Source organism: Molossus molossus, unplaced genomic scaffold (assembly GCF_014108415.1).
Source record: "Molossus molossus isolate mMolMol1 unplaced genomic scaffold, mMolMol1.p scaffold_m16_p_26, whole genome shotgun sequence".
Lineage (NCBI taxonomy): Eukaryota > Metazoa > Chordata > Mammalia > Chiroptera > Molossidae > Molossus > Molossus molossus.
In genome coordinates, this window is record NW_023425362.1 from 2,909,515 (window position 1) to 3,029,432 (window position 119,918).

General features: G+C 55.9%; 3 protein-coding genes across 8 annotated transcripts; 2 read left to right on the plus strand and 1 right to left on the minus strand.

Moving 5' to 3' along the window:
- The first annotated feature begins 3,255 nt into the window (after nt 1–3,255).
- On the plus strand, nt 3,256–10,377 carry PKDREJ (polycystin family receptor for egg jelly). Its single transcript, XM_036278172.1, has 2 exons — nt 3,256–7,753; nt 8,063–10,377. Exons 1-2 carry the CDS (start codon nt 3,256–3,258, stop codon nt 10,375–10,377), a joined length of 6,813 nt encoding a protein of 2,270 aa, XP_036134065.1.
- A 6,907-nt stretch (nt 10,378–17,284) lies between these two features.
- Nucleotides 17,285–23,170, plus strand: CDPF1 (cysteine rich DPF motif domain containing 1). Of its 6 annotated transcripts, none has more exons than XM_036278189.1 (4): nt 17,285–17,451; nt 20,324–20,436; nt 21,303–21,414; nt 22,381–23,170. In XM_036278189.1, exons 2-4 carry the CDS (start codon nt 20,324–20,326, stop codon nt 22,525–22,527), a joined length of 372 nt encoding a protein of 123 aa, XP_036134082.1. In that variant the 5' UTR covers nt 17,285–17,451; the 3' UTR covers nt 22,528–23,170. The 6 variants fall into 6 exon arrangements, with proteins under 6 accessions (XP_036134082.1, XP_036134081.1, XP_036134076.1 ...); XM_036278188.1 differs by lacking the exon at nt 17,285–17,451 and adding an exon at nt 17,603–17,646; XM_036278183.1 differs by lacking the exon at nt 17,285–17,451 and adding an exon at nt 17,845–18,940.
- A 6,632-nt stretch (nt 23,171–29,802) lies between these two features.
- PPARA (peroxisome proliferator activated receptor alpha) lies at nt 29,803–57,263 on the minus strand. Its single transcript, XM_036278180.1, has 7 exons — nt 57,214–57,263; nt 52,208–52,450; nt 46,707–46,867; nt 44,160–44,298; nt 42,761–42,963; nt 34,288–34,735; nt 29,803–31,004 (listed from the first exon to the last, which is right to left on the minus strand). The coding sequence occupies exons 2-7, from the start codon at nt 52,413–52,415 to the stop codon at nt 30,757–30,759; spliced, it is 1,407 nt and encodes a 468-aa protein (XP_036134073.1). The 5' UTR covers nt 52,416–52,450; nt 57,214–57,263; the 3' UTR covers nt 29,803–30,756.
- Nucleotides 57,264–119,918: the final 62,655 nt, after the last annotated feature.

Genomic DNA, 119,918 nt, shown 5'->3' on the forward strand with positions numbered 1-119,918 from the left:
CGAGGGTCTCCTCCGGGAGCCTTCCCACTGTGTCCTCATCTGGCCTTTCCTGGTGTATGTGCTCAGAGGAAGAGATAGAGAGATCCCCCTTCCGAGTCTACACGACCATTCATCCCACTATGGGGGCTCCACCCTCGTGACCTCGTCTAACCGTAATGACCTCCCAAGGTCCCACCTCCTAATACATCACATCAGGGATAGGGCTTTACCTTACGAATTTGTGGGGGACACAGATATTCAGTCCACAGCCCCCCTAATACCAGACTTAGATGGGGTGTTCCCCAGGCAACCGCTGAGACTTGACGGTGTCTGACCTCCGAGGCAGCCACTTTGGGAGGTCCAGCCTAGCCCATGCGATTCCACAGTGCATCGCTGTAGTGGGAGCCCTTGGGGACTGGGACTAGGGAAATGTCTAGGTGCTCGAGAAATATATGTGGGATAACTGATGCTCAATTAATGAGGAATGAAAGAAAAAAATCAGAGGGGATAATAAGAAAACAAATGATAAAGCCGTAGACCTCTGTCTAACCATTTCAATAATTACATTAAATGTTGATAGTTTAAATATTTCAATTAAAAGGCAGAGATAGCCCTGGCCGGTTAGGCTCAGCGGTTGGAGCGTCGGCCTGCGGTCCAGAGAGACCCGGGTTCGGTTCCCGCTAAGGGCACGTACCTCGGTTGCAGTTTGTCCCCGGCCCTGGTTGGTCGTGCGGGTGGCAGCCACTCGATGTGTCCCTTCACATCGATGTTTCTCTCTCTCTCTCTCCCTCCCACTCTATCTGAACAAAAAATGGAAAAATGTCCTCGGGTGAGGATAAAAAAAAAAAAAAAAAGGCAGAGATAGCCCATCTGGTGAGGCTCAGTGGATTGAGCATTGTCCCATCAACTGAGAAGTCCTGGTTTGATTCCCCGTCAGGGCACGTGCCCGGGTTGTGGGCTCGATCCCCGGTAGGGGGCGTGCAGGAGGCGACCAACTGATGTTCTCTCTCACATCGATGTTTCTCTCTCTCTCTAAAATAAATAAATAAATAAATAAATAAATAAATAAATGGCAAAGATAGACAGAGCAGATTTTTAAAAAACCCTCTTAAATATTGCCTACAAAAACACACACACACACACACACAAACCACGCTAAATATGAAGGCAGAGAGAAGTTGCAAGTAAATTAATGACAAAAAGATATGTCCCATAGATAGTAAGCATAAGAGGGCTAGTGTGGCTATTTTATTTTATTTCATCCCCCACCCCACCCCCCGTTTTATTCAGGCATAATTGACGTATAATGTGACTATTTTAATATCAGGTAAAATAGACTTCAAGATTGCTACCACAGATAGAGACACACCACAGTGATGAAAAGGACAATTCGTCAGGAAGGCATAACCACAAATATGTATGCTCCTAATAAATAGAGCCCCAGCCCTGGCTGGTTTGGTTCAGCGGTTAGAGCGTTGGCCTGCGGTACAGAGAGACCCAGGTTTGGTTCCCGCTGAGGGCACGTAACTTGGTTGCAGTTTGTCCCCGGCCCTGGTTGGGTCATGTGGGTGGCAACCAGTCGATGTGTCCCTTTCACATCGATGTCTCTCTCTCTCTCTCTCTCTCTCTCTCTCTCTTCCCTCCCTCCCACTCTATCTGAACAAAAAAATGGAAAAAATGTCCTCAGGTGAGGATAAAAATAAATAAAATTTTAAAATAATAAATAAATAAAGCCCCAAAATATAGGAAACCAAAATTGGCAGAATTTAAAAATGAGCTAGATGATCCCAGAGCCCCAGAGGAGGAATCAACACCCTCTCTCCGCAACTAATGGCACAACTAGACGAAAATTTGGGAACACAGATCTGGGCCTCGATACAAACACCTGGATCCAATGGGCATGTGTGGAACACTGCCCCTAGCAGCAACAGAACACACAAGAAAATACATTCCTTTAAATATCGTTACTGATTTGTTAGAGAGAGTAAAGGAGAGGGGGAGAGAGAGAGCAACATCAATGAGAGAGAAAGAAGCATCAACATCCATCGGCTGCTTCCTGCACGCTCCCAACTGACGGTTGAGCCTGCAACCCAGACATGTGTCCTGACCAGGAATGGAACTGGGACCTCTTGGTGCATGGGTCCCATGCTCAACCACTGAGCCACACTGACCGGGCTACAACACACATTTTTTTTTTTTTTTAATCCTCACCCGAGGACATTTTTCCATTTTTTGTACAGATAGAGTGGGAGGAAGAGAGAGAGAGAAACATCGATGTGAAAGGGACACATCGAGTGGCTGCCACCCGCACGACCAACCAGGGCCGGGGACAAACTGCAAGTGAAGTACGTGCCCTTACCGGGAACCGAACCCGGGTCTCTCCAGACCGCAGGCCGACGCTCTAACCACTGAGCCAAACCGGCCAGGGTGCACAACACACATTTTTAAGTGCACATACATCATGCTAGACCACACCATGAGCTTTCAGACAAATCTCCGTGAATTTAAAGGGATAATACTCCGACAGAATATATTCTTTGACCACAACAGAATTCAAATAGAAATCAATAACCATAGGAGTTTTGCGGAAACTTCAAAACTTCAAACGACTGGAAATTGTACAGCACACTTTTCATTCATGGGTCAAGACCAACACAGTAGAGATTGAAAATACTTTTATCATTTTGGGTGTGTGCCCCTAGCAGGAATCGAACCCTGGACTCTCCGGTCCGCAGGCCGACGCTCCAACCGCTGAGCCAAACCGGCCACCGCTAAAAGTCCTTTTGATTGAATGACCAAGTGCAACAAACCGGCAGGATGCAGCTCAGTCGCGTTTGGCCAGAAACTTAGAGGATGAAACGCTTCTTTCTATTGGGAAAGAGGAAAGACGTGAAATCCGTGACCCGGGGCTTCACATTAGGAAAGTAGAAAAAGACCAGCAAAGTAAGAAACCCAAAGTCAGCGGGCCCTGGGCGCTCGGGGAGCTCGCAGCCCTTCCCGTGCGCCGCCTCCAGTTCCCCGGGCAGCGCGATCCCTGCCAAGGGGCCTTCTCGGCGGGGCAGGAAAGTGGGCATTCATCCCACACGCAGGCCTGACCCCAGGCCTCCCGGGCGTGAGAGGGGCCAGGGCGCACGAAGCCTGGGCTGCGGGCACTGCTCCGGGGACCCCTGCAGCCCCCACCCCACCCCGCGACGCCGCTGCCCCGTGACCGACGCGGCCCGCGCTCCTCAGCCGTTGGCCCACCCACGGCCTCCGTGCGCCTCCCCAGCAGGCACCATGCGGCCGGCGCCTGCGCTCCTCCTGCTCCTGGGCCTGGGCTGGGGCTGTGGCCACCGTCCTCCGCCCCAGGCTCCTCGCGGGGCCCCGGCCGTCTCAGCCCTCGTCCCTGGGGCGCCTGCCGCGGCCCACGACTCCAAGGCCGGGCCTCGCGTCCCGGCACAGGGCGAGGTAACCACGCCGCGCTCAGTCGGGGGCGCCCAGGGCCTCGGGCTACCCGGTGGCCACACTCACCTCAGCCTGCGGCCACGCCGGGCCCTGCGCGGTGGCGTCCTGAGCGACGGCAGCCTCCGCCTCTGCTGCTTCCGCGGCCCCGCGCGGTGGCCACGCTGGCGCCGCGCCCCACGCTCTGCGCCCGCCCACGCGGACTCGCACCTCTCGGCGCCCGGCGGCCAGCCCTCCCGGCAGGGGCTCACCCACCCGCGGCGCTCGCTCTGGCCTGGCAGCCGCAGGGACGCGCCCTCCGCCTCCAGCGGGTTGCCCCGCTCCACCCCGCCTGGTGGCCCTCACCCCAGTGCGGGCTTCGTGACCCCAACCCAGTGCCCTACAGATGCTCTTAGGTCTGTCGTTTCAGAAGCCGTCAACTCAGATGGCTCCCCAGCCCCGGACTCTTCAGTGTCCTGTCCACTATTAAGACAGGGGACTTGCGTTATCAAAAAGCTAAAGGTCAACTCCTATATAGGCCGTCCCCCCCTGTTGTTGACCAGGGACAAGAACATTTCCCTCTACGCCACCCTTTCGTATGACTGCCCGTCACTTCAGAGCAAACACACTGACTGGAGCGTCTTTTCCACGCCCTCTCTGATTAAGGAGCCCGACTGGACCAAGCCCTTGGTGATACCGACGCTCCAGGTCGGGAACGACCCCACGATCGTACACGTCCTCAAGAATACTTTATTTTTGGGGGTGTACGTGTTCAGATTCTCAGTGAGCCTGGTCACGGCAAGCGGGCTTGTGGTAGAAGGCTCAGATCATGCCTACGTCTCCATCGTCAGTAATTTCCTGAGGGCGGTTATTCTTGGAGATGCCGACATAAAGATTAATTTCACAGATGGGCTGGTTCTGAATGGATCCACGTCCTCTGACCCAGATGTGGACAACCCTTTGGAGGGACTCCTGTTTTCTTGGTACTGCACCACAAATCCAAAAAACTACAACAGAAATAAAATAAACGTGATAAGCAAGGACGTCTGTCTCCCAGAGCAGGGTGATCTCGAGTGGACATGGGCCTCTGGCCCTGTGCTGACGGTTTTGCCAGAGACGCTGAAAGGCGACCAAGTCTACTTTTTCAGAATGGTGATAAAGAAGCATCACAGAACAGCATTTGCTGCTAAAAGGGTCCAGGTGCTCCAAGGACCGACACCTGCAGCACATATTTCATGTATTGAAAATTGTGATGCGGTTTTGGTGATATCAGACAGATTCTCTTTGTGTCTAATTTGCACAAATTGTTTAACAAGCCGAGATGTGTATAAGTGGTCGATCCTGTTGCCTTCAGGGGGTGAGATAGGGTTTGACTGGACGGGACAAACGTCGACGGGGAGGAATAGCAGTTATTTGTCCATAAAAGCTTTTGCTTTCAAGAACTTTTTTGAAGCTAAGTTTTGGGTTTCTTTAGATCTAGCAGCTTGGAGTGGAGTGACCACAGTCCTCAGGTATCCCTTTATCATTAACTATGCCCCTGAAATTGGAGAATGCAACATTAATCCAACTAATGGAACTGCATTTTTCACTAAGTTTATTGTCCAGTGCAGTAACTTTAAGGATCAGAACGTCCCTCTTACGTATAAAATTATAGTATCTGACTTGTACGGTTTTGCTGAAATCAGTTCTTTGAAAGAGAACACTTTGGGGCCCATCTTGTATATGGGCAACAAGCCCACGTCGCCCCCTTCCTTCCTCCCTGTCAGTATGCTGGACCGTCAACTCGCCACTAAGATTTTTGTCCAGGTGTATGACTCTCTGGGAGCTTTTGCTCAGGTGACTTTGCACGCCATGGTACAGGCTCCGACTGACAGGGACTCACCCGAGTCCGTGCTGCAGCGGTTACTGAACTTCACCACGGGACAGAGTTCAGAGATGGCTACTTTGCTTCAAAAGCAGGAATTTTTGCCCGCAGGCTACTTAACGTACGTAGCAGCCTCCGTTTTGAATAGCGTGAAAGCTGAACCAGGTCTGCAGGAGGACAGAGCCAGGCTCCAGGAACACCTCGTCAACCAGTCCGTCGTGCTCCCTATGAATTCCCTGGAGGAAGTCAGCCAGGTAGTCACGGCCATCACGAAATTAACCCAGGACACGTCCGCCTTCCGTCCCGTCTCTCGGAAACTCGTCACGGGGAGGATTTGGCAAGCGAACCAAGCCCTCCAGCAACATCAACAGAACGATGCAAACTCCCGCTCTGAACAAATAGAAATCGTGAGCACTGGGATATTAACAAGCGTGTCCAACATCCTTAAAATGAGTACTCACCACCAAATCGTCGATGATCCCTTCTACGTCATACAGTCTCTAGCAGAGACAATATTGACCAGTAAAGTGCCGGGTAATGAAACCACTGTCACAACAACCTCCAGCTTCAACATGTACATCCGGAAAGTGGAAAGGACAGTTGCTACCAACGTCTTAGGCGATGAGAAACACAGTCGGAATCGTTTTCATCCGACGCTCAATACGAGCAGGGTCCCCGGTTTGTCCGCAGACGCTCAGATCTCTATGGTGTTTTGTGAGTTTGCAGATGACCCCTTTCCTTGGTTAAACGACCAGGAGAGCCCCGGGACAGATGTGGTTGGGTTCAGAGTGACCGGGGTTCAGGCTACCGGGCAGGTGCTCGAGATCACCCCCGACGTGGCAGACGTCTACCTGGCCAGAAAAAACTTGAGCTCTGCAGCCTTTAAGCTCACGGTGGGCCCCGACAACGAGCCCGACAAGGTCGAGGTTTTGAGACAGACAACAGGGGCGTTCAGGTTTGAAGTGGACAGCAGGGAGGTGAGGGAGCTGCTGGTTCACGTCGTGACGGAGGTGACCGTGCTGTTCACCGTGCTGGTGTACGCCGGCAGTCAGATCGCCCTTGCTGCTCTGGTGGCCACCTTCCTCGTGCCCCAAGATATCCCTCCAGTGGCCCACCAGAACGGCCTGTTCGACGCAGCCTGTCCAGTCAAGATGGCCCGTGTGCTTTGCCTCCCGCCGTCCTTGCTCCGAGTCATCGCTCAGCGGGGCGGCTCTTCCGAGTGCACCATAGTCATGGTGCTCCAGGCACCGCATTTCGTCATGCAGCCCAGCGACAAGCTGGTGAGAATTGCTCTTTTCAGTGTTCGCTGCCTGGACATGTATGGGATCCAGAGGGACTGGATCGAGGACACCTGTGTCCTCGGGGAGACGACCACCTGGGACAGGGTGCACTGTGTCTGCAAGAACGCAAGGAGGGCCAGGCGGCAGCTGGACGCCATAAGGCTGGCCAACATCCGCCTGCGCATCCGGTACCTGACGGCCAAGGTGATCGTGCCCCCTAACCCTGTCGACCTGCGCTTAGAGGTCATCAAGAAGGTCGCCCAAAATCCCGTGACGGTCTCCACCGTTTTCTTCATCATGGCCTCGTATATAGTCCTAGCCTTCTGGGCCTTGCACAGAGATGAGACTGACCAGTTTGTTTGGGACCATGTGATTGTTCTACCCGATAATGACCCTTACGATGACGTATGTTACCTCATCACTGTTTTCACGGGAAGCCGTTGTGGGTCTGGGACCAGGGCCAACGTCTTTGTCCAACTTAGGGGGACAAGCAGCAGCAGCGATGTGCATTGTTTAAGCCACCCGAATTTTAAGACCCTCTACCGGGCAAGCATCCACACGTTCCTCCTAACGACCAAAAGTGACCTGGGGGACATCCGCTCCATCCGCGTCTGGCACAACAATGAGGGCAGGGCCCCCAGCTGGTATTTAAGTCGCGTCAAAGTGGAGAATCTGTTCACCAGGCACATCTGGCTGTTCATGTGTCGGGAGTGGCTCTCCGTGGACACCTCTTTGGACAGAACGTTTCACGTCACCGACCCCAATCAGCCTCTGCAGACGGGGGACTTTTTCCTGATAGACGTGACTGATAAGCTAGGGAAAAATCACATGTGGTTTTCTGTTTTCGCCAGCGCCACCACCCAGGGCTTCACTCGGGTCCAGAGGCTGTCCTGCTGTCTGGCGATGCTGCTGTCTTCCCTGATGTGCAACATCATGTTCTTCAACCTGAACACGGAGGAGGAGGACAGCGACCAAGGCAGCCGGTACATCCGATCGATGGTCATCGGCTTGGAGAGTGTCGTGATTACCATCCCTGTGCAAGTCATGATCACCTTTTTGTTCACCTACTCCCAGAGGAGGCCTCGGGTGACACTGGAGGAGGTGTCCCCTCGGCAGCCTCCCGCGGTGGAGGCAGGGAGACACTGGGAGGAACGCTTGGAGAAGTGGCATGCCCAGGAAATCACAAAGGCCCTCTCCAAGGAGGCTGACAGCTCTCCCCCTGTGGCAGATACGACAGATCAGACAGACCGGACAGAGCCGAAAGAGCTGACACATTGGACAGAACCGACAGAGCCTACAGAGCCAACAGATCAGACAGATCGGACAGAGCCGACAGATCCGAGGCTGCCGAAGTCTCCTGTGAAGAAGACCTCCAAAGCAAGTCGCCAGCATAGAGATCCAACAGATCGGGCAGATCGGACAGAGCCCACAGATCCGGGGTTCCCGAAGTCTCCTGTGAAGAAGACCTCCAAAGCAAGTCGCCAGCATAGAGATCCAACAGATCGGGCAGATCGGACAGAGCCCACAGATCCGGGGTTCCTGAAGTCTCCTGTGAAGAAGACCTCCAAAGCAAGTCGCCGGCATAAGAAAGCAAAGAGCAAGGACTCAGGCACCCACAGAACAGATACAGATACAGACACAGATACAGACACAAATGTAAATACAAATGCAAACACAAATACCAATGCCAATGACAAAACCGAGAACGCCAGTCCGGAGGGTCCTTCAGCAGAGCCGCCCCCCCCAGCGGACCCTCCACCCTTCACCGAGAAGCCCAGGATCACTCTGCCTTCGTGCTGTGTTTACCTCGCGTGGTTCTTGGTTTTTGCCACCTCAGGCGTGTCCTCGTTCTTCATCGTGTTCTACGGCCTGACATACGGCTACGAGAGGTCGATAGAGTGGCTGTTCGCGTCCTTCTGCTCATTCTGCCAGTCCATTTTCCTGGTGCAGCCGTCAAAAATCATAATCCTGTCAAGCATCCGCTCCAACAGGCCCAAGTACTGTAAAAACCTTCCGTGGGTCAGCAACTATCGCTACAGCGAGATCCGGCTCCAGGACCTCAGGCTGCACCCGGAGGAGATGCGCATGCGACACATGCAGGTCGCCCACCTTCGCAGCACCAGCATGTACCAGCCTCTCACCAGAGACGAAATCAGGATATTCAAGAGGAGGAAGAAGGTCAAGAGGAGAGCTTGGCTGTTCCTGAGCTACGGCCTGACTCACTTCGTCTTCCTAGCCCTTCTGCTGAGCCTCTCCGCCCTCCTCCAGCACACCGACAGCTTCCGCTACAACCAGTTCATCCGCGGCCAGTTCTCCGTGGACCTGGCTGCAGTGACCACGCTGGACGACATCTACAGGTGGCTCGACAGCGTGCTGCCGCCGCTGTTCCACAACGACCGGACGCCGACGTTTCTCCCCGACAGCTCCTCTAAAATCCTCGGCCTGCCGCTGATGAGGCAGGTGAGGGCAAAGCTCAGCAGGAAAGTTTGTCTGTCCGCCAGCCGTGTGCCTCCAAACAGCATCGAAGGAGAGATTCACTGTCATCCCAAGTACGGCACCGACCTCGAAGACACAGACAACTACTCCGGCTCTTGGAAGAAAGTCGGCAAGCAGGTGGCCGACAAGAACACCAAAGGGTTTACTTACAAGCCTCCAGAAAAGAGGTGGGTGTACCACTCCTACGGACTTCTTCACACCTATGGGTCGGGGGGGTACGCGTTCTACTTTTTCCCAGACCAGCAGCGGTTCAATTCCACGGTGAGGCTCAAGGACCTCCAGAGCAGCGGCTGGCTGGACGAGAAGACGTGGGCTGTGATTCTGGACCTGACCACCTTTAACCCGGACGCCAGCCTGCTCTGCAGCGTCTCGGTCCTGTTCGAGGTCTCCCAGCTGGGCGTGGTGAACACAAGCATCTCTGTGCACTCCTTCTCCTTGGCCGACCTGGACAGGAAAACGTCAGCAGAGGTCTACCTGTACGCGGCCGTCCTCGTGTTCTTCCTGGCCTACGCCGCCCACGACGTGTACATCATAACCCAGGAGAGGGCCTCCTACGTGACCAGCGTGCATAATGTCCTCAACTTCGCCCTCAAGTGCCTCTTCGTCGTGTTGATTGCGCTGTTTTTCAGGAAATACATCCTGGCCACCGGCATCACTCACCTGTACGCATCGAACCCGGTGGATTTCATTCCCTTTCACGCCGTGTCTCAAGTGGATCACGCCATGAGGGTCACTCTGGGTTTCCTGCTGTTTCTGACCATCTTGAAGACCCTCGGGTATTTCAGATTCTTTTATGAAGTGCGCCTGGCTCAGCGGGCCATCTGGATCGCCCTGCCCGGCATCTGCCACGTGGCGCTCCTGGTGTCCCTGTGTCTCTTTGTGTACGTGGCTTTCGGCCACCTGGTGTTCGGGCAGCATGAGTGGAACTACAGTAACTTCATCGACGCCACTCAGACAGTCTTCTCCTACTGCGTCTCAGCTTTTCGCAACACAGACTTTTCCAACAACAGGGTCCTCGGGGTCCTGTTTCTCTCCTCGTTTGTGCTGCTGCTGATCTGCGTGTTGATCAGCCTGTTTAAGGCCGTGATTCTGCCCGCCTACGAGGACATGAGGCAGCCCGTGTACGAGGAGCCGTCCGAGGAGGTGGAAGCCATCGCCTACCTGTGCGGCAAGCTCAGGGCTCTGCTCGGCGTCCTGTGCTTTCGGCCCAAGGCCCCGAAGGAGCCTGTGTTGTTTGCGGACATGCTCTACGGGAAGCCAGAGGCGCACAGCCGCCGCTACCTGGGGCTGAAGACCAGGCGCATCAACGAGAGGAAGATGGTGTACCTGGTGGTGTGACCGCCACGGGTCCATGAGCTACAGGCGAGACTGCCCACAGCGGCTCAGTTCAGTGGCTCCATCCGCTGTCTGCCCCGCGCAGTGCACACCCCTACATGTGCACGTGTTCCCACCCTCGGCCTACACTCAGGAACACGGCAGGAGGGAGTGCAGTGCCCGGGGAGAGGAGGGCAGCCTGGGCGTCCAGCGATGAGCTCCCTTTAGGGGGTGTCAGGCGTCTTTGGAGCCCACCGCAATTTAGAGGGTTAGAGACCCAGGTTTGGGGGAGGGAGCTAAAGATCCCCCCCCACACCTCGCCGGGAGTGCTTTCCACTGACCAGAGCTTGCCTGACCCTCATCCCCTGCACCCCCACATTCCCGCAGGGCCATGGGGAGGGCCCGTGGGGAATTCTGGGACTTGCCCCACGTTTGAGGGGCAAGAACGGTGGTCAGAAGCCTTCCATCTACCCCCTAAGGCTCCTTCCCGTTAAAGATGTGAAATGGAACCCTATTTTCTGGCCACGAGACAACGTTTTTGTCAGACAACCACAAGGGGGCGCGTGGGGCGCTTGGAAAGACTGGCCGTTCGGCGCCGGATCCAGCAGAGTGTGTGTACATCCAGGGTCCGGGCTTTTGGTTGTTTATGGCCTGGTGGACGGTTCTTGAATAATAAAGAAAATGTGGTTTGTGGTTGCAGGGAAACGTGGGCTGGCAGCTGGTGTATTTTCTCTCCGAAGCGGTTCCTTCAGTAGATTCTTTATCAGAATGAACCGTGACTGTGAGACGTGCAGAGGTTTCTGCTGAGGGGCGCCCACGCGGGGCTCCTGCCCTGGAAGTCAGCCTGGTGCCCACTTGGTCCTGTTGCCCGTGACTCACCAGGTGGCCCCGTAACGCTGGTGGGCACACAGGAGCTCCCAGCGGTTCCTCGGGGTGGGGGTGGGGGGCGCCCACGGGAACCTGTGCTGGCTGGCTCTGCCAGGTGAGAAGGCGACCTGACCACGGCCACGCACACGGTTAGGGCCAGGTCACGAGGACCTTGTACTGCCCGAGACCAGCAGAACGTGGTCAGGCCCCAGGGCAGGCGGTGCCGGGCAAACCCCCTTAGAGGCTTCGGAGCCTGGGGGCCCCCTCCTGGTTCCGCGGGGCTCACGGGGCCCCTGGTTGGCCCTTTCCCAGGAAGACAGCCCCGGGGTGGGAAGACCCTCCTGTGCAGAAGGAGAGGGAGTTACAGGGTGGCCCACGCAGGGCCAAGTGGGCAGTCCTGCCGGGAGGCCTCGGGGTCCAGGAGGGGGCCGGACCAGCATGTGGTCTGCGTGAGGGCCAGGAGGGCAGCTGCAGGTCCTGACAAGGCAGCAACTCAACGTGAGGCTACAAAGCGGAGTCCGGCAGCCCCAGCCTCCTGCCCACCCCGGGAGAGGACAGCCCGGGGCCTTTAACCGCGGAGCAGGACCGGAGTCACGGGGTGCAGACACACAGGCCTGCCAGCAATAATGTCGTCAGGAAAACAAAGTAACGAGGGACTCAAACCAAAACCCAGGTGTCCTTTGAAGGCCATTTTCACAGCACATGGCAACAGTTTCTCAGTCCGTGAGGACTCCCTCTTTCTCTCCAGTTTCCGGGAAGAGGGGAGGTATATTCCAGAACACGCTGTCCACAGTGACGAGTTCCTGCCCGCCTGCATCACAAGGAGAACAAGAGGAATGTTCTCCATTTAACCCCTATCACGTCTACGGGCAGAGAGCCCCCCACCTCAGCTACCGGGAGGGGAAACGTGTCCCTCGTCCACTCAAACTCTCTCCTTAATTATGAAGATTGGCTTTAAGGCTGCCTCTGCTTGGCATCCTGTCACAAGCTTGCTTAGAAAGCATACAACGTTAAAGGTACTTTGCCCGCTGGTAACAAATACAGTAGGACCTCCAGAAACATTGTTTCACCCAATATCATTTTGTTATAGCATTGATGAGGGGGAAAATGTATTCCGGGTGGGGCCCCATCTGTGTGGAGAGTGCTCCCCAGGTCTGCGTGGGTTTCTCCAGGGACTCCGGTCTCCTCCCTCGTCCCTGAATGTGCCAGTTGGGTGAACTGGCGTGACACAGTTGTCCCCGTCAGTGTGAGTGTGGGTGTGTGGGAGCTGGCCCTGTGATGGAAGAGTGGCCTGTCTGGGGTGGGTGCCCGCCTTGCACCCTGGGCTGCCGGGAGGCCTCCAGCCACCTGGGACCTTGAACCGGAATCAGCAGGTTGGAAAATGATGATCTTGTTTTTATTCATCTTCCTTAAATGTATGTGTAGCTCACATTTATTTCAGTGTTGAACATTAGAAGTGTTTCGGGTCTTTTTTTTTTAATTGATTTTTTTTAGAGGAAGGGAGAGAGAGAGAAACATTGATGTGAGAGAGAGAGACATGGATGGGCTGCCTCCTGCTCGCCCCCTACAGGGGATCGTGACTGCCACGGGGCATGTGCCCTGCGGGAATCAAACTGGGACCTCTCAGTCCACGGGACAACACTCCATCCACTGAGCCACACCGCCGGGCAGAAGTGTTTGGGGTCTTTATATAAGTTTGGTGACGTTTTGGGACCAGAAGTATGCTATAGGAACCGAACTCTTATTCATACCAACGAGCAGAGGGTAACTTGGTTTTGTTACACATCTTGTCATTTCAAGTTGCAGTTTCTGAGAAGCCAGGACAACATGGGGGAGGACTTGCTGTGCAGGCCCCCAGAGGCCTCTCCCGCACCCCCCCTCCCCAGGCCGCCAGCTTACCCTGAGCCAGACGAAACCGGTTCAGGCTTCCCCTCTCTGTCTTCACGTAAACACACAGTGTAGTTCAGTAATGTGATTTATAAAAAGCTTACAAGCGCTTCTTTTTAGATCACATTTGTGCAATGTAAGTATTGCCACAACATATAGGTAATTATTTTCCCCAGCAAGCCCACCCCTAACACGGTGGGGGCCCTGCCCAAGATGACAAGTATCTATGTCTAAATATTTAAAGGATATAAAACAAGCTTATAAACTATTACATAAAGTATCTTACATCTGTCTATTTGACAAGTACACCTTCATAAAGACAAAATAAAAGTTATATGTAAAGCTATGCTATGTAGCAGAAAATTGGCAACACATCAAAGACAAAGGAATTATTGTATACCTCTGGTTGTTCTCTTAATGGGGCACTAGCGCTTGGAAGAGTAGAAAGACTTACATAAGCCATGAGCTATTATGTATATATTACATGAAATTTATTTTTCTAGCCTTCATTTCAGAAAAGTCATCGTTTTGATAATAATGAAGATTTTTACACAATTGTGTTGTATTGACGAGTATGCCAAGTTAGACCACCTTTCCTGAGTCATTATAGTCTGTAGATAGTTTTTAATTATTTCAGTTGGGAGAAACTTCACTTTGCTGAATAGCAACTGGAATTGTCAATAACATCCTTAAAGCTTTAGATTTAGAATTCAACCATGAATATTTAAAAAAAAATTCTTTATTGATTTTAGAGAGAGGAAGGGAGAGGAGAGAGAGAGAGAGAGAGAGAGAGAGAAACATTAATGAGAGAGAACATGGATCAGCAGCCTCCTGCACGCCCTGTACTGGGATCGAGCCTGCAACCCGGGCATGTGCCCAGACTGGGAATCGAACCAGGACCTCTCAGTCCATGGGATGACGCTCAATCCACTGAGCCACACCGGCCAGGCAGAACCATGAATATTGATGTCATGTTTAAGCATTGTAAGGTGTGTGCATGTGAACAATTATCCTTATTGCAGAAAATGTTACCAGGTATTTTAATTTCAGTACATACATTCTTTCACTATCATCACCATTTCTTATAACACATCTAGGCCCACACAGTACTTCTTAGGTTCTTCCCTTTCACACTTTTCCGTGCTGGCATATTATACAAACTGAAGTGCAGTGGGCTGCTCACTTTGTTCAAATCTCTCTCCGGCAGAGACTAGACTTGGATCCACAGTAGCCAGAAAATAGACTCTATGGAAACTAGTTTCGGGATTATTGGAACATGAATCTTCTGAAGACTCCAGCAAATGTTTGCTTCCTATTCTAATGTCCCCACGTTGCATCGGAATGCCATTCTAGTGGGGTTCTGTACACAGACACTTTGTTTCTGAGAGCAGTTTTAGGTTCACATCAAACATGTACGGCCCCCAACATGTACAGACTCCCCACCAGCGACGTCCCCCGCAGCGTGCTGCATTTGGGACAACCAATGAACCTATATCAACATGTCACGATCACCCAAAGCCCACAGTTTACATTCGGGTTCGCTCTTGGTGGGGCACATTCTGAGTTTGGATAAACTGAAACCAGACAGCACGTGGGTCCGGGCCGCGTGTCACTACCTGAGCCAATTAAGCAGAGACCAGGTCAAACTGAGTATGAGTGTCTATTCCAACACTGCGGCGGTATGGGGGAGCACTGGGTCATCCTGCAGAATCTGTTCGCCACCCCCACCCCCGCCCAGAGTCAGCTGCTCTCAAAGGGGAGAAAAACAAGACTACGTGAGAAAAGGTAGTTAGGCAAAAGGGAAAAAAATGGGTAAAGCGGTCACAGGCGGTTACCGTCACGGCTGGAATGCGGGCTGGGATTGCAAAGGTTTCTGGCAGGGGAAGGAATGAGGGCTGGGGATTGCACAAGGTGGGTGCGAGGGTCTCCCCTCCGGGTTCCAATCCTCTGATAGCCCCGCGAGCCGCCTCCGGGGCCCGCTGCTTCGATAACCAGGTCGTTAATCTTTCCATGATGTGGAGCAGTTCCTTCTCGGGCTCAGATAAGGAGCATGGACAGCATTCCTGAGGTCAACTCCCAGGGGCCCTCACCTCCCCGCCGGGTCCGAGGGGGCTTTTCCGTAATCACCACAAAGCCCTCATGATTAACATTTGAAAGATTGATGAACATTTTGTATAACTATGGCCTCACTGTGATTAATTTTTTCATTATTCTAGTCTTCTCTCCGCCCCTTTCAAAATGTGTAATTATATGTTTCCGCCCTCGTAGTATTATACAGAGTATTTTCACTGCCCTAAAAATCCTCTAGGCTTTGAACTGATCCAAACAACGTCACTGCATTAAGCACAGTCATAATTTCTACTAACAAAATCAAACGCTTGCTAATTCCTGGGAAGGGGCCCCTCTTGCCCAAGTCCAAGGGTAGTTCATTCTCAGCATTACTAAAATACTTGGTATAATCCTTATTTCTCAATTCCCCAAATGGAAAAGCACATGATGGTTCCTCACAAGACCAGAGGTCAGGAGTGAGGTGGGTGGTACGACCCCCACAGGTTTAGGAAAGAGCCTGTCCGAGGCTGGGGGTAGGGAAGAGCCCGGGAGCCAGGACCACCTTTGGAAGTTGGTGGGGCGGGGGGACAAGCAAGGTGACAATGTGAGAAACCGTCAAACTTATAGAGAATTTTTGTGAGTTTATTTGAGCCAAAGTGTGGACAATTGCTGAGGAGCAAAACCTCAACAGAGTGAGAAAATGCTCAGGAGAAGGGCAGTTTTGCACCTTATTTTATACATTATAATCAAAGAGGAGGACAGACGTGTGTCACATGAAATCCACTGGTGACAGATTAGGGAGGCAGGAGAAAGCAATTCGAAGAAACCTCTGAGATTGGATAAAAAGTAAAATGGCCCAGTGGTTTGGGCATCGGCCCTCGCACCAGAGTCACAGGTTTGAGTCCAGTCAAGGGCACGTACCTCGGTTGCAGTTCGGTCCCCGGCCCTGGTTGGGGTCATGTGGGAGGCAACCCGTCGATGTGTCTCTCTCGTGTCAATGTTTCTCTCTCTCCACTCTTTCTGAAGATAAATGGAAAAAAAACATATCCTCAGGTGAGGATTAAAAATAAAATAAAATAAGCCCTGGCCGGTTTGGCTCAGTGGTTAGAGCGTGGTCCTGCAGTCCAGAGAGTCCTGGGTTCGGTTCCCACTAAGGGCATGTACCTTGGTTACAGTTTGTCCCCGGCCCTGGATGGGTCATGCAGGAGGCAGCCACTCGATGTGTCCCTTTCACGTTGATGTTTCTCCCTCTTTCTCTCCCTCTCTCTCCCTCCTGCTCTACCTGAGCAAAAAATGGAAAAATGTCCTCGGGTGAGGATAAAAAATAAATAAATAAAATGATAGCCCTGGCTGGTTCGGCTCAGTGGTTAGAGCATTTGCCCTTAGACCAAAGGGTCTTGGGTTCGATTCCCAGTCAAGGGCACATAATTAAGTTGCAGGTTCTATCCCAGAACCTGTTGGGGTTGTGCAGGAGGCAACCAATCAATGTGTCTCTCTCACATCAGTGTTTCTCTCTCCCACCCTTCCACTGTCTTTCAAAAAAAAAAAAAAAATCAATGGTGGGGATTTTTAAAAAAAGGAAAACGACACGTACATCTTTTACATAAGTGGGTGCAGGATAGTCAACAGGCAACAATGAACATGATGGTAACAATGAGGGGATTTGTGGTCTCCGCTCTGGGTGGTGGTTGTGCCCAGAAACAGGGAACATACCCGCACATTCCACGGGTGTGTTATCACAGATGCAAAAGACAATAGCGGGCTCAGGGAAGGTAAATATTGACGTTTGTCAGGGAAGGTGCCAGCCTAGGGCGTGACTGCTGGCCGTGAACTGTTTCAGTGAGAAAGCTCTCCTTTCAGACCATCTTCGTGGTGACTTTAGGTCCCTGAGCTTGTCAGGCCAGCACGTGGCCCCTTCTCCACCAAGGCCCAGGAGGGCAGGATGGATGGTGGGGCCCCATCACCCTAGGGTTTTGGAGGAGCTGGGTGACCTCGGCAAGTGCACAAAGCTTTAAAAGGGCCCAGGAAACGACAGGGCTCGTGAACAGAGAACTCTCTTTCTCTTCCGGGGCACACCTGGCCTGCCTGCGGCCCAGGGGCGCCTCCCTACTGGGGGACAGGGAGCACCCGCGCTGAGGACAGGACAGCCCAGCCCGAGGTGCTGAGAGGCGGCGATCGGCCTCCGCACAGTCAGGTTATTGGCCTGCGGCGCACCAGCGGCTTCGCCTTTGGGGAACCCGGTGGAAAACCCAGAAGGAAGCCGAGAAGCTCCGCGCAGCCGGAACAGCAGGCCAGGTAAGCGTCTCCCCCCGCAGCGGAGCCGGGCACGCCCCCAGCAGAGGAGGAAGGCGGTCCCGGGCTCTGTCCTGCGCTGCGCATGCGTCCGGGGTCACGGCGGGGCGGGGCTGCGCACGCGCCTTGGGCAGTCCGGGGGCGGGGCCGCGCACGCGCTGTTGGCCGGGCCGCGCCGGGCGGTGGAGGTGGGCGGAGGTGAGTGGGGCGTCCAGGCGGCGTGGTGGGCGCGTGCGCGCCGTTGGCCGGCCCTGGTTCCTGCCAGCGCCCGCTGCTGGCCGCCGGCCTCGGCGCCCCGGTGCAGGTCCGCGGGGTTCCGAGTGCGGGTGATCGGAGCCGCTGCCCCGGCGCCGGGGGGAGGACCGGGGACGTCGGGCTGCGGAGCCTGTGGGCTACTGAGCTCCGGGCCGGGGCCGGACGTGCGGGGCCCTCCGCACAGCGAGAGGGCATTTTAGGCCCCTTCGAGGGAGAGTCAGATGTCAGGGTTAGGAATGAAACAGCAGAGACCAGACTGCCTTCGGAGGGCACGTTGAAGGATGGTGGGCCCAGGCCCCGACGGGCCAGGGGAGAAATAAATAAATGCACGTGATGATGGCTCTGAAATCCACACACTGAAACCGGAGAGGGAAGAGGGTGCACGTAAGCCCAGAAGGGAGGGTGCAGGAACCGCGTGTGGGACGCAGCAGAGGCCTAGCCGAGCTGCCCTCGGAACCCCAGCAGAACGGGGACGAAGAAGGGGGCAACCCTGGGTGAGGATTTTGCAGAAATAATGAAAGTTATCAAAACCCAGGTCAAAGACTGCTTCAAGGAGAAGGACAAGCAGAATGAAAAACTTGAAAAAAATTAGATACGTGCTCAAACTGCGGAAAGCCAAAGAGAAACCTTCAGGGTAGCCAGAGGCAAATTCCATAGGCAGATGTGGGGGACACCCTCTAAGGGGGGGGGGGACAGCAGAGTCAATGAGGTGAGCAAACACCAGCGTAGCTGAAGGTTAGTAGTGAGCCTGGTGTGCGAAAGGCAGGTAGGAGAGCCCCCACAAAGAGGCCTCCAGTGTTGGCCAGGGAGTTTATTTTGGAGCCAGTTGGAGAGCCCCTCAGGTTGGAGGCACCCCTCAGAGCCTTGGGTTTTGTAAACTTATGTTGGATATTGTCATGCTTTTTATGCACCTGTTGGAATGACGATGTGGGTTTCTTCCTTTTCCCCATTGCTATCGTAAACGCATCCACTGGCTTCCGAATGTTAAAACCAACCTTACACTCCTGGAGTCGAATCCTCTGAGGCAATGATGCATCGGGCTTCTATATGATTGGAGTCCGTCGGCTAATACGTTGGTCGAGATTTTCGTATCTGGGTCATGAAGGATATCAGTCTGCCGTCTTCCTGTAATTGCTTTGTCTAGTTAACGGTGACAGGGTAACCCTGGCAGTTTTGGTGTGGCCTCATGGAATCACCGGGGAATGGTTTTTTTTCTCTACACTCTGAAGCAGTTTCTGTACGTTGGTACTGTTTCTTCCTTAAATGCTTAACAATTTGTGTTTAAGCCGTCTAGGCATGATTTTTTTTATTTTTGAACATTTTATTTCTTTTTTTTTTTTTTGATCAGTCTAATGAGAGATTATCAACTTTATTTTGTTAATCCTCACCTAGGATATTTTTCCATTGATTTTTACAGAGAGTGGAAGGCAGGCAGGGGAGGGGTGAGGGGGAGAGAGAGAGAGAGAGAGAGAGAGAGAAACATCGATGTAAGAGAGACACATCGATTGGCTGCCTCCCGCATGCACCCTGATTGGGCCCAGGGATGGAACCTACAACACAGGTATGTGCCCTTGACCAGGAATCAAACCTGAGATCCTTCAGTGCAAGGGCCGATGCTCTAAGCACTGAGCAACACCAGCCAGGGTTCAACTTTTTCTTAAACAATTTTAAAAAAATTTATCTCAGAGCCTGGCCAGGGTGGCTCAGTGGTTGAGCATTGACCCGTGCACCAAGAGGTCATCAGTTCGATTCCCAGTCAGGGCACATGCCCAGGTTGTGGGCCAAATCCCTAGTGAGGGGCATGTAGGAGGCGGTCAATTGATGTTCTCTCTCATTGATGTTTCTATCTCTCTCTCCCTCGCCCTTCCTCTCTCTCTCAAATCAATAAAGACAAAAATTTATCTCTGAGAGAGGGAAAGAGAAAAATCGACAGGTTTCCTACCTGTTGAAGATCAACTTTATTGATATTTTGAAATAACCAGCTTTCGTTTTATTTATTTTTCCCCATTGTTTGTCATTTTCTATTTCTTTGATTTCTGTCCTTCATCATTTTTTTCTTTTGATTTATGTTGGGTTTCATTTGCTTTTTCTAGCTTCTTAAGGTGGAAACTTAGATGACTGACTTTGAACCTTCTCCCCCAATTTAAACATGTAAAGCCGTGGATTTTAGAGCAAGCCCTGACCAGCTGCACTCTACGTGTTGATATGCTGTGTGTGTTTTCACTTCGTTAAAATGTTTTCTCATTTCCCCTGTGATTTCTTCTCTGAACTTCGGTCTAATTAGAAGTATATTGTCTAACTTCCACGTATTGGAGGTTTTTCAGGTATCTTTTTGTTACTGATTTTAATGTAATTATTTTGGGGTTGGAGAAGGTACTCTGAGCTCAGCGTTTTTATCGTTTGAGGCGTACTTTACGGCACAGCATATAACCTCGCGGGGAATGTCTCACACGCGCTTGAAAATACTGTGTGCCCCGAGGAGGTCTTGGACTCGCCCTGACCTTGAGGCTCCTTTCCGAGGGCCCCCTTTGTCGTCTTGGTTAGAAGCACGCGGCAGGGGCTTTGACGCGCGGGTAGTTCGGGGTTCTGAAGGCGCCGCCCCTGCATCTTGACCTTGCAGATGGCGCGCGAGGCAGAGCACCGTCCCGTGGGTGTGTTCGAGTGTCAGCTCTGTGCCCTGGCAGCTCCATACAGCTACGTGGGGCAGAAGCCCCCTGACACCCAGTCTGTCATGTGAGTATCAGCGTCCAGTGGCTCGGGAGGCCCCGCACACAGAGCTGGTGGCCTGAGTCTGCCCGGCTCGGGGTGCCTCAGTGCACCCCAGGAGGCACGAGGCGAGCTTGGCTCTTCCAGGACTGCAAGCCTCCTCCACCCGCTCAGCCCAGTGTCCGGCGCTGCTGCAGCCGGGAGGGGGCGCTGTGGCCCTGGCTGGAGTGGCTCAGCGGCGGCACGGAAAGCAGGAGGCGGCTGCGCTGCGCCTGCGCCGCGCCTGCGCCAGGCCTGCTGGCCCTGGGCGGAACGCCAGCCTGCCTGCCTGCAGCCCGGGTGGGAGTGAGTCCCAAGGGCCAGCTTCCTGCGATCTGCCCAGAGGAGGCCTGGAGTAGAGCCAGTGGGTCCCAGGGGCTTGATCCTTGACCTTCAGACTGTCCTGCACCGACGCCACACTATGGGGATGGGGGCCAGTGCATCACTCACAGGGGACCAGAGGCAGGGCGAGGCTTCCTCCTGGCTGGGTCCTCCACTGACCGGGATCTGGGGGTGTCGTCTCCGAACCCCATGGGTCTTCTCTTGTGCAGTGTGAGGCCAGCATCCTACACAGGTGTAATGCACTTGGTTTTCCCTGCGTGGAGGCAGGCAGTTTGGGAGTGGGTATCACCATGGTGGGGGTGAGGGGAGGGCGTGGAGAGCTGGGATGGAGGCCTCGTGGCCCCAGCCAGATCCAGTGAGAAGGTTAGGGCCCCTCTGTCGGCTGAGAGTGGTGGCCCCCAGGGCTGTTTCAGAGCCCAGAACGGGGGCCAGCCCCTCCCCCACTGAACCGGCAGAGGTGCAGCCCTGGAGGTCCTGCCTGCGTCCCAGCACGGCCTCACTCTGTCCCGCAGCCTCCTGGAGGAGAGCTACGTCATGAAGGACCCCTTCACCCCCGACAAGGCCGGGTTCCTGATCCTGGGCTCCAGGTGCAGCGTCTGCAGCCGGCTGGTGTGTGTGGGCCCGGTGGGTGAGCCACGTGTGACTGGCGCCTTCCCCTCCTCTGCCTGGGACCCCACACCCCTGGCTGGGAGAGGTGGCGGTGTGAGCGCCACTTCCCTCGCCGTGGGGATCCTCACAGTCACAAGGGGGCCAGGGGGTTCTTAGAAGCCAGCCACAGAGGGTAGAAGACAGGCAGAGGGGTCAGAGGGTCTCTGTGGGGCTGACGGGTAGAAATAGATTCCTGGAGGCTCTGCAAACCCCCGGTGGCCCCTAATAGTCCCTCCCCGTCCACAGGATGGTGACCTTCTTTCCAGCTGTTCTTGGGGGACCTTCCAGAGCATTTGTTGTACGCCAGGCCCTGGGCTTGGGGCCTGCTGTACCTGCGAGTCTCCCTTCCATCCCGCCCCAAACTAGTTAGATGAAGCAGTATTCCACCCATTCTATGGATGAGGAAGCCGAGGTTCCGAGAGGCTGAGAGGCCAGTTCACCAGCGCAGCTGAGCCCGTTGTGTGAAAACCCAAGGACAGATGGCGAGGTGGGGGTTTAGCTGAGGAGTGCGGCCCCTATAATCTGAGTGACTCTACCCTCAGGTGGGACCCTGAGCATTCTGCCTGGGAGCTGTGTCACAGGCCACATCCAGTCAGTCAGCCTCCAGCATCCCTCGGGCAAAAAGGCTCCGTGCGGAGACTTGGCGGTGGAGGGATCCTCAGCTGAGGCTCCCTGAGTGATTCCCACCTGCCGAACCCTCCGCCACCACTGCCTGCGGGTCAGACCCGGCTGCCTCCCGCCCCCATCATTCCTTTTCTCCTGGGTGAAGACCGTACATTCCTTGAGGTGGCTGGCCAGGCCCCTGGGCCTCGGTCTCCCTCTTGTTTGGCTCTGGATGCACCCCTCCCGCCTTGTCTCCGCCGCCGAGCATCCTGGGGCCCTGCCCAGCCCCGGGAGAAGGCTCCCCTGTGGCCCCAGTACTCCGCTCTCCCCCTCTTCCAGGAGTGCAGTCTGTTCTACGCCAGGAGGTTCTGCCTGCCTTGTGTCCAGGAGAACATCCAGGCCTTTCCTCGGGAAATTCGGCAAGACTTGGAGAAAAGGGCAGTGCCCGCCAGGAGGCCTGCCAGCCAGCCCAGCTCTCAGACCTGAGGGCAGCCTCTCAGCCTGGGTCAGGGCCGGGCCGAGCTGGCCCGTCCGCGGCCTTGTTCCCGGGGAGATGGAGCTGGCCTGCAGACCTCGCACGGGGCACCCTGTCAGCCCAGCCCCTGCTCCAGAGCTGCCCAGTGCTGGGCGCAGGGTGGGAGCCAAGGGCAGCCAAGGCCAGACCTCCTGGCCCCTCGCTCTCCCCGGGGCTGGGCTCCACGCTCCCTGCAGTTACCGCGGCCTGGAGGGCCCTGCGCGCTCTTCCCACCTGGGTCTGATCCGGGACTTGTCTCCACGGGCCAGGCCGTCCCAATGTGGGGGACCCTGTGGTGCTTCCAGCCTCTTCTGTTCTGGCTCCAGTCCGGCCCTGGGCCCAGCTCCACTCCAAGGTACAGGCGTGCCCTCGGCTTCCTGCCCTTGCACCCACACCGGAGCCCAGAGCCATTCTGCACGCCTGCCCCTCTCGGTGAACTCCAACCCCGCAGCCTGCCGACGTCCTCAGCCCCTGCCCAGCTATGCGATGTGCCGGACTGTGAGCTCGCCTTCTGCCTGCTGGTCCTTCCTGGGAAGGCGCCTCCGTCCACCTGGTGGTGGCTGCGGGGCCACTGTACACGGCCGAGTGTTCGCGAGAGAATAAAGAGCCGTTGCTGACCTGTCCGTGTGCTGGGCTCGTTCTCAGACGCCCACAGTTAAAGCCTGCCTCACGTCACTTCCCCCACACGCGTGTCCTGTCCGGGGCCACACCGACCCCGTGCCTCTGCGCTCTGTTCAAGCGGAGGCCTCAGGTGGGGGATGCACGCCAAGGGCTGGCCACGCGGGGCTGGGCTTCAGACCCCACACTTCCACTCACAGCAGCACTCAAACCCATCAAATCCTGTTTAAAAATAGTTTATTTTTTAAACCATTAAGGCAAAACGGTACCCTGAAATTAACTCTTTACATTCATCAGTCTTACAGTAGGACATTCCAAATACGTAAGTTCCCATAAATTCAGGATATAAATCAATATATGTGACCGGTTCAATTTCTTAATGGGAAAATGAATAAGACCCAAGATTTTGAAAAATAATTAGTTATTTTATAGCCGTTTCCTAATTGCCTGGTACCAAGATCAGTCAGCATGGAGGGCAGATCCCATCCCTGTTCGCACACTCTGCTCCCCGGCCTGGGGCCACCCCGCCCCCAGGGCAGCTAAGCTGGAGCGAGGCCAAGCCTGCAGGCAAAGCTCTGCCCTGGACCCGCTGTCCCTACGAAAGGGTCCAGGGTCCGTGGTCCGCCAGCCCAAAGGGCTCTGCGCATCAGGCTCAGGAAGTGATGCGCACACCAGGAGGCCAGCTCAGGCCTTGCATTGGAAATTGCACCGTCCTGACCTGGGTCCAGGGGCGGGACAGGTGCGCACCCAGAGGGAGCTTTGCCAAGAACTGGGAAACATGGGTGGGAGACACGGGGACCGGGGTTTCTGTTGTCTGCTCTGGGGGGGCCGTCGGCAGGCTGCCAGACAACCAGCCGGCGCAGACAGCCCGCCAGAATGTTTCCGATTGCAGTTCTTTGATAATAGCCCACGGGTACCATTGCCCTGCAGAGCAGATGGCTTCTTACCACACAGGCTGTGAAGTGGGGACTTCTAACCTGGGTCTCGGTGGCCTCGCCCGGAAAGTGGGAGGGGACAGACTCACAAAGAAATAAGCCCACGTGGCTCGGGACACGCAGACCTTGGACGTGTCTCAGACTGGGTGCACCCGGCGGTGATACCTCAGCTTCCTGCCGCCAGGAGGTCCGAGGGCCAGGCGGTTAGGAGTACATCTCAATTAACACTGATTTCAAAAACCCAATGCTGGCTATTAGATACATGATTGTAAGTTAGTAAAATATTTATATTAGGATTTTTAAAAAATTCAAATCACAGTATTTAAGACACAGCTATTAACATGGTTCTTTTTACCGTACAGTGTAGAAAAAATAGTGATGCTTGAACATGAATACTGCCATTTACCAAGAAGGGTACTGAGTGGTAGTCGTCTTCTGTGAGGTACGTGTTTGTGGTTTTTTTAGGCCTGAAAAAAGGAATAGACCGACTGTGCTTCTGAAAAGAGAAGGCGTTTCCCCAAAGTGGATAATTTTACGTTGAAAGGATCCCTCGGTCACCTGTCTGCAGGGCCTGAGGCTTGACCTCCCTGCCCCTCCCCCTCACGCCTGTCCCTGGGCGGGGCCTGTCTGCCACAGGCCCCCTGAAACTGTAGTGCATGGAGAGCATGGATTTAGGTGCTGGTGGGCACAGAGGGCAAGGGCGGAGGAGGCTGGTGTATTCCCTGCTCAGGAGAAAAACAGAACTTTTTCACATTTGACCCAAACTAGCAAACATTTTAAATGAAAAAAAAAAGCAACACAGACCCAGGTCTTAATCTGACTCTGATGTAAGAAATGGACGTGTCTTAGGTTTTTTTTTGCAGGTAACGCATTTACCAAGCACGGGCCGCTGAGGGCCTTGATGCCATCAGTCACTTCGTCACCATGTTCGCTCACCGCGGGCGCAGCTGGCCGAGGGTTCCCACAGGACATGGCTGTATTTCGGCGGGACCACATTGGACACCCCCCGTCTCGGGGTGGGGGAGTGCACGGTGGCATCTCTCGTGTCTCAGACTGAAAGTGGAGGAGCACGTGGTCAGCCCCACGCAGGCCGAGGGGCAGCCGGAGCGGCGCGGGGGCGGGGCGGCCTCGCTGTTCCCTGCTGTTCTCGAAGCCGGACACACACAGCATTTTTTTTTTCTTTTTTAAAAAATAAGCCTGCAGCCCACTCTTTACTGAAGTAAAGTCTAAGAAGCCGCTGCATTCCTTGAAAATAGCGTCATGGAAAGCAGTATGGAATTATTTAAACTAGACCGAGAAGACTCGTCTTTTTTTTTTTCTTAAAAAAGTTCCAATATCACATTTGAGTTTTGATACTGTAGCTCCCAGAGAAACACGGGGCTCCGAGCCAGACCAGAGGTGCCGCCTGTCTTCCGTGTTCCACAGGCTGGGGTCGGTGGCCGTGTCCTTGAATTCTAGCGAAGTGGCACCTAAAACACACACGTCAGCAAACTCTTGGCCCCCAACCTTTGGAGCCTAATCGGAGCTCCTCCGGGCAGGTCCCTCAGAGGAGGACGTGCCCTGGGAAACGTTCCTGGACTTGGGAAGAGGAAGCCGCTGCGGACGTGGTGGCATCCGAGAGCCCGGGTCAGGGAGGCGGCCAGCACCGCGCAGGCGGCTGCGTCCACATTTATCTGTCACGAGCTCCGTCTGCGCCTCCCACCAAAGCGCAGCTGGCCTGCCCTCAGCCTCTCTGCTGCAGGTGTCCGTGGGCACTGCACTTCGGACAGTGCTGTCTGAAGGCCACTGTTGCCAGGAAGACGAGAGGCCTCAGAACTGACCGCTCGGTGCAGAGACTTGGGTGGTAGGAATCATTAACCCCAGGGGGGCCCTACAAGTCAGTTTGGACCAAGGGTTAAGCTGGGCCTTTATTTTTATTTTTTGGCTGGGCCCTTTTAAAACAAGGACACAGACAGAGCCTGGCCTTTGGACAGCCCAGTGCCACTGCCATCAGATCCGGGGTGCGGGGGCGTCTCCCGTGGACCTTTTTCCTGACGATCGGCAAGCTCGAAGTTGGTGGCATCGATCTTCGTGCAGTACCACTGCCCCTGCTGGATTCACAGCACTGTGGGGAGCTGGAAGGCTGGCAGCTGAGGCCCGAACACGTGTGGTCGGCCACTCGGCCACCGACGCTCGCCTGGAGGAAGTCGCCCCGCCCCGGGCCCAGGACCTGTGATGCCAGGCAGCCCTCGTCCCTGGGCGGTTGCACTTTGCGATGGGGGTGACTCTCTCCTGAGCCTCTCAAGCAGCCAAGAATCAGGCGATGACCAGAGCTTGGGAAGCAGGAAGGGTCCAGAACAGAGATGGGGAGCTGTGGGCACCTGACACGTTCTCCTGCAGGGTCTGTGTTTGACAGGCCACATGGGTCAAAGATGTGCTTTGAAGGTGGCTGGAAGACCCCCCCCCCAAAGGCCAGGCCCCTGGTCAAGTCTGTTTCAGCTGGGAGTGGGGGACTCATTGGTTGAAACAATGGACCCACGTTCAGACAGGCGCTCCTAAGACACTCCAGAGACAGGTGTGGCCATTGGGTGAAGGCCCAAAAAACCACTGTGCGTCCGGCTGCTAGGCCCAGGGTGCCCAGCATCACCGAGGTGTGCAAAGGGAGAGGGGCAGGAAACCCCTGGCGTCCTGCAGAGGCACAGGTGAGACCTTGGGACGTCCCGGCTGCCCACGGCTGGCAGGAAGGCTCTCCGCCCTGCTCGGAAGGACTTCCCCACCAACAGGCTTCTTCCCCATCAACAGGCTTCCGGCGGCCAGCAGGCTTGGCTGTCGGAGGGGCCCGAGCGCAGGTCCCTGCAGGCCTGGCCTTCGCCGTCCTCCCAGACCCCATCGTGTCGAGCTCCAGGCAGCACCTTCTGCACGTGGGTGTCTATGACGCTCCCTTTAAACAACAAAGTGAGCTCCTTTGGAAAGCCCATTAACCTTCCATTTCCGTGGGAGGGGCCTGCGACCTCTGCGCCCCAGCCGGGCGGGAGCCCGAGCGGTCTGAGCACCTTCACCGCCCAGTGCGTCTGCGTATCCGCTGAGGTAGCTGAGAGGCTGTGGATCTGGGCGGACACCAGTGGCTGAGCTGGTTTACTGGTCATCACACAGCAAACGGGAGGACCCGTGCCTGCAGCTTCTGCTCAGGCCTGAGGCTGCAGCCTCGTCCCTGGGCTTCTGCACAGTCCTGGAGGCCGTGCGGCCGCCGCAGTGTCAGAGGCCCGGGCAAGCACCACATCAGTGCAAGCAGAGAGCCAGGTTCTCTGCTCCTAAAAAAGCAAGACGCCCCTAACACAGGGCTGCTCCGCGGGCATCCCCGAACGCACGGAGCCCTGAGGTCCTCCCGACTCCGCCGTCACTCCTCAGGGGGAGGCGCCGCACTATCCTTGCCAGAGTTCTACAAAGGCCCGGGGAACTGGAGAGCAGCAGGGAAGGAGGAACGGCCCCTGGTGCGCTGACAGCACCCAGGATTCAATGTCCCGAATCCCGCGGTCCTGGGGCCGCAGCATCCTGTTGATGACACTAGACGTCGCCGACTTAGCTTGCTGCAGCGCAGCCCTCACTGGGTGGCGGGTGCAGAATCGGCCTGTGGGAAACCAGCCAGAAATGCCCGGGAGGCACAGCAGGACGGGTAGAGGGCCGGGGGGACCCGAGCCCAGAGCTGGCCGCAGGGTGCGGGGGCATGTCCGGGAGAGCCCCGCTGGCCTTTCGCTGTCATCAGCACTGGAGACTAAGGCTGTCCGGTGACTCGGTGGTCTCCGAGGGGTGGGCACTCTTTGCCATCGAAGTCAAGAGCACGAAGAAGCAGGCTGACAGAGACTGGCTGAGGCGCGGGCCACGGGGGCGTTCGGCCCAGAGGCGGCGGCATCACAGTGGAGGTGGGAAGCCCCGGGAGCCTGTGAGGATGCTTCGGGGCCCTTGGGCTGATGTTGACTGACACCAGCAAGCGCCCAGGCACCCTGCCCAAGTCCCCGCTGGAAACACTGCAGGACGCTGAGCTGGTGATGACCCCTCTGCATGCGACTGCCGACACTGAGAAATCTCATCAGCTGGCCCAAAACATTCTGAGTGGCAGTCAGTGCCTCTTGTTTAAAATGAATGCGAGCCCTGGCCGGTTTAGCTCAGCGGTTAGAGCGTCAGCCCGTGGACGGAAGCGCATGGGTTCGATTCCTGGTCAAGTGCACATAACTGGGTTGCAGGTTTGAACCCTGGCCCCAGCTGGGGTCGGGCGGGAGGCAAGCCATCGACGTGTCTCTCTCACATCGATGGTTGTCTCTCTCCCTCCCTTCCATTCTCTCTAAAAATCAATGGGAAAATATCCTCGAGTGAGGATTAACAACAACAACAACAGAAATTTTAAAAAATGGATGGGAATAAAAGTGAACAATGGCAAGTGACATCCAAGCTGAGGTCACTTGTGGCCTCCTCTGTGGCCTCCCCAGGGACACAGCTGGTTGTCCAGCCAGGTCCCAAGAGAACCAGCACTCGGAGGCCACGGGCGCACAACTCGCGCCTCCAGCCACGGGACGGTTACTGCAAAAGCGTGAGACATTTGGATGGGTTTTATGAAAATCTGAAGAGTGAACTACTCTTCTGAAAGCCTGGGTCTTGAGGCCAGTGGTTGGTGGAGGCAACACAAGTCCAGCCTCGGAATCCACCCTCGGCCCCGCGACCTCGCAGACACAGCTCCGGCCTCCCCGCCCCCAGCGCCAGGGAAGAACACCGACATCGATGCTCCACGGGGCTCCAGGCCTAGCTCCCTCCGGACCGGGAAGACCTCTGCATGGCATCATTCATAGGTGGAAACACTTTTATTTGCTTCCAGCAGATAATTGATTGAATCTTAAAAAAAAAAAAACAGCCCTGGCCGGTTTGGCTCAGCGGTTAGAGTGTTGGCCTGAGGTCCCGAGAGACCCGGGTTCGGTTCCCGCTGAGGGCACGTACCTCGGTTGCAGTTTGTCCCCGGCCCGGGTTGGGTCGTGTGGGTGGCAGCCACTTGATGTGTCCCTTTCACGTCGATGTTTCTCTCTCTCTCTCTCCCTCCCACTCTATCTGAACAAAAAATGGAAAAATGTCCTCGGGTGAGGATAAAAACAAAAAAACAAAAACAAACAAAAAAAACTATATGCGGAATTTTGGAAAGGATGTCCTAATTGTAACTTTCACTTTTTTTTTTCTGGTTGAAGCCTCCCAGTTTTGTTCTGCTGGGGCCTTGTCCTAATGCTGATCTTGGGAACTTGACCAACATCAACCCTAACCCTTCATTAACAATACATGCTAATGGCCTGAAAGAGCAGATCTTTGAAAGACGGAGGGGGAGGGTGTCAAGGTCAGAAGAGCCGGTAAGGGCTGTGGGCGAAGTGCCGGCGGCCCCCGTGCCCACGCCGGTGTCGGCAGGCGGGCTGCCGAATGTCTGAGGGGACAGTGGATCCACTAAGGGGACAGAGAGAGTGCTTCCTGGTCACGTGCTCTGGCCACGGTCACCATGACTGTCACAAGCAGACCGAGGCCGAGGAGTTGATCTTTGAGGCTGAAACAAAGATTCTACATGGAGAAACCACCTGACCTGTGAGGTTGGAAAGGACACTTCACTGGCCACCTGTGTGAAAACCTGTCGTGAATCCTGAGACCATGTGACATCACCTTCTAGAGGACCCCACGCCCCCACCCGCCGTCCTCCTGTGGCCCTCCCCGCTCTATAAAGTCAGGTTCGTCTCATGCTCTTCGCTCAGAGAGCGGCGACCACCAGAGTCACAGAAACAAAGCTGCGGATTTTAAAAAGCAACACAGGAAAGACCGAGGAGCTGCCTGGCACGCGGGGATTCGTCAGGCGCCCTGACAACACTGCCGTGGCCCCCAACAGCCCCCTGGGCGGGTTCAGATCTGAGAGCAACCAGGTGAGAGGACGGGGCACTGAGGTACTTTCGAGCCGGCACCGTCCTGCCCACCGGTACCCCCTTCGCAGGCCTGCGGCCCAGGCCAGAGCCGGGTGCGGTTCCTGGGACCTCCCGCACGAACCCGGACACGGCTTCTCCGCGTTCTCGCTGCCGCCATTCGAGCCGGAACCGACCCGGCACCCCGGCCGCACTTCACTAGCTTATCACACACTTGAAAGTCTGAGTCTCACGATTAAAAAGGAGCGGCTGTCTCTCTTCGGATTCAGGAAACGGAATCGAAGCCTTCCGAATAAATATGTGGCTGCTTTAAAAAGACCTAACCTTTGGTTACATCTAGATAGACGGGGTTACAAAAGCTAAAAAGTGCCGATTAGTTTCCAGATTGTGCAGGAGCCCAGCAGCCAGCACTGGTCCCGGGGAGGGCGGACGCCTGGCCGCCCGGCGGTGAAGCGCCGACCGATCGAAAGGCACCGGCGCTGATTTAGCCCCAGGCTGGTTCCAGTCAGGCAGCTGAGCATCCTTCTCCCGAGCCCTCTAACCCCGCCGTCGGCGCCCTCAGGTGCGAGCTGGGAAGGAGGGAAGGCTGTGGAATGGGGCCGCGGTTACCTAGACACAAGCTCTGTCCGGGGGTTGAAGGGCGGACATGGGGGCGAAGTGGCCTTGATCCCATTTCTCCTCTGCCAGGCTGTCACCTTCCAAAGTTCCTCTGTCCTTGTGCTGTCGCGGGAAGTCAGTACATGTCCCTGTAGATCTCCTGCAGCAGGGGGTGCAGCGCGGCGTCCGACTCCGTCCTCTTGATGACCTGCACCAGCTGGGCGTGCTCGGTGACCAGCTGCCGCAGGTCCGCCATCTTCTGAAGAAGTTTCGGGAACAGAAAGGTGTCGTCTGGGTGGTTGTTCTGCAGGTGGAGTCTGAGCACGTGCACGATCCCCTCCTGCATGCTCTCAATCTGCCCGACGTTCAGGAGGCCCGGGCGGTCTACCCCAAAGGAAAGAACAGCCCAGTGAGTGATCACCACGGCAACGCCTCCAGGCTCCATCGCAGGAGACCCCCACGTCCTCTTTCACCTGCCTTTCTCCCCTGAAGCTTCGGGGCCCAGACGACACAGACCTGACTACAAGACAGCCAGAGGTTTCCAAGGTCACGCGGTCTCACCGAGGCCGACTGTAAACCGACTAGACCTTACATTTGCCTGGTTACCACCTGTCAGGTGAAAACCCCACACACTGGGGTAAATAACACTCCGATGGTGATAACCACCACCAGTTGTGCATAATATGGGAGATGAAATTCTTCCTCCTGAGGCAAAACTAGATATTCCGGTTCAAGTTTTTCACCAATGTTTCAGGACCCTGCCATGGAAATCTGGGGTTCGTGGTATGAAGCACCGTTACAGGGTTCCTGACAGCACCCAGGTGAGCAGAAGCAGAGGGAGACACGAATGGGGGGCAGATGCAGGTGGGGGTGCCAAGACCCGGGGCAGGAGGGCTAGTGCAGGACAGGCCAGTGTTCCCACCAGCTGACCTCCGTGGGGGAGCTCGCCCATGGGCACCACACTTTCACGACAGTCTCAGACCAGACGTCTTGCCCTTGGTCCAGAGTACCCCTGCCCCCGGCCCCAAACCATATTCAATAGGCAGTTTAAAGCGCCACTCACGACTACCATGTTCAAAAGCACTGCTCACAATGTGGATTTTTCTTTTCTTTCTGGTTGTAAAATATATATACAGTTTACCCTTGAACAAAGCGGGGGTTAAGAGTGCTGACCCCTGTGCAGTCAAACATACATGTCTAACTTTGGACTCCCCCCAAACTTAACTAGAGCCCCTGGGTATCTGCAGGGGATCAGTTCTGGGACCCCCCATGGACACACAAATCCACAGCTGCTCAAGCCCCTTATAAAATGGTGCAGATCAATGCACAGTCGGCCCACGAAGTCCCAACCAGGGACTGAAAATACTGTTCCCAGCCTGCATCATTTTATTAACCAATGTCACCGCAATAAATTCAATACAAAATTTTTTTAAAAATACTGTTTTTGATCCATGGTTGGTTGAATTCATGGATATATACCGGGGGACATGGAGGGTCAACTGTATATTTATTGAAAAGAATCCAAGCCTACGTGGACCCATGCAGTTCAAATCCATGTTGTTCAAGAGTCAACTGTAATGATTCAACGTTTTAAACAGAAATAAAATAAATAAATAAAGTGACCCCCTCTCATAATTTTAACCCCATCATAAAAGTTTATGGTTGTATCTCACCAGACATTTTTTTTTATCCTCACCCAAAGATATTTTTCCATTGAGTTTTCAGATAGGATGGGAGAGAAGGAGGGAGAAGACAGAAACATCTGATGTGAGAGAGACACATCGATTGGTTGCCTCCCACACGACTGACCAGGGCCAGGGATCAAACCTGCAACCGAGGTATGTGCCCTTGGCCAGAATCGAACCCGCGACTCTGGTCCACGGGCTGATGCTCTAACCGCTGAGCCAAACCGGCCAGGGCTCACCAGACATTTTCTGTATTGGATTGATATATGACTATAACTTCTTTTATGAACGTGTGATCACCTCATATAAATAGTTCAACGGCTTGGTAGCCACAACACACGTCCCGCCGACCAGAGGCCCGTGACGGATCGGCACAGCTGCGCCATGCCACACTTCTGCCAGAGCGTCGGGGCCCCCACCCGACTGCCCCGCTGGGGGAGCCAGGACAGACCTCGTGGGGCTGCGCTGTCCTCACCCAGCGCCCTGACGGCGTCTCTGCAGTGGCGGCAGGCTCGATTCTGAGTCTACCACGGGGCCAGCGCAGCTTCCAGAACTGGGGACAGGAGCCCCATCGGTCTCCCCGAACTGGGTAAGAGCAACAGACTTTACAGTAGGGCACTGACTTCTTAGACCCGGGCCAGTGCCATGTAAAGGAAAGTGACACGGGGCCAGAAATGTGGGGGCTGCTAAGCCAGCTTCCTGCAGAGAGGCCCAGACTTCCCTCCTTGGGATCACCGCCTTGAGCCGAGCACACTTGGTGACTGCTGTGGTGAGCTCCCGACGTCCCTTGTATAGCAATAGTGACCGCACGGGTTCCCACCTGCACGGGGCCCTTTATAGAATGCTGCGGTAATACAGCTGTAACACTGTAACAGTTACAATATACAGCCCTGCACTGCTTGCTTAACAGCAGGGTGCGACCTGAGACCCACGTGGCCGTGCCAGCGTCACAGCGCACTGACACCTAGACGGGCAGCCCGCCGCACCCTGGCGCAGGGTCCAGCCTGGCGCCCCGGGTGCGGCCTGCACCGCGTGTCGCGGCACCAAACCCCCCGGGTTAGTGCGGCACAGGAGGAAAGGACGTGGTCAGGACATAAACACGCGATGTGGAGGCTGCTGCCGGCGTACCACGGCCCCTGCCACGGAGATCGCATCTTCCTCCTGAGTGGGAAGCGTGCCCTCTACAGTAACGGTGCCAAGTGCACTGCGGTGGACGCACCGCCAGGAACGGTCGTCTGTGACCGAGCGTTAGGCCCCGCACGAGCGTGTGCTCACAGGTGTGTCACACCAGTGTCGCCACAGGCGCTGCCGCGGCCTCACCAGGCGACAGGAACTTTCAGCTCCGTTCTACTCTCGCGGGACCACCGCCGTGTGCGGGCCACGCCGACCAAGGTCTTACGCGTCCGTCACATGGCTGTATCGTATTTATACACCATACATTATCATTATCGATCACACCTGACACACTACTTGCTATGGTTATGGTATGTTCTAATTATAAATAGAGTATACAGCCCTGGCCAGTTTGGCTCAGCGGTTAGAGTGTCGGCCCATGGACCAGAGAGTCCCGGGTTCGGTTCCCGCTAAGTGCACGTACCTCGGTTACAGTTTGTCTCTGGCCCCGGTTGGGATCATGTGAGTGGCAGCCACTTGGTGTGTCTCTCTCACATCGATGTTTCTCTCTCTCTTCCTCCTTCTATCCCTCCCACTCTATCTGAAATAAATACAAAAATGTCCTCGGGTGAGGATAAAAAAAAAACCATAATAAAAATGAATAAGTAAATAAATATTGTATACATTTATATGTTATAAGTAGAACATACATAATGACATGTGATGCGGGATCAGTGTAACGCATTGCTCCCAGTGAGTGGCGATCAGGGACTCAGACGCCCCGACCCGCCAGCGCCTGCTCCACGGCCAGCGTCCACGACGGGAGCCTGTAAGTGACACGGCACCAGCAGGTTAAATCAGCCACTTACCTCCGCAGCAGATTATAGCAGCCACGAAAAGGGAGATGTCGCTGTCGTCCAGTTCCAAGGCGTTGAACTTCATGGCGAAGTCGAACTTGGGCTCCATGATGTCACAGAACGGTTTCCGGAGGCTCTTCAGGAACTCGCGCGTTATGAACCCATTTCCGTAGGCCACCAGCATCCCGTCTTTGTTCATCACGGACGACAGCATGGCGAAGATGGCCTCGTACACGCCGTACTTCAGCAGCGTGACCTGGTCGTTCAGGTCCAGGTTTGCGAAGCCGGGGATGGCCTTGGCGAACTCCGTGAGCTCCGTGACGGTCTCCACGGATGTGCACTGACAGCAGTGGAAGATGCGCACCTCCGCCTCCTTGTTCTGGATGCCGTTGGCCACCAGCTTGGCCACCAGCGTCTTCTCGGCCATGCACAGCGTCTCCATGTCGTGGATGACGAAAGGCTGCAAAGGAAGGCGCAGGAGGCAGTCAGGTAACTGGGGACAAGCTGTCCTGCTCATCGGTGAGCCGGCAGAAGCCGCTGTGCCCGGCCGCCCAGGAGAGGCGCGGTGCGCCGGGAATGCAGCCCCGTCCTTAGGAACCTCAGTCAGCGGGACGAGAAACCGCGCAGAGAGCTAACCGCAGAGCCCGGTGACAGCTAACAGCCCCCGCCCCACCCTGGGCGGGGCTGGTGGGGGCTTCACTGCTAAGAACGTGAAGTACTGACTTGGGCAATAAAGCTAACAAGAGAATATTAGCAAAGTGCGTTTACTGTTTTATAATGTTCTCTGAATTCCTAAATACTACTGCAGTAGCCTTAATTACCGTCATCCTCAATTTTACCATTTTATGCACTTTACGGAAAACTACATCTAACACTGGCTGTTGGATGAATGTATTCGGCATGTAGGTCTGTGCAACTCAGGAAGCTGGCATTCGTGCAGAAAAATGCAAGCGAGCTGTGCTGACGCCCTGAGACCTTCGGGCCGAGCCCCAAGTTCTGGAACAAGCGGAGAGCCGCCGGCAGCAGGCTACACGTCCCCACGCCATTTGCTCCTACCACTGGTCCTGCACTGTACGAGGATCCGGGGAGGGAAGAAGAGACTGCTGGCCATATGATTTGAAGCCGGCACGCCCAGAAGGGCACACCCGTCTGGCAGGGCTCAGAATGGGCACATGTGCCACCGCTGGCCAGAATCCATGCCAATGTGTGTGCAGAGCAGTGCAAAGAGGTGCCACCTGCTGAAGTACGCGAACAGAACACACGAGCAGCCTGTCACTTTAAACATCACTGCCCACGGGCATTGCCACATGCAACCCTACCTCTGGGCTCACGGAGCACAGAGAATCACAGCGCCTGCCACCTGCAGGCCCCCGTGGCTGCCTGGCACGCAAGCGGCGGGTGTGCAGGGGCAGTCTGACGGGTCGCCTTCGAAATGCTTTAACAATTAGAACGTGTGGTGTTTGGGAAGATAGCTCCACATCTGAGGCAAGGGGTTTGGTTTTGTTTTTGTTTTTTTTAATCCTCAGAGGATATTTTTCCATTGATTTTTAGATAGAGTGGAAGGGAGGGAGGGAGAGAGAGAAACATCAACATGAGAGAGACACATCTCACACGACCCCGACTGGGGCCAGGGATCGAACCTGCAACCCAGGTACGTGCCCTTGACCGGGAATCAAACCCGCAACCCTTTGGTCCTCAGGCTGACGCCCTAACTGCTGAGTCAAACCGGACGGGGTGCCAGGGGGTGTTTTTGAAATTACTGTGAATGGGCGAAAACATTATGCAGCAACATTTACAGCCAAATTCCTAAGCATCTCGGAGTGAGGAAGGGAGGCGAAAACGGCCTCTCCCTGAAGACCTGAAAAGAAGTCCGCTCACCCTTGTCTTAAAAGTCTGGGGCAGTTCCGCTGCCCAGGACGCTGGAGCTCAGGTTTAAGGTGCCAACGTTCACAGGATGGGCGACAGAGTTGTTCTGAAAGGGCGGATGGCAGGAGCCCTCGGTTCCAGAAAACAGACTGTCAGGCCACCTTGACTTGAATGAAGCCACTGGCTTTTTTTTGGTCCGTGCCCCTAGCGGGATCCGAACCCGGGACTCTCTGTTCCGCAGGCCAGCGCTCCCACCGCTGAGCCAGGCCGACCAGGGCTCCACGGGCTTTTTCAAGTGCATTCAGCAAGGAAAAAAGTGTTTTGTTTTTTTAATAAAAGAGTTTCACGGTCAAAAAATGTTGAGAAACAGCGAGTTAAAAGGCGCAGGGCCTCCCAGATTTGTAACGTGCGTGGGCTGTGGACTTGGACCCCAGGGCAGGGCGAACATGGTTCCCAAAGTGTCTGGTTACAGGACTCCCACAGGGCCCAAGTGCAAAGTGAAGCCAGGGAGCCCTCTGTGAAAAAACGGGTGAGAATTTCAAGACAGCAACCGCTCAGCGCTCCGCCCAGCGTGGGCCCCGAAGCAGGGCTGGGGAACAGACACCGCCCCGGGCTGGCCCCCCGACGACTTTTATGGGAAACGCAGTCTCATAAAGGTGGGCTCAAATGGTAACAGATATTTCATTTCACTTTTATAAAATCATCACTTGGATTTTAGAAGGCAGACCTCATTAACTGGCAAATTTGCAAACCAGCTGACTTCAAAACAAGCGGTAACGTTCAGAAGCCAATGCTCACGAAAGCTCGAGAAACTGTAGCTGAAATACTCGCACGACTGCCAGACGTTACCGACAAACACTCATGACAGCGCGACGTGAAAGGTCCGTGCAGCTGATATTTCACTTTGGAGTGTGCCTCTTACTCAAGTCTGAATAGGAACGCATCTGACCTTGCGGTGGTCGTTTCAAACGAATACACGAAGCACGAGTACACAAAGCACAAACACACGGAGCACGAGCACACGGAGCACAGAGTACGAGCACACGGAGCACAGAGTACGAGCACACGGAGCACAGAGTACACGGAGCACAGAGCACGAACACACGGAGCACGAGCACACGGAGCACAGAGCACGAGCACACGGAGCACGAACACATGGAGCACGAGCACACGGAGCACGAGCACACGGAGAAGAGAGCACGAGCACACGGAACACGAGCACACGGAGCACGAGCACACGGAGCACAGAGCACGAGCACACGGAGCACGAGCACACGGAGCACGAGCACACGGAGAACAGAGCACGAGCACACAGAGCACGAGCACACGGAGCACAAGCACACGGAGAACAGAGCATGAGCACACGGAGCACGAGCACACGGAGCACGAGCACACGGAGCACAGAGCACGAGCACACGGAGCACGAACACATGGAGCACGAGCACACGGAGCACAAGCACACGGAGAACAGAGCACAAGCACACGGAGCACGAGCACACGGAGCGCGAGCACACGGAGCGCGAGCTCACGGAGCACGAGCACATGGAGCACGAGCACACGGAGAACAGAGCACGAGCACATGGAGCACGAGCTCACGGAGCACAAACACACGGAGCACGAGCACACAGAGAACAGAGCACGAGCACATGGAGCACGAGCACACGGAGCACAAGTACACGGAGCACGAACACACGGAGCACGAGCACATGGAGCACGAACACACGGAGCACGAGCACACGGAGCGCGAGCACACGGAGCACAAACACACGGAGCACGAGCACACGGAGAACAGAGCACGAGCACACGGAGCATGAGCACACGGAGCACGAACACACGGAGCACGAGTACACGGAGCACGAGTACACGGAGCACGAACACACTGTGAGAACTGTAAACAGCTCGAGGCACAGAGCTGCCCACCCCACGCAAGGCCGGCAGGCTCCCAGCTCACGCTGCTCACACCCACCCGTCCTGTGTGTGCTACGATATTTCTTATAACAATCCGTTTCCAAAACACCCTGAGTCAGCATTTCTACGAACAGTTAGGCAGTGTCGTCGTCTAGGAAACATCTGTGAGTTACTAGCATTACTTCGGATGAAATTATTTAATGAATGTTTGTTATACGTTTCTAGGAACAGTATAAAATACTAAGTCTGGTTTTCAATCCAAAGACAACTTAAGCAGTATGCATACTATGTCAACCAAGTGCGAGGGAAAGCCCACGGGTGCCAGGCAGCGGGTCCAAGGGGCAGTGCTGGCCCAGGAGGGGGCCGGGCTGGGTCCAGAGGGCCCCAGATATTGGGACTAATGCTGGGACTCCTCCTCCGCCGCTCATCTTAGAACCTGTTCTCAGCCACATGTCGAAAATTAGTCTCCTTGCTTCCTTTTTTTTTTTTCTCTCTTCCAAACAAGACACTTTACTGTGTGACTCAGTTGGCATACCAGGCTGGCTGCAAATGACTCACAGTTTAGTCTAAAATCCAATTACATTCTCAGAGGATAAACACTTTTCGTAACTAAAAATACTCAGACACTAAAGACAATTCCTGACAATCTTGAGTAACATGGGGATCTTTCAAGTCAACATATGCTGCCGCCTTCATCTGAACGGAATCGGGTCCTGATACACTTGCTGGATTTTATTAAAAAGTAGCAGCAACGCTTGGCTGTCACCTTCTATTCTGAACTGCTCAAGTCTAAGCAGCGCTGAAGAGTCATTGTTTTAACTGAGGACCCGCACCCATTTTTTTATTAATTTATTTTTGTTACAAATGTTTCTCCTTTTCCTGCACCCATTTTCCAGAGATGAGCTTGCTACCAAAACCAGGGGCAGCCAAGACTAAGTGAGAATGAGGGTGCATGTGTGAGAGTGCATGAGTGTGCATGAGAGTGCATGAGTGTGTGTGCACATATGTATGTGAGTGCATGAGTGCATGAGTGAGAGTGCATGAGTTTGCATGAGTGAGGGTGCATGAGTGTGCACATATGTATGTGAGTGCATGAGTGTGCATGTTTGTGAGAGTGCATGAGTATGAGTGTGTGCATATGTGAGTGTGCAGGGCGTAAGTGTGCACGAGTATGCGTGTGTGTGAGAGTGGCGTGTGTGTTGTGAGAGTGCATGTGTGAGTGTGCATGAGGGTGCATGTGTGAGTGTGCATGTGTGCCAATGCACTTGTGTGCTGGGGCCTGAGCCCTTAGCAGCCGGGAAGCAAACAGCACAAGACTTCGAAGCTCCAGGGCATCTGGTCTGCGGCTGCTCCCTGGAAGACCCGCCACCCCACACCTCCCCTCAGCCCAGTGCCTTTAAAGGCTCTGGAAAATCCCTCCTTTGGAAGTCATATTCAGAGGGGAGCCATGTTCCCCCAGCTCCTCAGTGACATCTGTCCCTGTCCCCATCAAATCAAGGGGCAGTGAGGGCCCTGACAGGCTCCGAGCTGACGGCGAAGGGCCTGCTCACTTTGGGCTCCGCGCTCTGAAGTCTCAGGGGCTCGAACCAGCCTGTGCCCAGATGGAAACAGACACGGGCTCCACCCCTCCACCCACCCCCCTCAGCTAAAACCCATCTTTCCCCAAGCGACTGAAACGACCGGCTTCCAAGCGGCCCCTGCCTCTGCTGAGAGCCCTCAGTGCGGCCCCCCTGGTCCGCCCGGCATCCTAGCAGGTTCCCAGTCAACGTCCAGCCTTAGCCTCACTGACCCCCGGCCACGGAGGACGTTGCCACAGAACAAAGGCGTGGTCCAGTGCAAGCATGAATTCGTCTCCCGCTTCTAGCAAACCAGCGCCTGCCTTCAAATTAAAAATCTGCGCAGCACCTCGGGGCCAAGTCCGGGTGACAGCTCAGGAGCTCCCTGCGCTGGCCTGGCAGGCCCTGCAGGGCTTCTCCTGGGCTGGGGGGAAGAAGCCCCACCCTGAGTGATGGCAAAGCAGCCCCTCCCTGCTCCGGGGTCAGTGCCTGCGCCCCGACAAGTTCAGGGTGTGTGAGTAAATCTGTTTACAGCCTAAACAAATCCATAATCCCCTCATCCCACAACACACCCAGGCGGGCTGGCGTCCTTGCAGCTCCGTCCACACTGGACACATCCTCTCCAAACCCCAAGCTGGGTACTTGAGAAACAGGCTTGCTCCCTGACCCGTGCCAGTGTGCGGAGCTTCAGGGAGGACGGTCGCATCAAGGTGACTAGGTCAGGATCAGCCTGGTCTCCCCCACAGGTTCCCCACCAACAGACTGAACTGCTTTCTAAAGCAAGGGAAATGTTTAGGCTGCAGTCCGCAGGGTCCACTGTGGTGACAAAACCTAGGCTCTGGGCAGAGATTCAGGCAGGGATGGTGGGCGTCCCGCCCGTCGGCTCCTTCTCCTGACTGAGCCCATAGAAACGCAGAGGCCGCGCCACCCCGGGAGCTCCGAGTGGGGGACACAGAGAGGACCCGCGGTGGGAGGTGAGCCTGGCTCGGAGCAAACCGTGCGACACCTGGACATGTGGTCGGCAGGTGCGGGGCAGGGGCAGGCACCCCCCTAGCAGTGCACTGAATCCTGTCTTTCCGACACCGTGAAGCCCAATCCCAGATGACTGGCCCATTATTAATCTCCTTAAAACCAAAAGACAGATTCTTCTCGGAGGGTACCTGCTGCCCAGACGCCGTCGGCTCTGGCCGAGGGAGACGGGGCTCCTTCTGGGACGCGTGGATCTCAGTGAGTCTCCCAGAAGGACACTCCAAGTGAATCAGATTAATATTCAACACGAGTGTTTAGTTAAGAGTAAGGATGAGCCCTGGCTGGTGTGGCTCAGCTGGGTGAGCGTTGACCCATGCGCGGAAGTCACTGGTTTGATTCCTGGTCAGGGCACATGCCCAGGTTGCGGGCTCCATCCCCAGCAGGGGGCATGCAGGAGGCGGCCATCGATATTTCTCATTGATGTTTCTCCCTCTCCCTTCCTCTCTCTCTCTCTCTAAAATCAATACAAACATATTTTAAAAAGCATAAAGATGACTTTTAAGTTCGCTTTAAATCCTGAAAATTCAAGGGAGAAAGAGAAGATCTAGAAAGATCTGAAAAGATCTGAAAAAGCCCTGGCCTGCTTGGCTCAGCAATTGGCGCGTCGGCCTGCGGACCAGAGCGCTGTGAGTCTGATTCCTGTCAAGGGCATGGACCCTCGGTTGCGGTTTGGTCCCCAGCCCAGGTGGGGGCCCTATGGGAGGAAACCAGTCGATGTGTCTCTCTCACATGGTTGTTTCTCTCTCTCCTCTCTTCCTCTCTCCTTCCCTCCCTCCCACTCTATCTGCAAATCAACCAAAAAAAAAAAAAAAAAGAAAGAAAAATACTTGGGTGCGGATTTTATAAAAATCAAAATATTTGGTTACTCTAATTTTGGGCTACACTTACTAATCCATTTCAGGATAAAAATGCTAAGTTAAAAGATTAGCTCTGGCCGGGTAGCTCCGTTGGTTAGAGTGTCATCCTGATTCGCCAAGGTTGTGGGTTCGATCTCTGGTCAGGGCACATACAAAAAGCAACTAACGACTCAACAAGTGGAACAACTAAGCCATCTCTCCAGCCCCCGTCCTCTCTCTCTCAAATCAATTTTAAAAAAAGGTTATTTTGCTTTAACCCCTGTGATCCAGAAAGGGTCTGATGTGCACGACCCTCTGGGCTGCCGTTGCGGGCGAGGCTCCCCGGTTTACGAGAGTTCGCGTGAACCCTCCTAAAATGCCCCAGCCTCTAACGGGAGAATGCACTGAAGAATGAAAAGACTCAGTAAAAAAGAGGTTCGGTTTGTTCATGAAAGTAAGGAGCTTGTGAAATGCTTTATTTTCCTGTGACTAGAAATTCCAGCTTGTAATTCCCAGTAAGGATTTGCTGCAAGCTATTCATTAGCACAGATGAAACCTGTTACACTCGGCTCAGCGGAAAACGCCAAGTGTCTGTATTTGCCAACCGCGGGCCGTCCCCCTCTTTGAAGGCAGCTCTGAGATTAGTCCCGAAATGGAGACAGATCTGGTTACGGATGGGGTGAGGGCGGGGTGACGCTAGGCTGGGCAGGGGGTGAGGTGCAGGGGGTCCCCAAGGGGCACTCACAGAGGCTCCCGAGGAGGTCCAGAACAGTCCAAAAAGACAGTCAGGTTTCTATAAACAAACACCCTTTGCAAGCCCCGAGATGCCACTATATCCTCAATGAAGAGAGAGGTGTGGGGGGGTCAAGGGGAGGCAGTGGTTTGGGGAGAAGGGCTACAGGAACACCTTTTGGATGGGAAGTGAATGGTTCCATTTTCTGTTATTAAAATGGCATAATGGGGATTTTTAGAAAATGCACTTCAGAAACAATCCTAGAATCTGGCAGCTATTAACTAGATTGGGGGGGGGGCTGTTAATTACACAGTCATTAGAATCACTTGGTTGCTAGGAGCATTTGGGTAGATAAAGCCCAGAAGATAGGATTTGTTGTCAAGCTACATTTCGGACCTCTGAATGAAGTATTTCCATCCCGTTGTCTCTTGGTTGCCTCGGGGGTAAATATTACTTTCCCAGCGTTTGGTACCCGTGTTCTCAACCCTCCCCTACTCTGGCTGACACGTCACCAACGGAACACTCCAGACAGACGCTACCACAGCAGAGACACCTACTGGGTTGTTGCTGGCCTTCCCGGCGAGGATGACCCTGGCCTTGACCTTGTTCATGTTGAAGTTCTTCAGGTAGGCCTCGTAGATCCTCTTGGCGAGGGATTTGAGATCCGCAGTTTCAGAATCTTCTATGTCATGTTCACACGTAAGGATTTCTGCTTTCAATTTTGCTTTCTCAGATCTGGGCATTCGTCCAAACCGGATTGCTGGGAGTGGAGGGAGAAACGGGATAAGGGGCGAACAAGCAGGCAGGACGTTCACAAGCGAGTGCGGCTCTGAGAACACGGACAGGTAAGGTCAAATCCGCCTCTCCCTCCCACTCGACTTTCCACTTTGGGAGAGATGAAAGTGAAACTGCATTAATCCCGGACCTGTTCGGACGGTTACAATAAAAAGCAACAGCCCGGCCCTGGCCGGTTTGGCTCAGCGGTTAGAGCATCGGCCTGCGGTCCGGAGAGACCCGGGTTCGGTTCCCGCTAAGGGCATGTACTTCGGTTGCAGTTTGTCCCCGGCCCTGGTTGGTCGTGCGGGTGGCAGCCACTCGATGTGTCCCTTTCACGTCGATGTTTCTCTCTCTGTCTCTCTCTTCCTCTCTCTCCCTCCCACTCTATCTGTACAAAAAATGGAAAAATATCCTCGGGTGAGGATTAAAAAAAAAAAAGCAACAGCCCGGCCAGTGTGGCTCAGTGGTTGAGCGTCGACCCTGCACCAAGTCACCGGTTCGATTCCCAGTCAGGGCACATGCCCAGGTTGTGGGCCTGATCCCCAGTGGGGGGCGTGCAGGAGGCGGCCCATCGATGTTCTCTCTCATCGATGTTTCCATCTCTCTCTCCCTCTCCCTTCCTCTTTCTCTAGACTCAATAAAGGAAAAAAAAAGGCAACAGCATGAATCACTTCTTGGGCGGGATGGGCGTGCGGCTGCCAACGCCTAACCGGTCCTTTGGGCTGGAGAGGTGGAAACAAGTCAGTTTGTATCACACCTCCTTTTCCCAGAAGGCAGCCACGCGACTCTTGTGAACGCGTTATTTTAAATGTGCCTTCCCAGAAATGGCACGTTCTAAAATTGGAATATGATCGAATGCAATTAAATTCACAGTGGGGTGAGGTGCTCAGAATGGCACCTGTTCCTACCTACGACAGGAACGTCACGGCGCCCCCGTGAGGGTGGCTGGTTTTCAAATCTGACATCGGTGAGGCTTACCTCCTGAAGTTTCTCACGGTACCTCCGGGGGCTGTGGGGGCCCTCGATGTGGGGCGTTCCTGTCCTTAGGCTATTACAGTCACAGAGTGATCTGGGCATTAAATGCTGCAGCGCATTCATTCCAACACAGTCGGTTCCGACCGAACGGGGGAGGTGAAGCGAGGCACGGGCTGGGAAAACGCAATCGACGACCTTACCTACCGTTATGGGACATCCCGACCGAAAGGCACTTGTGGAAACGACAGTATTGGCACTTATTTCGATTCTTTTTCTGAATCTTGCAGCTACGGTCGCACTTGTCGTAGACCAGCTTCAGTCGAATTGTTCGCCGGAAGAACCCCTGTGAGATGGACACATTGATGAAATCAACATCATCTCGGGCTGTTCCTGTATGATCTCTTCTAAAAGGAACTGAGTCTAGAGAAATACTTCTGAAAATTCTGATATAACGGGGACACAATGAACATTTCTTTTTTTTTTATTATTCCTCACCCGAGGATATTTTTCTATTTATCATTAGATAGAGCAGGAGGGAAGGAGAGAGAGAGAGACAGACAGACAGAAACATCGATGTGATAGACACATTGACTGACTGCCTCCCACACAACCCGACCAGAGCTGTGGACGAACCGCAACCGAGGTACGTGCCCTTGACCGAAATCGAACCCGCGACTCACTGGTCCATAGGCCAACACTCTAACCACTGAACCAAACTGGCCAGGGCACAAATAGAAACATTTTAATTTCATTACATGTAAAATTAGAAACAAGAAAATGAGGCAAAATTCAAAGTACTTTCCAAGTGTCCTCATCTGGCTTGGAAAGACACAATTATAATCTTCCTGAGAGTTACATGATCCTGTTAAAATTTGCACAAATTTAACTTTTTCCTCTCATGTGACATACCTATATTTGTGATGAAAAACTTTCTAGGAATTTTTATAAGAGAATTTTAACTCCCTAAAAGACAAAAATTATAATATAGTATGATAAAGGAAGCCAGCTTTATGTAAACAATTTTCTTGCTTTATAAAAAGCACCTTAAACTGTATCCAGTAAGAAAAAAAACTTTATTTTTCATACTTAAAAATAAAACTGTATTTAAGAACTCCAAACAAAAGTAGCTCAGCCATGCAGAAAGGCACACGGTGGGAGAAGTCGTGAAGGCGTTCATATTTGAGGGTGGTTTTCTTTCCTCTTTGCTTTCCATCATTCTTCCACATTATTAATTTTTTTAATCCTCACCCGAGGATATGTTTCCATGTATTTTCAGACAGAGTGGGAGGGAGAGAGAGAGAGAAACGTCCCTGTGAGACACAGCGACTGGCTGCCTCCCGCACAAACTGAGGTACGTGCCCTTGACCAGAACTGAACCCACGACTAGGCTGAGGGCTGATGCTCTAACCACTGAGCCAAACTGGCCAGGGCTTTCTTCCACATTTTGCCCGGTAGGCCTGACTGGACCACAGGAGACGGGATGGCAATGTCTTGGGGAATGTAAGAGGCAGGTTCATGTTTTCATTTGATTGGTCATCTAGGTTTGCAGAGCAGGGTGGCCGGAAACTGTGTGTGGCTGTGAGGGAGGGTGAGAAAGAATTTTAAAAGTCAAGGTGTAGAGGCACCCTGGCTCACGTGGCCCATCCTCCCCGTGCACAAGGCTGGCTCACGTGGCCCACCATGTGCACAAGTGGCTCACGTGGCCCACCCTCCCCGTGTGCCAGGCCGGCTCACGTGGCCCACCCTCCCCGTGCACGAGGCCAGCTCACGTGGCCCACCCTCCCTGTGCACCAGGCCGGCTCACGTGGCCCACCCTCCCCGTGCACGAGGCCAGCTCACGTGGCCCACCCTCCCCATGCACCAGGCCAGCTCACGTGGCCCACCCTCCCCGTGTGCCAGGTTGGCTGGAGGCAGGACGTCAGTGTCTGAAGAATGCAGAGTGTGCAGCGTACCATTAGAGGCTGTGGCATTTTCCAAAAGTTAGTAAACATGCCCAGCGTGTGCAAGAAAAGGGACTTCCGACTTTAACCAGCAGTCACGTGACTAACTCTCCCACATCTCGCGGACACGAAATGCCAAGCCTGAGATGTACGTATAATCCTGAACGTCTGCAATGCTGTGGGAGCCTCAGGGTGTCACAGGAGGCGGTCCCTCTTACTGTCATGCTGTAAAGCCACGGAAGGGCCGGTGACCCAGTGGGCAGAATGCTGGAGACACGGCCAGACCTCCCGACCTGCTGGCCCTGGGTCACGTGTGTGGCGATCTGGCTGAGCGAGCATGAGAGCGACGATATGCGCCGCGGTTGGGGTGAAGAGACCCCAACACGCAGGAAGGGGTGCCGGGGGCCAGGAGCAGCGGGGGAGGGACAGCACCAGGTCTGTTGTCACCTGCCACGCGCTGTGAGACACTGTAGGTCTCGGATCGCTGTGACAACCACGGCCTTCCCTGACAGTCTGGTGAGGCTGAGGGAGAAGGGGGCCAAAGCTCTCGGACCTTGTCCCCAAACAAAGGGATCGCCCTTAACGTGGTTTATTCTCCTTTAAAGAACACCCCCCCCTAAGGCGTTTAGCAAGCAGAGCCCAGCAACCTGCCAGAGACTCTGAAGAGATTAATCCGCGGCTGAGGTCAGTTTCGCTCCGCGGCCTGCGGCCGATCTGTGTTCGTAACAACCATGTGCGTCTGAGGTACAAGGAAGCGCACACACCGTCCCTGAAGCAGGCCACCTGTCTCCTCCTCCAGGGCCCACCGTACCTTGCAGCCTTCACACGCGTGAACCCCGTAATGGTAGCCCGAGGCTTTGTCCCCACAGATTCTGCATTCAATGTTCAACGCTGTATTGGAAGACTCATCGGTGCTGCCAGAGACCACGGGATAAGTGACCGATGAGGGACTTGAAGCCGGTGAAAGGGTGTCTGAGAACAGACAGGAAAGACGAATGAATCTTCAAAGCGTCCCCAGTCTCGGTCTAAATCAGCTCTATGAGGACAGGGTGTCACAAGTGAGGAGGCGTCCGCTGGAAGGCGGGCTCCCAGCCTGAGTCGGCCCGTCCGGGGTTGTCCCACCCCCTTCCGTGCCCCTAGGACTGCTGTCACGCTGGCATCACCAAGATGCCTCTGGACCCACAGACCTGGTGTCCCAGACCCTCCACCCGTGGCTCCCCGGGCCCCCGCACTTGACGCGCCCTAAGAACTCGTCACTCGTGCGCTTGCTTCCGGCGCTTCTGCCGTTGTTAGCTCAGCCAACGGCACCAGAACAGCACAGAGACCCCGCGGGCGACGCGCGCAATCCGCGAAAGAAAAAATCAGCTGGGCTGTCTTAAAATCAAGCCGAGAAGAACAGATACGACGCATGGTCTTAGCCGAAAGGCCAAGAAGCGATGGACTGTCTTAAAATGAAAACCTCTGCTCTGCCAAAGACACTGCTAGGAAAATGAAGAGACAAGCCACAGACTGGGAGAAACAATCATCTGTAAAGTATGCATATCTGATACAAGATTTTAAACCAAATATACAAAGAAGACTTAAAACTCAACAGTAACAATACAACTCCACTAAAAAATGGGCAAAGGTCTGCACGGACACCTCACTAAAGAGGTACAGGCTGCACGTGAGCATATAAACAGATGTGTAATCACTGGTGATTAGGAAACGGAATTAAAACAACAGTGAGACATCACTACACACCTATCAGAGTGGCTAAAATCCAAAAATCTGACGACGCCAAGTGCTGGCATGGATGTGGAGCAATGGGAACTCTCACTGGTCGCTGATGGGAATGCAACATGGTGCAGCCACTTTGGAGGACAATTTGGCAATTTCTTATAAGCAAATGTCTTATAGGAATTACATTCCTAGATATTCACCCAAGTGACTTGAAAACGTATGTCCACACATAAACCAAACACGAATGTCCGCAGCAGCTTTATTCATAATTGCCAAAATCAGAAGCAACCCAGAAGCACAGGGGTGTTTTGGAGGTCGTGAAACCATCCATACAAAAATGTGACAGTGGCTACATGATACTATGCACTTGTCAAAATCCACAGAACCTTACAGGACAGAGTGAACCTTTAATGTTGCAAATAAAACAAAAACAATTCAGGAGGCGTGGGGAGCTCAGGACGGAAGGCAGAGCGCCCCAAGAGATTTACGGTACTACAAACATCTGTGACAACCTCGCTGCAGGAGAGACGGGGCTGGCCAGTGAAACCTTGGACATGAGTGGAGTCGGAGACTCCAGGCACATAGAACTGACATGAGGCCGTAGGTCAGCTGATGAAGTAGCCGACAGGGGGATGGGTTAGCAATTCTGAAACCACTATACATGTGCTTGGAAATGGACAGTTCATTAAAGGAACGGTGGATGGCAGGAGCTGGGTTTCTCACTGTGGGAGGGGAAGGTGCAGACAAGCAAGAGGAGGAGGGCAGAATGACCCACATGGTGATGGGTCTGCTGTAAACAGCAGCAGGAACTCACGTCTACCTTACTATAGAGGCCGATGACCACATATGGAAGTATCTGTAGATAGGTGTGCACACATGAGTTGATGTGTCTCTGCTGTATCAGCTGAGAGAATGATTAGAAGGGACGATGGCTGGGACTGTCCTGGAGCTGGATATCGTCCTAGCTCCCTGCTCACAGTGGGAAGTCTCAGAACTCATGAGGCATTTGGAAAAGCACTCAAAAGGGCTCTGCCTCAGTATCGGGCAAAATTACCTTTAGAGTCAACACAAAGCTTAAAAACAAGACCTGAAAGGACAAAACATCTTCCAAGTAACTTAACTGCATCCGAGAACAAAGCACAAGAATATGACAGGAAAAATAAATATCCGTCAACCTGGTTCACAATGTATGACATCCAATAAAAAATGACAAAACACATAAATAAGCAGAAAATATGACCCATACTAACGAGAAAAATCAATGAGCGGAAACTGACCCAGAAATGACACAGTAGGTAGATTTTGTAGACAAGACGTTTTAAAAAGTTTTTATGACTGTATTGTAAACGTTCAAGAAGCTACATGAAAGACTGAACATGTTACGTAGAGAGAGGGGATAAAAAAAAAAAACAACCCACAAATCATGCTTCCAGTGATGAAAACGATAATATCTGATGACTGCAAAAGGGAGATTAGTCAACTCGGAGACATAGCAAAATAAACTATCCAAGATGAAACATAGATTGAAATAAGACTGGGCAAGGAAAAAAAAGAACATAGTTTCATCTGTGCAATCTATCAAATATTTAAGGAAGAAATAAAATCAGTTCTATGGAGATGCTTCCAGAAAACTAAAGATAAGAGAATACTTCCTAACTCATCCATGAGGCCAGCATTAATCCGATACCAAAGCCAGACAAAGACTACCAGAAAACAGAGCCAATATACCTCATACACACAGATGCAAACATTCTTAAAATGTTAGCAAGTAAAATCCAACAATATATGAAGAGGGTAATATATGATGATCGAGTAGGATTTATCCTGGGAGCAAGGTTGTCCTAACCTCTGAAAATCAAACAATGTAATTCACTATGTTAATCAAACTAAGAAAGAAAAACAATTTGATTGTCTTACTCAATGCAGGAAAACGTACTGGAAAAGATCCAACATCAATTCTTGATCCAAATTCACAGAAAACTAGAATTAGAAGGGAACTTCCTCAACTTGATAAAGAATATCTATTAGAGCCCTGGCCGGTTTGGCTCAGCGGTTAGAGTGTCAGCCCGGTCCAGAGGGACCTGGGTTTGGTTCCCAATGCAACCCCAATCACTGTCTCAGCAGACTTCTTGGGTATAAACTGACATACTGATTCTAAAATGTATATGTAAATGCAAAGGACCTAGGACACTCAAACATCTTCAGAAAAGAAGAATAAAGTTGCTGGCCAGAGTGGCTCAGCTGGTTGTGCGTCGTTCCATGAACCAAAAGGTTACTGGTTCGACTCCCAGTCAGGGCACTTGCTCGGGTGTTGGGCTCAATCCCCAGTAGGGGGCGTGCGGGAAGTAGCTGATGCATCAATGTTTCTCTCTCTCTCCCTTTCTCTCAAAAAAAAAAAAAAAATCAATAAAAACATATTTTTTAAAAAAAGAAGAAAGTTGAAGGACTTATGCTCCTTGACTTCAGGCCTTATTATAAAGTAATCAGGAATCTTTGACTGCTGTCAAATGAGACACACGCGTCAATGGGACTGAATAGGGTCCAGGAACAGACCCCCCACCTACAGTCAGTCGGTCCTTGACAAAGGTACAAAGTTGATTTAGTGGGGACCGTGGACTTTCTAACAAACCGTGCTAGAACAATGATAAACGCAAACGAAAGGACAGAAACAAGTTTTGATCATGTATAAACATGAACTCAGCGCATCTTACACATCGTTGTACACCTGAAAATACAAACTTCCAGAAGTGACTTTGGTCAACGATTTCTTAGCTGTGACACGAAAAGCATGATCATGGAAGAAAACAGCACTGACACACTGGGCTTCGTCGAGATTAACGATGCCATGCTTTTCGAAAGGCGCTGTTAAGAGGAAGAGAAGACAAGCCACAGACACTGAGAAAAAATTCATAAATCACACAACTAATGAAGTACTTATACCCAGACTATATAAATCACAACAAACAATAGTAAGAAAACAAACAACTCAATTTAAAAATGGGTCAAAGCCCGGCCAGTGTGGCTCAGTGATTGAGCGTCAACCCATGCATCAGAGGTCCCCGGTTCGATTCCCGGTCAGGGCACATGCCCGGGTTGTAGGTCTGATCCCCAGTGAGGAACATGCAGGAGTCGGCCAATCAATGTTCTCTCTCATCGATGTTTCAATCTCTCTCCCTCTCCCTTCCTCTCTAAAACTCAATAGAGAAATAAATAAATAAATAAATGAAAATGGGTCAAAGCCTGGCTGGTGGCTCGCTGGTTGAGCGTCGACCCATGCACCAAGAGGTCACCAGTTCGATTACTGATCAGGGTACATGCCCAGGTTGTGCGCCCGTACCCGATCCCCAATGGGGGGCATGTAGGAGGCGGCCAATCAATGTTCTCTCTCATCACTGTTTCTATCTCTCTCTCCCTCTCCTTTCCTCTCTCTCTCTCAAATCAATAAAGGAAAAAAATTTTTTTAAAAAATAGTCCATGCCCTGGCCGGTTTGGCTCAGCAGTTAGAGCATTGGCCTGCGGTCCAGAGAGACCCGGGTTCGATTCCCGCTAAGGGCAAGTACCTCGGTCATAGTTTGTCCCTGGCCCCGGTTGGGTCGTGCAGGTGGCAGCTACTCAATGTGTCCCTTTCACGTCAATGTCTCTCTCTCTCTCTCTCCCCCTCCCCACTCTATCTGAACAAAAAATGGAAAAATGTCCTCAGGTGAGGATAAAAAAACAATGGTCGAAAGATTTCAACCAAAGCATCACCAAAGAAGATACAAGGCAAACTAAACGTGCCAGAAGATGCCCCGCGCCCCCTGCTCCCTGTTCTGCGCTATGGCCCACGGCCACCGTCAGACCCCCGTGCACACGCCTGTCGACGTCTGTTCCCAGCTGGGTGCAGAGCACACACCTCGCCTGCACACAGGTTCCGTCCGTGCGCACCACTCCCCGCCGCGGAAATGCTCCCTTCCCCACTCGGTCACGAAAACCTTCCAGGGGCGGGACGAGTGCTGGGGAAACGTGCTCCAGGCCAGAAACTGGACACGAGAGGATCCAGGGAGGGGCAAGGACCCCGAGAGCCTTCTCTCGACTCCCCAGGCGAGCCTGTTTCCCCTCTCGGAGTCCAAAGCCACATCCACGCCCAGCCACAGGCTCGTCTACACCCACCTCCTTCAGTCCCTACCCAAGACCCCCTGCTGCCAGGAAGCCCCGTGAGCATTCGGCCCACACAGGGGCCCTTCAAACCAGGGGCAGCTCAGTGCCCGTCACCCTGGGTCAGCCGAGACGCCGCCTAGACAAGGACGCGTTTCTGGTGGCTTCCCTCCCAGCGACACGCCGGTCGCCTGACTAGCCCCATGTTTCTTTCTATCCTCCCCGTCGTCCTTGATGCCGGCAGTGGTCACGTGCCCGTCCAGATGAAAGAGGGAGTCGTTTTTATTCCGACAGGGGCCCCCGCTTTCATGAAATACGGGACAGGGCCAAGGCAGGCCACCTGCCATCGTAGGGAAGGCGCCACCGCAGGCAGATGCAAGTCCTCCCGCTAAAGAGAACAGCGCTCTCTGCAGAGACGGTGTCCCCAGAGCGCGTCCCAGGAAGCCGCGCACGCACCTGTAATGACGGATCCGTCGGATCCCGGGCCGCTTCCCAAATACTGGTAATCGGTAAAGCTGAAGCTGCCGGAGCTGTCCTCACCGATGGACTGAGAAATGTCTTGGATGTTTCCCATTTCCTGCAGGAATTCTTCCGACAGCGGGCTTTCCAGGTCCTCAGCCTCGAGCGGGAAGAGGGGGCAGATCGGGCTTTCCGTGTCCACCATCCTGGCCCGAGGGCTGGCGGCCGCTGCGCCCACCGCTGCGGGAGACAGAAGCAGCCGGTGAGGCCGACGGAAGACACCGGCTTCCCGCTCACGGGAACCTCATTTACCAGTGAGGACATCCGTGGACCCCTCATCTAGAAACCAACGTCACTGACCGTCCTACTCGGCTGGTCTCGAAAAGCACATTACGAGAGTGAAAATGCCTACACACGAAATTCTGTTCTTTTTTCATCCTCACCCGAGGATACTTTTCCATTTATCTTCAGATACAGTAGGGGGCACGGAGAGGGGTAGGGAGAGGGAGAGGGAGAGAGAGACAGAGACAGAGAGAGACACAACGACTGGCTGCCTCCCACACAACCCCAACCAGGGCTGGGGACAAACTGCAACCCAGGCACGTGCCCTTGACCAGAATCGAACCCTTTGGTCCGTGGGCCGATGCTCTAACCGCTGAGCAAAACCGGCCAGGGTTCAACACAAAATGTTTAAGGCACCATCGCCGCCCAGGCCGGGAACCAGCCATTCGTCACTAGTCACACTGCATGCTGAGCTCAACCCACCGTGTCTCAGGTGACAAGGCAGCGGTGGACACAAAGTCCCTCCCAGAACACCCTTCTGGCGGGGACACGGACGGGGAAAAAGTAAACAAGTCCACGCACAGCGTGTCGGATGGTGATGTGACGCTGCAGGGAGAGCGGATGGGAAACGGACTCTGCCTACCCGAGCAGGCCAGGGATGGACGGCCTTGCTGACCAGAGAGACAGCAAGCGCTGGAGGACGAGGGAGTGAGCACATGTCTAGGGAAGAACGTTCCAGCAAATGGAACCGCACATACAGAGGCCTCAGGACAGAAGCACGCAGGTCAGTACCTGCTAGAAATAAGCAAGCCAGCGTGGCTCAGGCGGGGGCAGGGGGACAGCAGGAGGGACCAGCAGTCAGCACAGGAGGGTACAGTACTATAGCCCCCGTGGGACCCTCGTGTAACCCCGGTAGGCATTCCTAAGAAATGACTGTGCTAGCCAACACGTTGAAGTCTCAAAAACATCTAACAGGTGAGTCCCCGACAAAGCTGGACGTTTTAACTCCCGCGCGAAAGAACAGTCTCCCTGTGGGCACTGGGACGGGCTGGACTGTGTCCCCCCGATCCGTGTGCTGGATCCTAGCCCCCGCCCTCAGAATGTGGCCGAATTTGGCGAGAATGAATGAGGCCTTTGGAGCGGGCCCTAGTCTAACCTGACGCGTGTCCTGACGAGAAGAGACTCTGGGACTCACGCAGAGACAGCGGGGACACCGCCGCAGGCGGCCGCCGGCAAGGAGGGAGGCCCGCGGAGAAACCAGACCTGCTGACTCGTGGGTCTCGGCCTTCCCGCCTCCGGAGCCGTGAAGACAGGAATGTCTGTGGTTTAAGCCTGTGCTCTGTGGTCCTGCTTACGGTGGCCGAGCAAACGAACCAGGTACAAAGTCGAACGGCGGTTTCTCCCGTGTTGGCCGCTCGACCCTCTTGCTCAAACACCGGAACCTCTTCCTCTGACCTCCAGACTAATGCCCCGTGGCCCAGCCTGTCTCCCACCTGACCTCACCATTGCCCCACCCTCCGGTCCCTGCAGCAACCGGCAGCAGGGGCCAGGGCCCGGGCCAGACCCGCCGCACCGCCCCCGCTGTGCCTTCGCCACCTGCACCCCTGGGGAGCCCGCCAGCCCCTCATCGCCCAGGGAGGCTGGCAGGTAGCGCCCAGAACTCTCCCCTCTGGAGTGGTCACAGGGGGCCCATGGCTCACAGGGCGGAGAGGACCAGACGGGGTTGCCTGCAGCAGAACGCACCGCCAGGCGACCCCAGAACGCCACCCGGCCGGAGCAACCCACGGAACAGGCCTGAGTGAAAAGCTCCCGGTCAGCCGCGCAAAGCCAACTGCGGCCTGACCCACAGAGGCGGGAGGCTCTGGCGGCCGCTGCGGATGACAGCCGGCGCGGCTCACACATTGCCGTGACATTCGCGTCGCGCCTGGAGTTCTGACTGCGCACGATCCCAGGTGACCTCTGGGCGTACCCCGGGTTTTCCACCATATCTGCCCCGTCACCACATCTGAAGGAAGACGTTCTCCAAGGGGCAGACAATGGGTCGCATCACTTACTAACAAACATTTTCCACCATGAACGAAAGGTCCCAAACGGTGGTCCCGGACCCGCAGACATGGCCGCCAGCGGGGCGGAAGCTGCGTGTGGGGGAGGGACGCAGGGACCACCTCCTCCGACACCCCTCGCGTCCTCGGTCTCTGATGGACAGGCGGCAGCCACAGTGTCCTGCAGACGGGCCCAGCCGGGGGCCTCGGAGCAGGAGCGACTGGTCTCGCCTAAGAGGACGTTAGGTCCCTGCCCCTGCGTCCTGGGGGCTCGGATGTTTGGAGATGTCACCACTTCACTTTCCGCTGCTTTTATTTTATTTTTTATTTATTTATTTTTATCCTCATCTGAGGACATTTTTCCATTTTTTGTTCAGATAGAGAGGGAGGAAGAGAGAGGAAGAGAGAGAGAGAGAAACTTCGACGTGAAAGGGACACATCGAGTGGCCGCCACCCGCACGACCAACCAGGGCCGGGGACAAACCGCAACCAAGGTACGCGCCCTTAGTGGGAACCGAACCCGGGTCCCTCCGGACCATAGGCCAACGCTCCAACTGCTGAGCCAAACCGGCCAGGGCCCGTTGCTTTTATTTTTAAAAATTATTTTTCCTTTTTTGATTTTAGAAAGAGAGGAAGTGAGAGGGAGAGAGAGAGATGAAACATGGATGAGAGAGAACCTCGACTGAACACCTCCCGCATGCCCCCCACTGGGGGTCGGGCCCACAACACGTGCCCTGACCGGGAATCGAGCCGGCGACCTCCTGGTGCAGCGTCGACGCTCAGCCACTGAGCCACTCCGGCCGGGCTCCGTTGCTTTTAAAGCCCAGCCGAGGGTTAGTGGGAGACGGTCTCACTGCGGAGAAAGAGGGGGGCCAGACAAACCCCTCACAATGAGGCGACGCCCTCCTGGACCCTGGCCCACGGACCAGCCTGCCCTGCGGCTCCGGGCACGTCCTGGCTCCCAGGCGCTCCCGACGGCAGTTGCTTCTGCTCAAGGTGCAGAAATGTCACAGGAGTCGCCAGCTCTGTCGAACCCACACACGTGACACTGCCCGGGTCACGGGAGCACCCCAGGCGCCAGGCCTGCGCCCTGTGCCCAGTGCTCGGGGGCTAAGCAGGATGAGCAGGATGGCTCCTCTCAGCGGCTCCCCGGCCGGCCAGGGAGGAAGACCACACGGCCGGAGAGACGACTGGAGCGCACGGGCTTCAGCAGGTCTCGGGTCCCCGCACAGCTTTCCCCGCTGGGACGGGGCAGCGAAGGCGGTGGGAGCAGGCTCCGCGTCCGCCCCTGGTGCCCGCAGAGGTGTGACGTCCGTGGGACTCTGTCATGCCTGCCTAACCGACACCCACAGGGCTCCCACGTGCATTTCCTCCTGGGCCCCTCCAGCTGGGACATCGGAGCTGCCTCCCGCCCATCAGGACAATGTGAACCCAGAGATGCTGTTTTCATCTTAGTGACGGAAAGTTTATCCATCAAAACATTCCTTTCAGAACCACCAAGCAGGGTACACAAAAGGGCTATGGAATAGCCCTGCGTGGTTTGGCTCAGTGGTCGGAGCATCAGCCCATGGACCAAATAGTCTCAGGTTCGATTCCTGGTCGAGAGCACGTACCTGGGTTGCAGGTTTGACCCACGGCCCCCGGTTGGGGTCATGGGGGAGGCAACCAATAGATACGCATCTCTCTCACATCGATGTTTCTCTCTCTCTTTCCCTCCCTCCATCCCTTCCTCCCACTCTCTCCAGAAAACTCAATGGAAAAATATCCTTGAGTGACGATTAAAAACAAAACAAAAAAACTACAGAACATTTTTTAAAAAGAAATAGAAAAGAGAGAGGGGGGAGAGAAGGAAGAAAGGAAAGAAGGAGGGAGGGAGGGAGGAAGGAGGAGGGAGGAAGGAGGAGGGAGGAAGGAGGAGGGAGGGAGGGAGGAGGGAGGGAGGGAGGAAGGAGGGAGGGAGGAAGGAGGAGGGAGGAAGGAGGAGGGAGGGAGGGAGGAGGGAGGGAGGGAGGAAGGAGGGAGGGAGGAAGGAGGAGGGAGGGAGGAGGAGGGAGGGAGGAGGAGGGAGGGAGGGAGGAGGGAGGGAGGGAGGAAGGAGGGAGGGAGGAAGGAGGAGGGAGGGAGGGAGGGAAGGAGGGAGGGAGGGAGGGAAGAAGGAGGAGGGAGGAAGGAGGAGGGAGGGAGGGAGGGAGGGAGGGAGGGAGGGAGGGAAGAAGGAGGAGGGAGGAAGGAGGAGGGAGGAAGGAGGAGGGAGGGAGGGAGGAGAGAGGGAGGGAGGAAGGAGGGAGGGAGGAAGGAGGAGGGAGGGAGGGAGGGAAGGAGGGAGGGAGGGAGGGAAGAAGGAGGAGGGAGGAAGGAGGAGGGAGGGAGGGAGGAAGGAGGAAGGAAAGAATTCGATTATTGTTTCATGTTCCCTAAACACAGGGAAGGTGGAAACACGGGAGGTATGTAACATCAGCTGACAGCCTGTGACACGAAGGTGGCATCTGTCTAGGACATGAGGCTGAAATGAGCTGCCCCTGGGGTGCAGCCATGGAGGGCCGGGTGCACCCCCCTCCGGTTCCCACGCACCTGGGGCCCCGCTCTGGGGGAGCCCTGAACTGTGTACACGTCGCCTCCCGAGCCTTGGGCTGCGGCTCCCAGAGGGGAGGGCACGTTTTGCGAATCTCATCCTCTTACCTCCAGGACACCCCCCACGGGCAGCGGGTGCTGTGTCTGGCGCTGGGCGGAGCCCGGTGCTGGCGGAGGCGGAGGCAGAGGCGGAGGCGGACGAGCTCCCTCCACCAAGGACTAGGTGAAGGTCTGTCTGCGAGGCTCACCTTGGCTCGGCATTCGCACCTGGATGGCAAACAGCAGCAGCCAGCCTTCCAAAGACAACAGAACCCTGGAGCAGAAGTCAGCGTGGGCCTGGCGGGGAAAGGGAGCAGAAGTCGGCAGAGGGAACTATAACCGTCGTAGGGATTTACAAACAAAGCGGTCACGAGGGGGACAAATCTGCGCGTAACCGTGAAGCAAGTTCCCAGTCAGCAGGAATTGAGAACAGAAGTGATGCTGATCAACACCTTCACCCCAGGGACAGGGCGGTGCCCACGGCCGGGCACCGGACAGACTGCTGAGCGAAGGCAGGGACGAATTCTCGGGTGGACCCCACCTCAGAAGCAGCAGAGGGAGAACGGGGGATGTCCCATGATAAAATAAATTAGGTGCTTTGAAGGAAGTGAAGATGCTCCATCACCCGACTGGAATGAAAGGGGACCGAGGACAAAGCCCTCACGGGGGCTCCCAGGCTGTCCCTCTATCTGACCCAGCTTTGTCTCCCCAAATTAATGCGGTTTCTGGGACCTGGACGGCTCCTCATAAACACTTTCCGAAATTAAATATTAAATAACAGCTTGATACTGTCCCAACTATCAAACACTGTTCTATGATTGGGATCAAATACTCAGGACAAAGAACAGGTGCAACTGGACTTGAATTTTTACACTCAGAACTTGTATTTAGCTCCGAGGGTCCAGAAAAATGGTTGCAAACATTAGATTTCACTTAGCTATTAGCATTTTGGTTTGTTTTCCTTTTAAAAAATTTTTTTCCCTTTATTGATGCTAGAAAGAGGAAGGGGGGGAGAGAGAGAGACAGAAACATCGAGGACAGAGAACATCGACGGGCCGCCTCCTGCACGCCCCCCACTGGGGATCGGGCCCACAACCTGGGCATGCGCCCTGACCGGGAGTCGAACTGGCGACCTCTGGGTGCAGGGTCGACGCTCCACCACTGAGCCACACCGGCCAGACTGTTAGCATATTTCTGTAACCTACCCTACTGTCTTGTATCGGAAAACCCTGCCGGATGTCCCGAACGGGCTTAGCAATGCCGTCTCACAGAAACCTGCTTACGTGGTCTCCTGCCACAAGACGCCCGGTGAGGCTGCGCCGACCGATCTGAGGGCAAAAGACGGGATTTCTGTCGACGGGCCACCGTTTTCAGGGCAGACGAGACAGCTTTCCAACAACGCGTTATTCTCTCCTTCCTGTTCTCGTCAGCTCGTGTCCGGTTCTTCATGCTTGTCCATATACTTTTTAGATATTAAATTTGATCTTCAGAAGCCTTTTAGCTTAATTTGTTGGTCTAGGGTTTAATATATATATATTTTTTTTATCCTCACCCGAGGACATTTTTCCATCTTTTGCACATATAGAGTAGGAGGGAGAGAGAGGAAGAGAGAGAGAGAGAGAAACATCGACGTGAAGGGACACATCGAGTGGCTGCCACCCACACGACCAACCAGGGCCGGGGACAAACTGCAACCGAGGTACATGCCCTTAGCGGGAACCGAACCCAGGTCTCTCCGGACCACAGGCCGATGCTCTAACCGCTGAGCCAAACCGGCCAGGGCTTGGTCTAGGGTTTAAAATAACTTTTGAACATACACCAAAGAATACTTCAAAGTCCTCTGGCCCGGCTGGTGTGGCTCAGTGGATGGAGCGTCCCAGGGACTGAGAGGTCCCGGTTCAATTCCGGGTCAGGGCACGTACCCAGGTTGTGGGCTCGATCCCCAGGAGGGGGCGTGCAGGAGGCAGCCGGTAGATGTCTTGCTCACATGGATGTTTTTGTCTCTCTCTCTCCCCCTTCCTCTCTCTCTAAAAAAAAAAAAAAAATCAATAATAAAAAAAACCAGTCCTCTGTACCTTCACCTGGCACCAGGAATTCACAGAAACAGAAATAGATTAATCATTACCACCCACGCAGATGGTAATGATTAGCAGGCTCACAGAGTATAGAAAATGCGGACGAGACACATTCAGAACGGAAGAAAACAGTGCCCGGGTCTAACCACAGCGAAGAACCCGGGCACCCCGTGTTTTAGTGGATCACATCAAACACGTGGAGGAGACCTGGCCCAGCAGCCGGACTGACCGGCCATATCGACATCTTTCCCAACGATGCCCGCGGCTCTGGCATTTTGCAATCGCGGGAACTTGGCATGTGAACACGGGTGACAAGCCCAAGGAGAACTCAAGAGGGGTGGACAGCCTCTGCCCCTCTATGTCAGCGTGCAAACACAACGTTCCCAACCCGCTTCCAGGAAAACCGCCCCCAGCTTCGCACAAAGGTCACTCGCTGTGACAGTATTTATTACTTCCGTTCCAAACCCACTCTTCCTTCCCATCTTCCTACGAGCGCAGTGGGCCCTGTAAACACTGCGGCCCGCTCCCCCCCGTTGGTGGCGGCGTCGGAATCACGGACGGAAAGCTGCCACGTCAGACACATGTGGTGTCCGTCACAATGACATGTGAGTGTGCGGAGAAGCCGGTCCCAGAACCAAGTCAGTGGAGATGAACCCACATTTCACACGGGAACCCTTTGGCCGGGGCAGAGGCACCAGCCCGGCACGCTCAGCTGCTAGGGGTCGCAGCAGCAGCACCTGTGGGGACACCCGAGCCGTCCTCAGGGGAGGGCAGAGCCGGGCAGCAGACACCGGGGCCCCAGAAGCGGAGGGAGTCGCTGAGTCGCTGAGCTTAGGGTTTGCAGGCTGATGCCCGGCCTGCTTCTTCCCTGCCTCCTTCCGCCTCTGCCCGGCCCCTTACCTGGGCGCACGTTTCCTGGAACCCCCAGCAGTCAGCTCCGCATCGCCTCTGCCCCCCGCCGGCCTGATCCCCAAAGGAACCCTAAAATGATCACCCCACCTCTGCCAGGGCCTCTTTCCAGTACAAGGGAGCTTGTACTCAAAAGGGACGACCAAAAAATGCCCGACTCCCCAGGAAGGTCTCCGACGGGAAGGAGAGAGCAGCCAGCCAGCCAGCACAGGGAAGTCCAGGCGGACGGACCGAGGATGAGGGGGAGAGCCCCCGGCAGCGGACGTTATTCACGTCCCTGGGAAAATGAGGGCCTACGCTTTCGACAAAGCAGTGCGTCCTCGCCAGGGACAGACAGCTAGCAGCTCTCTTGGGAACTACAAACATGACCACTGACTTCACGGGGATAAAGGCCTCCGTCTTCTGGAAGGAAAAGCGAAAGACACGGAATCTGGGAGGAGAAAGTGAGGAGCCCCGTCCAGCAGGGAGACCATCGTCCAGCAGGGAGACCATCGGGACAACCGGGTCCCAGAGGGAGGGCAGTGAGGGGACCACGCGGAGGACACGAGCGGCAAAGGAATGCAAGGTCATCTCCCAGAAACAAAGGCCTGAATTCCCAGGCTGGAAATTCTGTGGGTTCCCCACAGAATGGATGAATACGGGGCCATCGAGACCGTGACTGGGCCTGTCTGAGCCCACTGGGGACAGAGAGACGGCCCCACCTGTTCCTACCAGTTGCAGAGGGGGAGCCCATCACGCCCGAGATCAAATATCAGAACATTTTGGGATTTCTCAACAGGAGCAGAAAGATCATGAATGAGTCAGCACACTTATCATGCAAGAAGGGAAAATACTTCCAACGCCCAAGTGCTATCGTAATGATCTCTCTCTCGCGCTCTCTCTCTCTCTCTCTCTCTCTAACTCTAGAATCTCTCCTTCTCGTAGCACCTGGTCCTTATCTCCTATTGGGGGGAATTGCTGGGGAACATGTTTTTTTATGGAGGTAAGGAATTGAACCCAGTACCTTTTCTAGACATCTAACCTGGAGTGAGTATTCACAGATGCTGGTACGTCCTCTGCAGCATGTTATAGTTTTACAGCCCTTTGTGGACCAACTGTAGGACTTTGTCATTGGCCATTATTCAGACACAACACTGCTACTAATTAGAGACTCTGTTGATACTGGTGATGGCGGCTAACACTTCCTGAGTCCTTACCAAGTGCCAAGCATGTATTTAACTCATCTCATCCTTAACCTAGCCTGGAGGTAGGTATATTCGTGTTTAATTTACCTGTAGGGAAACTGAAGTACACAGAGGTTACAATCACATACCCAGGGTCCCAGAACCGGGGCGGGGGAGGGGCTGGGGTTTGAATCCAGACAGCCAACCTCGAGTTTCTGCTCCTGAATACCATGCTATAATCATCCGTATTATTTACAGTGTGATGTTCTTTTCTGACTGATTTGAGAGAGAGAGGGAAAGAGGCAGGGAGAGAGAGAAAGACAGAGATCAGTTTGTTCTTTCCCTTACTTCTGCACTCACTGGTTGCTTCTCGTCCGTGCCCTGACCAGGGATCGGACCCACAGCTTGGTGCATCTGGACAACGCTCGAGCCAGCTGAGCCGCCCAGCCAGGCCTCCTGTGCTAGCACCTCACCGCTTCCAACGCAGCTGTCGCCAGTCTGGAGACCTCACGACAGCTTCCTCACCACCTGCGCGCTGTCTCCCTTCCGTTCACCCACGTTAGGAGCAGACAGTCCGCTGCACAACTTTAATTCTTTGCTAGAGTCTTTACGTTTGGAAATGGAAAACCAAGACCGAGTATCATGGCCAACATTTGGTATTGTCCATCTTTCCCACGTTGGCCATTCTAGTGGGTACACAGCGGGACCCGCCACCACTGATGGATGCATTGTCCCAGCGGCTAATGATGGCGGGCACTTTTCTGTCTTCTGTTAATCCTCTCCCGTGGATATTTTCCCCATTGATTTTTAGAGAGAGTAGAAGGGAGGGTGGGAGAGAGAGAGAGAAACATCAATATGAGAGAGAAACACAACTGGTTGCTTCCTGCACAGCCTGGACTGGAGCCAGGGATTGAACCCGCAACCCAGGTGCATGTCCTTGTCTGGACATCAAACCCACAAAGGGCTGACACTCCAACCACTGAGCAACACCAGCCAGGCCAAAGGCAGGTACTTTTCACACACTACTGCCTGTCCTTATATCTTCCTCGGTGAAGCATCTGTTCAAATCTCCTGCCAATTTTTTTTAAATGGGTTCTTTTCTTATAGGTGAATTTTCAGATATTTTTTTCTGTATTCGTATAAGTTCTTTATCAGGTTTATGCTTTACAGAGATTTATTTTCAGTCTGCAAAACTGTTTTCATTCTCCTAAAACTGTCTCATGAAGACCTTAAGATTTCATTTTGATAAAGTCCCATTTATCTTTTTTTTTTTTAATGGATTGTGCTTCTGAAGTCATATCAATGAAATGTTTTCCTAACCCATAGTCACAAAAATTTTCTCCTGTTTTCTTCTAGAAGTTTTATAGTTTTCAGTTTTATAACTATACCTATAATCTGTTTTGAGTTAATTTTTGTACGTGGTATGAGATACAGGTCAAAGTTCATCGGGGGCAGAGAGAGAATCAATCGTGCTGGAGCTATTTGTTAAAAAGATATCCTGTCCGGCCGCTGTGGCTCAGTGGTTGAGCATCGACCCATGCAGGGCACAGGTTCGATTCCCGCTCAGGGCACATGCCAAGGCTGTGGGCCCGATCCCCAGTGGGGGGCATGCAGGAGGTGGCCAGTTGATGTTCTCTCTCATCAACGTTTCTATCTCTCTCTCCGGACCACAGGCCGACGCTCTAACCGCTGAGCCAAACCAGCCAGGGCTCTCTCTCTCTCTCTCTCCCTCCCTCTCCCTTCCTCTCTCCAATCAATGAAGGGAAAAAACAAATTAAAAAAAAAAAGATGGCCTTTCTCCACTGAAGGTCAATTGTACCTTTGTAAAAAAAAAAACAGTGGTTTTTTTAGTAGTGACAAATAGAGGAAATTTTTCAAATGCTTTGTCTATATCTAATAAAATGATCACATCAGCTTTCTTTGTCATGCTGTTAATATGGGGAATTACTTTAATCTTGACTCTTAAGCCATCCTTGCATTCCTGGGCTGCACCTCACTTGATTATAATTTTTTATATATATATATTGTTGAATTTAATGTCCTGAAATTTTATTTAGAATTTTTGCCTCGCCCTGGCTGGTTTGGCTCAGTGGTAGAGCGTCGGCCCGTAGACCAAAGAGTCACGGGTTTGATTCTGGTCAAGGGCACGTACCTTGGTTATGGTTATCCCTGACCATGGTCGGGGTTGTATCGGAGGCAACCAGTTGATCTGTCTCTCTCACATAGATGTTTCTCTCTCTCTCTCTCTCTCTTCATTTCTCTCCCTCCCTCTGTCTGAAGATAAATGGAAAGATATCCTTGTGGGAGGATTTAATAAAAAAAAAGAATTTTTGCCTCTTTGTTGACAAGGGAAGTTGGTCTTTGGTTTTCTTTACTTGTAATGCCTTGTTTAGTTTGGGGATCAGATAATGCTGTTCTCATAGAATGAACTGCCTCTTCAATTTTCTGGAAGATTTTCTTAAGAACTGGTACTATTTATTCCTTAGACATTGACAGAATTTACTAGTGAGGCCAGCTGAGCCTGGGGTTTCTTCATGGGAGGGTTTTTCTCTACAAATTATATTTACTTAATAACTGTAGGGGTAGCCGGGTGGTCTATTTCTTATTGGATTTAGTTTTGGAAGTCTGTGTATTTCAAGTACTTTATCTTTTTCATCTGAGTTGTCCAATTTATTGGCATGAAGTTGTTTATAATAATCTCTTATTATCCCTTTGACACTTGCAAAATCTGCAGTGATATTGTCTCTCTCGTTCCAGATATTGGTCATTTGCATTTTTCCCTCTTTTTCTGGATCAGCTGGGCTAGTGGGTTTTCAGTTTTATTTATCTTCTCAAAGAAACAGCTTTGTGTTTCATTAATTTTTCTCTATTGTGTTTCAATTTTCTATTCAGTGATTTCCACTCTGACATTTCCTATTTCCACTTTTTTGTCTCACGTTGGGTTTAATTTGTTCTTCTCTTCCTAGTTTCCTAAGGTCACTAATTTGAGTCCTTTCTTTCCAATATGGGTGTTTAGTACTATACAGTCCCACATAACCGCTGCTGTGGCAGCCGCCTACGAATTTCAGTTTGCGTGTTTATTTTCCCTCAGTCCCTAACACTTCCTAATGTCTGTTTTGATTTCTTCATTGACCCAGGGCTTATTTGGAAGCATGCCGTTTAATTTCCAAATACCTGGCGATTTTCCGGTCGTGTTTATATTATTGATTTCTAACTTAATTCCAAAGAGAATGTACTTTGTATGGCTTGAATCTTTTTAAAAATTTACTGAGTCTTGTTGCACGGGCCAGGATAAGATCTACCTTTGTGTATGTTCTCTATACACTTACCAATGATGTACACCCTGCTGTTATTCAGTGGAGGGTTCTATATGTAAATGTCAATTAGATCACGCTAGTTGACAGTATCTTTAAAGTCTTTCACATCCTTGCTGACATTCTTCACCTTTGTTTGAGACTTCTCTGACCATACTGAGCATCTGTCTACTTCTCCTTGCGGGTCCACCAGTTTTGCTTCATATATTTTAAAGCCTTGTTATCAGGTGCATAAACCCTTAGAACTATTCAATCTTCCCAATGCATGGAGCCCATTGTTTCTTCAAATATATTTTTCTGTCCCTCACTTTTTTCCCCAGGGCCTCCAATAATACATACATTTGGCTGCTTAAAATGTTTCCATGCTTTTAAAACTTATTTTGTGTTTCTAGATAGTTTCTGTTGCTATACTTTCAAGTCCACTAATCTTTTCTTCTGCTATATCTAATCTGGTATCAATCCTGCCCAATATATTTTAACTTCTTTTTAAAGATTGACTTGAGAGAGAGAAACATCCATTGGCTGCCTACTGTATGTGCCCCAACCAGGGATTGAACCCGCAACCTGGGCATGCTCCCCGACCAGGAATTGAAATGGCGACCCTGCGGTGCATCAGACAGCGCCCAACCAACTGAGCCACACTGGCCAGGGCCCCCGTGTATTTTAAATCTCATTGTATTTTTCAACGTAGACGTTCAATGTCTGTCTTTTGTTATATCTACTTAACTTTTTGAACATCAAAATACAATCATAATAACTTTTTTTTATTCTCACCGGAGGACATTTTTGCATTTATCTTCAGATAGAGCAGGAGGGAGAGAGAAAGAAAGAGAGAGAGGAACATCGATATGAGAGAGACACATCTAGCGGCTGCCACCCACACGACCCCAACTGGGGCCGGGGACAAACTGCAACCGAGGTACGTGCCCTTAGTGGGAACCGAACCCGGGACTCTCGGGTCTGCGGGCCGATGCTCTAACCGCTGAGCAACACCGACCAGGGCCATAAGAACTATTTTGATGTACCTATCTGCTAACTCTAATATCTATGCCAGTCTGGGTCGGTTTCAATTCAACGATTTTTCTCCTCATTACAGGTCCTCTCTTCCTGCCTCTCTGTGTGCCTGTTAACCTTGACTAGGTGCTGAGCACTGTGGCTCGACCCCGCCCAGTGCCGGAGAGTTTGATATTCCTATAAACACCTTTTAGCTTTGTTCTCGGATGCAGTTAAATTGCTTCGGAAAAGCCCAATCCTTTCGCGTCTTATTTGTGGTATTTGTCAGACAGGACCCCAGAAGCAGGCAGTCTAGTGTGAGGACACCCCACCTCCAAGGCAAGTCCTTCCGAGCACTACCCAGCCTGGAGCATGAGGTTCTCCCAGCTGGCAGGAGAAACAGCCACGGTGCCCGCCCCCAGTGGGCACCAGGTCCTGTTTCGGCCACTATTCCCTCTGATCCCCTCGGATGGCTTTTCCTGGTCTCAACGAGCCTTGCTTGTATCCATGTACCATTAAGGTCTCCAGAACCCTGTCTGTCAACAGCTCCTCGCTGGGTCTTTCCCGGGGAACACGACACACTTCAGCCCCCCAGCTCCGTCTCCTCGCTAAGGGCGTCTGCAAGCTCCCCCTGGACCCCGCTGCGCCGGGGCCTGGACACTCGGGTGGCAGCTTTGTCACGTGTCTGCCTCACCCCCACAGCACCGTGCACCGCCTGCGCCAGGGCCTTGGACACACTGTGTCACACGTCTGTCTCCAGGAGGTGAACAGGGCCCTGGTGTGCGGTCTTGGCCAATGGAGCCCATCATTTCACCCACAGAGAATAAGTTGGTTACAAGGCCATATCCAGTATTTCTCTACCTTTTTAAACACACATTCCTTTTTTATAAATAGAAATGTCTCATTTTCTCCATTAACGTGGTCTTCAATGTCAAACTAAACAAACCAGTAGACAATATTTTAAAAATCCATCCCCTCTTCGGAGATCCTGCTATGCCTCCTTGGCTGAGATTCTGAGACAAACGCTCCATTGCAAACCCGAACTCTGATGCTTCCTTGTCTGTCCCTGAGACTCTGCTATCCCGCCCTGAGTACCCAGACTCTGACAGCTCCACGGGACACCCCCTGAGGTCCTGCTTCAGCTCCTGTGTCCATGCCCCGACTCCTCACGCAAACGCAAATCCCTGCTGAACCTCAGCACTGAGACCCATCCCCAACCACGCTTGTCAAGAACACATAACACTGTTCAGAGTTCATTGTGAGTCGTGGAGGCCATGATACTACCAATGTTCTACATAAAATATCACTGTTAGTTCTGGCATAATGTTAAGATGAATAAATGCTGAATAAAATAGGAAAATAAGAACACTAGTCAGCTAGTAAACAGATCAAAGTCGTAAAGGGATCACAAATGATAAAAGGATTCATCCACTGGGAACACACGGTGACCCTAAATATGTATGCAACAAACAACAAAGCCGCAAAAAACATAAAGCAAAAAATGACCGAGCTGAGACTCTGGCAGGTAGCTCAGCTGGTGAGCACACATCCTCCTGATGCGCCAGGGTTGCGGGTTCGATCCCTGGTCAGGGCACATACAAGAATCAACCCAGGAATGCATGAAGAAGAAGAACAAATCAACATTTCTCTCTCTCTCTCTCTCTCTCTCTCTCTCTATCCCTTCCTTTCTCTCTAAAATAAAAAACAAAAACAACAAACTGACAGAGCTGAAAGCAGAAACAGACCCATCCACCCTCACAGCTGGGGACTCCCCCCTCCCCCCGAACAAAGCCGGGAGGTCACAGAAGCCCTGACCGAATGCCCCAGCAGGGCGTAACCGATGTTACTTCAAGTGCTTATGGAACATCAAGACAGATCACATCCGTTAGAAACGAATAACAGAATGACAATGGGAAAAGCTCTATTAGCTGATACACTCCCAAACGATCCATGGGCCAAGTCACGAGGGAGATGTTGAAAGTACGCAGAACCGACGGAAAGCAAACACGTCACGTATGAGGACATGTGGAAGCAAGCCGGCGGTGCTGACAGGGACGTGTGCAGCACTGAATGATTATCGCAGGCAAGATGGAAGGTTTACGTAACTCTCTAAACTGCCTCAAGACACTGGGACTCTCACGGCGAAATAAGCCCAAAGCAAGCAGAAGGCAGAATAATAAGGATAAGAGCAGCAATCAATGACACTGAAATCAGGAAAACAGAGGAAAATCAATGAAGCAAAAAGCTGGTTCTTTGGGGGAAAAAAAAAATCAAGAAAACTGATGAACCTCTAGCGAGACTGATAAAAACAGAAAGACAAGATACAGCCCTGCTGGTTTGGCTCAGCGGTTAGAGCATCAATGAAAACCTGGGCAAAGGACTTAAACAGACATTTCTGGAAAGAAGGCACCCAGATGGCCAACGGGCACAGGAAAACAAGCCCAGTGCTGTCAGCCGTTAGGGAAATGCGAATCGAAACCACGCTGAGACACCATTTCCCCCCCACCAGGAAGGCTAGAACCAACGAGACAGACAATAACAAGTGTTGACAAAGGTGTGCACAAAAATCGAAATTGCCGTTTGTGAGAGGGTCTGGCACTTCCTCAGAAAAGCTAAACAGTTACTCTGTGACAGAGCAGCTCCACTTCTGGAGAAATGAAAACACATGTCCACGCAAAACCTGACCCACGAACGTCCACGGCCGCGTCACCACCAGAGCCGAAAAGTCGGAGCAACCCAAATGTGCGCCCGGGTGGATGGGTAAGTACAACGCACTGTTTCCACACGATATCTCTGATGATGAAAGGAAATCGAGTCTTGATCATGCTACAACAGAGGCTCAATGAAAGAAGCCAGTCACCAGAGACCACGCATGACATGAATCCATTCATCTGAAATGTCTAAAATCGGCAAATCACCGACCGAGAGTAGACTGGGGGTTGGCAGGGGCGGGGGGAAAAGAGTACGTGGTTTCCTTCGGGGGTAACGAAATGGTCTAAAATTAGACTGTGGCCCTGGCCGGTTTGGCTCAGCGGTTAGAGCGTCGGCCTGCGGTCCCGAGAGACCCGGGTTCGGTTCCTGCTGAGGGCACGTACCTCGGTTGCCGTTTGTCCCCGGCCCTGGTTGGGTTGTGCAGGTGGCGGCTACTTGATATGCCCCTTTCACATCGATATTTTCTCTCTCTCTCCACTCTATCTGAACAACAACAAAAAATTAGACTGTGGTCATGGTTGCACAACCCTGTAAGTATAACAGCCGTGTGACTGTGCACTTTAAACCAGCGTTGTGTGGGCTGTCTGACCACATCTCAACAGGGCTATTTAAACACAACCAGAAAACCTCACCCTTTGTTCAAAGCAGCTTTAGTCATGATGACCCCGCACTGGAAACAACCCAGATGTCATCCGATGGCTCGGGGTCGCGCAGACTCAGTGCGGCCAGGCCAGGAATACTACTCGGCCAGAAAAAAGGATGGAGCACGGTGTCCCCACGGCCTGGGTGCCTCTCCCGGGAACTATGCCGAGTGGAAAACGCCAATCCCCAGACGTCCCTACCATATGGTTCATTACAGAACTCTCTCGAAGAGGCAAGATGATAGAAACAGATCAGGTGGCAAGGATGACAGCTAGGGAGAGGGGTCCATGTGCCTCTGATAGGGCCACCCGTGGGGACACTGGGTGATGGCCACGTTCTGTACATCACGGCACCGAGGCCCACGCCCTGCTTGTGAGGTTGCATTACTGTTTCGCAGGATGTTGCCACTGGGGGAAGTGGGGGGAAGAACACCAGGTCACCCTGTGTTATTTCTTTTCTTTTTTTTTATCCTCACCCGAGGATATTTTTCCCTTTTTTGTACAGATAGAGTGGGAGGGAGAGAGAGGAAGGAGAGAGAGAGAGAAACATCAACGTGAAGGGACACATCGAGTAGCTGCCACCCGCACGACCAACCAGGGCCGGGGACAAACTGCAACCGAAGTACGTGCCCTTAGCGGGAACCGAACCCGGGTCTCTCCGGACCGCAGGCCGACGCTCTAACTGCTGAGCCAAACTGGCCAGGGCTCCCTGTGTTATTTCTGAGAATTGTTTGTGACTCTACAATCTGTAAGACTTCCAACGATAAAGGCAAATTGAAAAAATAAAAATAAAATAATTAAAAGTGCTTAAAGGGAGGTCAGTTAGCAGTGATCTTTTTAAAATAGGTGAGCTGTTCCACGTTCTGGATTCCACCCTGGTGGTAGATGTAGCGAGGACGTGTAACGTGGGCCCCGCCCTTTTCCAGTTTGCTTTCTACCTTTTTATGCGGAAGTAATTTCTCTCACAGAAAAGTTGTGCACACACAAACAGCACAAAGCACACCGTCACCCCTTTACCCAGATTCACTGACAATTCATATTCTATCCACGGGCCTGATCATTTGCTTTTTCTTTACAAGGTAGCTGTCATGTGTGCATGAGTGTGTTTGCGAGCATGTGCACGTGTGTGCAATTGTGTATGCGTACGTGTGTGCATGTGTGTATGCATGTGCGTATGTGCATGTGTGTGCGTGTGTGCGCCATGAATAAGGACATTCTCTTACACGCCAGCCCCTGCTCGATTTCAGCAAATTTAACAGACATACCATAACCTGTCCTCAATGTCAGACTCAAACCGGGTCAGTGGGCCAGTGATACCCTCACACTGTTCCCTCCAGTACAGGATCCAGGACCAGGAGCTGCATGCGGTTGTCATTTCTCTTTTCATCCGAAACAGTTCACAGCTCTTTGTCTTGTCCGACATGGAGATTTGGGGGGACACCACCCCCCATCCTCCCGGTGTTAAGTAGACGGTGGGGACTGCAGGGATTCCTGTTTGAGAACCTTGTGTGTCAGTACGGATCTGTGGGGAAGAATCAACAGCTCACACCCCTAACTCGAGGTTCCCGAGGTCGCACCCGAGGCCGACTCTTCCACGGGCTCCCAGCTGACCCAGCGCCTCTGCGGGCACACTCTGTCCCTGGGCCAGTCCCGCGGAGGACCAGAGGTTCCCAGAGCACCGGCTTCCCTTCCTATTCACCACGGCCAGTGAAGGAAAACTGAAAATTCCCAAAGATGAAGGGAGTAAAGACCAGGAAGAAAATCTGCCTGACGCCGATGTCAGGCAGCTGGACACCATTCAAACGCTTAGCGACCGTCCTCAGGGTACGCCGCACGGGTCTGCGGTCCCCTCTGCCCCTGGAGCAGACCCTCTGCTAAAGGACCGGGGAAGGCAGCTGCCACCCAGGGAACAGAAACAGTCTGTTTAAGAAAAAAGTGTGAACTTTCTGCTATCAAGTCAGGCTCTGCATAAAAATGAGAGAAACAGGAAACCGAATGAGGCTTTATTCATGAGACCCAGGGCCGGGGGTTGCAGGCCCAGGTCCTGTCTGGGGGAACTGATTCACACTTTCCTGGGCCAAACGGGCGCTGGCGGAACGGCCACAGTGCTTTGGTGTGCAGGCCCGCAGGCCACCCTCCAGCAAGGGAGCGTATCAGGGGCCGGAGCAGCTGTTAACACGCCTTGTACCCAACACGCCCTGAGGTGACCTTGGTCTTTGGAGCCTGCACAGTCACAGCTTAGGGTCCTTTGGAAGGCCTGGTTTGTTTGTTGTGAATAAATCTGTTTCCTTCCTAAATCACTGGCCTCCAGCCCTTCTCCACCCGCACCCTGAGACAGCCTCCTCGCCAGCTCTCTCCCAGGTTCAGTCCGAGGGGCCGCCTGACCATCCCACCCCCGCCTCAGGGCCCTCTCTGAGGAGCCCCAGTTCTAAATGCCCAGATAGGCAGGTGAGGAAATGGACCAAGGATGAGCATCCTCCAGGGTCACGGGGCTCTGCAAAGGCCAGGCTGGACCCAGAGTCAGTTTCCCTGCCCCCAGGCAGTGCCGGATTCTCCCGCCACACCCTCTGTGAGCTCTTGACCTGGTGACACGCTGCAGCTTCTGTCCTGGCCCCTGAAGACAGCCAGAGGGAGACTTCACGGCGAAATCCAGAGTGTCACATCCAGCCTTCCCAGGAGCTGCTGTCAGGGGACAGCCAGAGCCTCGCAGCGCCCCCAGGCCCTCCACAGTGACCTGCTGCCTCCTGTCCCCTGGGACCTCCTGTCCTCTCCCCTCCGGGACATTCCTCGTCACACTTGATCCTGCTCCTCCCAGGAGCCCGGCTGGCTGCCCACTCTGCCGACGCTCCCCAACCTGGCGTCACTTGGCCCCCTCCCGCCTTCCAGTCCTCCCTCCGGCATCCCTCTCTCCGGGAGGCCACCCTTCGGCGCCCTCCCCTCCCCGGTGCTCCCGGCCAGCTCCCCACCCCCGCAGCCTCCCCCACTAGCGTCTTTTAGCACACCAAGCATGCACTCGGTCACCACACTGCCCATCTGTCCCCCTGCCAGAGTGACAGTTCTGGGAGAAAAGGGATCTGTGTGTCGCCCGTTTCCAAACGCCCGAGCGCTTCGGAAGGAGCCTGGCACTGAGCGGGACCTTCATCAGTACCCGACGAAGTCTGAAGGCGAATGGGTCCCTCTTATTTCCCTGGGCAGACCCGTCCTGACCAAAATAATCGACTTGGCGTTCTCCAGTCGCACCGCGTGCTTCTCAGCCTCGGTGCCTGATCCCGCTCCGGTGCCCCCGATGCCCCCCAGTCCCGCACATTTCAGCGGCCGCTCAAGTGCCACCTCCTCCCAGAAGCCTGCCCGGATCCCCCCAGGCAGAAGGACCCCGTCCGTCCTCTGCATCCCCACAGCTCACGTCCCAGGCTCCTTGATGCCTTTTCTGCCCACTGGTCTCTGCCTCCTGGACAAGGATTCCCGTCGGCCACTTCCTCTCCCACAGGGCGGGTGTGCAACGTCCACCAGATGAGCCTCACGCCAGCGAAACCGTCCAAAGTCGTTCCCTTTCCTACCCAAAAGCCCCACGTCATTGCAATTGAGGAAGCTAAGGAAGGAGCCTGCAGGGAGGGTACAGGGGTGTTCAAAGGGCGCGGGCCGCGTGGGACACAGGCTTTCCCGAGAAATAACGACGAACACTATTTAAAGCGACGAGAATGCTAAGGGAACAGACGCGATCTAAGACAGAAATGGAAGCGTCTACCGCAGTTCCCGAAGCGCACGCTAAACCTTCGGGCGGCGGCTCTCAACCTTCCCGACGCCGCGACCCTCTCGGAAGTTCCTCGTGTGCTGGTCACCCCCAACCATAACATTATTTTCGTTGCTACTTCATAACTGCAAACTTGCTACTGTTAGGAATCGCCATTGGAAATGTTTTCCGATGGTCTCAGGTGACCCACAGGTTGAGAGCCGCTGCCCTAGGGGGAGGGGCGCACTGAGGGGCTCCAGGGTCATCGACACCACCTGTCACCCGTGTGGGGCCACACCCTCACTTGACAAGCACTGTGGTAGGGGCCAGCGTCCCTCGAGCAGCGTGAGGCCTTTCTAAAGAGAACACGCTTCTGCGACACTGCCTGCCCCCGCCCTGAGCACAATCCAGCCATCCGCTTATTCGGGCTGTTCAACTTCTCTCCATAAGGCGATCGGTTTTCTGAGTGGAAGGCTCACATAGCTTCTTTAGACTTAGTCTGAGGGGTACACGACATACACCTTAAATCTAATTTAATTTTTAATTATGAGACTATTATTTAGAAAGCTTTCGATTTATAAAAAAAATGAGTAGACAGTCCGGAAAGTTCCCACGAACCTCCTCAGTCCCTCTCTGTACTTTTCCTATTAGTAACAACTCGCATTTGTTACCACTGATGAGCCGATATCAATATATTGTTATTAACCAAAGTCCAGAGTTTACATTAGGGTCACTCTTTGTTGTTGTTGTTAATCCTCACCATTGATTTTATTTCATTTTATTTTTTAGAGAGAGTGCAAGGGAGGGAGGGAGGGAGGGAGAGGGAGGGAGAGAAAGAAATATCGATGTAAGAGAGACACAGCGATTGGTTGCCTCCCACATGTACCCCAACCAGGGTGGGGGATCGAACCTGCAACCCACGTTATGTGCCCTTGACCGGGAATCGAACCCGAGACCCTTTGGCACTCGGGCCAATGTTCTAACCACTGTGCCACTCCGGCCAGGGCATTAGGGTCTCTCGGTGTTGTACGGGTTTGGACAAATGCACAATGGCACATACCCCCCGTCATACAGTGTCACACAGAGCAGTTTCACTGCCCTGAAAATCCTCCGGGCTCCAGCTGTTCATCCCTCCCCCAACGCCTGGCCACCACTGACCTTTTCACGTCTCCCCAGTTTTGCCTTTTTCAGATTGTCATAGAGTTGAAGTCACACAGTGTGTGGCCTTTTCAGATTGCTTTCTTTTAGGTTATGATACTTTCTTTATTTTTATTTTTTATCCTCACCCGAAGACCTTCTTTTATTTTTTGTTCAGATAGAGTAGGAGGAAGAGAGGGGAAGAGAGAGAGAGAGAGAAATATCGACGTGAAAGGGACACATCGAGTGGCTGCCTCCCACATGACCCATCCAGGACCAGGGACAAATTGCAACCGAGGTACATGCCCTTAGCGGGAACCGAACCCGGGTCTCTCTGGACCGCAGGTCAATGCTATAACCACTGAGCAAAACAGGCCAGGGCAGTTTATGATACTTTTGATAATAATGTCAGTGATACCTTTTGCAAAATGTTTTCCTGAGTGGCTGTACCACGTTACACTCCCATCATCCGTGTGAGAGTTCCTGCTGCCCACGCCCTCGGCCTCAGGGGTCGGCCGATTTCAGCTGTTCTGGTCAGTGTGCAGTGGTCTCTCTCTACTGCTCACAGTGACATCTAGTACCACCAATGTGATTTTCCTGATGAATGATGATGTCAATAGCTTTTCGCGTGCAGACTTGCCAGCCAAGGCCCTTTGTTGAAGAGTTTATCCAAATTTTCCCCCATTTTTTTTAATATATATATTTTTTACTTTATTGATTTTTGGAGAGAGAGACAGAAATATCAATGAGAGAGAACATCGGGCCCTGGCCGGTTTGGCTCAGCGGTTAGAGCGCCAGCCTGCGGTCCGGAGAGAGCCGGGTTCGGTTCCCGCTAAGGGCATATATCTTGGTTGCAGTTTGTCCCCGGCTCTGGTCAGTCATGCGGGTGGCAGCCACTCGATGTGTCCCTTCACATCGATGTTTCTCTCTCTCTCTCTCTGTTCCTCTCTCTCCCTCCCACTCTACCTGAACAAAAAATGGAAAAATGTCCTCGGGTGAGGATAAAAAAAAAAAAAAAAAAAAGGAGAGAGAACATCGACTGGCCGCCTCCTGCATGCCCCACACTGGGGATTTGGCCCACAACCCGGACACGTGCCCTGACTGGGAATTGAACTGGTGACCTCTTGGTGCGTGGGTGGACGCTCAACCACTGAGCCACACCAGCCAGGCAAATTTCCCTCATTTTTGCTTTCATTCTTAATTGGGTTGTCTTCTACTTATTAAATTGCAAGAGTTCTTTATATATTCCAGAGTCAAGTCCTTTGTCAGATATATGTTTTGCAAATATTTTCTCTAAGTCTGTGGCTTGCCTTTTTTTATTTTCTTAAGCATCTTTTTTTTTTTAATCTTCACCCGAGGATATTTTTACATTTATCCTCAGACAGAGTGGGAGGGGGAGACAGAAAGAGAGAGAGAGAGAGAGGGAGAAACATCGATGTGAGAAAGACACATTAACTGACTGCCTCCTGCACGACCTGACCAGGGCCGGAGACCAAACCAAAACCAAAACCAAGATACGTGCCCTTGACCGGAATTGAACCCGGGACTCTTGGTCTGTGGGCTGACTCTCTAACTGCTGAGCCAAACCGGCTAGGGCCTTAAGTGTCTTTTGATGAACAAGAGTTTATAGTTTTGATGAAGTCCCATTTTCTTTTATAGGTCATGTTTTTTAAATCATATATAAGAACTCTTTGCCAAACCCCAAATTACTAAGATTTCTTGTATAGTTTCAACCTGTCCAATTAGGTTTTACTGGTGTCAGACAAGGGTGGAAGTTCATTGTCTTGCATATTGTGATCCAGTTATCCCAGCACTATTTGTTGAAGAGGTTACCTTTTCCCACTGATAGGACGCATCAAGTTGCTGGAAACCAACTGACCATTTGTTAGGTCTATTTCTGGACTATTCTTTTCTATTCATCTATTCGACTGCTTTCATACCAATACCTTACCATCTTGGTTATCGTAGCTCTATAACAATTCCTGAAGTCAGTTAGTCTAAACTGACGCTCCGTTACTTTTCAATGTTGAGCTAACCTTGTATCCCGGGGGAAAACACAACTTTCAGCACGTTGAGATGTCTCTCCGTCCTCCTAGGCTTCCCTTGTTCCGGTGGAGACATTCTCTCTGACACAATACTCCTTTGAAAGCAATGGCTTCTCGTTTTCGCTTTTCACCTTCAGCTTCTTTAAAGATTACTGCTTTGCCTTTGCTTTTTCAGCCGTTTTACAATCAGGTGTCTAGGTGTGAATTTTTTATTTTTAATTCTGCTAGGAGTTCTTCAGGATTTTTTTTAAATGTTGGTTTTTTGTTTTTTTTTTGTTTTTTTGCCCTGGCCGGTTTGGCTCAGCGGTTAGAGCGTCGGCCTGCGGTCCAGAGAGACCCGGGTTCGGTCCCTGCTAAGGGCACGTACCTCGGTTGCAGTTTGTCCCCAGACCTGGTTGGGTCGTGCGGGTGGCAGCCACTCGATGTGTCCCTTTCACATCGATGTTTTTCTCTCCCTCTCTTCCTCTCTCCCCCTCCCACTCTATCTGAACAAAAAATGGAAAAATGTCCTCGAATGAGGATTTTAAAAAAAAGTTTTTATTGATTTTTTTAGAGAGAGGACGGGAGAGAGAGAGAGAGAGAGAGAGAAACATGGACCGGCCACCTCCTGCACACCCCCTACTGGGGATGAGCCTACCACCTGGCCATGAGCCCTGACCAGGAATCAAACCGGGACCACTCAGCCCTAGGGCCATGCTCAATCCACTGAGTCACACTGGCTGGGCTGGGATTCTTTTTTTTTTTTATCCTCACCCAAGGACATTTTTCCATTTTTTGTACAGACAGAGTGGGAGGGAGGGAGGGAGGGAGAGAGAGAGAGAGAGAGAGAGAGAGAAACATCGACGTGAAAGGGACACATCGAGTGGCTGCCACCCGCACGACCAACCAGGGCCGGGGACAAACTGCAACTGAGGCACGTGCCCTTAGCGGGAACCGAACCCGGGTCTCTCCGGACCGCAGGCCGACGCTCTAACCGCCAAGCCAAACCGGCCAGGGCTGGACTGGGATTCTTGAATTCGATTTGATGTCAGTGTTGGAAGGACTTCAGCCACTCCTCGTCAAACACTGCTTCTGTCCCATTCTCTCTCGTGCCCTAAGGTGTCCAGCCACATCACGGTAGACGTCTTCACCATTGCGCTCCGTAGCTACATCCCATTCCGCAGCCTCTTTCTGCATCATTGTAGATATTACCTTCTGGTCGATGTCATAATTCACCAAATCACTCATCGGTGTGTCCACTCTGCTGTCATTTCTATCTACAGACTACGTCGTCTCAGTTTCTGTATCTTACCATTTCTAGTGCTCTACCAAAATCCCCAATCTTATCTTTCACCTTCTTGAATATACTAAGCACATTTATTTTAGTTTCTTTTATAAGTCTTATATTTAGTCATGTGGGTCTGTTTCTATCAGGTTATTTCTGCTGATTCCCGAGGTCTTGCCGCAGCTGCGTGGCTGGTTGTGTTGTGGGTCCCGCCGCAGTCCCCATGTGAATGGCAGTGCCAGAGCAGCCTTGGCCGGCGTGGCTCAGCTGGCTGCAGCATCCTCCAGCACCAAATTTTGCAGGTTTGATTCCTTGTCAGGGCATATCCCCAGACTGCCGCTTCAGTCCCCAGTGAGTGAGTGTATGGGAGCCAACAGACTGATGTTTCTTTCTCTCTCTCCCTTCTCTGTCTAAAATTAATTTTTTTTAAAAAGTATCATGCAAAACAGAAATCATGAAACATGATTTTACTAATGGCAAATATCACAACTGTTCCATGACCTTAGAAAGTTCTTGTCGCCTGGTCAGTATGGTTCAGGGGATTGAGTATCGTCCCATGGGCTAAGAGGTGCCAGTTAGATTTCTGGTCAGGGCACATGCCTGGGTTGTGGGCTTATCCCCAGTAGGAGATCAGGAGGAAACAGAGTGATGTTTCTCTTTCACATCCGTGTTTCTATCTCTCTCTCCCTTCCTCTCTCTCTAAAAAAAAAAAAAAAAAAAAAAAAGCCCTGGCCAGTTTGGCTCAGCGGTTAGAGCGTCGGCCTGCGGTCTGGAGAGACCCGGGTTCGGTTCCCGCTAAGGGCACGTACTTCGGTTGCAGTTTGTCCCCGGCCCTGGTTGGTCATGCGGGTGGCAGCCACTCGATGTGTCCCTTCACATCGATGTTTCTCTCTCTCTCTCCCTTCTTCTCTCTCCCTCTCATTCTATCTGTACACACACACACAAAAAAGGAAAAATATCCTCGGGTGAGGATAAAAAAAAAAACAAAAAAAAAAACCACAATAAAAAGACATCGTTTTAAAAAAGTTTTTGTCAAAACATTAAAAACTCTCTTATTACCCATTGTAAATAAACAGAGGAATAAAACATACAGTAAAACTAATATTCATTTAGCATATCATAATAAAAACGTTAGAAACACTACAAATCAAAGTGTTTTCTTTTCTTTTGTTAATTTATTTTTTAAACATCCATGTGAGAGAGACATAGCGACTGGTGCCTCCCACATAGGGATCAATCCTGCAACCGAGGTATGTGCCTGTGACCAGAATCGAACTGGAGACCCCTCTGTCCGAGGGCTGACACTAACCACTGAGCCAAACTGGCCAGGGTGAAGGGTTTTATTTTCTTGTAAGGAACTTTTCAAGAGCAGTTTGACCCACACGAGCCTTCTTCTCACCGAGTGACTTACGACCGAGCGAACACCTTTTCGGTGTCTCAGCACAGAGACATACCCCGGTACCGGGTTGGGGTCAGCGGCCAGCACCGGACGCTTTGCACCTCCCATGTGATGAAGTAACTTCGCTCCTTCGCCCTGAAGCGTTTGGCTGGATCACTTCCTGCAGGGTACCTCATCTTTTGACCACGACCACTTTCCTTGTTTAAGTCACTTTTACTGAGCCCCTCGGGTGCTGGTCCAGCGTCCCCGAAAGCCAGCGATGGCCTCATTCCCACCGGCCGCTGTTCCTTGTCCGGCTCCATTTACGTTTGATTGGAATTTTGCTTCCAGCGGCCCCGTGTCCCACTTGTGCCTGCGTTTCATCTCTGTCGGCCAGTTCTGCTTTCGCTTGCCCGTCTATAAAAGGCCACGCGGGGCTTGTCCGGGGAGGCGGGGCTTGTCCGGGAGCCTGGGAAGCAACAGTTCCAGCTTTGCTGTGTGTGTGAACTGAATGAGATGCACTGCGACCAATCACAGACCGCCTCTGAGAGGAGCCACAGCATTGGTCGCTGGTCCTTAGGCACCTGTTATCTCTGCAGCGATTTGTGGGCGGGACTGCACTTGACACAACTACTCGCAGTAACAGAAATGTGGGCCGAGTGGGCGGGGACTGGCACTGTTATTTAAATCAACGCGGTAATTGAAAGTTGGGCTTCACAGAAATGCGCAAACTGAGGGCTGCTGGTAGTGGAAGATGTGTTCTTAGAAATAGAGGCCAATTGTGGGGCTGTTCCTGTCCCCACAAAAGTGCTACTTAGGTTCTTAACCACTTCGTCCCCAGGGTGTTGCTTTGGCCAATACCCCAGGGACAAAATGTCACGTTTCCATTGTCTGGAGACCTCAGACTGGTGACTGTCCTCCACCGCATGAGCGCTCCCATGCCTCAGCACATTTGGAGAGTTAAAAATAATTTTATTATTGTTATTCTTTTTAAATCCTCACCCAAGGATATTTTTCTATTTATCTTCAGATAGAGTGGGAAGGAGGGAGAGAGAGAGAGAAACATCGATGTGAGAGCAAAGCATCAATCGGCTGCCTCCTCCCCGCCCCCCCTACTGAGGACTGAGTCCAAAACTCAGGCATGTGTCCTGACCAGGAATCGAACCGGCGACCTTTTGGTGCACAGGATGACGCCCAACCAAGCACCACAGGCCAGGGCTGAAGATTTTTTTCTACCTTTTCGAATTGACTTCCAAATTACTAAGTCATTATCAGAAATGGGGCTCCCCATCTGTGTGTGTTTAAACTACTAATACTCATGAATATTTGCTCTGCAGTTTGCAATGGCTATTTTTCTCTTTATAGTTTTTACTTCCTACAAAGAAGAGCTAAAAAAATGTCTGCACTCTTCAGTAAAATCCACAGACCGGACTAGAGGAAACCAACTGCATTTCCTTAAGGTTTTCATCACACTCCTTAGCGTTGTCCTCATATTCAGGCAACAGTATTCCAATTATTTGCTAATAAAATTGCAGACCAGAGAAACGGTCACCTGTCCAAGAAGCACAAGGACACAGATGACCAAGGAGCAAGGACGGCTCTGTTCCTTCGGCAGATGCTCTGGGTGGCTCGTACGCAGCCACTTGGCAGACACTTGGGGTCCAGGAATGAAGAAAACAGACGAGCAGCCCTGCCCCCACGGAGCTGCCACACTGGGCTGGGAGACAGACGAGAACGAAAGCACGTTAGACGGAGCCAGAGGTGGGGGTGCCATTACAATGAGGGTGAGAGAAGACCTCCCACGTGGGGAATGAGAACACAGACAATGTCCTTCCTACCTATAAACGGGGACAGGGAGCTGGGAAGTCCCTCAGGCCCCCTCCCCTGCTCACAGCCACAGTGATGCCCCCCTTGGCACCAGCCTCACAGAGGGAAGGAAGGTTCTGCCAGGCTCTGCTCTCATGGGCTGTTCCGTGTTCCGTGCAGGGCACTCCTCCAGCACCTCACCGCCTCGGCGAGGCTGGGCTCACCAGCCTGCCTTGGCCGCCGAATCCCTGGGCACAACTTTGATCTCTGACGTCAGGGATCTGCCCTAACAGGTCACCACAGTCAAGGACAACCAGGACCTAGTGTGGTCTCAATGTGCCACCCCCCCCCTTGAGCAGGTGTTAGCTGTCAGTCTGATGTGAGTCCCATGCGGGCAGGACCACGGTGTGGTGCCAAATAATGGCCCCCAAAGATGTCCATGCTCCAGTCCTGGAGCGCACGGCGTGCGACCTGGCATGGCAAAGGGGCACTGCAGACCTGACTAGGGGTCCCGCTAGGGGCTGACTTGTGTCCCCACAGAAAGATACGCCCACATCCTGCCCGCCAGTACTTTGGAGTGGGACCTTATTGGAATAGGGTCTTTGCAGGTGTAATTAGTTAAATGAGGTCATACTGGAGTGGGCCCTTAATCCAGTAAGACTGGTATTCAGACAAAAAGGGGGAATCTGCACACACACACACACACACACACACACACACGGAGAACTCCATGTGACCACAGAGGCTTCTACAAGCCAAAGAATGCCCGGGTTGACAGACGCCACCAGAAGTTGCGAGGAGGCCAGGAAGGGTCCTCGCCAGAGTCTCAGAAGGAGCACGGCCTGCTGACACCTTGACTTCGAACTTCTGGCCCCCAGAACTACAAGGGAATTCTGTCCTGTAAGGCCAGGTTGCGGTGCACCGTATGGCCACCCAGGAGACGGACACGGGTGCGGGCACACAGAGGGGAGGTCAGCCTGGACTATGCAGGTGGCCCAATCGAATCGCCTGAGCCCTTAAAAGCAGAGAACTTTCTCTGGCTGCGGCAAGGCAGACGCAGGTCAGAGACATTCGGGGCGTGAGAAGGACTCGGCCCACGTCGCTGGTTCTGACACTCCGAAGCCACGAGCAAAGGCACGCGGGCACCTCCCGCTGATACCCAGCAAGGAATCAGGGACCACAGATGGTTTTCAAAACTCCCAGAACTGTAGGCCTGAAGAGGATGAACCTTACTGGGTGTGAGAGGCCGTCTGGGGCTGGGAGGTGCCCTGCCATGAAGGAGCCAGGATTTCTCGGGCATCTCGGGCAGCCACCCGGCTCCCCTGACCTAGCAGGGCCCATGACGCCCCAGGCAGGACAGGGCTGCCTCCCTCCTGCCAGCCCAGCCAGAGAGCAAGACGCCTGCTGTCCCTGAAGGCCGTCACTCACTGTCTATCACCCTAGGAAAGGAGCCTCCCCTTGTCAGGGCACCCCCTTCTCCTGCAAGTCTCTCCAACTCAACCCGACGCTGTCCCGCTGAGGGCACACACCTGCCAGCGCCGGTCCCCTGCGGCCTGCTTTCGGACAGCAACCATCACACCTATGTGATCAAGACAGACTCGGGCTCGGAAGGCCTACCTGCTCTAATGCTGACCTCTCGCGACAGAGAGAAGGCAGCCGCTGCCCTGGGCACAGAGCTTCCGTACAGAGGTCATTCCACAGACGCCTACGGTTAGCGTGCACCCAAGATGGAACTGTGCTGACCTAAGTGGGTCGAAGGATTTCACTTGAGCACTTAATGCCCGTAAGATAATAATCAGAATTAAACTGGGTCCTGAAATTTCTCATGTAATTTGTGTTCGCTCTTCTCTCCCCCAGCTTGGTTCCTTTAGGGAAAGGGAGGGAACCCTGGATTTAAAGGCAAATGCTCCTCGAGCCACACGTTCGGATCACGGTCCGCTGTTTGGCAGCGCTCTGTCCCGGCAGGTGACTGTGCCCGCCGCTTCCTGCTTCCCAGGCACCCAGAACACCGCCTGGCGCCGCAGTAGGTGCTCAGCAAAGATCTGCTGAGTAAGTGAGCGAGCTCAGGAATAAACGACTACAGTGCTCCGTGGAGAGCTGCATCACAGGCGGGATAACCGGAGACACAATTCTTGCATCCGGTTTGGGGCAGGATCAAGGAAGGCTTCACGAAGGAGGCAGCGTGGGATGAAGCCTTGAAGGTCTCTCCAAGGCAGGAAGGGCCCACGGGAGCTGCAGGCTCACCAAGCTAGTCCTGCAACACCTCGGGGACAAGGGTGAGCCAGGCGGCAATGGCTTCCGACCTCCGACCTCCAGGGGTCTGCGACTCACTGGGAAGGGCACCTGCCTGCAGTGCCACGCAGATGAACACAACGCACCGGGTTCTAGACAAAGGGCACCCAGGGCTAAGTGTCTGCTCAGAGATCCGGCCTGGGCAGGCAGTTCAGGGGGGTTTAGGCTGAGATCTCACGGGTGGAGATTATGGGGACAGAGGGTCAGGACTCAGCAGTGTCCAGAGAAACTGGACACAGCCAGTGTAGACAGAGCAGCGGCCTGAGGTTCAGGGCCGTGCCTGCCCATCCCCCACAGATGCCAGGAAGCAAGGGTGGATGAGTCCATTTAAGGCTGAAAGTTAACAATGAACAATAGGGTTCTTACTATGTCCAGGTGCAACCACCCATGGAGAGCAGTGGTATGCACCCCACTTATAGATGAGGAAACAGGCGCAGTCCATCTGCACCTGTCCGGCCTCGACTGCCCCCACGGAAGCCACCCCCCAGACAGGAAGGCCACGGTCAGAGGCGGGAAAACTCTGGGCAGCTCGGACATGCACATGCTGAATAAGAGTCTCTGAGAGGGTCAGAGGGTCAGAGGGTCAGGAATGTAGGGCCTGAGGTCATGACAACAATGACCAAGTGCAGGGGCCTCTGGAGGTGGCAAGGCTGCCCAGATCCAGCACCCGTGGAGATTTGGAGCTGGCACAGCGAGGGCACAGCCGAGAAGCTCCTGGGAGGGTGCACACCATCGGAAAGTGACCGCCTGCCTCCCAGGCCCCCCGCAATGTCGCTTCACAGGTGTCAACAGGAAGAGGGCCGCTGTCCGCGAAGAACAGGTACAACGCTGCTGCCTCAGGTGGGAAGCCGAGCTCTTCGTCTCTCACAACCAATTCCTCCTCCGAGTTTCACGTTGAATTTCTCACTCTTGTCTTCCAGAAGTTTCGTCCAGGCGTGCATCTTTCTGAAATGCCCTCTCGGAAAGGGCCCACCCTACCCCGAAAGCCCACGTTCCACTTCGCGCCTCCACAGGGAGTCACGGTGCCCCCCCCCGCCGACCGAGTCCGCGCGGGCGTGTCTGCTGCTTCCCCTTCCAGAGTCTTCTTTCTCGTGTCCCGTGCCTCCGTCCCTAGTCAGGATTATCGTCCGTCCTTGGACGTGGTTAAATATTCACTTTCACTTAGACTTCTGACCCAGACGCAAGCTCCCGTGGCTGGAGTCATCTCAGGTGAAGGGGCCGGACCGGGGTTCGGGGCGGGCTCGACAGCGCCCAGGTTCCAGAGTGAAAGGCAAAGATCACTCTGCTCTTCCCGCTCCGCATCGGCGTGGCCGGGGCTTCGGAAGGGGTGCTCGGCCCAGGGCGCACGGTCCGCTTCGCCCTCCCTCCGGACGCCACCACACCACCGCCACCTGGCTCAGCACGCAGCTCTGGATCCGCGCGCCTGCCTCCTGGCTGCAGCGACGATCTCCGCTGTGCAGGCCGCTGGGCGCGGGCCGGGCACCCTGCACCCGCCACTGCCCACCTCGGACTCCAGCCTGCACAAGGCGAGCGGCCCACCTTCTCCCCAGGTCTAGAATATTTCCTCTGATTTGGACGATGCTCTAGGCTCCAGCCTCTCCGCCCCCGCCTGCTCCCGTTCTCACTTGTCACCAGGTTCTGTGACCTGTCTGCGCGGGTCTTTTCGCTCAAGGAATGGGCTCCAAATGCGCTTAAATCCCCAAGTGAGCCCTTCATCCCCTCCGCTGCCCCAGCCTCCTCCTCGGCTCTCCCCCACCGGGCGCTCGCTGGTTATATCCGCGCAGCCTGAACGTCAACAGATGCCTTGTGTCTCACAGGAGTCCCCACTGAAAACAATGGATTGGGTTTGTTTTTATGATCTGAGAACCACGGTGACAGAAGGTTTTCCGGTCTGGAAAGTGCTCTCCACAGTGAGTTTTCCCAAGGAGAGGAGGGGACGAAGGGGCTTTCTGTCCTTCTCCGCACCCTGGCCCGCCCGCTGTGGGCGACCAGCTCCCGGCCCAGATCTGGTGACAGACTGTCACGTTTCAACGTGGACAGAAAAGGCCAGTCATCCTGCTCACGCCAAATCCTGCCCCCACAAACCCTACTCCCCAAGGCCGTCGAAAGCACATGCAACACTGCTGCCTGTTTCTACTGTAAATCACTTCCACAAGGTGGTTCTACCCACAACGTATTTCAAATTTCTCTGAACAATTTCCCTAGGAAACATCCTCCCCATGCATCCCGTCCCCAACGCACAGAGAACCAGAAACAGTGGACAGCGAATGAGACACTAACCCAAACATCCTCCCCATGCATCCCGTCCCCAACGCACAGAGAACCAGAAACAGTGGACAGCGAGTGAGACGCTAACCCAAACATCCTCCCCATGCATCCCGTCCCCAACGCACAGAGAACCAGAAACAGTGGACAGCGAATGAGACGCTAACCCAAACATCCTCCCCATGCATCCCGTCCCCAACGCACAGAGAACCAGAAACAGTGGACAGCGAATGAGACACTAACCCAAACATCCTCCCCATGCATCCCGTCCCCAACGCACAGAGAACCAGAAACAGTGGACAGCGAATGAGACACTAACCCAAACATCCTCCCCATGCATCCCGTCCCCAACGCACAGAGAACCAGAAACAGTGGACAGCGAATGAGACACTAACCCAGACATCATCCCCATGCATCCCGTCCCCAACGCACAGAGAACCAGAAACAGTGGACAGCGAGTGAGACGCTAACCCAAACATCCTCCCCATGCATCCCGTCCCCAACGCACAGAGAACCAGAAACAGTGGACAGCGAATGAGACGCTAACCCAAACATCCTCCCCATGCATCCCGTCCCCAACGCACAGAGAACCAGAAACAGTGGACAGCGAATGAGACACTAACCCAAACATCCTCCCCATGCATCCCGTCCCCAACGCACAGAGAACCAGAAACAGTGGACAGCGAATGAGACGCTAACCCAGTTGTCGGACTGTCCCATAAAATGAGCTAAAATGAGATTGCAGTCTAATAGGGGATTGGAGGGGCGGGACAAGATAAACCAAATAACATATACGCATATGTGCACAACCAATCAACACGGACACTAGGCTGGGGAAGGCAGGACACGGATGGGAGCGGGGAGGAGGGGGTCAATGGGGAAAAAAGGGGGACATCTGTAATACTTTCAACAATTAAAAAGAAAGAGACTGCAGTCTAGAATTAACTAAATTTACTCATAATCCTAGACAGGGAGAAATACAGTCCTCAAGTTGGCAGGCAAACAGATGTCAACTTGTCTAAAAACATAGTCATCTGCAAGTGCTTCTAAAAATTCTTTTTTTGTTTTTTCTTTGTTGATCTGGAGAGAGCAAGGGAAAAGGAGAGAGACAGAAACATCGACTGGCCACCTCCTGCATGCCCCCCCACTGGGGATCAGGCCCACAACCTGGGCATGTGTCCTGACCAGGAATCGAACCGGCGACCTCTTGGTGCAGGGTCGATGCTCAACCACTGAGCCACACCCGCCGGACTAAAAATTCTTCTGATAAAAAACATCCCATTTCCCGTATGGGTAATAGAAGAAAATTTACTTTCGGATCATCAAGACTGGACGGCCACTTGGTCCTGCAATCCTGTATTTGACAAGGCACAGGGCTCAGCGGTAACTATGCATGTGAACACGCGTGTGAGGCTGACAACGACGCTGTCCGACTATTTCACAAAAGGACATCCCACGTGTCAATCTCCAATAACTGGGTCTTTCACTGGAGCTCAGCAACTGGTCGCCGGGGTGTGGTTATCACATAACCACAGACTTATTCAGTTACAAATGTCTGTGAGGAGACTTGGGGCCTCACTCCCTCTTAAAAAGGGGACAAAGGGGAACTCCCACATGCCAGTCACTTAACTACAGTGTCACTTCGAACCCTTCAGAGCCAGGCCACCAGGCTGACTTGCTCTCCTCACTCTCGCTGCTCAAAGGGATGCTTTCTCCAGGGCTCGCTCACGGTGCCCAGGTTCAAATCGGAAAGCAAGCTGACCGGCACAGACAACCCCCTTCCTCTTGATGTGCAGTCTCTTCAAACAGGCAAACTAAGAGCAGCCGGGTGTGTGGAGCACAGAACTACTGACCGCCGAGTTCTCGTTTCTCGGGCGCAGCTCTTCTCTCGACCGCAATGTCAGCAGGACCCTGGCTCCGTTCAATACCCGCGCTCCCCAGCACACAAGGCTCACGGCGCACGGTCCCCTGCTGAGGCGCCGTTTGCGACTGGAACCCGGGGCCTACAGAGAGAGCATGCTATTCTGTCAGACTCGCGGGCCGTCTCAGGACACATCCAGCACGCTGTACCCCAACCTAGCGATAATCACACGCAGAACGGCGCCACCTGAAGCCACCACCGTCGTGGTGCTGATGTGACGGGACGGCATACGGACATCGGCCCGTCGTGAGGACACCCTGTCCTGATGGAAGAGCGTGCCCTCGCTCTCTGAGGGATGACGGAAGCTGGAAAATGCCAAGGGGACATCCTCCTGCTGTGGGTAGGCCCCCGTCTGTACTTCGAGGCCCCCCCACCCCTCGCCCAGCCAGCTGCCGCCCACATTTGAGAACTGGAAAAACAGAAGCCCATCAACAAATACTTGCTGAGCCCTGGCTCAGTGGTTAGAGTGTCGGCCCACACACCATGGGGATGTGGGTTCAATTCCCAGTCAAGGGCATATACCTGGGTTGCAGATTTGATTCTTGGCCCCAGTTGGGGCGTGAGCGGGAGGCAAACAATAGATGTGTCTCTCTCACATCGATGCTTCTCTCTCTCTCCCCTTCCCTCTCTTCTCCCTCCTACTCTATCTAATCATCAATGGAAAAATATTATTGGGTGAAGATTAAAAATAATAATAATAATAGCCTGGCCAATGTGGCTCAGTGGTTGAGCGTCAACCCATGCACCAAGAGGTTGCGGGTTCGATTTCTGGTCAGGGCACAAGCCCAGGCTGTGGGCCAAATCCCACTGGGGGGCATGCAGAGAGCGACCAATTGATGTTCTCTGTCATCGATGTTTCCATCTCCCTCTCCCTTCCTCCGTCTATAAAATCAATAAAGAAATGAGAATAATAATAATAAAATAAATAAATAAATACTTGAATTAAATTCTGTTCCTCACTTATTTGCTCCGTGAACATTCGGAAGTACACGCTCAGCATACAGGACTAGCTGGACAGACATGAGCAAGACTAGGCTGCTCTCAGTGAGTCTGACTTGGGACCATGACGCAGGACAGCACCTGCGATCGGCCCGAGGAAGTCGTGTCCAAGCCCGGGAAGACTTCACCGGGCCCTCCCAGGGTGAGAAACGGTCCTTGGTGAAGGTTTGGTCTACCAGAGCTAAGGAGTAAGGACCAACGCCAGATGGACCAGTCACCAAAACCCAAGGGCCTATCCACGTTCGGGGAAAACACGAACCACTCGTGATGGTTTGGTTCTAACTGGTGCAGAATTGTTTACCTATTCAAAAATGAAGACATGGTGTTTGTCGGGGGGAGGACTGTTTCTTTCTGCAGGTTTTGGAGAATCAGAAAGCGGTCCGCACAACGCTCACACGGTGTCAGATGTGAGCCCAGGGGGAGGCGCCGGCAGCGGCTGGAGGCTTCTTCCTCTGAGACACCTCCTGGGCTGCCGCCGGGTTTCCACATTTCATAAGAATCTCCATGTAAGACAGGACTTTTGAGCCTCCCCCCCCCTTCTGATGGAGAAACGGAGGCGAAATCCTGTCTCTGATGTGAAAACAGCAGTTGAGACAGGTGGCCAAGGACGCCCTGGCCTGGCAGATGGCACTTGGGGGACACAAACCCTGGTCTCTGGTGAACGGCCAGAAGCCTCTCCATTGATCGACTGCTTCCCTGGTGCAAACTAGTCTTCCCCCCCCTTTTCTCGCACTGCATGCGGACCTCAGAACAAACGTAGCCCGACCAGACAGAGCTACACGAGGCCTGACCGAGCATGGAGTGAGGTCTTCACTTCCCGAGGCGCCGAAACTCTTCCAGACATCACAAACCACAACCCCACGCTGCCAACTCATCACTCTCGAAAGCACACCACGAACACACCTCTGGATCCCAAGCAACCCGGACGACGTCGTGTCCGTGACCACAGGACAGGCCGGAAAATTCGCACACACACATTCCTTCCCATAAGAATGTCGCTGTCTGCCAGCGACGGAAAGACTGCGAAGAAGACACGAGTCCACTAGGACCTCCGGGGCTCTTCCTGTCTGGTTCGTACCTTAAAACTATCTAACACCAAGTTGGAAATTAAAATTCTGCGCCCCATCTTCCCTGACCACGTCACGGCCTTAGAGGTGAGCAGGCTTGTTCTGGGTAATTAACATAAGGCAGAAACTACAGACACAGCGAAGATGCCTTTATGGAGAATGTCTACGAAACATTTAAGACTGACTCTACACCATGCCACCGAAAAACAAAAATAAAAGCAGAGGCCCAACTTCCAAAAAAAAAAAAAGCCCAGAGGCCCTCAACTTCCAAAAAAAAGCAACATTATAAGGCCAGATCCTCTAACGTGATGCAACAAAGTAGCGCAAACGCTTAGCCAACAACCACTTGGAAGGTAAGCCCCCAGCCCCTGTCTCATTAAGAACAGATTCTCCCAGGCAGAGGCTGTGACAGAAGGGAAAGAGGGGAGTGTTTAAAATCTGTTTCCACTAAGCAAAGGAGCATTTTAATTAAAATTATTGAAAAGATTACTTAAAGGATATTTATTATAAAAACACAGAGGCTCATTGACAGCATGTTGGAAACACCCCAGCTTCACCCTTTAAGATGATGAAGACAAACTTGAACTTTCTTTTTTATGTTCCGGTATAAAAATCAGCTTCATGAGCAGATCTACGGTTGCCGTGCTCAATAGCAGCTACTCAATAAATATTTATAGAATAAGTGAGTTAAAAATTATAAGTTTTTATATATCCCTACATATAAATTGGCTAAATACTCACTGAATCGAAATACAATGGAATAGTCTACAGACATTTTAAACGTTGAAACACAAATGTATTCACATGGAAATATTTTTCATAACCTACTAGTGAATGAAGATTACAAAACAGTCTACACAGAAGAAACCACACTTTTTTTTTTCTGTCCTCTCTCATGCTCACAACACAGTGTTTAAAAAAACCTGTGTACAAGTTTGACAAATGACAGTTAGTAGAAAGAACTATTTTGATTATGGAGTAACTCATCAGATGTCTAAGATATAAGAAAAGATAAACATTTTATTCTACCGTCAATTAATTTGCTTTTGCTTCAACGCTGTCTGACTGTTGCCAGGCTCACTGTTGGGCCCCTCGTGAACAGTGACGACACGCAATCCGTGGCACCCGGCCACTTCCCCAGGCCCTAGCTGATGGCAGTCTGCGACCTGACCTGGCAAGCCATCTGTCTGATATTTAAATTGGAATTAAAACATCTCTTTACCTGTCGATGTCTGTCACGCCAGTCTCTAAGTAAGAACCTTTCTCACAGTTATGCTGTCTGGTTTTGAACCCCACAGACCCCAGGGTCCCAGCCTGCCACAGAGAAAGGGAGTTCCTAGTGAAACAGACACAGGAACAACTTAAAAAGGACTCTAGCCACATCGAGCTACTTTCAAAGCACTAATCGTATATCCAACGTTGCATCACAAAGGAATAATTAACCCCCCAAGGGCTAGTCTGTAGGACAACGGATGGACACATTTAAACATTTTGGTCTGGAAACGTTAGTAAATCAAACCTATTTACCTGTAATGACAGCGTCTTGGTACTGAGGTTGTCTTGCCACAAACTTACTCCAGGAGGGCGGCAGGCAGGGCCTTTAACTGGGCCTTGGCAACAAGAAGGCAAAGAAGGAAATGATGACGGTATGTCCTCTGGATTCTCCCCGACGCTCCACCACCTTGGAAGAGGAAAGTCACCCTGACCCCATTTCTTCAAAGGCAGCGGTGTGGCAGGGTCGCTCCCAGGAAGCACCGGACCCCTCCCCATACTCATTCCCCTGGCACCCCTCGCCAGGCAGACTTGGGATTGGAGGGGGCCCTCTGGTTTGGGGAGGGGTGGCTGGGGCTGAGGTGAGCACGCAGCCCAGGAGGTCCCCGAGCGCCCGTGAAACCCGTGCCATTATACAACCACGGACTTTTCTTAGAAAGAACCTTGACATTTCGGGCACATCGTCCCTCCTTTAAGCTCAAACAGGCGAGGAAAGCCGAGGCAAGCTTTCGCCCCAGTTCGTTGTCGGCGGGCTGGGGCAGACCCCGCGATCTTGCACCCCTGGAGCCGCGCAGCCAGGGCCCGGGGAGACCTGGGCAGGACGGCCCGCGGGGCCGGGAGCCCGAGGGGTCACGCGGCGCAGCCGGCCCTGGGATCGCCGGCCCGTCCCGGGCGCCCGCCTGCGCTCGGTCGCGAAGTGGGACAGTTCCTCAAAGGTGCCCCGTAGCTATGAACTAACCCGCCAATGAGCTTCCCCCTGCAGACCGCAGCCGCCCGGCGCGCCGCCCTGAGGGTCGGACTGTCGGGGCCGCGGGCTGCTCAGCCTCGGGGACCCCCGGGATCTCGGGAAACGCCCCCTCCCGTCGGTGACGCCCAAAGTCCACGGTGCCGAGTGGAGGACGCGCCCGGCGCTCCGCCTGGTGGGCCTTCCCTCCTGGGGAACCACCAGAGGACCGACGTCTCTGAGGTCCCGGCCCCGGCCTCGACCTCCACGTCCGCGCAGCCCCCCGCCCCGGCCCGGGCTGCCCCGCACCAACCCGCGGCGAACGCCCTCCGCCCGCGCCCCCGGGCCCCGCGCATGCGCCGCCAGCCCGGCCCCTCCCCCGTCCGCCGCCGCTCTGGGTCCCGAGGTCGGGGAGGCCCGGCCCGCAGAACCCCGCGCGCCCGCTCACCCCGAGCACCTGGGGCCGCGTCCGCCGCCTGCGGTCCGCCGGGCGAGCGCGCCGAGGGAGGCGGCACCGGGCCCCGCGCTAGCGGCCGCCTCCGTCCCCGCCCGCTGTCCCCGCCAAGGGGCCGCCGCGTCCCCAGCCCCTGCCCGGCGCCGCCTCCCGCGCCCGTGCCAGCCGCGCCCCCGCGGCACGCGCCGCCCCCCGGTCTCCCAGCTGGGCCTGGCGGCGCGGGTGGCGGGCCCGGAAGCCCCGCCCCGAGGCCCCCACTCCGACCCCGACCCCGCCCGGGACCTCCGGACCCGCCCCTGGGCCCCCAGCCGCAGCCGCAGCCCGGGGCGGGACACACCCCCCGAATGGCGGCGCCCGATTGGCTCCCCAAGAGGCGGGGGCGGGGCCGCTCTCCGCCTCTCTCCTCGTGCCCCCGGGTGGCTTCACCGGTGGGGAAACTGAGGCGGAGGACCTGCCAAGGTCATCAGGAGGGCGAGCACCGCGCCGCGAGGGGACACCGCGTGCAGCTGGGCCTCGGCGCGCGTCCAAGCCCGCGGCCGGGAGGGGCTGAAGTCCAGGCGGGGGTGGGCGCCAGGCTGCAGGACGGACGGAGCTTCCCGCGGGGCGCCCGGGCTGCGCAGGCGAGGCCCCACCTCCAGCGGGGAGCCTGGCTCTGCGGTTCTGTACTGCGAACTGCTTTAGACGCCCGCCCTCGAGTTTCGGGGGTTCGGGGGTTCGCGGGGTGGGTGGGGAAGGACTCTGTCCCCAGGACCCCAGGGAGCAAAAATAGGAGAAAGGGAACTCGAGCTGGGAAGACGCATCAACAGGTGGCGGAGGTGCCGGGGCGGCGGGCGGGGGACCGAGAGGGTGAAGGGCAACCAGGACGGCAGCGCTCCTGTAGAGCCGCGCCCGCTTCCCCGGTGCGTCGGGCTGAGGGGCTAACGTGGCCCCGACAAGGCGCTGGGCCTCTGCCATCGCGTGGGGAAGTAGTGGTAGCCGGGCGGACACTGATGAGGAGAAGGCGGGGGGGGGGGGGGCTGCAAAGCGGCTTTGAGCCCCCCCCAGCTCCCTGCCCGAGTTCCCCACGCAGAATGCACGAAGCCCCCAGTTCTAGCGCAACAGGAGGCTCCTCCTTTGGGAACATAATGTACGTTATGCCAGCCCACCCCGCACCCTCCTCCCCCCTCCCCCGTTCTATTGGTAGCTGCGAGAGCCCAGGAAGACCTGCTCAGGACGAGAAACACCCCTCCAAACAAGTCCCGCATTGCTCAGAGACCCTGGAGAGCAGGCCCACCTGGCCCATCACAGGTGTCTGAGACTCTTCCTTGTTGATCAGCCCCATTCCTGTGGTGAACTTTGCCCCACCCTGCAGACACCCACATACCCTACCCACGCCCACACTGACAAGCCCAACTTTTATTTCACTTGCCAATATTTACATTATGCTTCAGAGTTTACAACGTGATCTGTGTATATTATATCCTGGATATCACACAGGTTGGGCAGGCAACAGTATTATTTATTTAATGCATCTAGGGGCCATATTGTACTGGGTGTCATGAGTATGGCAGCGAAGGAAGCTGACCATGACGTTCAGGCTCAAAGACATCACCTGACATACTCCAGATCCTAGGCTGTCAAGGACTCAGAGTTCAAACACAGAAGTGTTGGCATCATCTCAAAGATGCACCATGATTGTCATAAACCCAGATGAACCAGGCAGTTGGAAAGACCTGGTAAAGAAAAAAAAATTGCTGTGATTGCCCTGGCCGGTTTGGCTCAGCGGTTAGAGCATTGGCCCATGGACCAGAGACCCGGGATCGGTTCCCGCTAAGGGCACATACTCTCAAAACGACCAAAAAGAAAAAAAATTGCTTTGACTGAGGACGGAGGAAGCAGCATAGGATTCAATAGGTGGTAGGGCCTTGGCTGGTTTGGCTCAGCAGTTAGGGTGCCTGCCGAGGACCAAAGAGTTGCGGGTTTGATTCTGATCAAGGGCACGTACCTGGGTTGTGGTTCATCCCCAGTCCTGGTCAGCGTCCAGAGGGAGGAAGCCAGTCTCTCACACTGATGGCCCCCCACCCCCCATCTGAAGATAAATGGAAAGATGTCCTCAGGTGAGGATGTAAAACACAGGGCAGTGGATACACCCAGCAGATGCAGAGATGTGGTCCTGGGTTCTGGGAGCTCCCAAGGTTTGGGGGGGTGAAAACTTGTTCATGCACAGGTTGAAACTGGTCACTTTTGAAAAATGCTCTCAGCCAACCCCTCCCCTTTGGCCAGGTAGAAAGAAGGGATGGCAAGACTTTTCTCATGGGAGAATCTTGGCCAGAAATGGCTCCATCCTCGATGCCCTGGGGGACTGTGGGTTCCTGTTTGCCGTGAAGACTTTGTCACTCAGTCTGCATAGGAGGAGCTGGCACAGAGGGCATCCCGCCCTGCCCCCAGCTCCTGGAAGTCCCTCCCTATCTCCTTACCTCCCTCCGTGTGGATGGAGTGTGGGCCACTCGGCGGAACAGAGACAGCCTCCTGTGCAGGGGCGGAGCAGAATGTCCCATCTGCAAATCACCTGCTTCTCTCTGGAGCCTCCATAGCACTGGGAGCTTTTCGGGCACGTGTACCTTAGTTCGTGGCTTCCATTTTTTGGTGCTAATGTTTTATCAGGGCCTGTTTCCCGTTTTCTGATCCCGGAGTTGTTCAGACAGGTCATTATCATTGCGCCCACAGTCCAATAGGGAGACTGAGGCACAAAGAGGCCCCTGCTGCGCCCAGGGAGGAGGCAGGGCATTGGAGCCCCTGCCCTGCTGAGCCACCCTGCACACACTGACCTGCCCAGTTCCACCAGAGCAGCCTAGGCTCTGTCTTGCGCCAACCCCGCCCCCCCCCGCCCCCGTAGAATCGGGAAGCTGGGACACTTGGGAGGGGAAGTGGGTAGCTGGAGCAGGTGACCGGAAGTGGTAGGAGTCTGCCACTTGAGACCAGGCAGCAGATTAGACCCCAAACCTTTAAGCAGGTGTGTCAGCCATCTGCGCTCAGAGAGATGCGAACCTCACTGCTGACGCTGTCCCCTGCGGGTGGACGTGTCTCCCACGAGTCTGGGAGCCCAGGTGAAGCGGTCTGTTGGCCCTGCAGCTTCGGTAAGCCCTCTCCAGGACGCGTCCAGGGCCTCAGCGGGTCACCTGCTTGCCCTTTGCTGACCGGCGAAGCCTCCTGATGAAATGGAGAGTGTGCTCCTGGGTGGCATCGGCCAGGGCAGTGGCCTCTGATCTCCTGGAAGTGTGCCCTCAGGTCAGGTGCTGGAAGTCAACAGGGGCAGGGGACACAGACAGCAAAAGGGAGAGTTCGCCATCGGCAAGTCCAGAGCTGCTCCCTGGCCCGTGGCTGGACCTCGCGGGGCCAACCATGGGCACGTGTGTGGCTGGCATCGTAGTAGTGATGGCAGAGCCTCACGGCCCAGGTGTTGAAGTCTGGTCACTCGACATGGAACTCACAACAGTCCCACAAGGCAGCTGGGTTTATCCCCATTTTACAGGCAAAGAAACCAAGTAATGCTGGCTGAGGTCTCCCAGAGGGAGCAGGACCTGGGCTCTCAGAGTCCATCCCCACACCATCATCCCCACTTGCCACAGGGCACCCCGGAGGTCAGGCTATCCTGGCCTGAAACCCTGGCAGGAGTGAGGTGTGAGGGTCAGCCTTGGCCCCGCCTCTCCAGGGCGCTGGTGGCAGACCGTGCAGAAGCCTATGGCAGGAGGGGCCATGCTGCAGGGCAGAGCCAGGGGAAATGGTACAAGATGGGCAAAGGTAGGCAGGTCCCCAACCAAGCAGTATGGTGGGGAGCATGGCTTGACCCGTCAGAGACTGACGAATACTAGGTGAGTACTAAGTGATACATGTTAGCTAACGATTGTTACAGAAGCAGCTGGTGGTTGCAGGGAAAGCTATGCACTCATTCGAAGTCTGCAGGGTCTGGAACCTTCTGCAGGCCCAGCAACTGCTGCTGCAGTAGCACTCACCCCTCTGATAATTAACCTGCCCCTGGCCAAAGGTCTCACACCGGCTTGGCTACAGGCTCCACCTCCACGTGGCCTCTGTCTCGGATGTGTCCCTGTCGTTCTTGAGAAGCCCCAGGCAGCCCACGTGCCACCCCCTCCCATGTCCCCCCAAGCGTCAGACACCCTCCCCATCGGCACATGCTGTCCCATCCCTAGTTGTCTGATGGGCGGGGGGCAGGGGTTGGGGCAGGGATGTCATTTGTCCAAGTCTGAGCACATGCTTGAGCATCAGAACCCGTGCGACCTGGCAGGTGAGAGTGTCACAGGAAAACGACGTATAGTGGACTTGTCGTGGGACATGTGGCCCTGCGTGGAGGTGGGGTTTGCAATGATGTGACCCAAGTCGGGGTCCCCACCGTCAACTGCCCTGTCGTGGGTGGGCGAGGTCGGGGTGGGGTGCAGAGATGAGGCGGTGTGTTGACCCGCACACGCACGATGAATGCGGGCCCACACGCATCCCCGCCGCCGCCTGGGGTGCTCGCCCCGTCCCCCCGTTCCCGCCTGAAATTAGTGGCAGAGCCTGGGACCCGGAGTCAAAACCCTTGCTCTACCTTTCACTCACGCTCTGACCTTGGACACGTGACTTGACTTTCTACCTGAACTTCCTGCCCTGTCAAGTGGCAGCGATGCTCACCTGCACGGGTCCCGGGCCAGAAGAAGGAGGGAGTGTGGAGAAGCGCAGGGACAGGGCCTGCATTCGAGCACGGTCACCGCCTGCCTGAGGGCTCTGCCGGGCCACCTCCTCCAGGAAGCCTGCTTGGCCTCCACCCCACCAGAAAGGCGCCCAGAGCAACCACCTCCAGGGCGACTTTTGTCTAGTTCGGCACGGTCTTTACAATCGCCACTGCCCCACCTGGCTCGCCTCTCAAAACAGCTGACATGGGGCCTGGGACGTCTCTGGCACCAGGCCAGGCGCCTGTTGGTTGATTCCTCGCATGACCTTCAGATCCACCCTGGTATCTGCTTTTTTTTAAATTCTCATCCGAGGACATTTTTCCATTTTTTTGTTCAGATGGAGCAGGAAGGAGAGAGAGGAAGAGAGAGAGAGAGAGAGAGAAACATCGATGTGAAAGGGACACATCGAGTGGCTGCCACCCGCACGACCAACCAGGGCAGGGGACAAACTGCAACCGAGGTACGTGCCCTTAGCGGGAACCGAACCCGGGTCTCTCTGGACCGCAGGCCGACGCTCTAACCGCTGAGCCAAACCGGCCAGGGCCTTGTATCTGCTTTTTACAGAAGCCTCCTGCCAGCCCGTCGAGGCGGCTGCAGCCTGGGCCCGAGCAGCCTGGACCCAGAAACCCACCATCGTGCGAGCGGACGGACAGGGTGCTCTTGGCACCTCCAGGCCTTGGTTTTCACTAAAATGAGGGATTGGACTGTGGTCCCTAGGCCCCTGAAGGGACAGGCCACATTTGACAAAGTGTCCTGTTTTGCAGCACAGAAGCGAAAGCTTCTGGGGGCGTTTTCTGTGAAGCTTCATTTAGGCCATTTCACAAGCACCCTCTTTCTCCCCAGATCCCTGGTGGTTGGTGCCTTTGCCTCACGGAACCGCCTTGCTGAGGCGCCGGCAACGTGGCGGGGTTGGCGGGCTTTGGCCAGATCCCGGCCGCCTCCAAAGCTGCTCAAATGTTGTTCCTAAAGCCCCCACCCGGACCCCTGGCCCACGGAGCTGTAGACGGAGACACACAGCACAAGACCAGGGCCTCCTGACCGGTTCCCAGCTCTGCATGCCCAGCTCTCTCCTCCAGATTTACTTCTGATGTTTACTTTCAAGTCAACACTTGGGTTCGTGTTGAGACCTGCAGCGTGAAATATAAAATCCTGCCCCGGCGAGGGCCGGATCCTGATCTTGTCAATCACGGAAGCCAGGTGTGGGCAGCCGCCTCGGGAGCCGCGGGCGTCACACCCACTCAGGTCCTGGCTCGCGCCACTGGACACCCTCCCTGCCTGGGCTGGGGGAGAGGGTCCCTGTGTGTGTGAGCCCGGGGTGGGCAGGGGAGGGAGCCGGCGGGACCAAAGCTGAAGTCCATGGAAAGGCAATCCACACTGGAACACGCTCCAGAAGGGGACAGTGGCGTCGGGCAGGAGGACGCGACTGTACCCTGGAAGGTGGGATTCTTGGATGGCTGGTGGGAAAGACCGACTGGGGGACTGTGAGCCTGTCACTTCCTTCCCCAGGGGGAACATGAAGTTAAATCAGTGCGTCTAGATAAGAGTTAGTGCCCCCCCATCACCTATCCAGTGACGACTAAGTAGGTGCCAAGGACCAAGCTGCCTCTTTCCAGGTGGGACTCCTGGTGCCCCACCCAGCGGCCACCGGTGCTGACGCCCTCTGGGCCAGCGAGGCGGGCTCCGGCTTCTGCATGGCACAGCTCCCTGCCCCCTGTTCCCAACTCCCTGCTGTGGCTTTTGGGCCTCAGACCCCGTAAGAGGGAGAGCCCCCCATTAAATGCCTCGTACCTTGACTTGTGTCCTCATGTGCCCCCCTCCCAGGTCAAGGCCCAACCTTTACAGGTTGGCAAAGGCCCGCAGGCCAAACATGGCTGCAGCACTGTCTCCGGGTCCCTGTTCCCTCCAAACGAACCGGGCCCCCAGGTTCTCCACCCCCCTGGCGACTCTTCGGGGCTTTTAACATGATTGTAAAATCCAAAATGTCACTTGTTTCAAGAGAGAGTCGGTCTAACGGCTGAAGCTGGCGTCACCGGACCTAGAAGCTTGGTCATTACTCCAACCACTGCTGACATTTTTCCCCCACGTGCTCTGCTCTTCCGTCTCGGAGGCTGAGCAGCTCAGGGCTCCTCGTGTCCCCACCTCTCCGGGCACAGGGAGGTGGGCACTGCTCAGGGATTTGGGAGCAGGCACCGTCCCCTCCTGGGCAGCGGGCCGGGTGCCTGGAGCACACTCCTGCTCGTGCCTGCAGACAGTGTGCCCGCCGTGTCCGGGGCCCTTCGGCCCGAGCTCTGGTCAGCCCGGGCAGCCCTCAGGCAGCAGCCCCCCCCTGCTCCCAGCTGTGGACGCCGAGGCTGGAGGCTGACCGTCACTCTGAGCAGCGTACCTGGAGCCGCAGGCCTGGGCCCAGCACCCTGTGGCCCGGTTCCTGTGTCTTCACTTTTTCCACAGTGCCCACCGCCCCCCTCCTGGGCTCTGTGACCTTGGACCGTCATGACCGCCCTTTTCGACTGTAAGCTGAGAGGCTGGACTGGCAGGTCTCAGACGTGCCCCTGCCAGCTCAGGCTCTGAGTTGTACTTGGAGTGTGACTGTGACATGCCCCAGAAGCCAGCCGCCAGTGCCCACGAGGGAGGCGTTTCCCCCTGCCCTGCTGGGGGAAGCGGACACGTGCTGTCCCCGCCGAGCACTCGCCGTGAATGACCACCAGCGTCTCGTGCTCTGAGCTCCCGGCCTCTGGGAGTCGGCTCCCGTTCTGGGCCGGGACCTCCCCGGCCAAGGCAGGTCGGCTGAAAGTCACCCACCTTGGCCTTCTGCACACGCAGTGGACAGATGGCTGTGTCGGGAGGAGACACTCACTGTGCCTTCCCGCCCTCCTACTTGCTCTTCCAGTGACTTCCCAGTCCCACCCACGGCTCTGGTCTAAAAATACACTCTGGCTTCTTGCTGGGAACCAGCAGAGGTGATAGATCCGCCTGGAGAGGGAGACACGTTCGCCTGGATCCCGGGCGGGCTGCCCTGTGCGCCCGGGTTTTGGGGAAAGGGAAGGCGGGTTCCCAGGCGGACCACGGCCTCCTGCAGTCGCTGCCTCTGTCCCCATTGGAAGGAAGCCCGAGCAGGCGGCCGGGAGGGGCCTCTCGGCAGGATCTGAGGTGCAAATGGAACTTTCTAGACTGGGGGTTCCTTAAGGGCAGGGCTCCATGGAACCCTCCCTGGGTCCCCGGGGCCAGGCACAGGCCATGAAATGAGACTCAGGAAGCCATGTGGGTGAGACAAGGCCCATCCCTGAGCGGCTCCTGACCCGTCACACAATTTGGGGGGGGGGGGCTGATGTTAGTCCTCACCAGAAGATATTTTTCCATTGATTTTTTTTTAGAGAGAGTGAAGGGAAGGAGGGAGGGAGAGAGAGACACACACACATTGAGGTGTGAGAGACACATTGATTGATTGCCTCCCACACGACCCCAGTGGGCAACAGGGATCGAACCTGCAACCCAGGTACGTGTCCTTGACCGGAATCGAACCCGCGACCCTTCGTTCAGTGGGCCGACCCTGCAGCCACTGAGCCGCACCGGCTGGGCCTGGCACAGTTCCTGTGCGGAGCAGCAGGGCGCTGATCCTGGCTCCGCTGGGGGGACTCGGCTCATTTAAATACTTATCAATTCGTATAAAAATAACAGTAATAAGGCCTTCATGTAGAACACCTTTGTACAGATGATTCGTGTTCAAAGCCCCGCTCAATTTTTAAAAACATTGTTGCAAGACTCTTCTATGTCAGATTTAATGGAAGGTGGCTGGATTCTCATGTCCGCTCCCACGACCCATCTGCTAAGCCACGTTCTTTTTGTCACCGTCTGTGACGAAATTGAGCCTCCCACAAAGAGTAGGTGGAGAGGCATCGATCCAACAGCGGTTTCGGGTCACTGTGGATATTCTCCGACACCGCGCCAAATCCACGGGTGGGTGCTTCGCGTCTTTAATCCTCACCCGGGGATATTCTTCCTTTATCTTCAGACAGAGTGGGAGGGAAGGGGAGAGAGAAAAAAATATCAATGTGAGAGAGACACATCGACTGGTTGCCTCCTGCATGACCCCAACCAGGGCCGGGAGCCAAACCACAACCGAGGTACCTGCCCTTGAGTGGAATCGAACCTGAGATTCTTTGGTCCACCGGCTGACGCTCTAACCTCTGAGTCAAACTGGCCAGGGCCTTTTCTTTTTAAATTAAAAAAAAATTTTAAATTGATTTTAGAGAGATAAGAAGAGAGGGAGAGAGAGAGAGAAACATCGGTGAGAGAGAACATTGATTGGCCGCCTCCTGCACGCCCCCCACTGGGGATCGGGCCCACAGCCTGGGCATGTGCCCTGACCGGGAATCAAACCGGCGACCTCTTGGTGCAGGGTCAACGCTCAACCACGGAGCCACAGCGGCCGGGCCTTCTGTTTTAATAGAACAGTTTGAGTGCAGTGCATTCGCATGAGCTAAAATTCATGCTCCCAAGGGCACTGTGCCCTTCACAGCCCAGTCTTCAGGTCTCGGGCAGCCTCCTCCACCGCGTGTGGGACTGTGCAGCCCCAGGGGAAGCCAGGACCCAGCCACATTCCCCTATCCTGACCTGCGGGAGCTGCCCAAGGACCTCTGGAGGCTCCAGGGACCGCACGGAAACAGCAGTCCCCAGAAAGGTGTCCACTGTGCAGGTGGGAGACAGAGACCCAGAGGGGGACGAGCCAGGTGGCCTCGCTGCTGTGGGCTCCCGCCCCCTGGCTCGCTGCTGCTTCCGCACACCTTCCGGCCACAGCGAGTGATGTGGGCAGTGACCATGTTTCTGGAACCTCCCCTAGCCATGGCCCCTGTAGCTGAGGGACTGGCCACTTCTCACGGGGCAGACACCCAGGCACGTTTGTCACCCCTCCCTGACTGCACGCACATAGGAGCGTGCCCAGGCACAGCCTGGGAGTGGGCACAGAGGGCTCGGGGGTGGCCCAGGCTCCGCGGTCACACCAGGCTTTCTCGAGTTTAATCGGTTTACAAGCAAGAGTCCCCTTCAGTGCTGTGCCCTCCCCTCGCTGGGGAGTGGCGGCGTGGAACGCACCCTTGTTGGACAGTGAGTCGTGCAATGGCCAGTGATGGAGACGAGACAGAATCACAATTTCTCCCTGCCGGCCGCCTCAAAGTCTCCATTTTTCTCTGCAAACATGAAGTAAATGGCATTCATTTCAAAACAAACAAAAAGAGCATTGGTCTCAGCAGGCTGTGACCTTGAGCAAATCTCTCCCACTTGTGAGGGTGGGCACGGCCAGCGCCAGCGTGGGAGGCGGCTGCCAGGACTCAGCCCTGCGTCCCTCTCAGAGCTGTCCTGGGAAGCTGGGGACCACCTGAGACGGCTAGTCCCTGCACTGGGCGTCTGGCCTTCGAGTGAGCCGTGCTGCCCCCAGGAGACAGCTGGGAGCCCTCACCCAGCAGAGGGCACGAGGAGTGTGGGAGAGCCCCGGACCCCACAGCCCAGTCACCGGGTAGTGCAGGCCACGTTCCCTGTCAGCTCAGGGCCGTGCCTGCCACCTTGGACAGGTATGTGTGCGCAAGAACTGGTGTGTGCACGTGTGTGTGCATGTGTGTACATGAGCAGGCATGCATTTGTGCAGTGATGTGTGTGCGTGTGACTATGTGCATGTACGTGTACATTTCTGTGTCACCTGAGTATGTGTGCGCATGCTTGTGTGCATGTGTGCGCGTCTACATGTCTCTGTGTGTACACATCTCTGTGTGTACATGTGTGTTCGTCTCTGGGTGTGCTCATGTCTGTGTGTGAATGCACACACGTATGAGGTTTGGTTTACTCCTCGGGCAGTCCAGGGGCCGTGGAGATTCAGGGTAGTGGGGGGATGCTGCCAGGGCAGTCCTACAGACCACTGCCAGCCTGGGCCCGGGCTTGCCCTGCACCCGCCCACAGCCCGCTGGACCCTGGCGGCCGGGGACCTGGCCCGGGACCTGGCACCCCGCAGTCAGGAGCAGGCTGGGGTGCTTTCCAGGAGCCGCTTTCCGCCTCCCCGCCTGAGGGCACCTTGCTTGTTTCGGTTTCAGGCCTGACCTCGCGTGCAGGGCCTGGGCGGAAGGAGCTCCTCACGTGGCCGTGCCCCAGCCCCTCGGGGTGGCCGTGCAGACTTCTCCAGGCCAGCCCTGGGGACCCTGGTCTGCCGCCCTGCCGCTGAGCTCTGTGCCCTTCTGGGGCCGTGAGCAGTGCCCGGCCTTCGCCCCTGCTCCGGGGAACAAAGCGCAGCGGCGGCAGCGGGGGAGCCACGGGCCCCGCACAAAGCGTCCCTTTCTCCTCCGTCCCCCCGTCGCCGGCGCGGCTGCCTGGGATCCCGAAGAGGCTTCTGGGAGAGAGGGCTGGAGCAGGCGGGTGGGTGGCCGCTCGGCCCTGCGGTCACGGCTCCTGCTGTCCCCGAAGTGCCCTGGGGGTCCGTTCTGTCCCTCAGCACGGCACGGCCCGCACGTGTCCGGGGTGCGCGTGGCCTCCGGAGGCTGCACTCGGCACCGGCCTCTCCCACGCTCGTCCTCGGGACGCCTTGCTGGGCGTGTGGCCCCTGCTCAGGCCTTCGGCGCTGTCCCCTGCTGCTCCCGGCTCCGCCTGGGGGTCCTCCGACTCCTGGCCCCCCCAGCCCCGTGGGGCCCCACGGACCCACAGAGGGCAAGGCCTTCGCTCTGCCTGTGGCTTTCGCTGCCTCCCCAGTGCCACCCGACACCTCAGGGACCCTTCACATCGCCCAGGCCCCTCGGTGCCCCGTCTTGGCCAGCGGTGCCACCCGCCCCGTTCTGTGTAACCCGGATGTCGGGGGTCAGCCCTGACCCTCCACACCCCGTTGCCCTCCATGCCCATCGCCTCCGAGAGCCAGGGTCCCCCTCACTGCCGCCCCCTCCTTGCAGGGCCACCACCTGCTCCCCCGGCAGCCTGGCTACGCTCCCTGCCCCTCCAACCCGCCCCTAAAATCACCTCCGACCCGACCCACCCGTCACTGAGCTGCTTAAAATGTCCCGCGCTTCCAGGCTGCGCAGGAGAAAGTCTCTGATCCTGAGGTGCCTCCCGGAAGGGGGGAGGGAGGCGACCCTGCCCTTGTCCCTGACCCCGAGGGGTGCCCAGCCAGGGGTGAGCTGGGGGCCGGGAAGGTCACTCTGTGGAAGGGGTGGGGAAGGTGCTGTGGGCACGACCGAAGCAGACGCTGGGGTCCTGCAGGCTGGGGCCGTGTGGAGGGAGCTGAGCACGCACGGCAGGGCAGGCTGGGGCGCCGAGGAGCCAGCACGAGTGGCGGTGAGGGCCATTGTAGCCAGCAAAGGCCGGGGGCGGGCAGGCTCTGAGGGCTGCCCAGAGCAGGCTTCATAAGAACCAGCCCATCTGGTCCTCGCCTGGCCCGTGGGGTGGTACCAGCGACCCCGCTCTGCAGGCGAGGAAACTGAGGCAGAGAGGCCACACAGCTAGGGCTGGTGGAGCTGGGACGCGAACCAGGGACTCGGGTCCGGAGCCAGGTGCCTGTGCAGTCCTGCCCCTCGGGGAGGGAGGGAGCCCGGGGCAGGGGATCCAGGGACCAGTCCCAGCCCAGCCAGGGTGCAGGGTGGGCTGGGGGCGCTGGGGGCTCTGAGAGGGGGTCGGGAGGACAAGACTGGTGGGGGAGCATGACGACCAGAGGGTGCCAGGCTCCTCGCCCCGGAAGGAGGGCTGGAGGAGCGGGTCAGGGGGGAAGAGGCCCCTAAATGGGAGGTGGGAGGTAGGAGCTGAGCTGAACTCAGGGCCTCACCTCTGTGAGCTCCCCTTTGGCCCCCCCTTGGAGCAGTGGGGCCCTAGGGATAGGCTGGCATCAGCCCTCAGAGCCCAGTGAGACCGATGACCCAGATGCCAGGCTATGGAGGGGCTGCCAAGTGGGCTGTAGTGGCAGCCCCCTCCTTGGGTCAGGAGGCCTGTGAGGGTGGCCTGAAGTCACCCCCGGGGGTGCTGATACCCCGGCCTTCCATCACGCCACCCTGCCAGGCAGCCGGAGCCCCTGGGTCCTCTGCTGGCCTGGAGGAGGAGCCCAGCACCGCCCTGCCCCTCCGGCCCCACCCCGCCGCCCAGGGAGCGGGGGGTCTTCAGGCTCATGTCCACCCGGCCCCTCCACACCCACGGGCCCCAGATCGGCGGCAGACAGCCCGGGGCTGGCTCCCACAGTCCTGGATGGCGTGGCCTGCTGCCAGGGCGAAGGGACCTGGGAACAGAGACCTGGCTTCGGGCCCTGGCTGGTCCTGACCATGGTGTGACCTTGGTCTGGCCTCCGGTCTCAGGGCCACATTACACGGCCACGCAATGAGGCCCTCTGGCCTTGTGGCTGCAGCAGGCGCCTACATCGCCTCACCCTGATGCCCTCGAACCCCAAGTGTCCCCAGGAGCCCCTCCCAGCTGGGCTCACAGCCCCGGTCTGCTCCCAGGCCCAGGGTCCCCGGCACTGGACACCCCGCGCCTGCTGCTGACGGACGAACCCAGCTCGTGCGAACCCAGAGGCCAGACGAGGTGGCTCCTGGCAGGGCCCCTATCCTGGGTCACCCTGGCCACCAGGGTCACTTCGCTCCTTCAGCTCCTGCCAATGGCCATGCCTCCCACACCTGGGCCCGGCCCCAGCCCTGGCCTCAAGAACCACACTTTTACTAGACACCTCCTTCTGGAAGTCTCGGGGCCCTCACACCACCGGCCCCTCTCCTCTGCTTTTCCATGAGTATAGGGTCTTCCCTGCCCTGCTCTCTGGGGTCGCCAGCACCCCGTCCCGCTGTCCTGAAATCGGGGGCCGCAGGGCGGGCTCAGGAGATGCCCTGTGATGGCGGAAGAGGCTCTGGATTACCCTTCCCCACGAGACCCACCCCACAGTTTCCGTGGCTTCTAGGGGTCCCCATGCCCGCCCAAGGCCTCAGCACCGCCTCCCACGCCTCCCTGCCTGACGCGTCCCTCCTCCGGGGTCCGCGATGAACACTGATCTCACACTGAAACCTCAATCCCGCTCTGCCCGTCTGCCCAGCTCTCAGCCTCTGATGGCTCCGGTGGCCCTGGAGGAGGCCCTGCACCTGCTCCCCGGGGGCTGCCGTACGGAAACCACACCCTCCCCTTCCCCCTGCCTTGCCCCGCTCTGTCCTTCGAGATGAGGTCAGTGGTCACACCACCTCCGCCAGGAAGCCTTCCCGACTCCCAAGCCGGTAAGAGCACATTTCCTACAACCCCGTGTGCTCCCTGCCGCTGCCCTCACCCCACAATGTCGGCTGTTTTGGTGCCGGTCTCCCTGACCAGGCCATACGCTCCTGACCATCCAGACAGACGAACCCCTTCCTTGGGGCAGGGTGCAGATGCCCGAGGGGGGGTGTTCTGCTCTGAGCCCCCCGACCGAGTGCTCTGTGCAGTCACAGTGTGGCCTCAGGGACTGCTTCTCCCCCAGGCCTGTGTCCTCATCTGCGAAACGGGAGCTGCCCCCCAGCACAGGGGCAGGGGCCACGGTGGGTGAGCACGTATGATGGTCCTCTTCCAACATCAGCTGTCTCTCACCACCCTGTGACCTTGGGTTGACCTTGCCTAGCGTCCGTCTCCTGGCTATAAAATGGGGACAACAGAAGTACCTGTGAGGCAGGTGCCATGAGAGCCAGGCCTACGGAGGGGCCCGTGCACCTGAGCACCCCAGGAGCTCCCAGCCAGTCCAGGCAGGAGGCTAGCCCTGGGGGGCGTCCCATGGGAGGGAGGGAGGACAGGTCAGGAGACAGTGGACGTGCCTCTCTGGCCTTTGCCTGGCTGGCTGCCCTTGGGAAGGTCACCAGTTTCCTGAGCTGACAGCTCCCCCAAGGTCCCACGACAGGGCCAGGCCCGGGGGCACGGCTGGGCAGCCCCGCTGTGCCCGGGAGCTGCCGGGCTGCACAGGGCGCTCGGCCAAGCCGTGTTTCTGCATTTAACGCCGGACTTGCAGCGAGTGGAGCTGGGAGGAGGCGCCTCCTCCTCCTGCGACAGTGGGGGGGCACCTCCTGGCCAGCCCAGCCCAGCCCAGCCCCTGGGCAGCGTCCAGCCTGAACGGGCTCTGTGTCTTATTCTCAGAGTTGGCCTCAGGTTTGGAGCAGGGGACCCTCAACTTGACCTTCCCTAGCTGGAAGTGTCACGTTGGGTCACCCTGGCGCCTCCCTGGCCTTGGTGTCCTCATCCCGCCCGTGGGTGCTGTGGTGGGGTCACACAGGCTGGCCGGGGTAGGGTATGAAGGGCAGGATGGGCAGGAAGTCCTGGCAGCCAGTGCTTGGGGTGGAGGGGGGCCTCCTGGAGGAGGGGGCTGGAGGACCAGGACCCCACTTCTTCCTTCTGACTCAGGGGCCTCAACCTCTTTTGCAGTCGCGACACACACAGAGTTTTTGCCCAACTCCAGGCCTTCGCTCACACTGTGTCCTCCACTTGGGATGTGCCTCTCTTCTTCCCCTTGATGAACTCCTATTCATCCTTCAAAGCCCAACGCAAGCATTACCTCCTTTGTCTGTCTGTCTGTCTGATAGATGCTCAGAGTACAAACTCTGTGCTGGACACAGGGCACAAAGCAGCATGGCTGCAGCCTATGCCCCACATCTGGCACCTCCTTCCTGCAGCAGGATCTTGAGTTGTTGCCATGGTGACTGTCATTTGTATAGTGTGGGCCTCACAGTCTGGAAGGGGCTCTTCTGAGACTCACTGGGGACATTGCTCAGCACGGCAGCACTGAGGTGCCGATGTGAAGGTGAGGGGGGGGAGCCCCAGGGTGGGGGGGAGCCCTGTGCCAGGCTTTGGGTACCTCATGACCTTTCTCCTGGGGCGGTGGCCCAGGACGTTCTGAACTCATGAGACTCGGATTTCCCCCTGCCACTGGGGCTCCACGTTTGACTGTGCCGCTGCCCTGTGACCCCCACCAGACGGGGGTCAGAGCAGACAATGAGAGTGACATCACAGCCTGGGCTCAGTCGGGGAGTGCCCCCAGGGGGATGGTGTCGGCAGCAGCAAGCACCTGGCCGGGAGGTGTGCAGGCTGAAGCCATGGGGCGGCCTCACCTGTGAGTCAAGCTGAACAGTCGACCGGCTGCTCCCAGGCTGGGCACTGCGGCCTCCGCCCTGGCACTCGGCCTGGGTGGGGAAGGGCGCGGCACGCAGTTCCTGACACAGAGAGTGTGGGGAAGGTGGGTCAGGCTGCCCTTTGGTCCCTGGGGATGGGCACTTGATGAAGGTGTCCAGCCCCCATGGGCTTCGAGCTCTGTCCAGGAAGGAGCTAAGGAAGGGGTCAGAAGCAGGGCCCAGGCCCAGGTAACACCCAGCAGCCCAGTCCTGCTTGCCAGTCCCAACTAACCACCCCCAGGCTCCCTTTGGCTGGGTCATAGAACTCTCTGTGCCTTGGCTTCTGGTCTGTAGAATGAGGTAGATGCTAACCATGCCTCCCCGGAGGTTGCTGGAGGCTCTCTAGGGGGGGTCCTCTCCAGCTGAGTGCTGAGACAGGCTCAGGGACACAGATGGGAAGAAGTCCCAGAGGACTCAGTGATGGGGTTGCCTCAATCCTCCACAGCCCAAAGTGGCTGCCAGGAGCCTGCCCACACAGGATGCATTCCCACAGCTCTCAATGCTGGTTTCAGCAACAGCAGTCTGTGCTGCCCCCCCCCCCATCTTCCTGGGCTTGGCCCACCCAGGACCCAGCCTGGCCAGTGAGCACCCACAGCCAGTGGTTCAAGGCTGAGCGTTTGTCCTGAGCACAGCCAATCAGCGGTAACTCAATGACTTTGTTAGGACTACTGGGAGAGAGGAGGGAGTTTTCCCCCTGGTGAAGGGGTGAGATGGAGGTCTGTCCATCTCTGCAGCATCAGGGGGAGCCTACCTGAGTTGGAGGGGTCACAAGAAGGAAAGCAGTCAGCAGAAATGGGGGAGGCAGAGTCCTGAGGACACCCTTTGATCCGCCAAGACTGATGCTGGTTCAAGTCCTGGATTTTTTTTTTATTACATAAACCAATAAATCCCCTTGTGGACCTAAGCTGGTTTGGCATAGGTTTCTGTCACCTGCAACGAAAGCTTCTCGATTAATTCTGAGACTGACTCTAGAACTGACTTGCCCTTTTTGGTATGAGTAGTACGTCGTGGCCACATAGCGTCTCTTGCCCTCCCACCCATCAGTATACCGTGTAGCAACTGCCACAGGGCCTCATAACACACACATATATCATAGAGTGGGAGTGTGGGAGCTTCTCATTCCTCTTCTGACTCTGTAGCTGGCAAATTCCTACTCACCCTACAAAACCCAGCTCAGGACTTACCCGGCCTATGAAGCTCTCCATGAACTTCCCCACACCACTCTGCTGTGTGGGTCATCTCTCACCCATCCTCTGCCTCCAAGGCCTCCGGCATCCCTCCCCTAGTTCATTGCACACTCTGGGCTTGCCTCCCTGCTGGGACTTATCCAAGGATGGAGTGCTGGGTCCCTCGAGCGACCCCACAAGGTGCTGAACATTCCGTTCTGGCCGGTCTGAAGTTGAGGCTGCTCCAGGCCCTGAGCTGCTCCCTTTCCATACCAGCTTTCCGTAAGTGCCCGACGCCAGGACTGGGGATGGTCTGGGTACACATGGGGGGCAGAAGGGAAGACTGCCTCCAGGAAGGCTCCCCAGAGGGGAGAGGCTGGACTCCTGCCTCCGGGTGAGCTGGTGGAGGAGGCCGGGGGGACGTGGGCCTGGGGCCCCGGGCACGCTGGCCTCTCTGGGTCTGTGTCCCTGCCTGGAAAACAGAGGCGGGGGGAGTCTGCTGTGGATGAGACCACGGGGGCCCACCCAGACCTCTGCCAGCTGGCATGTGGGGGACACGGGGGCTCTCATCCTGGGCTCCTCCTGCGCCCCCTGGCAGGGGCGGCACTCTTCACTCTGCAGGGCGGCCTGCTGGGGACACCCCATCTGCAGGGGCTGGCACACAGTGAGGGTGCTGGGGAGGGGTGCTATGTGGAGGAGGTAGCCAGCCTCACCCAGCAAGAAGGGGGTGACGTCATTTTGTTTTACAGATGGAGAAACTGAGGCTCAGAGAAGAAGAGATCATGGGGCCCAAAGCCACAGAGGGCGTGAGTGCAGACAGACGGGTTGGACCCCAGCCCAGTAGTCAGACCCTGTCCAGGGCAGGGAGGGGCAGGGGCCTGCAGTCTTCCCGGATGGCTGGAAGGTGGGCTGTCCCACTCCCCCTACAGCTCTCCCCGCAGGCACTGGAGCACTGTGCCCCCCAGAGGGTGTCGGGAGGGGTAAGGGCCCTGCCTCCTGCGATCGCCACCCCCCATCTGCACATTTTGCAGAGCACCAGGCGCCACCTGGTGGTCGCTCCAGGCCTCGCTGCAGAGGCTCAACCAGCGGGGGGCATCCTGAGTGGGCAGTTGAAATGGTCTGTCAAGTTTGGACCTCCCTCACTGTGCACTTAGGGAAACTGAAGCACACAGAGGGGTAAGAAGCTCCCCATGTCCCTCAGGGAGGCAGAGCCTGAACCAGGGTGAGGCCAGGGCTTCTGAGGCTGGACCAAGGCCCATTTTCTCTCGGGTTGTGCTCAGGGCCTAGCCCAAAGGCTCCACTCAGGTGGCCTGGGGCACGAGGGGACCCAGCCCAGCTCGCTGCCAGCATCTGCCCTGGCTCAGTGAGGCCCTGGGCAGACCCATCGCAGTCCCCGAGAGCCTCGCGGGAGGCAGCCCCTTGCTCCCGGCCGTGAGAGGTGGGCCCAGGCTTCAGACCACAGCCAGGCTCTGCCCGGCCCAAGGCCCAGCGTGCTCAGCCCCCGCCTCGCACCTGAGGGTCTCCCTTAGCAAGAGGAAAACGGCCGCTGGGCTTCTCCAGAGACGAGACGGCCCAAGGACAAGCCCCCGGAGCCGTGTTAGGTCCCGCCTGGGCTCCCGGCGCCGAGCCTGCCACGGGGCCCCTCGGAACATGCGCCGTCCAGTCCAGCTCTAACCTTGGTCTGGGGCCAGCCGGCTGCCCCCTGCGGCTGCTCCCAGGCTAGGCTGCGGGACAGGGCCAGAGGAACGCCCCGCGACCCCGAGGACCTGGGAGGGGGCAGGGCAGCCTGGGGGTCTCTTGGGTGTCCCTTGGGCAGGGTGTGCAGGAGGGGGAGGGCACCGTGGTGAGCCTGGCTCCCTCCACAGCGGGCCCACGTGGCTCCTCTGGGGCCCCCAAGTTCAGCCCCGAACCTCGTTTCCAGCCCAGCTCCTCTGTCTCAGTGACTGTCCACTGGTCAACCCAGAGGGTCCTGGGCCTCCCCACCACCCAGCTCTGCTCCAGTCAACCCCCAGGTCCTTGTGTCACCTCCCAATACTCTCCAACCGGCCCACTTCACGGCCCTCCGTGGCCACCACCGTGGTCCAGACACATCCACTCTGGCCTGAGCCCAGGGCCGCTGCCTCCCCTCCCGCCAGCCACCGACCCCTGGCAGAGCAGAGCTGCCGGGCAGGCTGGGCAGCAGGCTGCTGAGACGGCTCCCGGGCCATCGGCTCGTCCTGAAGAGCCGCGCTGGGCTGTCTCCACGCCCCGGCACCCGCCTGCTCTGCCTGCCCACCAGCGTTTGCTGTCCACGGCCCACAGCCCCCACACAGCCGTCCTCCTCACTCTGGGAGGAGAGAGGCTCAGAGAGGGCCAGTGACTTGCCCAAGGTCACACAGCCGGTGGGTGGCTGAGCCAGACCCTGTCTGCTGGGTGGTCTCCTGACCGTGTTCCTTCTGCCACTTCCCAGGCCCCTCCTTGGCATTTTAGGGGCAGCTGAAGCGAATACCCACGGGCCAGAGGGCCCCACTGGCTGTCCTGGTGCCACAGAGGCCCCTGGGGATGCCTCCATCTGGGGGTGACCACAAGCCACCTGCAGGATGCCTCCCCAATCCCCAGCCCCACGGTGCTGTCCGGAGCCTCAGCTCCCTCTGGCCGGGGGGGGGGGGGGGGCGTCTGGCTGGGCCCCTCAGGCTGCCAGGGCTCCTGGGCCCCTGGTGACCTCTGTGGACAGGGCCTTCCTCGCCGCTGGAACTGGCTGCCCCCACCTGCTCTGCCCCCACTGCCTGAGCACATCCCAAAGCTGATGCCCAGAAGATGGCTGGGGGCTGGGGTTCAGGCCCAGCAGGGCAGGCCTGACCACCTCTGAGCTCAGGGGAAGTCACCTCCTGCTGGGGGGGAGAGGACCTAGACATGTGGCGTGCAGGTGGCCACTTTGGTCTAGCTAAGGTGGACCCTCCGGAGCAAAGCAGGTGTCTTGGGCACCTGGAAAGGCCTCGGGCCTGGCCGGCTTCCTTGGCAACAGGGAAGGGACCCCAGAGTCCACCTGTCCCTCCTCTGCAACACCACCCCCACTCTGTCCCCGGCAGCAGGGGGGCAGGACAGCTACAGGTCCTGAGGGGGACAGGCCCGATGCCCTTCCAGCTCTGCCCTGGCCTGCCCTGTGGCCGGGGGAGAGTCACCATGGAGAGGGGCAGGCAGGGCTTGGAGGCTCACTGTCAGGGCCGCCACCACCTTCCGCCGCCACACGGTGTCGCTGTTGGGAAGTGCGTGGTCCCCTGGCAGGCTGCCCAGGCCTCCCCTCTGGCCGACAGAGGGGGGTACTATGGACATGACACAGGGCCTGGCCCGCACCCCCTCGGGTGGGCGGGGCAGCGGGTCCTTCCTCCACGGAGCACATCACACAGCGGATCTCGTGGCTGGGTGGGGACAGAGGTGACTACAGCCCAGGCTGAACTCATCGCCAGTGGCATGCTGTCCACACCCCATTTTCACACTCACTGCGTGGGGCAGACTGCACACAGTGTGCTCATCTCTACGCACATTCGTTATCACTGCGCTCGCTTTCCCTTCGAATTTTTAAACATTTTTTTAAATTGATTTTAGAGAGAAAGGGAGGAGAGAGAAACATCGATCAGTTGCCTCCCACACACACCCCGACTGGGGATCAAACCCGCAACCTGGGCGTGAGCCCTGACTGGGAATCAAAGCGGCGACTTTTCTGTGCACGGGACGCCGCTCAAGCCACCGAACCACACGGGCCTGGGCTTTCCTTCGGATTTTAAAAGGTACTGAAATGAAAATGCTCCGTGAACCCCGAACCGTATGTAGGCCTTCGCTCTGTGCCTACCATGCCGGCAGACAGGCCAGCCCTGCCGTGTGTCCCCAGGAACGGGGGCACTCTGGCCTGTCACCTCACCTAATCCTGGCCTTGGGTGCCAGCCCTGGCCCTTGGTGTCACATGGCCCTGGCTCAGCGGTGGGCGGCAGGGTCTAGTGGCCAGACTAGCTCCGAGGGGGCCCAAGGTCAGAGATGGCTCTTGTGGACCTTGGGGCCATGGCCTCTCCAGGAGCCCACCCTGGACATCCCAGAAGCCTGAGGGGCCTCACCGGAGCCCAGCCAGGAGCCGCTCCCCAAATCCGGCAGCAGGTGGCGCCAAACTTCCAGCCGTGGATCAGGACTCAAGTCCCGCTCCGCCCACAGGCTCCCTGCTTTCTGTTCCCACCCTGCACCCACCCAGAGCTAACTAAACTGACTGCTTTCTCCAGACATCTGGCAGCACCCCACGACATGGGATGGGGAAATCGAGGCCTGGTGAGAACTGACTGCACTGGGCTCGGAAGTCAGGCCCTTTCCCCACAGGGCCCCCCAGTGCCGGGTGAGGGACAAAAACTAGCTGTTCTGCCATCCTGACATCATCTGGCCTGTCTCAGAACTGCCCTGCTTCTCTGTTGCTGGTGACCAGCAGGGCCTGAAAGCTGGTTGGCTGGAAGGTAGGGAGGGACACAAGTGAGCCAGGTGTCACCGCCTCCAGGAAGCCGCCCCTGATCGCAGGGCTGAGTCCCTGGACTGTCCTCTCCCATCGTGCCAACCACAAAGGGTGGCTGTGTCCCTGGTTGCTCCCTACCAGGCCATGAGCTCTGCCGGGCAGAGCCTGGCTTTGATAGCAGGGCCGCGCACATCAGAGATGTCAGGAGGAGGGGCTGGACGGACTCCTCAGGGAGTTCAGTCACGCTCGGCCCAGACATGGGCACGGCTCCGAGGACCCGAGCTACCATGGTCAAAGGCAATGGGCACCTGTGGGCACCCAGAAGGTGGGCTGTGCACCAGGGCCAGGATGAGTAGGAGGGAGCAGGGAGGGTTCGGGTGGGGGGGTGCACAGGTATGAGGGCAGCTGATCCAGGGTAGCGGGCGGTGAGTGCCCAGAAGGGCAGAGGGGCCACTCTGGGAGGCTCTGAGGCCTGTGGTGGGAGCCAGCACGGAGCGAGGGGAGGGACGGAAATGGTCTGTCCCCAACTCTGACCCCAGAGGACAGGTGAGGGGATGATGGGTGCTCCACGGGGAAGGTCTGTGTGTCTCCAGCTGCAAACTCCTGGGCAGCCCTCAAGATCCAGCTCCCACGGTTTAACTGGGAGGTCTTCCTGCAGCAGCTCCCAGAAACAGGTGGGCCCAGGGTGAGGGCAGGGGCGGGTGGTGTCAGGAGGGAGGTGTACTCTGCCCAGGCGTGGCCATGTGGGGCCGGGGAGGCCAGGAAGCTCATGATGGGGGCTGGGGTCAAGAGGGTAGCTTGGGGACAGTCATCAGGTGGTGAGAGGGGCCAGGGCACTGGGGGGAGGGTCAGGCCAAGGCCTTGGGCTCCTGCACGCAAGGCCGAGGGTCCAGCTCGGTCGGTCCCCTCCTCATGGGCTCCTCTGGCTGGGTCAGGGCCCTCCTCTGGTCCCTGCCAGAGTCACCACTCCAGATCACCGTCTGCTGTCCCATCAGGACCAAGCACTTGGGCTGCAGTGGCGTCCGGTTCTGCGAGCCCATGAGGTCGGCAAGAGACAGCCTGGAGTTGGGTGTCTTTTGTAGGGGGCTGTGGGGCGTCCTGGGGGGCTGGCCCTAGCTGGGAAAGGGGTGTCTTGTTGGGGTCTATGCCGGGCACCGTGGGCGCGGGGCAGGGTGTGGACCTGAGGGGTGCTCTCTGACCTGGTCGGGCATGAACGGGCTCTCCCGACACCCGGGCTAAGATCATGGGGACAAGCCTGCAGCAGCCACAGCACCAGGGCCCGGCCCTGCAAACCGCCCGGGGCTGGGCACGGACGGGACTTCTCTGGCCTAGCGCCAGGGCTCAGGCAGCCTCCGGCCAGGCCCTGGAGCCCCTGCCCTGCGGGGCCTCTCCGCCAGGCGGGAGCGGGCACCTCTGCCCGGGGCCCAGCCCTGTGCTCTAAGGACGCACGAGTGGGGTGGGGTCCAGGGCCCAAGACTCAATCCCCTGGCGGGACCTGAAGGCTGCGGGGATGGGTGGGCGAGGGGGGCAGACAGACGAGCCCGGTGACTCCCAGCAGCCTGGACACGCTCCCCCACGCACACACTCCCCCACGCACACGCTCCCCCACGCAGTGCCCTCCCGGCCCGGTCCCGGGCTTCCAGAATGAACGAGGACAACTCCAGATTCTCATTAGAGCAGCTTTTATTGGACAGTGTGCAGGCTACAGCAACCCGGCGCGTCCTGGCGGACGTGGGGCGGGCCCTCCCGTGGCGCGGCGTTGGGCTCCTCGGGGAAGGCAGTAGGTTGTATAGTTATCTTCCGAGGGGCAACATCACTGCCCTGAAACCACACAACCTACTACCTCACCCCGCGGCTCCCCGGTACGAGAGGGCCCGCCGACCCGCCGCTGCCCCACGCCAGCCTCGGCCCCTGCCCGTGGCCACCAGGGCCGAGGGCGGGCTGGGCAGGCGCAGGGCAGGACTTTGCAGACAGTGCCTTGATTTCCCCATGCAGGGCGGCCCCCCTCTACCTGCCCGTGCTCAGAGGACACCCCTCGCTCCCACTTGCTCAGGCCAGCACCCAGGAACGGCCCCCAGCCCCCTCCATCCCAGGGCGGAGGTGCCACCTGCCCAGAGGCCTGGCCGGGTGTTAGGGGATGTGCTGACCCAGGCCAGCCCTGTGGGGACCCCTGGGGTGCCGCCCTGCAGCCCCAGCCAAGTCTCAGCTGCCCTTGTCCTCCTTGGGCCCATGGCTCCTCCTCCTGGTGCCCAGTGCCCACCACAGGGATGCAGCTGAGGGCACAGGCAGCAGACTGGCCCGGGCCCACGGGCTCTCAGCTCGGCACCGGGAGGGGGAAGGTCAGCTCTGAGCTCTGCCCGTATCTCCCTCCATCCTCACCTGCCCATTTCAGGGGGTCGTGAAGCCCAGAGGGGTCAAGGGGCCTGGCCCAGGTCACCCAGCCAGTGGAACCCAGGCCTTTCGGGGTCTGCGTGGCAGTCACGCCCCACCCTGCCAGGCTGCCCCGCACGCCCTCCCGCCAGGCTCCTGGACGCTGTCCACCGTCGATATTACAGCCACTTCAGGAAAGACAGTAGATTGTATAGTTATCCCATAGCAGGGCAGCGCCCCAAACTATACAACCTACTACCTCACCCCAAAGGGCCGTCAGTCTCGGAGCCAGGTCAGCTTCAGGCCTTCCGGACACCTGCAGGGGACAGGGGATGGGGTTGGGGCCCGGGATTCTGGCTGGTGGGTCAGCTCCTGGGAGGAGTCCAGAGGAGAAACCCGCCGACCCGAGGGGGAGGGGAGGGCAGGACTGGGGGGGTGCAGTGGGACTTTCGGGAAACGGGTCTGGCGGCCAGAACACTCCCATCTGGACAGGAGTGGCCAGTGTCCCCACAGGACTCATACAGTGGGAGGAAGTATGTCATCTGTTGGAGCCACTGTGTGTCAAAAAGGTGTGCGTGTCCATCTGGCCACCCACCTCCCCGACACACCTGTGGCCTCGGGCCCACTCCCTCCACCTGCTGGACAGGTGTCCTCCCTCCCCCAGGACTCTGCTTGGTCTGGGCCTGCTGTCCGGGTGACCCGAGCTGTGCCCACTTTGGGAGACACATGGCCACCTGCTTCTTGGGGGACCCTGAGGAAAGGCTGGCGTGCCACGGGGCCAGATGTCACCCTGCCATCCTGTGTCACCCGGGTGTTCGGTGGGACTGGCCAGGGGTAGAAGACTCCCTGTCCTGACTCCTGCAGAGTGACCCAGGGCAAGAACTCCTGGGGCTCAGGCTGGGCGGGTGTGCGGTGCCCCTGCAGGGTGGGGACTGTCCCAGCCCAGGGGCCCACCCTAAAGCCGGGCTCACCGTGCAGAGGGCCGGCCTCGGACAGGGGTCCTGTCTCAGCGCCACCGTCTGACCTGCTGGGTTTCAGGAAAAAGTGACAAGTGTCAGGTCTGGAACAGACAGCCAGGCCCGAGCTCGCGCTGCTCTGCCCCCTGCCGAGGACCCTGCCTTTCAGCCCAGCCTAGGGACACACTCGTACAAGGACCCCAAGGGGGTGGCCTCCAAGGCCAACCTGTGCCGGGCCCTTGAATGATCAGGGCCACCGGACCCATCATTCTGGTGACCGGCGCCACGCCCGGTTCGCACCAATGCTCTGGGGCTTGGAGGGGCCAGGGGAGAAGGGACACTCACTGCCCTCCTGTGAGCCTGGCAGTCAGAGGGACGCGTGAGGGAGGAGTGGAAACCCCTGCTCCCCAGAGGGGGCTCCGGAGAGGCCGAGGTCCCGGTCCCTCCCAGCCGGCACAGGAGAAGCCGGCAGGGCCAGTGCTCCCGGGAGGGGACAGAGGAATGGGGTGAGCACTCGGCCGGACCACTGGATGCAGCCAGACCCACTCAGCTCTGTCCAGCCCCGCCCCACGCCAACACGGCACCCGCCCAGCCCTGGCTCCTCCACCACTTTGCCGTCCAGCTTCCCCTCCGACTTCCCAGAGCAGAACAATGCCCTGGACAGACATGCGCTCGCACTCCCGCCTCCGCCCTGCCTGTGCTGTGCCGGGTGGGCCCCGGGCCGGTGTCCCCACGCGGGAGCACCCCTGCGCCCCCCGGGAGGCCCGCACCTGAAGCGGGCACTGTGGCTGAGCAGGGCCGGGCACCCCGACCCCCGCAGGTCCCCGCTGGCTCTGCCCCCACCAGGAAAGGCTCACGTGGAACCTGCCTTTCTTCAGCTGCGTTTCTTGGGGGCAGGGTTAGGATGGACATTTCTGGGTCTGTGACCAGTTAGCGGAGGCATTTCTGAGTTGGTGGGTGTTGGGGGGCATGACCTGCGGGCCCTGTGGTGCTCGGAGTGACCGGGGCCTCAGGCCGCGGGAAGACAAGCAGAGCGTCCCCTTCCCGGGGGGTGCAGTGAGGGTGCGGAGACAGAGCACGGGACCTCCCCAGCCAGCCTGGCTGAGGCCGAGGGCAGGGGCTGGCAACGCGGGCCCAAGGGGCTCCTGAAGACCGAGCAGTCAGTCACCCCGCCAGCTGCCAGCTGCCACCGCGGCGCTGCCCCAGTCCCACAGTGACCGCCCGCTGAGCTGGGCAGGCCGGGGGGGAGGGGCCAGGCGGCTGGGGACAGGTGTGTGGGAGGCCTCTATGGGCAGGTGGCCCTTTCAGAGCCAGGCGGATGTCTGGAGCGAGTGAGGCAGACAGACGGTGTCACCCCGCAGTCACCTCAGGCTTGGCTTGGGGCCACTGGGAGCTGGGCACCCCCCGTCATGGCTGTCCCCCCACCATTGTCACCCCGATTAGGTTTCTCCCCATAAAGCAGCCAGTGTTTCTGCTTGTCAGGCTGAGCCAACAATGGAGTCTGGGAAAAGGACATGGGGAAGGCATCCGGGGGACGGGTCCCCCACAAACATGGCCGTGAAGTTAACGAGATGTGCGTGCCGGGCAGCGGGTGACCAGCACCGGGGCAGCCAGCCGGGCACTCAATCTATGGAGCGCCGGGAGCAGCATCAAAACGAACGAGAAATTTCGAGAACTGCTCCCGGGGCAGGGTCCGAGCCTGCCCTGCTGCAGCATCACCCAGGTCGGAGCGGGGCCCGCGGTGGGCGCCGACGCCGCAGCCCTCGGGTGCTCAGGCCCGGGGGCTCACAAGAGTGGGGTCCTGCTCTGTGGGGGCACGGCAGGTGGGGGGCAGAGGGTACTGGCCATCGGCCCCTGGCCTCGGCGGCAGAGCTGGCCGGGGTGTGCCCCGTGCAGCAGAGGGGCGTGCGGAGGGAGGCGCTGCCCCACGGCCCTAAGGGCACGGTCTGCTGGGAGTCCCAAGGGAAGGCGAGACCAGAGCTGCCCTGCGGTCCTGTGGGCGTCTCCACGGGCATCTTACCAGCAGGCAACAGTTTAACCTCAGAGGCAAGTATTTATCTGAAAACGTTCTTAATTCAAGTCTGGGTCACAAGGGGAGGGGGGAAGGGAGAGGCAGCATTAAAAACGCCAGCGTGAAACCCTGTCCCTCGGAGCCCCACCTGGACACCACTCCCCCGGGGACGGCCTTCCTTGTCCCAGAGGCTGCAGGCTCGGCCTGGCGTGAGACACAGCGCTGGTCACTCCACCGCCCCCCCAGCAGCCCTGGCTCCTCGGCCACAGCGTGTTCTCCCGGACACAGGAGGGCGCCCGGGAGGGGCCTGGCCCAGTCAGCAACCTTCCCCACCTGCCCGGCTCCCGGAGCCCTGCCACCTGCACGCTCTGTACCGGGGTCCCCTCGGGCAGGAAGGGAGCAGGGTGCGGCCGCGCTGACCGCCGGGCACCACCCACGCTCCCGGAGACATGGCGCCAGTCCTTCCGAACACACACGCTCCCCAGTCCCGTGCCCTCTGAGGACACTGGCTGGTGCTGCGGGCAGGTGCGCGGGCTGGCCCCCGCAGAGGACACCGTCCACAGTGAACGGCACAAGGGTGCCTCCTCCACACTGCTCCCTGAGGATTTGGGGTTCCTCGGCGGGTGAAGGGGAGGGGTCCCGAGGGCGCGGCCTGGGCCAGCCCTGCCCGTACAGTGTCCAGGGAGCCACGGAGGACGCCCTGCAGGAGCAAGGATGCCCGTTCACCGCTGTGCCCTGGTTTGTGCCCTGCCTGCTGGGCATGGAGGTCTGGGGTGCATGAGGGCCGGGAGAGGGACTGGGGCTCCGGGCTGCCCTGCCAACATGTTGGCCGGCGCCAAGGCCGGGCGCGGACGGGGACAGCGCTGGGCTCGGTCCAGCCACCCCAGGCAGGCAGGCGGGCCGTGGTCCCCTCCTCCTCATCTGGCCGCCACCCTGGACACGAAATGGCGCAGGGCTGAGGCGGCCATTTCGTGGGGCCCTCGGGAGACACAGGAAAGAGGAAGGACCACTCTGGAAATGGGCCACCGACCCTGCACTGAGGCCAGGGGGGCCTGGCTAGAGGGAGGGGCAGCGGGCCCTTTCTGGAACCTTCCTCCCCCCCAAGCTCCCAGCTGCCCTGGGGTGCCACAGGCCTCAGCGCGGCCAACCCGGCCAAGGCAGGAAACCCCGCAGGGAAGGGGCAGCAGGAGACTCCCCACAGACCCTGCTCCTGGCTGCCCCCCGGAGGCTGCTTCTTGGGGAGCCCCTGGCATCTCAGAGAGACTACAGGCTTCTGGAACCCCGTGGCCTCCGGCTTGGCTGCAGGGTTTGGGGGTCAGGACCCAGGTGCTCATCTTGGTGCCCCAGCCGGGGTGAGGGACACACCTCTCGGGGACTGAGTTTCATGTGGAGCCTGGAGGCCGCCACTGCTGCGCATGGGGAGTTGGGCATTTCACACAGGGGGTGCCCAGGAAAGCTGACTGCTCCCCAGCCCGTGTCCTGGCGGCTACGCCGGCTCCTTTCTCCCCAGGGGCCCTGCTCTGCTCTCCCTTCAGCTCCACTAAGTTCTTCTCCGCGACCCCCTTCCCTGATGTCTCCCCCCCTGGGTCCCACCCCGCCTCGG

Bases quoted from the DNA above. Each gene is read 5' to 3' on its own strand.
- PKDREJ (XM_036278172.1), top strand. From the start codon at position 3,256: ATGCGGCCGGCGCCTGCGCTCCTCCTGCTCCTGGGCCTGGGCTGGGGC. The intron at 7,754-8,062 runs GCTCTCCCCCTG...CAGATCGGACAG, and splicing joins CCTCTCCAAGGAGGCTGACA to AGCCCACAGATCCGGGGTTC.
- CDPF1 (XM_036278183.1), top strand. From the start codon at position 18,890: ATGGAATCACCGGGGAATGGTTTTTTTTCTCTACACTCTGAAGCAGTT. The intron at 20,437-21,302 runs GTGAGTATCAGC...TCTGTCCCGCAG, and splicing joins CCTGACACCCAGTCTGTCAT to CCTCCTGGAGGAGAGCTACG. The intron at 21,415-22,380 runs GTGGGTGAGCCA...CCCCTCTTCCAG, and splicing joins GGCTGGTGTGTGTGGGCCCG to GAGTGCAGTCTGTTCTACGC.
- PPARA (XM_036278180.1), bottom strand. From the start codon at position 52,415: ATGGTGGACACGGAAAGCCCGATCTGCCCCCTCTTCCCGCTCGAGGCT. The intron at 46,868-52,207 runs GTGCGTGCGCGG...GTCTGTTCTCAG, and splicing joins CGACGGATCCGTCATTACAG to ACACCCTTTCACCGGCTTCA. The intron at 34,736-42,760 runs GTAGGTGTCTCT...CTTCCTTTGCAG, and splicing joins GGAAGGCCAGCAACAACCCA to CCTTTCGTCATCCACGACAT.